The 144,179-nt window shown below is 30.2% G+C and overlaps 4 protein-coding genes across 12 annotated transcripts; 2 read left to right on the forward strand and 2 right to left on the reverse strand.

The window, feature by feature from the left end:
- Positions 1-45: 45 nt before the first annotated feature.
- On the reverse strand, positions 46-5,062 carry LOC100256234 (uncharacterized). The gene is made up of 11 exons (XM_059736580.1): positions 4,885-5,062; positions 4,645-4,799; positions 4,471-4,565; positions 3,559-4,103; positions 2,919-3,485; positions 2,719-2,825; positions 2,313-2,389; positions 1,102-1,303; positions 901-1,029; positions 529-795; positions 46-327 (listed from the first exon to the last, which is right to left on the reverse strand). The coding sequence occupies exons 1-11, from the start codon at positions 5,060-5,062 to the stop codon at positions 46-48; spliced, it is 2,604 nt and encodes an 867-aa protein (XP_059592563.1).
- A 7,631-nt stretch (positions 5,063-12,693) lies between these two features.
- On the reverse strand, positions 12,694-18,091 carry LOC100251076 (probable serine/threonine-protein kinase PBL26). Its single transcript, XM_059736581.1, has 5 exons — positions 18,073-18,091; positions 14,213-14,325; positions 13,930-14,119; positions 13,277-13,665; positions 12,694-13,188 (listed from the first exon to the last, which is right to left on the reverse strand). The coding sequence occupies exons 1-5, from the start codon at positions 18,089-18,091 to the stop codon at positions 12,694-12,696; spliced, it is 1,206 nt and encodes a 401-aa protein (XP_059592564.1).
- A 13,932-nt stretch (positions 18,092-32,023) lies between these two features.
- On the forward strand, positions 32,024-114,488 carry LOC109122428 (F-box protein SKIP3). Of its 9 annotated transcripts, none has more exons than XR_009465526.1 (2): positions 32,024-32,590; positions 33,710-36,771. XR_009465526.1 is itself a non-coding variant. In XM_059736347.1 (2 exons), the coding sequence occupies exon 2, from the start codon at positions 77,237-77,239 to the stop codon at positions 78,236-78,238; it is 1,002 nt and encodes a 333-aa protein (XP_059592330.1). In that variant the 5' UTR covers positions 32,024-32,590; positions 76,985-77,236; the 3' UTR covers positions 78,239-79,257. The 9 variants fall into 9 exon arrangements, 8 of the variants coding, with proteins under 8 accessions (XP_059592330.1, XP_059592331.1, XP_059592335.1 ...); XM_059736347.1 differs by lacking the exon at positions 33,710-36,771 and adding an exon at positions 76,985-79,257; XM_059736348.1 differs by lacking the exon at positions 33,710-36,771 and adding an exon at positions 114,202-114,488 and having other exon boundaries at positions 32,028-32,590.
- Positions 114,489-134,127: 19,639 nt separating this feature from the next.
- Positions 134,128-135,367, forward strand: LOC100266101 (putative F-box protein PP2-B12). Its single transcript, XM_002270012.4, has 2 exons — positions 134,128-134,466; positions 134,554-135,367. The coding sequence occupies exons 1-2, from the start codon at positions 134,149-134,151 to the stop codon at positions 135,283-135,285; spliced, it is 1,050 nt and encodes a 349-aa protein (XP_002270048.1). The 5' UTR covers positions 134,128-134,148; the 3' UTR covers positions 135,286-135,367.
- Positions 135,368-144,179: the final 8,812 nt, after the last annotated feature.

The raw sequence follows: 144,179 nt of genomic DNA on the forward strand, positions 1-144,179 counted from the left end.
AATCATTATGACCATTGTTTTCTTTTCCTATTTTCAAAAGTATTCTTAGTGGTATCCCCTTGCTCCCAATCTGCACTCCCTGTGTCTGAGATCGGTATTCAGCAGAGAGGTCAAGGGCCTCTCTGGATGGAGCTTTGACCTGAGTAACTGTAATTTCTTCAGAGAATTTACTATGGAACTCCCAGGGGCGGCATAGATACAAATGGGTGTCCTCTCCCTGCAACTTTCTTCATCTGGGTGCAGGGGGTGGTTTTCAAACCACAATGCCAGTAGTAGAATAGATGATGGACATCCCTCCAGTAGGATTGATTGTCTCAAAAGTAAGATCTGTCACATTCAGTAGGCACTTACAAAAGAGCATACGAGAGTGAAGATCTTGGAGAAAGGAGACCAAATCAATGAAATTTCCCTTTTTATTCACTTTGCATTTAAGTTTTGAATAAATTTAGCCAGCGACCCTTGTAGATATGCGTGATATTCTTCACCCGAAAACTCCTCAGATTGATTCAAACCCCAACTGCTGTTTACCTCATTGCGCTTATCAGAGGGTGTCATGGGCTTGAATGAGCCATTCCAGTCATTATATTTAGGTGGCCTCACTCTGGATGGACTGAATTTCATATGATGCTTCAGTCTCATCAAATGTGAGGAAGGGCTGTGAACTATTGTTTCATTCAATGGTTTATCCGCACCATAAACCTTCTTCGACTCTTGTTTCTGGTAAAAAGAGATATGATGTCCATTACGATTAGCCATATGATCACCAGGCACATCTCCTTCCAATATTTTTAAAACCTGCAGAATCAATGCTCATTTCACTGAGAGTAAAAACGGAAAATCATGGAAGAACAGAAAACTCATGGCTGATATCGAGAGTTGTAAGCAACAAAAACCTTGGACATTCTGGGTCTCTTTTCCGGGTGAGGTGAGACATAAGCTGGCTGCAACCATCATACACTCTACTTCCTTCGCTACATAGTTATCCTCCAATCTAGGATCTATCATCTTCATCTCAAGCAGTGGGCAACCCTGCAACAACACAAAAACCAGAATAAATTGCTAGAAAACCAGTGTTGATCATCCTTTTTCTGCACTGAGAACCCTTATGTTTTTCTCAGAAGCCAGAAACAATTGAGGGTAAGGGATCAAACTTGCCCAGTCTAGTAGGAGTTGCTGTCCCAAGTGTCTGGACAGCTCTGTGGCCTTGCAGCCACTTAACAGCTCTAACAGAACAACTCCAAATGCATATACATCAGCTTTCTCTGTTATTAGTCCAGTCTGCGTGTACTCGGGCGCCAAGTAGCTAAAAAAACATATACATCGTCCATGGAAAATAGATGAATAGGTATACAAAATGAAACTCTAGAGGCAATTGTACATTCTTCTGTCAATTCCAAGTTCTTGAAGATGGGATCGCATACACTACAGAGGGTTAACAACAGAGTTGACAGCTCTTTAAGTGAAGTTCTGTGTTGATTAAACCTTCATTATTTTTTTTGTTAGATTGTTATGATGATTTCTTGCTATGAGGGATTAATAGAAGTTTTTATAAAATTAAGAACATTTATATTAATATATTTTATCAAAAAAGCAAAAGGTTGGCCTGGTAGATCTTTAGATGGTTTGGCCAGCCCGGAGCCAGCTTGGCCAGCGTTGATCTTTGATGGGCTAGGCCTGATAATTTTCTGGGCTTAGGCTTGACTTGATTGCATAATGAGACTTGCTATTTTAGAAATATTTTAATATGTATTTATATATATATATATTGTTCAATGACATTTTTACCCTCAACTTTTTATTCAAAAAGTGCTTGAAGTTATATAGGGATTAATAAATTGTTGAAGGGTAATTTTGTCCAAAAGGCGTTACACTTCATGTTTTCAAAAGAGGGAAGTCATTCTTCCAAATTTGGGTTTTCAATAACCCTTTTAATCAAATAACCCTATTTTATGTAATAACAAGGGATGATAATTATGATCTAATGAGGGTTTTTTTTCTGAATCTTAAAGAATTTGAGAACTCTGAACTCATGTAAGTAGAGGCTCTGGTAGAGCCCGAGCCCGGATAAAACCCTATGGGATGGGCTAGGGCCTTAATGTGTGGGTTCTAGGTGGGCTATTAATGGGCTTGGGCTCACCTGTTTGCGGAAGATCCCTAGGATGCCAGTGACTTGGGAGCTCAGTATCGGCTTTGTTCGATGCAGTATGAAACAACACGATTTTTAGAATGTCAAGTTGAACTATTGACACAACGAATATATATTTTGATGTAGAATTTTCTGAAAATGATATGCATGAGGAGAATTTTAGTACCCGAATGCACCGATAACCCGTGTTTCCTCAGCTGTTTGGCCGTCTGCTTGCCATCTTGCTAGACCAAAATCACCCACCTGCATATGATGAAGAGTTTGGATGATCAAGTAGGATCATATACGCATTTGATCTGTTTGTTTCAATGGAAATTAAAGGAAAATCACAAAACAAAAAATGTCATGAAACAAAACTATTAAGAGATGGGCTGCATTTTTTTTTAAAAAAAAAATAAGGCCAGTGAAACAACTGAGAGTGATTGAATGTTGTGTGTGTGAAAGAGAGGGGGGGGGGGGGGGGGGGGGGGGGGGGGGGGGGAGAGAGAGAGAGAGAGAGAGAGAGAGAGAGAGACCATGGGTTCAAAGTCATGGGTTAGAAGTATATTGGTAGGTCTGAAGTCTCTATGTACGATGCAACCCACTCTGCAATCTTCATGAAGATATCTCAAACCTCTTGCAGCTCCTAATGCAACCTTCATCCTACTGTCCCAACTCATTACTTCATTTGTTTCTCTTCCTGCATTAACAGGAGGTTTTATATTGAACTGAAATTTAAGAAAATGAACTGCAGCAAAGGCCTAATAGCAGTGACAATGTTGCTTAAGCTCACCATACAAATGCTTGTCCAAAGAGCCATTGCAAGCAAACTCGTATACAAGGATCCACTTGACCTCCACACAATATCCCACCAGCATCACCAAATTCCTATGCTGTGCACACCTCAGTACTTCAACTTCGGAGCAAAACTCTGACGCTCCTTGTGCACTCAACATCTTGTGTTGCTTCACTGCAACAACCTGCCCGTCAGGCAAGACCCCTCTGTAGACAGCACCATATCCACCTTCTGCTAAGAAGTTCTGCCTCGAAAACCCATCTGTTGCTTTGATGATTTCTTTGTAGTCGAATTTCCTTGGTGCCTTGCCAAAAATTGGAGCATTGTGCTTGCAAACTGAGCAAAGGGGTGGGGGAGTGGGTGGGTGTTTGATGGAAAGTGACATGGTTTTTCTGATGCTTGAAGTTCTGTCGATGGTTGAAGAAAGAGGAGACGTGATTGGTTCAATTCTGTTGGTAGCCATAGAGTCTCTTCTGGTAGTCAGCTGAGTTGATTGCTTTGGACTCCCCAAGTTTCTCCACATGCGCGGCGAATCAATTGATCTTCTAGTACCTCTGTTCTCATCTGGTTTATATGGACACTAAGGTTAATAATGGAGAATGTTTGTAAACCAAATTACAGGAGACACACTCCTTACCATTTTGGATCTTTGGAAGAGCATTGCAGGCCTTGGTTTTCTCCTTCATCGTGCAGGCTGGTGACTTTTGAGGTGACTGGACAGTGTCTAATCTCGGCACCATTGCCAATGGCTGAGATTTACTGTATGAAGGGGTGAAGTCAAATCTTTCTTCTTCCACTTCCACTACTTGGTGGAAGTACTGAGAGTTCAGATGAAAAGTGGAACCAACCGGTTTGAGGTCAGCAACTGAAGGGCTGGCCTTACTGAACTTGTCCTTGTCATTGGACATGAAGGATGAGGCATCCGTTCCATTACAAGGGCTATCTAAACCGAGACTGCTTCTGGTTGTTAGACTGTTGCAATCAGGATTATAAGCGAGATTATAAGTAGGAATAATGCCAAGCATGTCAGCTACTGTAGGATCGGTTTGAAGTTCCCTCGTAGCAAGTTTTCTTAATTTTGGTGGATCAACCGCCCTAAGGATCCTTGGGATGGCATGGTCTATAAGTACGACGTTGCAGTCCAGTTGCTTCAGGCAGCAATCGCTTTCCTTCTTCAACCGCCTGTTCAAAGTTTTTAAGGAAATTACTTCCATATACAACTTTATCATCCAGTAGAACCATAGTTTATCAGCTTTCTTTTCCCCAACCTCGTCCAAACTAAGAAAGGGATGAATGCTCAATCCAACATCTCAAAATGCACATTATCAATGGAGAGGAAATTAAATCCAGTAATTTTTTAGTTGCCTAAGTAGTTATCAGTTGTCTGAATAATTTCAGGTATGGTTTCAATTTCTGAGAAATTCATACAAGATTTTTACCTAGCCAGAATCATAGTTGGTAATTTTTTTCCCTCTTGATGACCAGCCTGAAATTTGAGTCTACTCTTGATTTTGCAGCTATGGAAGGAGGAATATACGTGGAAGATTACCTATCCAGAATGATCCAGGTTGCTCCTAGTTCTCCGGCTTTTGTAGCAACCGCCCCCATCTCTGCATCAGCTAGAACTTCAGCTGCAGTTTGGACCTGTCATCCGATGATTGATCATATAACCCAACAACAATTGTTACAAAACAACACTGTGAGAAGGAAACACCCCCTGTACCTGCTTGACATTGTGGGCTAAACACAGTTGCTGCATCATCTGAACACAGACACCGTTGATTCGATTGGATGCATCATCCTGAGCTCTATTAACAAGGCCCGCCTGATCAGATGTTGAACTCTCCTCCTGCCTAAGACCCAGTTTCTTTAGCAGACCTGAAGCAACAAAAAGAATCAAAACATGGAAGACATGGCTAACAAAACTGTCCAAACCAAGCAGAAAGGAGAAATGGAAACCTACAAGAAAGAAACTGATGGGTCTGGCTTCGGCTAGCCAGAGGACGTCCACATGAAGGAACAACAGCGAGAAGAATCAAAGAATCCATGGCTTTGATCAGGTTGCGTACTGCCCATTCGAGTGCATAGTCTGTGATCTCTTTGCTTGCATCAACTGCCACTATTATCACATTGCCATTCATCTCTTGTTGAAGATATAGAACAAGGTGTCACAAGATCATAATCCCCTTAAATATCCATGCAGCACTTGGACAACTTAAAAATTCTGGTACCTGACTTAAGAGCCCTTGATACTGACTAAAAAAGGAATGAGAAATATATCTTGGAAGTTTTGAGCTATGGTGTCCCAAAGACCATCAATACAAGAAGGCAAACAAAGACAGTTTGTTTAGCACAAAACTCATGTGCTGCACTTAGAAAACTTTAAAACTGTGAAAACCCGGGTTGTAAATGATTGAAGTTTTGAGTTGTAGAACCTCAGAGCATCAAACCAAGAAGGGAACAAAGATAGGACTTCGTAAAAGACAGTTGTGTATTACTCTTTGTTATAAAATGTGAAAGAAAGCGACATGGAATGGAACAGCAGAAAAAACACATTTGGCAAAGAGGGCGACCGCGTCTAGAGGAGGATGCATTGGACACTACTGGGCAGAAGAAGGTGAAGCAGTGGAAATGTTCTTCGTTGTCTGTTTGCATTTGGAGGGAGATGTCCTATTCTCCATATAATCATGCTACATATTTACTTTAGAGCTTCCCCTCTATCAATATTCAAACATCCCATGTATGATAACTATAAAGCTTTTGACCGTTTCTATGTGCCAGTGTTGATAAACCCTTCTCTTTGAGAAAGGTCATTGTTATATGAACACCAAAGGCACAATTTTTTATTACATTATTGGAGTATTTTAGGAGTTTTTAATTATTGAATGGGACTCACATATGAAGTTTAGTTTTATTGGTTTTAAACTTTTTTTTATATATAATATTTCTATACATAATAAAAAATTGGGTTTTTTTTTTTTAATAATTAGAAGGATAAAAAGATATGTTTGGATACAATTTCTTTTTCTATTTTTAAAAGAGAAAAAATAGCAATTTCTTTTATTTAAAATAAAAAATAATAATAAAACTCTTAAAAATTTAGGGCTTGTTTGATCATGTTTTCAAAAATTATTTTAACTTAAAAATGGTTTTTAAAAACAAGTTTAAAAAAACATGGCCAAGGCCCATGTTTTCCTTTTGTTTTTGAAAACTAGTAAAAATAATTCCTACTTGTTCTTTAAATATTGTTATATATTTCACTTTGTTTTTAAAAATTGTTTTAAGAGAAAAACGGTCAAATAGTATTAGAATTTTTTAAAAACATTTTAAAAAAAAAACATAATACTATTTTAAAATATCACACATCCAAATATATCATGATCTAAATAGTTAATGAATATATATGTTGATTTATCTAAATATCAATGAATTTTTAGAAGAAATACTCAAACAAATTAATCATATGCCAGGAATTGGATTTGAACTAGTGATATGAGGATTTTCAATCCTCTGCTCTATCAGTTGAGTTATCCCGGCTATTCCCTATGCATCATCATCATTTTACTAGATAACTTGATTTATGTCAATAAAAAGACAAAAGGGTATTATAAAATAAAGTATTATCCAATACCTAAATTTACTCTTGTTGTGGGGTTATAAAATATTACTCAGTTATCCAAAATAAATAAATAAAAGGATTGTTAAATTTCTCATAATTATATATATTCAAAATCTTTACCAACCATACATGTACCAAAGAAAACAAAAATTGATAGTGGATGTGGATGTAGATGTAGATTTAATTAAATTGTTGAAGTAGAAGATGAATCTATGTTGAATATTAATATTACGGATAATAAAGGCCGGCCTAGTTTGAAATTCAATCTCTTGTTTGAGGATTTTCAACCATGCCGTCTTAAGTATTCTAATTAAGGGCTAAAAGTAATCATGTTTATTAGTTTAAGCTTGTAGAGACATTAATCTTTCAAATCATCAAATTAAGTGGGTTTCAAGTTGATTAGGTCAAACTAATGTTATAAATTGAAATGTTCAAATGTGTAATTTCAGTAAATATAATACGACTTAAGATGAATTATAAAATCAACTTATTAGGTCTTAAGATATTTGAGATTTAGGTACGAATTGCTGGTGTCATTCTTATGTCACCCACTCAAATGGCCGGGTGATATGAATAAGTAAACTGGATAGCCTGCAATAAAAAACTGAAGTTGAACCGATCACAAATTATAAAATACTTAAATTTAAATATGAAATTGACCTTTGAGTCATACTTTTGATCATGTATTCAAGCTTTTTCCAATTTCAAAACAAGTACCCACCCACTATATATAAAAAAATACAAAAGCATTTTTGGCAATCAAATAAAATAAAAATAATATAACAAATTGTTGGAGTTGGGTTTGGGTGCGCTAATTTCATCCCATCCAATAAATGGGAGAAATAAGGAGAGTAGTTTCTAGGAGTTTTAAAACTACCTTGCCATTATTAAATAAAAAATAAAAAATAAAATGTTTTTTTTTCTTTCTCAAGAGAATTGTCTCTCCTGGAAAACATGTTGTTTTCTTTTCTCTTTAAATAAAAAAAAAAACATACATTCTTTTTTCTAAAGAAAAAAAAAGTTATTTATCAAAGTTTTTCCTATTTTTATCCTTGAAAACGAAGGTTAAAGCTCTTGTATTATGAGAAAAAATGGTTCTTGTATTCGTAGTTCCATTCATTATTTGAGGCGAGAAAACTGATCAGTGAAACAACCATCAAGATTCTTGAACATTTCAGAAGGTAACTTAGAAATCTTATTTTTTATCATAAATAATTGAAAATAAAGCATTACCTATCAAATTAATTTTTTTAAAAAAATATTTGGAAACCTAAAAAAAAAAAAAGTTAAAAATATTTCAATTTTTCAAACAAATTTTTGTTTTAAAATACCTTAGAAAAATATTTTTGAAAATTATTCTCAAAAACCGTTTTTTGGTAATAGTTTTAAAAAATGTTCACAAATAGACCCTAAATTTTGTCCCATTCATCAAGTTTAAATTATTACTATTATTATTATTTTTTTGAGAATGAGAATAAGAATAATAAAAAAAAAATCATTACCATAAAAATCACAACTCCGGCTCTCACTATGACTTTGATTCCTCTAATTCACCTCAACTTTCATCCTATTTCTATTCTTATTCCTGTGTATCAAATGCATCCATTATGTTAGAAATATTGAAATAAAGAATGAAAACCGTGACCTTCATTCAATTTCCATTCATTAATATGTTTCAAAGAGTTATTAGAACGAAAATATAAATAAACTAAATTTCATTTTTGTTAAGATCTTAATCCATCTCTCTCACATGTATTATGATTAAACTCCATTCTCATACTTAATTCCACCTATTAAACTGTGGACCCCGCATTTCGGCTCATACGTTTTCCAATTGATGGTGAACTCGATTTTTTTTATTTGAAAATGATTTTATTTATTAAAAAAAATGACTTGGAGTCGCCACTTATTTTTGTTTTATTTTTAAAAAGGTAAACAAAGTAAGAAAAAAAACCCTAAGTGTGACTCCTTATTTTGGAAAAGGTGATCTGTGAAAAACCGGATTGGGCTCGGGGGTCAGGTTACTTATCAAGAAGGTACGGTAAAGACTATAGCACCCCTCTAAGTCCTTAAAGTCGGGTCTCTACTAATAAAATGAAGCTAACGTGACGATCAATAAGAAAATCAACGGATACTCAAATCGACTGTGCACATATGGGAATCAGAACATGCATAGAGAATGACTAGAATGGGAGTGGATGAGTACCTGGGCCACGAACGAGCAATGCGCTATCATAAAAATGGGGTCAGTGTACAATGAAGAGCACAAAACATATCACATGCGTCACCAAATAGAAATTAAAACTGCTCGAGGGAAAAATGGATTTTGAAATTTATTTGAAAATTGGAGTCTTAGAGATTGTTTGAAAATTGGATTTTTAGGAATTAAATGTAAGAATGATAATTTTAGAAATTAAATTTGAAAGAAATTGGAATTTTGGAAATTATTTGAGAGTTTGGGATTTTTAGAAAAAAATATTAAATTACGAAAATTGTGACTTTGGAAATTAAATTTTGAAAGAGATCAGAATTGAAAATTAGTTGAGAAGTAGAAAGTATGAAAATTAAATTATAAAAAAACTGGAAATCTTGAAAATCATTCAAAGGCGGAATTTTTGGAAATAAATGAATAAGTGAATAAATAAATGAATGGAATAATAATAATGACAAAATAATAATGATTGGATAAATAATTGCGAAAGTTAGAATTTTGGAAATTGGGAATTGAACTTAGGGATTAGAAATTTAAAGAATTATTTAAAGATGAAATTTTAAATAAATGAACGAATGAATAAATAAATGAATAGAATAACAAAAATAATAACGATTTGATAAATACATGTGAAAGTTAGAATTTTAGAAATTGGAAATTGAATTTAGAGATTGGAAATTCGAAGGATTATTTAGAGATGAGATTTTAAATACATGAATATGTGAATAAGTAAATGAATGGAATAATAATAATAACTAAAATAATCATTAAACAAATGAATGTGAATGGTGGAGTTTTTGAGATTGGAAATTAGATTTGGAAGTTAGATTTTTAAAGAATTGAGCTTTAATGATTGAAATTTTTAAAGAAAACAAACAAATAAATAAATGAAATAATGATAATAATAATGAAAATAATATTTAAATGAATGGACGTGAATAATGGAATTTTTTAGATTAAAAATTAAATTTGGAAGTTAGATTTTTGAAGAATTGAACTTTAATGATTGGATTTTTTTTTAAGAAATAAATAAATAAATATGGAATAATGATAATAATAATAATAGCAAAAATAATATTTAAACGAATGAACGTGGATAGTGGAATTTTTTGAGATTGAAAATTAAATTTGGAAAACGGAATTTTGAAAAAAATTATTTGAAAGTGGAATTTTTTTTAAATAAATAAATAAATAAAATGATGATAATAATAAATATAATAACAATAATGATAATAAATAAATAAATGTTAAAGTTGGAATTTTGTAAAATTGGGAATTAAATTTGGAATTCGGAATTTGGAAGAGTTAATTAAAGATGGAATTTAAAAAAATAAATAAATAAGGTAATAGTAATAACGAAAATAATGATGATTAAATAAATATATGTGGAGATTGGAATTCTGGAAATCGAAAATTTGAAGAATTATTTAAAGATAGAAATTAAAATTAAATTTGAAAATAATTAAAGTTTGGGAAGTCAAAGTTTTTTTTTTAAAAAAAAAAATTAAACTTAAAAATTGGAGTTTTGAAAAATTAAATAAAAAATTAGGTTTCGAAAATTTATTTGAAAATGAAAGTTTGGAAAATTAAATTTAAAAATAATTAAAGTTCAGAAAGTTAAAGTTTTGAGAATTAAACTTAAAAAAAAATGGAATTTTGAATAAATTAATTAAAAATTGGAATGGAAATAAGATTTTTTAAAAAGCTAGAATCTTGAAAATCATTTTAAAAAGAATTTGCCAAAAATAAAAAGTTTGCATGTGAGGATAAAAAAACAATAAATAAATAACTAAGGGCACGTGTTTGCCCACTAAAGGTTTGTGGTGTTGTTTTCCCAACAAAAAAATAAATTAAAAAGATTAATAATAATAATAATAATCATTTTTCTAGGGTCATTTTTAAGTGCAAGTGGTCCAGTAGCAATTCATGGTGGTCAACAAATTCAAAGAATAACATTTCCGTCAGAGAGCCAAAGAAAAGCCATGATATCTAATAAATGAACTTCTAGTGGCAGGGTCCACTAAAAACCCCTTGAGACCATTTCCTTTAATGTATTTTCCACCACACTAGCTTTTGTAGCCTACATTATGACATGTCCTCCAGCATCCTCGGGACTCATTTTTTTCTTTGGTATTAAATTCAAACAAATCGTCACCTCACGGCCTTTCCATCATCTCCTCAACATCTTCATCAATCTGCTTATCCCCCAGTTTCAGTCCAGCCTTTGCTCTCTCAAAAAAATAAAATGAAATCGTCCTCGGCAAGCTGCCCAATACACCATCGAATCCATGTAACACCATATCTCCCTTTTTTAACTTAATTAAATGTCCAGTAGCCAATCTCTAACCTCATCTGTCGGTGATACACACAATGCTATGCACCCCAAAAAAAACCCACAGAAAACAGAGGAGAATGGCAAGAGAACAGAGCATGAAGAAAAGAAACAAAAAAAAAAAAAGAACCTGTGAAAGCTACATTTCACGTTTCGTTCCAAGGGACTTAGGATGGTGGGAGGGAGGCAACCAAATTGAAACAGGAAAAAAAAACGACAAACAAATCTCCAAATAAAGCCAAGTGCAAAAGAGCTTTGTTGGGTTTAAATAATGCTAAAAAAGAACAGTGACTAAAACAATAATAAAGAGCATATTGAACAAGCTAAACAAATCAACAAAACTCATGTGCAAACTATGTTAGCAATAATCAAATGTGCACACCAAAACCTTAAATAGCAAAAGAAGAAGACAATAGGCATAGAAACTGAAGGTGAACAAGAGAATATCCAGCAAACTCACCTGAGGAGTCTAAGCAATAGAACTTTTTCAAGCTTCACCCCGCTCCCCTCTTAGTACTGATTCCTGTGTCACCCTCCTTCAAGGTGCTTCCCCAGCGTGTTTCTTCCTTCCTTTCCCCACCCCCTAGATCTCAGCTCCTCTGTGACCCAACCTCCTACACCCAACGTCCCTCACTCTTCTTTCTTATTTCTGTCTTCCTTAGCAAGCCACTACCCGCTCTCCTATTCACCCCTCAGCAAGCATGGCCTCTTCAATCACCCTCTTGGCCAGCCATCACCCCCCTGTTGCTACGCGTCTTCAACCACCCTCTTGGCCAGCCATCACCCCCCTGTTGCTACGCGTCCAATGCAGCTGGGTTCATGGGAGGTGTCGTCCCCCCCCCCCCCCCCCCCCCCGCCCCCCTTCCTTCACTAAAAAAATGAATAAATTCTACTCCCCGGGTGATTTATGAAATGCCCCTTTGTTTCAACTTATAAAAGTAAAAAGGTAATAATAAAATAATATCATCAAACCATTACACTTGGTTTAAAAATAGGGGTCTACACAAACCCATCTCATATTTTCCATAGGATTTTGCATGGTTTGCTATATTAATACAATGCACATATCTTTAATAAGATTATTATGAATGTAACCATATATATGCATGGTTTCTACCTTGGGTATGAATTCCACCATCAGCTCATGAAATAATAGTCATTTGCTTATCAAACTTACAAGTTTATTCAACCAAAAATGCATGTGTTTGACTAAAGAAAGAACAAAAAAAAAAACCCTAATTAAAATCTTAAGCATACACTAAGAGCTTAGAAGAAGAGAACTCCCTCAGAGTACTCTTGCTTCCATCCATGGCTTAATTTGTACCACTAAACAAACGAGAAATTCGATGCTTCTTTCCTACTGAAGTATCATGCCCCGATGAAAAACAAAAACAGAAAAGAAAAGAAAAAGAAAGATAAAATTGGTATACTTGACAAATATATGACAAATGGAACTAAGAATCCATTTGACAGTGGTTTTATGAAGTGTTTCTAACATTTTTAACACTTAAAAATTTGTGTTATTTAAGTGTTAAAAATAATAAAAACGTTTTTTAAAATCACTGCAAACGCAGTTTAAATATGGAAAAATTTTAATGGCAGTATGTGATCATAAGCTGTTGCTGTTATGGCTTGAATTTGAGCCCCATTCATTGGATCCCGTCACAGCGCTATGACACTCATCTCCACTGTCGTGGTCACCCTGCTCACTTCCATCCCGGGACGGCCTGTTATGATCGTGCTGGTGTTCCTCTTCGCTCTCCTCTTCACTCCCCTCCTGTGACCCGCTCTTGCTGCAATCGCTGCCTTCATCCTCATGATCAGAGGTGTGTTCTGAGCTGTCTCCGCCCTTTTCATGGCCACTATCGGCCGGAGGAAGACTTGGGAGAGGGGTGGTGTCACACATATTTTCCTCTTTAGACGCTACAAGGAAGCTAAGGGTTGTTACAACGTCGCTGATCAAGGGGCGCACTGATGCCTCCTCTTGAAGACACATTGCTGCTATTGCCACCGCTTGATTCAGGCTCTTCTCCGGAAACCGCCTCTTGAGAAGGGGATCCGCCATTTCTGGGAACTTTTTGGGGTCCCTGAACTTGGGTTGTGCCTGTTCAAACTCAGGTATTACGCACAGAATCTCACGAAAATGGGAAATTAAGTTAGCAGATTGTGATGAAATTAATGGGAAAATGTACCCAAGAAACGAGATTTTGCTCATCCATTGGCCTAGTCGTGTCGATGGCTTTTCGACCGGTGATGAGCTCTAGTAGAACGACTCCGAAGCTGTATATATCTGACTTCAAAGTAAACTGACTGTCCCTTGAATACTCAGGAGCACAGTAGCCATAAGTCCCCATCACCCGAGACACTTGCATCTTATCGCCAACAGACTTGGCCTTGCCCAGCCCGAAAGTGGAGAGTTTTGGATGGAAATCTCCACACAGCAAGATGTTTGACGACTTTAAATCTCGGTATAGAACCGGGGGATTAGCCTTTTCGTGCAAATACTCGACACCTCTGGCAGCCCCTAGAGCTAAATTCATTCTTGTAGGCCAGCTTAGTGGTTCTTGGTCTGGTTTCATCTCTGCAATAGATTTTGGTGTAAGGGTGGAAAGCTTAAACTACCAATTTGACTCAAAAGCTTCAATTCTTTTATAGCGTGCAAAAACTTTACATTTCTCGGATTTGGATTTAAACCTTAACTAACATCTGACAATTTTTTTTTAGTAAATAAACTTGAGGTCTCCCAAAAAGGAATGAGGCTCTCCATGAGTAGAAATTTTTGAGTAAATATGTCAATACTGTATATCAAATGGACATAGCTAGTCTCGTGTTGTATAGAGCTTACCAAACAGATGATCAACCAGAGAACCCAATGACATGTATTCACACACCAAAAGCCTCTGCTCACCATCAGCGCAGTATCCAACTAGATTGACCAGATTTTCATGGTCCAGGAGACTCAGCATCGAAACCTCCTGAAGGAACTCCTTGTTTCCATGCAATCCATTCCTGTCTAGTTGCTTCACAGCAACATCCTACGAACAATAACGAAAAATCAAAGAACTGAGGTTAGTTGTTGCCGCCAAAAACCGATAAAATCCAGGAAGAAACACCAAGTTCTTATTAACCTGCCCACTGTTCTCAAGTTGTCCCTTATACACTCTTCCGAATGCACCTTCCCCCAGTAGACATTCTTGACGGAAATTCTTCGTTGCAGAGGCCAGTTCCCAGAAAGTGAAAGCTTTTACATTAATATTAGGTCCACCGTCGGCTTTTGGAGTTTCATTTCTGTTCCTGGCCTCTGGACAAGAAACAAAATGAATTTTAAAATGCTTTTAATCATCTATTGGAATATACTGATAATGCAATTTACTAAAGGATGGAATGAAAACATTTTTGAAGTATAATTTCAAATATAAAATTCAGTTTCACAACTTACTTCTCTGCTGACTGTATAAATCAAATGTTATCCCAAACAGCCTTGGAATTTGAAGGCTACAAACTATTGAACGTTAAAATGTAAACTATTTTCACAATTTCCAGATTCATAGAATCTCATGAATTAGAGGAAGGAAACCCATGTGTTTTTGCTGGATAATTCCACTGCAAACCAAGGCCTGAAGGAGGGTCAATGGATCAAATAATTATCCTATGTTCATTCCCACATTTTTCATTGAGTTTAGGCATTGGGGTTTTGCAGCACAAACTAAAAATGCGTTTGGGAGTGATTCTAGGAAGTGTTTCTAGCATTTTTAATACTTGAATGATAAAAATTTTTAAGTAATAAAAATATTAAAAGCGCTTCCTAAAATCACTATCAAACGGGCTCTAAATGGGAACAAAAAATTCAGAGAGTTACTAATTTTCAAGTAATTCTTCGAAGGCGAGGATTATAACAAAAGCTAAGTCAATATTAAGAACCATGTAATTGAGTTTGATCGAAACAGAAAATAATTAATTATAACAAAAGCTAGGTGAATATTAAGAACCATGTAATTGAGCTTGATTGAAACCAACAAGAATTTATCAGTCAGGAGAGTAAAAATGTGTATATATTAATGCTTTTAACAAACTAGCTAGGTCAATTATACGTACAAAGCACTGCATGAAGGTTAAATACACACCATGAGGAGGTGATTCACTAGAAGATCTAGAATTGGCGTCCTTGCTATTTGTTTTCTTAACCTTGGACGTGAAACAAGGGAAGCAACTCATGTCTCTCGATGAATAATCTCAAACCAACAAAACCCAGATACAATTTCACGCAAACTTGTGCCTATTCAAGCTCCCTGAACGTGTAGAATCCCCAAAACCTGACCATGCAAACAAACAAGCGCCAAAAACCCGAGAATGAATAAAAGGGTTGGCAGTGGATGAGATTTTAGAGGAAGGAAAAGATGAAGAGAAAGCAAAGAGGAGGGAGAGAGGAAGCGAGAAGTGCAGGGTCCCCCAAGAAAGGTGAAGGACCCTGTGAGAGAGGGAGGCTATTGGAAACGCAAGGACAAGAAACCATTAGGAGAGGAAAGCATGGTTTTTGGGAAGAAAGTGTGGGAGGTCTCCTGGGAGTTTTCCTTGGGAGCTTCCTGAGAAAAAGGGGGAGTTTTGAATGGAGAATTTGCGAGGAGAGGAAATGTGGGGATCCAAATTGGGGTGAAGAATGAGAGGAGAGTGTCCAGTTAGCCATTGAAATTTTGGTTAACGGTTTATGGACTTTGACTTGCATTTGGTATTAACTTCTAACAAAATAAAATTGATAGAACAATGGATTATTACATGTCAAAGTAGTTTGACAAGTTATTGATATTTAATTTCAAATAAAATTAAAACTATTTATGTTTTATGTCCACTCATTGAAACTCATTCATGTAGTATATGAAGGGAGTAATTAGCATGACTATTATTAGCTAATTCTTCAAAAATGTCCAAATAGATATAGTTAGTTTTTGTTTCAAAAATGGTTGGTTGATGTTGAAAAATATCGATATATCCTCTCTCTCTATATATATACGATTAATCAATTTTCGAATTTTAATGATTGGTCAAATACATTTTTCCTTTTCATAGTATATTAACATTACATAGTGATGTTTCTAATTATTTTGTTTGTACTTCTGTGGATCATATGTCTTGGATCTTCAAAATTGGACAGTTTCATCAATCAGAGATGGTGCATGTTAGATGGTTAAGACAATGTTTTTGCCATAAAAATCATTTGATGTTCTTTAGGTCAATTTTGCAGAATTTATGCCATAGGTTCTTGTCAGTAAGGAGCTTTAGGAGGGGGGCATCTACCATGGCTTTCTGGTGATGTTTGTCAGTTGACAACAGGGAGGCCATTGTTAAGTGCCTGGTAGAACAAAGAGTTCTTTGTTTGATAGCTATTGAAAATCTACTATATGGTTTAATTATGTGTTCATGGTCCCAGATCCAAACAGAAAGAATACAAAGAGCTGTTAGCCCAATAATCAACACAACTAGCCTAGATTTTGCCTTGATAATATCCAAATCCCGCCCCTATTAGGAAAGATTTAAAAATTAAATAAACAGGTTAGGTGGGGTTCGGGTATTGCCTTGGCCTATCTTGCCCCCACCCCGCTTTGATTATATACAAAATTAATTTAATTTAATTTTTATTTTCCTTTTTAATATATAATAATAATAAAAAAATACTTTTCAATAAAATAAGTTATAAAAAATTATAATATTTTCATTATTTATTTTAATGTAATGAAAAAAAATTAAATATTTTTTAATTTTAAAAAATAAAATTAAAAAAAAAGTTAAATGAGATTGGACAAAACAGGTATAAGAAATTCGCATACCTATCCCGCCTAGTTTAATTTTTCTAATCGGATAAAGATGTGAATTATTTTGAATAAATGGGACGGAGTTAGAATAAAAACAATCTGTCTCAAATCGGCCTTGTTGCCATCCCTCTAATCCCACTATCTTTTCTTAGCAATGATAGTCAGAGTACCCATGAGGAATTCATGTTACTATTTTTCAACTTAAAACCTTTTATGAAGATTAGGACAAACTAATTCTACGCTGTGAATCTAAAACCCAATCGAGACTATTTCATTTAAGCATTCGGGATATTTTTCTATTAGTAATAGAGTTATGCCACACAAACATTGGGGGCTTCATGTCTTATTTTTCAAAGTTTTGGTAGGTCCCAAAACTTTGAACTAACTTGGGTATACCAAGCTTATAGTCTTAGTTGAAAACTACTTAATATGGTTTTAAGAGTGGTAACTTCATCCTTAAGGATTAGAAGAAGGCCTTGTCCAATTTATCATTGGATAATGGATTGGGTATGGGAATACTATGGGAGAAAAAGGATTCTTGATGTCATAAATTTGCGACTGAATGGGGTTTTTGACCAGGAGCATATTGAATGCATGCTAATGTTAGCATTGTCCTGTCATCATCCCAATTGAAAAACCTCCTTTAACTACAGAAAATATAGGATATAGTCACTTGGTAATAGCAGGGGTCATAAAATTTGTGACTAAAAATGAGCTGAATGAGGGAAAAAAATCCTGGTAAATTATTTAGTCAAGGCCACCAGGGGAATTGTGTCCATAGATGGTTGCAATTCAGTCTATAACAACGGACTGTCTACTAACGTGAGCAATGTGCTCTTATAGTAGGGGTCTTTTTTCAACCTTGTATAGGTTGCCCCTCTATATAAAATCTAGTTAAGAAAAAATCGTCTAGGACCTTCGTCCTTTGGCACTAACAAATCAACTTGATTTTTTTTGACGATCAGCTATAAGGTTCAGTTTTCTAGGGTTCTTTTTCTTACTCTCTCGCTTCTTTCCCGTTTCTCTCCCACTCAGTTACCAAACCCATTTCTTCTTTCTTCATTGTTGGTATCAATGCCATGGTGGTGGCTCATGGTATGGAACTAAGCTTTTGAACTATATTTTTCTTTCTCAATCACTACTCATTACTATTTTATTTTATTTTATTTTTTTGGTTTCACTCTCTGATTTTTCCACCATCTGGTTTTCTAGGGTTTTGAATTGCCAAGGTTTTGAGTTATTAGAGGAATATTTGAAGGCTTTTCAGGTATGAGTTCTCTATATTTTACCACATGCTCAAATTTATTTTGTTGTTTCAGTATTGCTCTGCTTTGCTCTGGTTGTTATTTAGACTTTTGTGATGAAGATTGGTTCCATTACCTTCTCATTATTAGGGAACTGTATGTATAACATTTCAAATAGTTCACTGGAATTGACGTTTTAGCATATTAACTTATATTACTTCACACTCAAATTTGTCTTGTTGTTTCAGCATTACCTAACTTCTTTGCTATGGAGGTTCTTTGGATTCTTTGCAAAAATTTAACTTTCTTTACAATCAAATTATTGTAAAATGCCTTGATCTTTATTTTTGTGTGCTTTTCATGCTTAAAGCCTTAGACAACATGGTTCAACCACTACATGGACCCTGGAATTTCATGGGGTGCCCCATGTAGGTTCCATTTGGAATCAGTACTACACCGGTTCCTTTCCAATGACATGCCTCATTCCATGCTCTCCCCAATGCCTTCCAAAAACACAAAAATGATTACAATTTAGTAATAGTATAGATCTAAACATGAAAAATTTGAAACAACATTTTTTCTATAGTCATCACCTTGCTGTTGTCAAATTCTCCATTTGCAATTGCACCATAGTTCATCACATTGAAGACCTTTAGTTGACATTGAGCATCTCTAATCCAAACAAACAAGATTATCAATAGAAAAATTCTAGTAATAGCCACTTGTAGACCCATTTCTTATTGTTCTTCTGCACCCTTTTGCTTTGTTCTAAATATATTATATATTACAAGGGTTGAAACATACATGGAAATGTAGAATATAGAGTGTTTCTTTCCTATATGATAACTTTTTCCTTTTAATTTTTTTTCTATTGGGTATGGTCTAATATTTTGTCTAGCATTATAAGGATTAAATTTTGATGAATGAAGGTGTGAAAATTTTTTTATGAAGGAATGGACAATCTTGTTTTTGATGATGATTAGCCATGGATTCCTTAATCTTCACATCAATTGTTGATAATAAATAGTTGCAATTAATTAGAATATGTGTATGGAAATCATAGGAGGAAGCCATGAAAGATTTCCATAAAGGGATATGTTTATATTATGGGGAGGATTAAAATCATGGGATATGAAAAGAGTAAAAAGTTATGATTTAATTGCAATATGGAAAAGATAAAATCATGGGTCATAGGAAACATAGTAGAGTGGTATAGGGGAGAAATAGGGTATTACTATTACCAAACAAGAATTTACTTGGAAATGTATAATTAAAGGAGTAAAATGATCTATAATGGAGTAAAAATGGGAAGAAGTTAGAAAATTAAAAAGAAAAAATTGTTATGTTTGGAAAAAGGTCCATCAAAAGCATAATTTTTTTCTCAAGACAATGTCTGGTTTGTAGAAAATATAAGAAAAGAAACCAAGAAAAAATTAGAGAAAAAAAATATAAATTTCTTTTTTACCATTTGGTTGTTAATGAAAAAGTTGAGGGAATATTAAAGTAATTAGAAATGCATTTTTCATTTCTAATTTATTTTGCTGATTTGGCTCTTATCATAGTGTCTATATCATGTAAGTGGTTGAGAACACATAGGTTGAGCATTTGGTTTCACTTGTTACAAATGCTCTTTAAGGAGCTATTGGTAAATTTTTGTTGTTTCTTTCTAGTACAGGAATTTTTTTCAATTAAAAAGGCTTATTTTATTAACTGTTTTAAGTCCCTGCATAGGACCAATCCTCTTCTCGCCTACCAGAACTGAAGGCTCTTTACGAGAAATGATAGGAATATTAAAGCAATTATCTAATTTGCAGGTTCTTTTTTGGATCCCTGATTTTTCTGTTTTGTTGTGGAGATGCTCCTTTAACTCTCTTTTCAAGGAAGTCTCAACTACAAATCTACCTTCTCATTTATATTTTCAATGGGGCTTTAAATTTATGAAAGAGACCTTATTGAAATTAAGCTGGAAGAGGCATCAAGAGAACCAGGTATAGAGGTATTTGTTGCTTTCCTTTGATCTTCTTGTAAATGTTTGTACCCTTCTTAAATGTTGTGGGAAGGTATATTGCAATCCTGATGAACATATGTACTTCAAGAAGAAAAGAAATCATTGCAGAATTTAAAGCCCTGCATTTTTCATTTCCTGACAACATAGGCACTATGCAAAGTCAACTTCGTAAATACAAAGAGGTTGCTTCGGATGTTCACTCTCTACAGGCTAATGTGCAGTCTCTATCCAGTGTTCTTGATAGGAAGGTAAGCTTCCTTCTTGTATATAAATGATAATTTTTGCCTACAGAGGAAAGGCTAAAACATTTGCTTTTTCAAGTAAGAAAAATAGTTGGAAACTTTACCCACTAGATCTGTTGACTAGGTTGCTGATATACCAAAGTTGCAAGTTGTGGTATGATATGTTACTGTCACTTTTAGTTTACCATTAGGATATAAAGAAATAAGAATATTAGGAATAAAATTTTTGAAGTGCCATCAACTTGTACTGAATTTTATCTTCCTACTAAGATTACCCAACCCAGCATTTGGCTTGTATCCAGAAGATTATTTTTAATGCCTGCCAAAACCTCTGGTTTTGAACATACATGTCTAACTGTACTAAACATGCTTATGTGATGAAAATAATTATGTATTTCTTCTTAGTTGGATAATTATCCTAATTAAAACAAACCTGGGAAACTAATTTACATTAGTTCTTGCTGAGTGTTTTTCTGGGTCTTTGTTTCTTTGCTGGTATTAATGTATAAAAATTCTATCCTAAAGTCGCTTATAGTTATCATTAAATATAAATTAAGATTTTTTGTCAAGTTGAATTATTTTTCTTAGTGATATGGATAAATAATATGCTAAAGGTATTGAAGTTAGACTTTTCTACTACAATTCATTTCTACTCATTTTCAGTTCGTTTCGACTTCTTTTCCTCTGTTATTGCCAAAGCTTTTATTGCTTCTATAACCGGTTGAAGCACATCCCTATTCTTAAGTGTTTTAGCCCTTATTGATTGTCTAATGGCATTAGAAGGTCTTGTTACAGTGTTTTCCAAGGAGGCAGTTCTAAAGGAGCTTACTGAAGTATCCATTTGATTCTCACTTTTAATTTTTACTTAAAGCTTTACTTTACTCCATCATTGAGCATTTGTATGATGTTTTGCACATTAATATTTTATCTTCATAATATAAATTATTATATTATATTATATTATATTATTCAGTATTTAAGAAACTTCCTATGGACTGTTGTCTCCTTCTTAGGTGATTCTCCTGGTTTATTCTCCACCATATAAATCAAATTAGTTAGCACATATATTTCGTATGTGGTGAAGACTTTTAAAAGTATGTTGATAATTTAGGAAACACTTTGATTTACATATTTTATCAAAATACTCTTTATAATTAGTTGTACATATAGTTCCAAAATAAAATTAGTCTCCACCATGGAAAGTTGTTTTGATAAAAAAAAAATTAAAAAAAAATGATGGTCCATAAAATACAACCACCTAGACATACATAGTAGTGGTCATGACACAAGCAGCTCTAAATTTGTGCATCTAGTTGTGGCCACAGGTAGCTGGTGCCTGTAGTAGCATGTTGTATCATATGGTTGTTGTCACTTCTAGCTGCAGCTATACACCCCGCCATAGTTTCAAACTTATAGTCGGACTTTTATATGTGGTCATGACTACAACTTTTATTTGCGCCCCCTATATCTGCACCTTGCTACGATTCATTTTACATGTAGGGATATCCTATAGTTACATGGAGTTTGACTTTTAGCCAAGGCTACCGACTGCGACCATTAACCTACCTTCTTGTAGTGTTTTGTGTGAAGTGATGTTCACCAGAGGGAGTAAAAGCATTTATGCATTAAAATTTTAAGCCTTGATCGAATAAGTAAAAAGTTCCATCAATGTTGTACTTTGTAAATTTTAAGACCACCTATTATTGGCCCTAAATGCTCATTGAATTGAGCAATAATTATGTTCAAAATATTGCTATAAGGGGGATGGTGCTCTAAGGAAGTGAGGGGGCAGCTATGATGTGGGGCTATGAAAGGTTATAAGGCATTTATGGGAGTTGTTTCCAGAATTTCATTCATAGTGGACAATGGAAGAAAGGTCAAGTTTTGGAGAGACAAATGGTGTGCTAACGAGCCTTTATATGTGTCTTTTCCCTCCTTATTTGCTCTAGCTAGCTCTAAGGAAGCCTTGGGTGGCGAACATGTGGTTGTACTCTTTTGAGGGGGACGGTTGGACACCAAACTTCTTTAGACCTCTCAATGACTAGAAGATTGAGATTATGGATTGCTTTTGGTCAAGGTTTCAAGATAAGGTGGTGAATGTTGAAAAAGGGGACAAGGTGTTTTGGACAGAGACAAAGAGTGGATCCTTCCCTATTAAGTCCCTCTATTCTATCCTTAAGGTAGGAAGGGTAGAGCCTTTTCCTACAAGTGTTATGTTGAATGTATGGGTTCCTCCGAAGGTTAGTTTTTTTGCTTGGGAGATAAAATAGGGTAGAGTTTTGACTTTAGACCAATTACAAAGGAGAGGGTGGTCTTTAGCCAATAGATGATCCCTTTATTTTGCTAATGAGGAGTTGATTGATTGTGGAAAGGCGAGATTGTTATGAGAGCTCTTATTTTCTTTGTTCAAGGTGCAGTGAGTGATTTACTCCACAGTTAGAGAGACCACGTTAGGGTGGCACGACTATTTTATTGGAAGAAAGAGGAAGAAAGTGTGGAGAGTAACACCTTTATGCCTTTTTTGGATAATTTGGAAAGAGAAATAAGAGATCTTGTGAGAATGTGGAACCCTTTATTCAAAGGTTGAAATTTTTGTTTTTGTACAGCTTGTTATCTTTTACTAGGTTGTTTATAGAAAATTCATCTATGTCCTTAGTTGATTTTATTAATTGGTTGGAGTTAGATTGAGAGAGTATTTTTGTTTTTCCTATCCTTTTTGCACTATTTGATGGTTGTTGTGTACACCGTGCATACTTTAGTGCTTCCCTTTTGGTGCTTTAATACTATTTGCATTTATCTATAAGAAAAAAATATGTTTAAGATTATTTTGCAGGAATTTTATGAAAAAATGAAAAAATCTTCCATGCAAGCCACTCTCAACCATCTAATTAATTAGCAGCCAACCCTTCAAGAAATCTTTATTTCTTTTTGTTGTGCTATCTCCTCGATAAGATGCAACATGTTATCTTTCACCCACCCCCTCTCTCTAATACCTTATATATATATATATATATATATATATATCTTTCAATTGTTGCAAAACCTATTCCATGAAAAATGCCATGAATTTCATCCAACAAAAGATTTGGCTTTGGAAGTAAAACATGAGAAGCTAAAACCTCATCATCTAGTAATAGGCCAAAGTAAAAAAAACAATCCTAGAACATTTAGAACCTCCTTGACTTCGTTTTCTATTTCAATTAGGGTTTGGATTGCTGCTAATTGTTGTTGCTTCTACTATTTTTTTCTAGAAAATATATACAAAAAGAGATGAGCTTCTATTATTTCCATGGCAGAGAAATAACCCCATGTTGGAGCTAATTCAGAATGCATACCTTGAGCATGGTTAGAGAACCATTTCCAGACCTCATAACTTCTTGAACATCAATGTTCGCAATATGTAAAGTGTGTAAGTCATATGAAATTTTTGTTTGGAAATCAATTTGTAGCATATTGAGGCAGTCTAGTGTAGCAGGAGTGATCTGAGTTGTTTGACTATTTGGTTATGTTTCCTCCTTAAGGCTTCCTTCTTGAAATGATGTATATTTATAGCACAGTGGATGAGAGTTAGGACAACCATAGTAGATCAATTTAGGAAAGTACCATTAAAACCTAATAACCAATTTCTAGGAATTTTTATAATTTTTTTTTCTAGAATAACCAATAAGTTAATAATTTAACATCAGAAGGTGGTTTTATATTTAATTAAAATTTGTTATACTAAGATTGTCTCTTTGAGATTATGCTTTGACATTAGCTTCAACTTGTAACAAAAACCCAAAACAATAAGTTACCTAAATGAGGCCAAAATATTCTTTATAGTGGACATGTTACAAACACACTGCTCACTTGCCCTACAGTGTAGTATGGTTTAGGATTGTATTTGGTTTTGCTACCTTACTAAGATGAGTAATTTGTTTTGCTTCCTTAGAAGAAACATGCTTTTCATTTTGGATTAGTTTTTTTGTAAATCTTAGAAGGATTTCTCTTGCTTCTAGTACTTATTGATTTCAATGCAATGACTTAGTTTTGAATCATAAAAGAATAAAGGAGATTCATAGTAGCAAGGAAAGTTAATTATCATAATTTACTTGATAGAATACTGTTATTGCATGTTTCACTCTAGATTGCAGCCCTACTCCGTACAAGGCATGTTAGTGTTGGGTAGGACTTTAAGCACCTACGTGCAAAAATATTAAGGTTATGTTTGGTTCCCGGAAAGTACTAAGGAAAGAAAAAAAATACTAAGGAAAATAATTTTCTCATGTTTGGTTGTCTTATAGAAAATAATATACAAGTAAGATTAATTAAAAATTTATATATTTTCAAATTATTTAATCTTTATATTGGAAAGTGAAAATAAGTAAAATAAGTTTGAAGTAGCATGTAAAAATAATTCATTGATTTTAAATCCATTTTTATTTTCCCTTGTTTTTTCTTTCCTTCCATTTTTCCTTTCTATTTCTTTTCCCTCGCATTTTCCCTTATATTTTCTGGGAACCAAACATAGCATCAGGGTTTTCCAAGATTTCAATTTGTGTATAAAGCTTTATCTTCCAGCAATTATATCCTATTGTATTTTGCACTAACAAGATTAAGTCCAAGCCCGCCAGCTTGACTGAATGCCCAGTGAATTTTTGTCATGAAAAAACATTTTCCTTTTTTTTTTTCCCTTTATTTTCTAATTGTAATTATCCTTTTATAGTTTTATTGGTTCCTTATATTCCATATCAATAAGAAAATTTCTCACTTTAGTCCTTCATATATGCATGCATGAGACCTTAGTCTTCACATTCAATTATCATTGTGAGACAAAAATTTCTCTTAGTACATATACTAAAGACATTTAAGTTGTCAAAGAATGAAAATGGTTTTATAAATGGACTTATTTCAAGGCGACTACTTTTCAATTTGTCTAACATGTGATTAAGATTTGTTCGTCTACAAATGATACTTGAATTATCTAATTGGATAGTATAGGAAAACATAATATTTATGAAGTTACTCTGTTATGTTTGATTCATTTTTAAGAGATTTTAGAAGTCATCCCTTTGTTCTCTGGGTGCATATTTGGATAAGGTCAAATAATATGTTGTCCATTTTGTGTATTTAGAGAACCATGGGGAAATGTTGTCAAAATTTTTCTAAATGAAATCAAGCATATTAGAGGTGGATTATGTATTCCTATATGGGATAGGAACTACCACCTAAATTAGGAAGTTGGAGATGTTAGATTTTTTATATTTCAGGAACAGATGATAAAAGAAAGTTTGTATAAAGATTTACTGGTAAGCTTTGTACATCTTTTTGTATTTGGTTACTACTTTTGTTTGCCCTTTTTTATGTTGTTGCCTTTTGGAAGTTTTTAGATTTTATTTTCTTCTTTCTATTTTTAACTTTTAACGGTTCAAGTTTTGGTTTAGAAGCTTACCTTCAATTTTGACAAGGGGTTTAGTATTGATATAATGGTTTTGAATAGAATCTATGGCATGTGTGTTTTGTATTTAGGCTTAGTTATTTGTAAACTATTTTATTTTTGAGTTCTAAAATTTTAAGACTATGATTTCTCTAGGTGTCATCCAGAATAAATTTTTGGGTTTGTCTCCTATTGATGTTGCTCAACACATTACCTAGACAAGGCATGTCTTCTAACACTTTCCTTCTCTTTGGATGTTGTTTAATTATATTAATATACGTAAAACAAAGATTTCATTGCCAATGAAATGGTGGCTTCTCAGGTATATATGTTCCCATTAAAATCTTAAATTAGCCTCTTAGAACTGTTACATGCCAAAGAAGAAACTAAACTTAAGATTGTTCGATCACCTGCCTTAGGATCTCACAATTGGACAAGCAAGGTGCACAACATTTTGAGCTCAGTCATACAATGAAGCCAACACAAATGCCTTATTCCAATCATTGTTGCAAGCCAACTATCCCAACTTTTGATAATGCATACTTCAATAACTTTTGATAACGCCATGAGAGTTGCCATGATAGCCTCTTTAGCTAGTGTTTGCTTGATGCCCATTTCTATTGAAGTACTATAGAAGACCCAAGAAGCTTCATGGACTAGAGATACAAGGAGTGGCGATTAAGTGATAGATTATAGTGGTGTTGATTCAACTTTTTTTATTTATAATGTAGCAATGGCATTTGTGCCATTGACAACTTTTTGTATATTATTGTATTTAATAAAAAGGGGTTATGTAAAGTTGGTCCATTAGGTTGTGTTTGGGTAACATTCTTCACCTAGCCATTCACAAGGTAATAGCCATTACCTTGTCCACAAGATAACTAAGGCCTATAGTAGCAACCAATAAAACTATAGTAGCGGCTGAACTATATCCTTCTTCATATCATAATATATAGTCACGACCAACAATACTTCACCCTTATAAGCCATATCTTTAAGTTTGTTGTTTGTTTGTTTTTTTTTTACCACCTTATAGTTGCGGCCAAACCATATCCCTTTCATATCAGAATGTATAGCTACAATCAACAACACCTCGCCCTTATAACCACCTTATAACTATAGCCACCCTTAGCTTCAACCATACACTACCTTTAGTTGTAATCAAAATGATGTTGCAACCATAGTTTATAGTCATACTCACTCGTACCTATGGTTGTAGCTATAACATTTCTCCACACCCCTACGACCACAACTTGCTACGATCTACTTTATCTACACCCATATCCTATAATCATGTTGAATCTTTCTTTTAGCCAAGGTCATTGATTGCGACCAAAAACCCACCTTATTGTAGTGAGTCAAAAGCATTATTTAAAAATTCCTTCCCCCAATTAATTCATAGAACTTTTATAGTATTCCAACTTCTTTTTTTTTTTTCTGCAAAAGCTTAAAATTCTCTAAAATTTTCAAATGCCTCTAATTTGTAAGCAAGTAAAATAAACCCTATTCATGCAAGTGAAGTCATCAATAAATAGTAGAAAGTATCTACCTTTACTTAAGGACAATGTATTTATTCCCCCAATCAATTGGTAAAACTTTTATAGTATTCTAACTTTTTTTTTTTTGGCAAAAGATTTAAATTCTCTAAAATTTTCAAATGCCCTTATTTGTAAACAAGAAAATAAACCCTATTCATGCAAGTGAAGTCATCAGTAAATAGTAGAAAATATCTACCTTTACTTAAGGACAATGTATTTATTGAACCACAAATATATGCATGAATGAGTTCAAGAGGCATTTTTGCCCCCAAATTGTTTCTACTTGGAAATGGCAATTGATGTACTTCCTATAAATATAACCCTTGAAACCTACCTGATCAATATAAATAGTAGAAGACAAACCAAACACTATTTTTCTTTGATTCAACAATTTTAACCCATTAAAATCCAAGTGCCCATAATGCAAATGCCTAAGCCTTGACTCATTCTTAACATTTTGAGTTGAAGCACAATTGTCAAAACATGATAGCTAAAGATGAAAGATCTTGTTCTTAGTCATCTAAAGCATAATTATTAGCTAATTTAGGAATAAAACAAATATCATGAATCAATTTTTCATTACTAGACTTAAACTTAACTATACTATTCCCTTTGCCCTAAATTTTTACATGATTATCATCTATAAGTCATACAATTTCCTTGGTTCATCTAGGCTACAAAAAAAAAAAAAAAAAAAAAAAAAAAAAAACAAAAAAAGAAAAAAAAAAAAAAAACCCTTTATCGCTTGTCATATGGTTACTATATCTACTATCCAAAAACCATAAATAGTTCTTACTTTCTTTAAAATTAAGATTAGTAAGAAACATAATAGCTTCATTTTTCTTTTTGTTCCACAAAATTAGCCTATTGCTTTGCCTTTTCCCATAAATTTGCTTAAGTATGCCCATATTTCTTACAAAAATGGCCCTTAGTGTCCACACTAAACAACAAGAATGAATTCTCAAAAACAGCTAGAGAATAAAGAGGAGTAGAATGTAAGCAACAATAACAAAATCTTAGAGAACATACCTGGCAATCTGCACTCCAATTGCTTGATCCAAAACCCTTAAATGACCGGTGAATACGAGTTCTTTTTCTTCTCACGAAGGCAATGAAAAATTCTTCCTTTCTCCTACTTTCTCTCTTCCTTCTCTCGGAATCCCTTTTTTCTATATCTCTTAGCTTCTAAAAAAACCCATCTACTGGAAAAACCCCCCAAAATCCCCCACAAAACCACTAGATTTATAGCAATTGGCAGTCGTCCCATCGGAGGAGTCCTTTCTCCGAATTCTCTACCTCATCCACCAAAAAAAATCCTTTTTAAATTTCAAAAAAACCAATTTATGCATATCACGTAAGGAGTCCCATCTTTTCCAAAAACTTCTTCATCCCTATTTTAACTCTCTAGAAGAGTTCCTTTCCTTTTCAAAGTCTTACCAATTTCAAAATTCTTTTTCCTCTGTTGGTATATTTTCCTATAAAAACATCAAATTATCAAATTAAATAAATGAATAAATAAATGAATTAGAGAATGATAAAATAATAATAATAAATAAATGAATAAACAACAAGATAATAAACAAATAAAAAACTAAATAAATAAAAGTGATTGATAATAATGAAAATAAATTAAAATAAATAAAAAAATAAAAATATAATAAATGATTAAATAAAAGTGATTGATAATAAAAATAAAAATAAAAATAAATAATTAAGTAAATGAGATAAATGAGTGATGCAACCATATAAGTCACGCTAAGAATGTCTAATGGGCCAAGTATGCCTAAGTGGGTCTAAGTGAACCTAGACGGACCTAAGGTGTCTAAATGGACCTAAGATGATGCCTAATGGATCGGGTATACTTATACGAACCTAGGATGAGACTAGGTTGGACTAACTAAGTTTGACCCAAAGTGCACCTAAGTGAAACCTAAACTAAACTTGAAAGGAAACCAATGTCATAATGTGAAGCCTATTAAACCCCTCAACGAAAGTCCCCAAAGTGGCTCAGAAAATATAAGCTATATGAGTAGTGATGGGTCATCAAATAACTATTGTGGAGCACTGAAAGTGAACTTAAAGACATGTGTTAAAGGGACAAAATGGAGGGTCTACACCTTATTATCCTCATGGAATTCTTACCTAAAAATTCATAGAAAGTTTTAAAATTATTTTTCATTTTGACGGGAGGGAACATCATGGATATTTTCACAAATGAATCTTTTATAATTAAAGAAAATCCAATATATATATATATATATATATATATATTCCTCCACTTAAGGGGTATTTAATAAAACTTAATACTTATTTCTTGCTGACTTAAATTGATTTTAGGTTAAATTATATTTAAGTTATTAACTTAAAAATTATTGTAAATTATTAAATTGATATATCTATCCTTATAAATTATTAGTAGGATAAAGAAGGTTGAGTAATAATAGAGGTTTTGAAGTACAAAAGATATTGAAAAGGTAATGCAGATAAAAAGTTAAAATAAAGATGTAGAGTTAAAAATAAGTTAATTACTTTAATTTATTATTTAAGGTTGTTTTTAACTTTAAGTCATACTATTAAATTATTATATCAAATATACTTAATTTGTTTAATTACTTAAATTAAATTATTAAACCATTTTAAATTATTAAATTGATTTACCAACACTCCCTCAGAAACTTATTCTCCCATTATTCATTTTTAAAGATGTTTTAATAAAAAATTCCACATTTAAATTGTTGTTGGGTCAAAACACGAGGTTGTGTGTACTATAGTTTTAAAAATCGGACTGGATCGATTGGTCCAACCGTCGGTCGGTCACAGTTTCGATGTGATTCGATGAATTGGACCGGAAGATGATTGAATCGGAATCGGATCGGGTGAACCGACGGTCTTATCGGTGAACCGGACGAACCGAACGGTTCAACTATTTTTTTTTATATCTTTTTTACAGAGTCAAAACGGCGTTGTTTTGATCACCCCCAACCTCTTCCCCTCCTTCCCTCGCGGCTTCCTCAGCTCTAGCAGTTGTCGCCGACGATCCCCCCTACACAAAGCACCCGTAGTTTGTGCCCCCCAAGCTTGCCGCCGATGACCCCTCCTTCCATTGAACCAGTGTTTGCCCCCCACCCTACCACGCTTGCCGTCGACGACCCCCCTTTTCAGTGAACCAGTCTTTGCCCCCCCACCCCACCACGCACATTACCAGTCTTTCCTCCCCCATATAGAGCATCGCCCACGCCTGTTGCTGACGAGTCCCCCCACAGCGAACTGGTCTTTGCCCCCCCAAGCAAAGCACCAACAGTCTTCCTCCCGACCCTCCCTCCACCCCAACCCCCACAGGCAGAGCATCGCCCATGCTTGCCATCGACGAGCCCCCCCTCCACCACGCAGAGCACCGACAGTCTTTCCCCGCCCCTTTCTTCATTGGGTCGTCGCCCCACGATCCGATTTTCTGAAATTTTTATCAATTTCTTCACCACCAGTTTTTTTTAATTTAAATTTTTTTTTATCAATGTTTTCTGGAATTTATGATTTGAAATAAATTTTGAAATTTCTAATTTGAAACTAGGTTTTGATTTTCAAATAATCTTATGATTTTTAAATAAAATTTTAATTTTTAAATGATATATAAATTATATTATTTTATTTTTATAATTATTTTAATTTTAATAATATATAAATTAAATATTTATTGTTGATGTAATCAATAAATCATAAACAAATAACTTTTTTTATTCGATAATCGATTTGATTTTGAAAACAGTGATGTGTACACACCAACATGCTACTATTATGTAATATTATACCAAGTCACGTCAAATCACTTTATAATATCTTATGAGCATGGATTAAAGTGCTACCATTGCGTACTGTTGCCCTTTAAGTCGTCGTTTGGCATTTGTAACACTTTTTTTTGCACTGACATATTAGTTGGCCTTGAAGTCACCCTACTTTTCAGGTTCAGTGAGCATGGTGCATGCTCATGCATGTCATAGTATGGAGTGTGATCCATAAGATCTGTGGGATTTTGACAATAATACCTTCTTTCAAAAAAAATATAAAAAATAAAACTTATTAAAATATGATGATTTTAAAACAATTATCTTTTGGCAAGTTTTTGTCTCTTCCAAAAGATAGGTTTTGAAATACTCTTTAAAATCATTATACTTTTAAAAGTATTTTTTAGAATTAATGTATTTTGTTTTTATTGAAATTATATTTGAGTGTTTACATAGATTGACTCAATAGTTGATACAATAAATAAAAATGAGGAGCAATTTTTTAAGTTTTAAAACTGCCTAAAAATAAATAAATAAATAAATAAAAAGAGTGCATGCCTCTCTAAAAACCTGAAAATAATTGTTTTTCTTTAGAAATGAAAATCAAGATATTTGTGTTATAAAAATGGAGTAATTTTTGTATGTTTAGTTACATGATTTCACATGAAAAAATTGGTAATAAAAACAATTACCCAAAATTCTTGGACATAAGCCAAAAGGCTTATTTTCCGCAAGTTTAAAAAGAGACAATACATGAGGTGTTCCCCTACGCGAACGATTTCCACGTGGGTTTATCTAAAAGGTTAATAGCTATGGCTTCAGACTCATCGTGGCAATAATATGGGGAGTGTGGACCACATACGTACGCATAGGCCCATTTCCTGACATTAAATTAATCTTCTGCATCCTAATAATAATGGATGAAAGAGAAACAATTAAAAAAAAGGGGAAAAAAGAAAACCGAAACTTGATCACGAAGCAATCTTCAATTTCCTCAAATAAATACCATTCCCACCTTTGGTAAGGAAACAACAAGATCTGGGAAAAAAAATGGAGAAGCAAGAATGTGGAAAGCAACTCTTTCAGCTCCGGCGCCGGCACTGCCGGAGGGTTGCATCGCCCATGTTCTCGTCTTCACCACTCTTCGGAATGCGTGTAGGATGCCAGCGGTGTTGTCGGTATTCCTTTTGGCATCGGAGTCCAAAATGGAGAAGCAAGAATGTGGAAAGCAACTCTTTCAGCTCCGGCGCCGGCACTGCCGGAGGGTTGCATCGCCCATGTTCTCGCGTTCACCACTCTTCGGAATGCGTGTAGGATGCCAGCGGTGTTGTCGGTATTCCTATTGGCATCGGAGTCCGGCGTCGTGTGGGAGAGGTTCCTGCCGTCCGATTATCCCAATATCCTAGGCCGATCGTTGGAGTCTTCTTCTCAGCTCGATTTCTCCTCCTCTCTTGATCTACGAGGGCAAAAAGGTAAAATGCATGACATCCTACAGTGGTATTAGTGTAATTTCGCTTAGAAATTATGGGTGATTAATGCCTTTTATTTTTATATTTTTTTGTGCCTGTGAAGCACCTCGAATTGGGGATTCCTGTCATTTAGGATTTTAGCATTTCTGTTTCTTATCTATTAGCTTGTATTAACTTGTACTTTTAGATAAAATAAAAAGCATCTAATATAATTTTTAAAAATTTTAAAATAAAAGTAGAAGCTAACACAACCTTATATATTTACCTTCAAAATAAAAATATTTTTTCATTATGTTTAATTGTGATCTACTCTTTTTTATGTATTGTATATTGCAGAAAATAAATTTGTTGATGGTGTTATTATTGTTATTATTATGAGGCATTTTTAACAAAAGAATTAATATTTTTACGTCATAGATGATCATTGAGGATATTGAAAATTTGAGGACTTTTTTGTCCCTTGTGTCGGAGGATGGCTCTTTTAATTTTTAGTGTTTCAAATCTTCATTTTCCCTTGAAATTGAATTTGGATTTTGCCGATGATCCTTGGTATTATTTCTTTGAATTAATTATGGAAATGTTCTTGTATGTGAATTGAAAGTAATTGTCATTTTGTTTCAATTGTTCTATTCTATTAAGAAGACTAAATTTTACTTTTAAAATTAAGAGTCTGTTTGACAGTAGTTTTAGGAAGTATTTTTTTAATATTTTAAAATTTTTATGATTTGAGGGTTAAAAATATTAGAAACGTTTTCTAAAATCACTATTAAATATATTCTAAGAGTGTATTTGATAATCATTTTAGAAAGTGTTTATAATATTTTTAATACTTGAAAGATAAATTTTTTTAAGTGTTAACAATATTAAAAACATTTCTTAAAATCATTTTATTAAATGCACTTTAAATTTCTTAATGAGAATCACACTTAAACAAGCTCTGATTTTTTTATTTTTAATTTTTCTAAAACTTTTTTTTTACCTTTGTGTAGTATCCAATCCAAACATAAGATAGTTATTTTTCATAGAATTGTCTTTTTTTTTTTTTTTTTAATTCTTTTCAGTGATCAAATATAATTTCAAAGTTTAGATTTTATTTAACTTTATATATCACATTGCTTAAAGGTTATGGTTAGAGAAGCAAAGAGGAAACAAATGCTACATGTTAGCTGCAAAGGGGCAATAACCCTTAATATTGGAAGTGGTCTTCTCTACCAAAGTCTTGATTTGTAGTAAGATTAAGTAGTGAAAGTGAAAAAGTTTTGACTCAAAACAATTTTTATTTTCCTTTCTTGCATCCATGACTATGTTTTGTTGACGAGGTATGATAGGATATGATATATATATCCAAGGATGTTATATCAATGAGATATGATATTCTTTAATACACATCTTATGGACATGATATTTTAAAGTAGTATATACCAATGAGATATGTTATGTTATATTATATTTATATTTAATTTGTAAAATGAATAAAAATAATATGAAATATATATTATTTTTAATGTTTAAAATAAAAAATTAGGTTTGATCTACATGCAAGGCACATGAATAGCTAGCTAATAGTGTATTTTTTTTTGTATTTAAATTTGATATTAATTGTATCATAAAAACTTAATTTTCATCTATTTTATGGTTGTATTTGAATATATTTTATTTTAAAATATTTATATTTATTAAATGGTTATATTACTAGGTAATATCACTTCATGTCATGGTAACACCCCCTTCCGACCAGACAAAGTCTCCAAAAAATACGTTAATTTTTTACCCAAACAAGTTACATGCCAAAGATTAAGACTAAAGACTCTAGAAAAAAAAAAAAAATTTGGGTTAAACAAGTTTTTGGCGTAAAATCAATTTTTAAAATTAGAGTATTTAGTCTTAACCCTTGTCATGTAACCCGTTTTTGCCGAAAAACTAACATGTTAGGGAGATTTTATTCGTTTAGAAGGGGGGGTGTTACCTTGACACGAAGCGATGTTTTAAAATCTTGAGTTTATTAAGAGAATTTTGAGATATTTGATTTTCAAAATGTGTATTTATATGTAATAAATGCTTTTATATTGTATATTAGAAAAGTTTGCTTTGAATAAATTGTATAATAAATACATTCACGTATGTTTTGGTTTAAAACTTTGATTTTCAAAGAGAAAATTCAAAGTTTCTACCATTTGCCTGGTTTTGGTTTTAAATTTTGATTTTCATGGTTTACACTATGATTTTCAATGAGAAAATTCAAAGTTTAAAACCAAAACCAGTGTGAACGTATTTATTATACAATTTATTCAAAGTGAACCCTTTCAATATACAATGTGAAAACATTTATTACATATAAATACATTTTTTGAAGATTGAATGTCTCAAAATTCTTTGAATAAACTCAAGATTTTAAAACATCACTTCATGTCAAGGTAATATCCCCTTTCTGACCAAACAAAATCTCTCTAACATGCCAATTTTCCAATAAAATAGATTACAGGTTAAGGGTTAAAACTAAATACTCTAGTTTTAAAGCTTGATTTTATACCAAAAACTTGTTTAATAACTCAATCTTTTTTTTAAAAAAAAAATATGTCAAAAACATTATATCTATATATATATATATAGGATCTATGTATATTGCAAATATTAATTGGTAAAAATAGAACTATGATTCAAATAATTTTCATTTCCTCACTTTATCTGTTTACCCTTTTTACTCCTTAAGGTATTACAACTTGAAATAGTATTTAATAACTAATTTAGTCTTGAGTTGGTTCGAATTGAATTTCCTATTAATAGTTTGGTGAGCCTAGATAAGGGCGTTTGAGGGTCAAAAGAGTGTGTAAGTCCCATGTTGATCCGCTTGTGGTGGTTCCTATTCAAGAAATTATTTGAATTGATTAAGGATAAGGTTATGACTATTTTCTATGACACTGTATGATATTATAAAGAGATTAAGTAGGTCTAGTTCTTCCAGATCTTTTAGGTCTAATGATAGTTCTACATCTTTATCGGATAATTTTGCACACACATCACTTACATAAAATATTGTTAATAATCAATAAATTAATATAACACAAATAGAAAATTAATTGCATAATTGGTCAATTCCTCACATGAAAATTAATACTATATATCAACAAGGAAATTTTGAATTTAGTCAAAATTATTCAATTAAAACTGAAGAAAAAACAATCTCTAAATCAAAATTTAGAAAGTCTTCATTTATTAAGTCAAAACATTAATAATCATTATAGAAAGAAATTTAATTATATTCATATAGAATTAGTTCAAATTGTCATCAAACCCTTATTTCACTTAAGTTTAGATATTCTTGTGTTTGTCTACCTAAGAGACGTTAGGTCAACAAAATTTATTAATTATATCCTTAGCATGATTTGATTCAAACCTTGCATATGGTCCAGTTTATTTTAACTATTTTTCAAACTTTTCCATGAACATAAATGATCCAAGTATTTTGTCAAAAAGAAAAATTTATATTTGGTTTACCAATTTTCCCATCAGTAGTTAATTTTCTCATCAGCAGTTTCAACAACGGTTTGTTAGTCAAGGTTCTTGAAATCTCCGTTAGCTTTTTATTGAATTAAAGTGTGAACACATTTATTGCTAGCATTAAAATAATATAAACATTCCCATATACTTAATATTTTAATATAAAATTTACAAACATTTATTAAAATAATATAAAAGTTTCAAACACTTATTAAAATAACATAAAAGGTTTCAGACATTTTGGAAAACTTAATATTTTAATATAAAATTTTTTCAAACACTTATTAAAATAACATAAAAGGTTTCAGACATTTATTATTTTAATATATTATTAACTTAAGGTTCTGTGCTTATAGTAAAAGTTTTTTAACGTAATAAAATTAAGTTTTTGAAATCTTGAACGTATAAAAATTAAGTTTTTGAAATCGGATATCTCAAAAATTCAGGTAATAAAATTCAAAAATTTTAAAACATCACTTCGTGTCAAGGTAATACCCCCTTCTGACTAGACAGAGTCTCCCTAGAATGCCAATTTTTCGACAAAAACGGGTTTGAGGTCAAGGGTTAAGACCAAAGACTCTAATTTTAAAACATGATTTTACACCCAAAATTTTCTAAATAACCTGATTTTTTTTTTTTTTTTTTTTTTTTTTTTTTTTTTTTTTTTTTTTTTTTTTTTTTTAGGATTAGAATTAGAGGATGGACAAATAAAATTACAAGAACATATAGTGCAACAAATAAATAATTTTCCAGACAAACTCGAAGACTTAAAAACCCTTCAAAGTTTTTTAGGATTATTAAATTATGCGAGGCCATATATTAAAAACCTTAGTAAATTAGCTGGATCCCTTTATTGCTTCAATTTCTAAGTCTGTATAGCTGAGGTTCTTTTGATAATCATTAAAAGTTCCACTACAATATCTACAAAGTTTTTCTTCTCCTATATTAGTTACAGCTAAAAGTATACCTCCCCATCCTGTTTGACTAGCATCAGTTTGGACTATTTTATATTCATTTTCTAAGGGTAAATGTAAGGTTGGGAGATGTTTCACAAGTTCTTTTATTTTCTGTATAAGTTTAATATCTTCTTGGTTAAAATATCTCTGCCCTGTATTTTTTGTTTTACTATAAAGGGGTCCAGCTAATCTACTAAGGTTTTTAATATATGGCCTAGCATAGTTTAATAATCCTAAAAAACTTTGAAGGGTTTTTAAGTCTTCGAGTTTGTCTGGAAAATTATTTATTTTTTGTACTATATGTTCTTGTAATTTTATTTGTCCATCCTCTAGTTCTAATCCTAAAAATTCTATTTGAGTCTTAAATAATTTCAATTTCTTTTTACTTACTATTAATCCATGACTAATTAATTTTTCAAAAATCAATTCTAAATGCTTTATGTGTTCTTGAAGAGTATATGAAAAGACAAGAATATCATCAATATATACAAGAACAAAAGAATATTTTCCAAAAATATTATCCATCATTCGTTGGAATATCTGAGGAGCATTTTTTAGTCCAAATGACATTACATTCCATTCATATAATCCACAAGGACATGAAAACGCTGTCCATGGTTTACTATCCTCTTCTAATCTGATTTGCCAAAATCCACTTTTACAGTCTAACTGAGAAAAATATTTACATCCTTGAATAGAATTAATTAAAGAATCTTTGTTCGGAATTTTATAGGCATCGTCATATGTATTATCATTTAATCTTTTATAATTAATAACCATCCTAGCTTTTCCTCGTTTTTCTTCATTATGGTTCCTAACTAAAAAGGCTGAGGATCTATGGGGACTGAAACTTGGTTTTATGAGGTTATTCTGTAACAATTCTTCTATTTGAATTTTGAATTCCTTTGTATCTATAAGATTACATGCTATATCTGCTGTTTTTATTGTTAAATCTGGGTTTTTAATTGGTATTTTACAGGTTGTCTTATTTTTATTCCAATGTTTTTGTGGGTCTTCTCCTATAATTCCTATTTTTTCTGCTTCTAATATAAGGGTTTTTAATCTATTTGCATTTCTTAATTGTTCTGAGTAGTCATTAATTATGCTATCCTTTTGTGCCTCCACTTTGCTAATTTGATGAGATGTTACATTATGATTTTTATTTAATACATTTTCCATGTTTGTATAAACAATTGTTGTGGTTTTAGGATGAAAACTAACTTGGTTATTTTGTATTGTTATCCCTCCTTGTAAAGAATGTACAAAATTTAATCCTAAAATAAAAGGATATAAACTTATAGTAGGTACAAGATAAGTTTGGGGTAATACTAAGGTTATGTTATTAATTATGATTGGTACGTTTGAAATATACTTGGTTAGTATTAGTTTTTGTTGATTGTATTGGATTAATTCTACTGGTTGAACTAGTGTTTGCTGATCTTCTAGAGGTACTAAGGTTTCAAATAAAAGGTTTTTACTGGCTCCAGTATCTAACATTGCGTCTACCTTTAATTCTATGGTTTTTAATTTAATTGTTGTTGGAAAAATAATGGATTTAACTTTATTTGCCATATTTACTTGTTCTATTGTTTGTATGGTTATTTTTTCAGGATTCATTGGTTCTTTTACAGGACTTTTTGGTTCTTCTGTGTCCTTAGGTTTTGAACTACTATCTTCTTCTTCTTTTGAAATTTTTCCTTTGATTATTATTTGTAAATCTTTCCATATATTATAAGGTTTTATTTTACTTTCTAAAGGTTGTACAAGGTTTTCTAAATTTAAAGGGGTTTTCTTAGCTTGATTTTCCTCTTTTTCAATAATCATACAAATTTCTTCTTTTTCATTTTCACTATCTTCTACACTATATACACTTGAATTTTCACTTTCAAAATCTAATTCACTGATAAGTTCTTCTTCTTCACTATCTAGCTGATACTCATTTATTAGGTTTATTTTTACTTGGGTTTTTCTATTTCGTTCATTTAATGGTTTTTTAAGTTCAGGACATTCAGGTCTTATATGGCCTTCCTGACCACACAAATAACATTTACACTGTCTTTTTCTTTCTGAGGTTCTTTTTCTTTTTATCCAAAACTTTCCAGGTTTTTTATACCTTGTATGATATGGTCGTTTTTTATAAAAGGTTCTTGACTTTCTTCTTAAAAATTTATTATATCTCTTAGGTTTTCTAAACTTATATTCTCTGCATCCTATATCTAGATTTTCTCCTATATGTAATTTTCTACAAAGTTGTTGATTTATGTCTTGTTTCTTTATCTGACTTCTTTCTCCTATGCTTACACATTCTCTTTCTAACCAATTTTTTACAAATTCTATTCTAGCACCTATATAAGGAGAGTTTTTATACTCGGAGGTTGTAAATTCATTCCATAATCTAAGTCCTACGGGTCCTTGTATTTTTAATATATATTTATTTAAATATTCAGGGGTTCTGTCTACTCTAGCAAGGATTGCATATTTCCTAAATTTTTGTTCATATTCTCTTATATATGAAAGGTTACATAATTTCAATTGTTCTAACTTATGAAGGTATATTGCAGGTTCCTTTACATCTTCTTGTGTTGTTCCTAAAAAATAAAGTTTTATTAGATTTATAAATACAGATATGCTAAAATTATTTCTGACTTCTTGAAAATAACTGCTGTTTTCTTGTTCCATGTTTCTAAAAAATTGTAGTACAGTTCCTCTAAGGGTGCTTTTACAAAATTCATAAATTTCTTGTTGGTTTTCAAAGGATACTACCACACCTGCTGAATTTAAAGATTGCTCCCAATTTTCTATGGTTTTTCTAAGATCTTGCGCACTATCTATATCTAATATTGTTCCATATTCGTATATTGGTTGCAAAGAACTAGAAGGTTCTGTTTTAGTTTTCCATTGAGGTCCTTTTGGCTTGCTATACGGCTTATTATATTTTACTATTTCACTTTTTACATTTACAGTTTCTTTTTCTTCATTTATTGTATTTATTGATTCGTTTGAGATTATTTCTATGTTTTCGTTAACTTTTGGTTGAATAGTAAATTGATTTATCATTTCTATATCTATAAGTTTTTTGATTAAATTGGTTTTATAGAGTTGTTCTATTATTTGGTCATCTGTATAGTTGTTACACATTATATTAACAAAGTTTTCTTGATCCACTTGTTCATCTAGTAATGTTGGATTACTAAATTCCTCTAACATTATATTTACTAACTCTGAGTTTTTGTATAGGTTTTCTACCGTCTCAATGTTTAGTAAAATATCTTCTTGTATAACATTTACATTTTCTATCTCACTATCTGACTCTACCTCTACATTTACAGTTTTATAATTTCCAAAGGTTATACTTGCACTTCCATCTTGGTTTTCATATAAGCTACTGGATGTTGGATATCTTATTATTGGTTTATTTATTTGAGGTAATTCCCACTCTCGTCCTAGTAAATAGTCTATATTTACAGGTTTTGCTTCTATCATATTTACTGTCTTACTTCCAAAGGTTTTTACTATATCATCGAATTCCATCATACATTTTAAGCTTAAAGCATTAGTAGTTTTTCCTATAAATCCTATAGCTATGCTAAGGTTTTTACTTCCTACTTCCATATCATAACCTTTAGTATTTACAGTTATTTTTATTTTTTCTGTGAATTCCTTAAGATCTATACAAAATTGAGGTATACAACCAATAACTGCATAATTTTGGTTCATATTAACTTCTGCACTAGCTAAAAGAGCTCGTCCTACTGTGTTGTTTCTAGTATCTAAAAGGTTAATATTTATAAGTGCTCCAATTTCTTTACGATGAAGTCCTATTATTCCTATCAAAATTATTCCTAAGTGCATATATTTATCGGTTTTATTTTTTAATAATTTATGTTTTGTTTCTGGAGATACTAAATCTAAATATACAATATTTCCTATTGAACTTATAGTATGTTGATTTAAAAATCTAGTTATTTTATAATTTTGAACTAATTGTTTTTTGTAAGGTGTTACTTCCTTACCTTACCCCATATAAAGTCTGATTAATTTTGCTTAATTTATTCTGAATCTTTATTTGCTCTGCTTACTTAACATGAATTAGGAATTAATGTCTTTTATTCCTTATCCTCCTGGTATATATAATATAGATTATGATCGTGTAAAAGAACTTAATAATAGGTTGTATTCTCAACGTAAAGAATTTAGAGAAACTTGTGATAAATTACATAATTTAAGAACTACTGTAAAAGATTTAACCACAGATATTAAAAACTTAACTTCTCTTAAATATTTGAATGAATACGAAGTAGCTATACAAGAAGCTTTTGATGAACTTTTTGCTACAGAAACCATAATTAGAAGAGAAATTATAAAATATTATATTGATAATTTATATGCTAGCTCATCTAATTAAAACATATTAGAGATAATGAACCCTCATCTACAAACCCAAGAGGTAAAGCAGTTAAAATTTTTAGTAGAGACACAATTAAAAATAACAAACGAAGTATTACAAGAACAAATTCAGAAAGAAAACCAAAACAATATAGATATTTTAAAAGAAATCCAGAAAAGACAAATAAAATCTGTAGAAAAACTAAACACGGTCTTAGGAATTAGAAAAGAAGCTGGAAGACTTTAAGAACCATAACTTGCTAAGAAATAACCTAGATTATATTAAAGAACAATTAGCTAGAGAAGAAAAATTTGTTAGAAAAGAAATAGAACAAATAAAATTAGAACAACAAAATTTAAAAGAAACTTTAGAAAAAATTAACCAAAAAGTAGATAAACTTTTAGAACAAAGAAATATAGTAATATCAGAGGAACAAAAATTAAATAACCTTTTAAAACAATTTGAAAACTTTAATTTAGGAGAAAAACCAATAATTAAAATAGAAAGAAAAATAAATCCTTTTGAACCAAAAAATCTAGCAATAAAACCATGGAAATAGTAGAAGCAATAAACCCTCGAGATAATGTAAAAGAATTTATTGAAGAAAAATTAAAAAAGGCAGTAAAGGAAGTAACACCTTACAAAAAACAATTAGTTCAAAATTATAAAATAACTAGATTTTTAAATCAACATACTATAAGTTCAATAGGAAATATTGTATATTTAGATTTAGTATCTCCAGAAACAAAACATAAATTATTAAAAAATAAAACCGATAAATATATGCACTTAGGAATAATTTTGATAGGAATAATAGGACTTCATCGTAAAGAAATTGGAGCACTTATAAATATTAACCTTTTAGATACTAGAAACAACACAGTAGGACGAGCTCTTTTAGCTAGTGCAGAAGTTAATATGAACCAAAATTATGCAGTTATTGGTTGTATACCTCAATTTTGTATAGATCTTAAGGAATTCACAGAAAAAATAAAAATAACTGTAAATACTAAAGGTTATGATATGGAAGTAGGAAGTAAAAACCTTAGCATAGCTATAGGATTTATAGGAAAAACTACTAATGCTTTAAGTTTAAAATGTATGATGGAATTCGATGATATAGTAAAAACCTTTGGAAGTAAGACAGTAAATATGATAGAAGCAAAACCTGTAAATATAGACTATTTACTAGGACGAGAATGGGAATTACCTCAAATAAATAAACCAATAATAAAATATCCAACATCCAGTAGCTTATATGAAAACCAAGATGGAAGTGCAAGTATAACCTTTGGAAATTATAAAACTGTAAATGTAGAGGTAGAGTCAGATAGTGAGATAGAAAATGTAAATGTTATACAAGAAGATATTTTACTAAACATTGAGACAGTAGAAAACCTATACAAAAACTCAGAGTTAGTAAATATAATGTTAGAAGAATTTAGTAATCCAATATTACTAGACGAACAAATGGATCAAGAAAACTTTGCTAATATAATGTGTAACAACTATACAGATGACCAAATAATAGAACAACTCTATAAAACCAATTTAATCAAAAAACTTATGGATATAGAAATGATAAATCAATTTACTATTCAACCAAAAGTAAACGAAAACATAGAAATAATCTCAAACGAATCAATAAATACAATAAATGAAGAAAAAGAAACTGTAAATGTAAAAAGTGAAATAGTAAAATATAATAAGCCGTATAGCAAGCCAAAAGGACCTCAATGGAAAACTAAAACAGAACCTTCTAGTTCTTTGCAACCAATATACGAATATGGAACAATATTAGATATAGATAGTGCGCAAGATCTTAGAAAAACCATAGAAAATTGGGAGCAATCTTTAAATTCAGCAGGTGTGGTAGTATCCTTTGAAAATCAACAAGAAATTTATGAATTTTGTAAAAGCACCCTTAGAGGAACTGTACTACAATTTTTTAGAAACATGGAACAAGAAAACAGCAGTTATTTTCAAGAAGTCAGAAATAATTTTAGCATATCTGTATTTATAAATCTAATAAAACTTTATTTTTTAGGAACAACACAAGAAGATGTAAAGGAACCTGCAATATACCTTCATAAGTTAGAACAATTGAAATTATGTAACCTTTCATATATAAGAGAATATGAACAAAAATTTAGGAAATATGCAATCCTTGCTAGAGTAGACAGAACCCCTGAATATTTAAATAAATATATATTAAAAATACAAGGACCCGTAGGACTTAGATTATGGAATGAATTTACAACCTCCGAGTATAAAAACTCTCCTTATATAGGTGCTAGAATAGAATTTGTAAAAAATTGGTTGGAAAGAGAATGTGTAAGCATAGGAGAAAGAAGTCAGATAAAGAAACAAGACATAAATCAACAACTTTGTAGAAAATTACATATAGGAGAAAATCTAGATATAGGATGCAGAGAATATAAGTTTAGAAAACCTAAGAGATATAATAAATTTTTAAGAAGAAAGTCAAGAACCTTTTATAAAAAACGACCATATCAGACAAGGTATAAAAAACCTGGAAAGTTTTGGATAAAAAGAAAAAGAACCTCAGAAAGAAAAAGACAGTGTAAATGTTATTTGTGTGGTCAGGAAGGCCATATAAGACCTGAATGTCCTGAACTTAAAAAACCATTAAATGAACGAAATAGAAAAACCCAAGTAAAAATAAACCTAATAAATGAGTATCAGCTAGATAGTGAAGAAGAAGAACTTATCAGTGAATTAGACTTTGAAAGTGAAAATTCAAGTGTATATAGTGTAGAAGATAGTGAAAATGAAAAAGAAGAAATTTGTATGATTATTGAAAAAGAGGAAAATCAAGCTAAGAAAACCCCTTTAAATTTAGAAAACCTTGTACAACCTTTAGAAAGTAAAATAAAACCTTATAATATATGGAAAGATTTACAAATAATAATCAAAGGAAAAATTCCAAAAGAAGAAGAAGATAGTAGTTCAAAACCTAAGGACACAGAAGAACCAAAAAGTCCTGTAAAAGAACCAAGGAATCCTGAAAAAATAACCATACAAACAATAGAACAAGTAAATATGGCAAATAAAGTTAAATCTATTATTTTTCCAACAACAATTAAATTAAAAACCATAGAATTAAAGGTAGACGCAATGTTAGATACTGGAGCCAGTAAAAACCTTTTATTTGAAACCTTAGTACCTCAAGAAGATCAGCAAACATTAATTCAACCAGTAGAGTTAATCCAATACAATCAACAAAAACTAATACTAACTAAGTATATTTCAAATGTACCAATTATAATTAATAACATAACCTTAGTATTACCCCAAACTTATCTTGTACCTACTATAAGTTTATATCCTTTTATTTTAGGTCTAAATTTTGTACATTCTTTACAAGGAGGGATAACAATACAAAATAACCAAGTTAGTTTTCATCCTAAAACCACAACAATTGTTTATACAAACATGGAAAATGTATTAAATAAAAATCATAATGTAACATCTCATCAAATTAGCAAAGTGGAGGCACAAAAGGATAGCATAATTAATGACTACTCAGAACAATTAAGAAATGCAAATAGATTAAAAACCCTTATATTAGAAGCAGAAAAAATAGGAATTATAGGAGAAGACCCACAAAAACATTGGAATAAAAATAAGACAACCTGTAAAATACCAATTAAAAACCCAGATTTAACAATAAAAACAGCAGATATAGCATGTAATCTTATAGATACAAAGGAATTCAAAATTCAAATAGAAGAATTGTTACAGAATAACCTCATAAAACCAAGTTTCAGTCCCCATAGATCCTCAGCCTTTTTAGTTAGGAACCATAATGAAGAAAAACGAGGAAAAGCTAGGATGGTTATTAATTATAAAAGATTGAATGATAATACATATGATGATGCCTATAAAATTCCGAACAAAGATTCTTTGATTAATTCTATTCAAGGATGTAAATATTTTTCTCAGTTAGACTGTAAAAGTGGATTTTGGCAAATCAGATTAGAAGAGGATAGTAAACCATGGACAGCGTTTTCATGTCCTTGTGGATTATATGAATGGAATGTAATGCCATTTGGACTAAAAAATGCTCCTCAGATATTCCAACGAATGATGGATAATATTTTTGGAAAATATTCTTTTGTTCTTGTATATATTGATGATATTCTTGTCTTTTCATATACTCTTAAAGAACACATAAAGCATTTAGAATTGATTTTTGAAAAATTAATTAGTCATGGATTAATAGTAAGTAAAAAGAAATTGAAATTATTTAAGACTCAAATAGAATTTTTAGGATTAGAACTAGAGGATGGACAAATAAAATTACAAGAACATATAGTACAAAAAATAAATAATTTTCCAGACAAACTCGAAGACTTAAAAACCCTTCAAAGTTTTTTAGGATTATTAAACTATGCTAGGCCATATATTAAAAACCTTAGTAGATTAGCTGGACCCCTTTATAGTAAAACAAAAAATACAGGGCAGAGATATTTTAACCAAGAAGATATTAAACTTATACAGAAAATAAAGGAACTTGTGAAACATCTCCCAACCTTACATTTACCCTTAGAAAATGAATATAAAATAGTCCAAACTGATGCTAGTCAAACAGGATGGGGAGGTATACTTTTAGCTGTAACTAATATAGGAGAAGAAAAACTTTGTAGATATTGTAGTGGAACTTTTAATGATTATCAAAAGAACCTTAGCTCTACAGACTTAGAAATTGAAGCAATAATACTAGTCTTAGAAAATTTCAATTATTTTTGAACCAAGAACAATTTACTTTAAGAACCGATTGTGAGAATATTAAAAAATTCTTTGAAAATAAAAATTCTTCAAAACTGTCCACCAAAAGATGGATAAAGTTTCAAAACTCTTTAATTGGTTTCAAACCTAAATTTGAACATATTAAAGGAAAAGATAATATATTAGCAGACTGGTTAAGTAGACAAATAATTAATAATGTCGATAATACTAATGATTGATTTCATGATTACAGGAACATGGCTCAAAGAAAACCTACGAAAGCTAGAACCTTTCAATATGGAACCATATGTCTAAACGAAGTGTTGAATCCAAACCTAAGGTTTAACTCTTTATTTTCTCAAAACCTTTTTGAAGAACATAAGGTTATTGTAGATAATTTTTGGTCTTTAAAACCACAAAGTTTTCCGAACCAAAATTTAGAATACGCTTATGGAAAAACAGTGTCAGCTTTAGCCCAACATTTACAAAACCTTCAAAACCAACTGATTGCTTTAGAAACCCAAAAATTCCAAAACCTCAAAATCCAAGAAAATCAAGAAAAACTGATAGAAGACTTGAAAACCAGTACAGTGTCAACCAATCAAACCAGCTGTTCAAACAGTCAACCTGAAGTAATTAGTTTAATTAAGAAATCAGCTCTTCTGACTGAACAATATGAAAGGCTTGTTGTTAAAAACATAATTGGAGTTGATAACTACTCTTTCGTCAAAACCTTTTTTCTACAAAACCAATATAACAAAGTGTTTAAAAATCAAGAACTTTTGTATAAACATTTTAGAACTAAAAATGTCGGGATAAAAACAGGGTATATGGCATATCACGACCCTGAATTTTTCTTTGTTATATATTTAGCTTATGTAAATATGTCTGTTGTAAATAAAGAAAATTTTGATTTAGTACCGCAATTTATGGATCAGGGAATTTTAAAAAATGTTTTTATGAACCATATATCTCAAATCCCTGAAAATTTCCCAGAAAAATTGAAAGATATTTTAACCTATCTTCTTAAAACCGAAAAATATATAGATATTTCTTTTGAAACTATTCCACCTTTATTTCAACCCGATGGATCAGTAGTACCAGCCTATCATCATGTATATATAAAACATAATAAAGAACCACTCATCCCTCAACAAGAACCAGAATGGGAAATGACCCGTTCAGATGAATTTCCAGAATTTTTTACTCGCTATAGAGCTTTTCAAATCTATGATCTTAGACCAACCCGGAATAAATTATTTCATCTCATTGGCGAAACAAAAACCATGTCTATATGGAGAATAAAACCTTTAGAACACATCATTGTTCCAAACCCTTTTATTACTTCTGAAGAACAGGATTTTATAACCGAACTCAGTGTAGATATACCGGAACCATCTTCCTACCTCAGCGATGACGCATTATTTTGGGACAACCTGGACGATGAAAGTTATCATAATCTACAAAATGCAATGGAAGGATGATGTCAGCAATGACGACATTGAAGCAGTAAATGCGTCTTCAACTACAAAAATTAAACATGGCAGTACAAGTTCAGAAGCAGTAAAGACATCCACAAGCCACGTGTTATGCATGTAATAAAAAGAAAAGAAAAGGACAAGAGAAAGAGACAAGAAGGAAGAGAAGAACGGATGAATAAAAGTCACATGTCTCAAAAGTCAAAAGTCTTTGTATTTATTTTATACCAAACCTCTGAACACCGTAAATATTTTTCCTACCATCCAACCACTTGAAATTAATTCTCACCTGTATTCTCACCTGTCCCTTGTAAATGCTTTGCCTATAAATTAGTGGTAGTAAAAGGAAAGAAGTGTGCCCGAGAGAAAGTGTGTGCAATAGTGTGCAAAGTTGTCTGTAAAGAAGCTCCATCATCCTCAGCCTTGTAAATTCATCAGCAATCAATAAGAAAGTAAGAATTTTTTGTTCAATTTTTTGCCTTCATTTAAATTTCTGTATTATGTATTTTTCTTACCCTTAGGGGGTAAAAAGGGGTAAAAAGGTAAAATAGGGAAATGAAAATTATTTGAATTATTTTTAAGTTTTCTTTACTAGTTAATATCTGTAATATACATGGATCCTTTTTATATAACGTTCTCATCAACATAAAAAAAAAAAAAAAAAAAAAAAAAAAAAAAAAAAAAAAAAAAAAAAAAAAAAAAAAAAAATCGGTTTATTTAGAAAATTTTGGGTGTAAAATCATGTTTTAAAACTAGAGTCTTTAGTCTTAACCCTTGACCTCAGACCCGTTTTTGCCGGAAAATTGGCGTTTTAGGGAGACTATGTCTGGTCAGAAGGGGGGTATTACCTTGACACGAAGTGATGTTTTAAAATTTTTGAATTTTACTACCTGAATTTTTGAGATATCCGATTTCATAAAACTAATTGTAAAATTTTATATTATGAACTAATTGTTTTTTGTAAGGTGTTACTTCCTTTACTGCCTTTTTTAATTTTTCTTCAATAAATTCTTTTACATTATCTCGAGGGTTTATTGCTTCTACTATTTCCATGGTTTTATTGCTAGATTTTTTGGTTCAAAAGGATTTATTTTTCTTTCTATTTTAATTATTGGTTTTTCTCCTAAATTAAAGTTTTCAAATTGTTTTAAAAGGTTATTTAATTTTTGTTCCTCTGATATTACTATATTTCTTTGTTCTAAAAGTTTATCTACTTTTTGGTTAATTTTTTCTAAAGTTTCTTTTAAATTTTGTTGTTCTAATTTTATTTGTTCTATTTCTTTTCTAACAAATTTTTCTTCTCTAGCTAATTGTTCTTTAATATAATCTAGGTTATTTCTTAGCAAGTTATGGTTCTTAAAGTCTTCCAGCTTCTTTTCTAATTCCTAAGACCGTGTTTAGTTTTTCTACAGATTTTATTTGTCTTTTCTGGATTTCTTTTAAAATATCTATATTGTTTTGGTTTTCTTTCTGAATTTGTTCTTGTAATACTTCGTTTGTTATTTTTAATTGTGTCTCTACTAAAAATTTTAACATCTGATTTGCCAAAATCCACTTTTACAGTCTAACTGAGAAAAATATTTACATCCTTGAATAGAATTAATCAAAGAATCTTTGTTCGGAATTTTATAGGCATCATCATATGTATTATCATTCAATCTTTTATAATTAATAACCATCCTAGCTTTTCCTCGTTTTTCTTCATTATGGTTCCTAACTAAAAAGGCTGAGGATCTATGGGGACTGAAACTTGGTTTTATGAGGTTATTCTGTAACAATTCTTCTATTTGAATTTTGAATTCCTTTGTATCTATAAGATTACATGCTATATCTGCTGTTTTTATTGTTAAATCTGGGTTTTTAATTGGTATTTTACAGGTTGTCTTATTTTTATTCCAATGTTTTTGTGGGTCTTCTCCTATAATTCCTATTTTTTCTGCTTCTAATATAAGGGTTTTTAATCTATTTGCATTTCTTAATTGTTCTGAGTAGTCATTAATTATGCTATCCTTTTGTGCCTCCACTTTGCTAATTTGATGAGATGTTACATTATGATTTTTATTTAATACATTTTCCATGTTTGTATAAACAATTGTTGTGGTTCAAATAATTTTCATTTCCCTATTTTACCTTTTTACCCCTTTTTACCCCCTAAGGGTAAGAAAAATACATAATACAGAAATTTAAATGAAGGCAAAAAATTTAACAGAAAAGTCTTACTTTCTTATTGATTGCTGATGAATTTACAAGGCTGAAGATGATGGAGCTTCTTTACAGACAACTTTGCACACTATTGCACACACTTTCTCTCGGGCACACTTCTTTCCTTTTACTACCACTAATTTATAGGCAAAGCATTTACAAGGGACAGGTGAGAATACAGGTGAGAATTAATTTCAAGTGGTTGGATGGTAGGAAAAATATTTACGGTGTTCAGAGGTTTGGTATAAAATAAATACAAAGACTTTTGACTTTTGAGACATGTGACTTTTATTCATCCGTTCTTCTCTTCCTTCTTGTCTCTTTCTCTTGTCCTTTTCTTTTCTTTTTATTACATGCATAACACGTGGCTTGTGGATGTCTTTACTGCTTCTGAACTTGTACTGCCATGTTTAATTTTTGTAGTTGAAGACGCATTTACTGCTTCAATGTCGTCATTGCTGACATCATCCTTCCATTGCATTTTGTAGATTATGATAACTTTCATCGTCCAGGTTGTCCCAAAATAATGCGTCATCGCTGAGGTAGGAAGATGGTTCCGGTATATCTACACTGAGTTCGGTTATAAAATCCTGTTCTTCAGAAGTAATAAAAGGGTTTGGAACAATGATGTGTTCTAAAGGTTTTATTCTCCATATAGACATGGTTTTTGTTTCGCCAATGAGATGAAATAATTTATTCCGGGTTGGTCTAAGATCATAGATTTGAAAAGCTCTATAGCGAGTAAAAAATTCTGGAAATTCATCTGAACGGGTCATTTCCCATTCTGGTTCTTGTTGAGGGATGAGTGGTTCTTTATTATGTTTTATATATACATGATGATAGGCTGGTACTACTGATCCATCGGGTTGAAATAACGGTGGAATGGTTTCAAAAGAAATATCTATATATTTTTCGGTTTTAAAAAGATAAGTTAAAATATCTTTCAATTTTTCTGGGAAATTTTCAGGGATTTGAGATATATGGTTCATAAAAACATTTTTTAAAATTCCCTGATCCATAAATTGCGGTACTAAATCAAAATTTTCTTTATTTACAACAGACATATTTACATAAGCTAAATATATAACAAAGAAAAATTCAGGGTCGTGATATGCCATATACCCTGTTTTTATCCCGACATTTTTAGTTCTAAAATGTTTATACAAAAGTTCTTGATTTTTAAACACTTTGTTATATTGGTTTTGTAGAAAAAAGGTTTTGACGAAAGAGTAGTTATCAACTCCAATTATGTTTTTAACAACAAGCCTTTCATATTGTTCAGTCAGAAGAGCTGATTTCTTAATTAAACTAATTACTTCAGGTTGACTGTTTGAACAGCTGGTTTGATTGGTTGACACTGTACTGGTTTTCAAGTCTTCTATCAGTTTTTCTTGATTTTCTTGGATTTTGAGGTTTTGGAATTTTTGGGTTTCTAAAGCAATCAGTTGGTTTTGAAGGTTTTGTAAATGTTGGGCTAAAGCTGACACTGTTTTTCCATAAGCGTATTCTAAATTTTGGTTCGGAAAACTTTGTGGTTTTAAAGACCAAAAATTATCTACAATAACCTTATGTTCTTCAAAAAGGTTTTGAGAAAATAAAGAGTTAAACCTTAGGTTTGGATTCAACACTTCGTTTAGACATATGGTTCCATATTGAAAGGTTCTAGCTTTCGTAGGTTTTCTTTGAGCCATGTTCCTGTAATCATGAAATCAATCATTAGTATTATCGACATTATTAATTATTTGTCTACTTAACCAGTCTGCTAATATATTATCTTTTCCTTTAATATGTTCAAATTTAGGTTTGAAACCAATTAAAGAGTTTTGAAACTTTATCCATCTTTTGGTGGACAGTTTTGAAGAATTTTTGTTTTCAAAGAATTTTTTAATATTCTCACAATCGGTTCTTAAAGTAAATTGTTCTTGGTTCAAAAATAATTGAAATTTTTCTAAGACTAATATTATTGCTTCAATTTCTAAGTCTGTAGAGCTAAGGTTCTTTTGATAATCATTAAAAGTTCCACTACAATATCTACAAAGTTTTTCTTCTCCTATATTAGTTACAGCTAAAAGTATACCTCCCCATCCTGTTTGACTAGCATCAGTTTGGACTATTTTATATTCATTTTCTAAGGGTAAATGTAAGGTTGGGAGATGTTTCACAAGTTCTTTTATTTTCTGTATAAGTTTAATATCTTCTTGGTTAAAATATCTCTGCCCTGTATTTTTTGTTTTACTATAAAGGGGTCCAGCTAATCTACTAAGGTTTTTAATATATGGCCTAGCATAGTTTAATAATCCTAAAAAACTTTGAAGGGTTTTTAAGTCTTCGAGTTTGTCTGGAAAATTATTTATTTTTTGTACTATATGTTCTTGTAATTTTATTTGTCCATCCTCTAGTTCTAATCCTAAAAATTCTATTTGAGTCTTAAATAATTTCAATTTCTTTTTACTTACTATTAATCCATGACTAATTAATTTTTCAAAAATCAGTTCTAAATGCTTTATGTGTTCTTTAAGAGTATATGAAAAGACAAGAATATCATCAATATATACAAGAACAAAAGAATATTTTCCAAAAATATTATCCATCATTCGTTGGAATATCTGAGGAGCATTTTTTAGTCCAAATGGCATTACATTCCATTCATATAATCCACAAGGACATGAAAACGCTGTCCATGGTTTACTATCCTCTTCTAATCTGATTTGCCAAAATCCACTTTTACAGTCTAACTGAGAAAAATATTTACATCCTTGAATAGAATTAATCAAAGAATCTTTGTTCGGAATTTTATAGGCATCATCATATGTATTATCATTCAATCTTTTATAATTAATAACCATCCTAGCTTTTCCTCGTTTTTCTTCATTATGGTTCCTAACTAAAAAGGCTGAGGATCTATGGGGACTGAAACTTGGTTTTATGAGGTTATTCTGTAACAATTCTTCTATTTGAATTTTGAATTCCTTTGTATCTATAAGATTACATGCTATATCTGCTGTTTTTATTGTTAAATCTGGGTTTTTAATTGGTATTTTACAGGTTGTCTTATTTTTATTCCAATGTTTTTGTGGGTCTTCTCCTATAATTCCTATTTTTTCTGCTTCTAATATAAGGGTTTTTAATCTATTTGCATTTCTTAATTGTTCTGAGTAGTCATTAATTATGCTATCTTTTTGTGCCTCCACTTTGCTAATTTGATGAGATGTTACATTATGATTTTTATTTAATACATTTTCCATGTTTGTATAAACAATTGTTGTGGTTTTAGGATGAAAACTAACTTGGTTATTTTGTATTGTTATCCCTCCTTGTAAAGAATGTACAAAATTTAGACCTAAAATAAAAGGATATAAACTTATAGTAGGTACAAGATAAGTTTGGGGTAATACTAAGGTTATGTTATTAATTATAATTGGTACATTTGAAATATACTTAGTTAGTATTAGTTTTTGTTGATTGTATTGGATTAACTCTACTGGTTGAATTAATGTTTGCTGATCTTCTTGAGGTACTAAGGTTTCAAATAAAAGGTTTTTACTGGCTCCAGTATCTAACATTGCGTCTACCTTTAATTCTATGGTTTTTAATTTAATTGTTGTTGGAAAAATAATAGATTTAACTTTATTTGCCATATTTACTTGTTCTATTGTTTGTATGGTTATTTTTTCAGGATTCCTTGGTTCTTTTACAGGACTTTTTGGTTCTTCTGTGTGTTCTTCTGTGTCCTTAGTTTTTGAACTACTATCTTCTTCTTCTTTTGAAAATTTTCCTTTGATTATTATTTGTAAATCTTTCCATATATTATAAGGTTTTATTTTACTTTCTAAAGGTTGTACAAGGTTTTCTAAATTTAAAGGGGTTTTCTTAGCTTGATTTTCCTCTTTTTCAATAATCATACAAATTTCTTCTTCTTCATTTTCACTATCTTCTACACTATATACACTTGAATTTTCACTTTCAAAGTCTAATTCACTGATAAGTTCTTCTTCTTCACTATCTAGCTGATACTCATTTATTAGGTTTATTTTTACTTGGGTTTTTCTATTTCGTTCATTTAATGGTTTTTTAAGTTCAGGACATTCAGGTCTTATATGGCCTTCCTGACCACACAAATAACATTTACACTGTCTTTTTCTTTCTGAGGTTCTTTTTCTTTTTATCCAAAACTTTCCAGGTTTTTTATACCTTGTCTGATATGGTCGTTTTTTATAAAAGGTTCTTGACTTTCTTCTTAAAAATTTATTATATCTCTTAGGTTTTCTAAACTTATATTCTCTGCATCCTATATCTAGATTTTCTCCTATATGTAATTTTCTACAAAGTTGTTGATTTATGTCTTGTTTCTTTATCTGACTTCTTTCTCCTATGCTTACACATTCTCTTTCCAACCAATTTTTTACAAATTCTATTCTAGCACCTATATAAGGAGAGTTTTTATACTCGGAGGTTGTAAATTCATTCCATAATCTAAGTCCTACGGGTCCTTGTATTTTTAATATATATTTATTTAAATATTCAGGGGTTCTGTCTACTCTAGCAAGGATTGCATATTTCCTAAATTTTTGTTCATATTCTCTTATATATGAAAGGTTACATAATTTCAATTGTTCTAACTTATGAAGGTATATTGCAGGTTCCTTTACATCTTCTTGTGTTGTTCCTAAAAAATAAAGTTTTATTAGATTTATAAATACAGATATGCTAAAATTATTTCTGACTTCTTGAAAATAACTGCTGTTTTCTTGTTCCATGTTTCTAAAAAATTGTAGTACAGTTCCTCTAAGGGTGCTTTTACAAAATTCATAAATTTCTTGTTGATTTTCAAAGGATACTACCACACCTGCTGAATTTAAAGATTGCTCCCAATTTTCTATGGTTTTTCTAAGATCTTGCGCACTATCTATATCTAATATTGTTCCATATTCGTATATTGGTTGCAAAGAACTAGAAGGTTCTGTTTTAGTTTTCCATTGAGGTCCTTTTGGCTTGCTATACGGCTTATTATATTTTACTATTTCACTTTTTACATTTACAGTTTCTTTTTCTTCATTTATTGTATTTATTGATTCGTTTGAGATTATTTCTATGTTTTCGTTAACTTTTGGTTGAATAGTAAATTGATTTATCATTTCTATATCTATAAGTTTTTTGATTAAATTGGTTTTATAGAGTTGTTCTATTATTTGGTCATCTGTATAGTTGTTACACATTATATTAGCAAAGTTTTCTTGATCCATTTGTTCGTCTAGTAATATTGGATTACTAAATTCTTCTAACATTATATTTACTAACTCTGAGTTTTTGTATAGGTTTTCTACTGTCTCAATGTTTAGTAAAATATCTTCTTGTATAACATTTACATTTTCTATCTCACTATCTGACTCTACCTCTACATTTACAGTTTTATAATTTCCAAAGGTTATACTTGCACTTCCATCTTGGTTTTCATATAAGCTACTGGATGTTGGATATTTTATTATTGGTTTATTTATTTGAGGTAATTCCCATTCTCGTCCTAGTAAATAGTCTATATTTACAGGTTTTGCTTCTATCATATTTACTGTCTTACTTCCAAAGGTTTTTACTATATCATCGAATTCCATCATACATTTTAAACTTAAAGCATTAGTAGTTTTTCCTATAAATCCTATAGCTATGCTAAGGTTTTTACTTCCTACTTCCATATCATAACCTTTAGTATTTACAGTTATTTTTATTTTTTCTGTGAATTCCTTAAGATCTATACAAAATTGAGGTATACAACCAATAACTGCATAATTTTGGTTCATATTAACTTCTGCACTAGCTAAAAGAGCTCGTCCTACTGTGTTGTTTCTAGTATCTAAAAGGTTAATATTTATAAGTGCTCCAATTTCTTTACGATGAAGTCCTATTATTCCTATCAAAATTATTCCTAAGTGCATATATTTATCGGTTTTATTTTTTAATAATTTATGTTTTGTTTCTGGAGATACTAAATCTAAATATACAATATTTCCTATTGAACTTATAGTATGTTGATTTAAAAATCTAGTTATTTTATAATTTTGAACTAATTGTTTTTTGTAAGGTGTTACTTCCTTTACTGCCTTTTTTAATTTTTCTTCAATAAATTCTTTTACATTATCTCGAGGGTTTATTGCTTCTACTATTTCCATGGTTTTATTGCTAGATTTTTTGGTTCAAAAGGATTTATTTTTCTTTCTATTTTAATTATTGGTTTTTCTCCTAAATTAAAGTTTTCAAATTGTTTTAAAAGGTTATTTAATTTTTGTTCCTCTGATATTACTATATTTCTTTGTTCTAAAAGTTTATCTACTTTTTGGTTAATTTTTTCTAAAGTTTCTTTTAAATTTTGTTGTTCTAATTTTATTTGTTCTATTTCTTTTCTGACAAATTTTTCTTCTCTAGCTAATTGTTCTTTAATATAATCTAGGTTATTTCTTAGCAAATTATGGTTCTTAAAGTCTTCCAGCTTCTTTTCTAATTCCTAAGACCGTGTTTAGTTTTTCTACAGATTTTATTTGTCTTTTCTGGATTTCTTTTAAAATATCTATATTGTTTTGGTTTTCTTTCTGAATTTGTTCTTGTAATACTTCGTTTGTTATTTTTAATTGTGTCTCTACTAAAAATTTTAACTGCTTTACCTCTTGGGTTTGTAGATGAGGGTTCATTATCTCTAATATGTTTTAATTAGATGAGCTAGCATATAAATTATCAATATAATATTTTATAATTTCTCTTCTAATTATGGTTTCTGTAGCAAAAAGTTCATCAAAAGCTTCTTGTATAGCTACTTCGTATTCATTCAAATATTTAAGAGAAGTTAAGTTTTTAATATCTGTGGTTAAATCTTTTACAGTAGTTCTTAAATTATGTAATTTATCACAAGTTTCTCTAAATTCTTTACGTTGAGAATACAACCTATTATTAAGTTCTTTTACACGATCATAATCTATATTATATATACCAGGAGGATAAGGAATAAAAGACATTAATTCCTAATTCATGTTAAGTAAGCAGAGCAAATAAAGATTCAGAATAAATTAAGCAAAATTAATCAGACTTTATATGGGGTAAGGTAAAGTTCGGTACTCTGAAAATCAATTTGAATCTACAGTCTCCTTTCCTAATTAATATACTGCAATACACAGAGAGAAGCTCTGATACCAACTTTTCCCATCACCAGTTTCAACAACAGTTTGTTAGTAAAGTTTCTTTAAATCTCCGTTAGCAATGAGGGTTTGATTAGAGTTTTTTATTGAATTTAAGTGTGAACACATTTATTACTAGTATTAAAATAATATAAAATTTTACAAAGACTTATTATAATAACATAAAATTTTCAAACACCTAATAGAATAATATAAAATTTTACAAAGACTTATTAAAATAACATAAAATTTTCAAACACCTAATAAAATAATATAAAATTTTACAATTAGTTTTATGAAATCGGATATCTCAAAAATTCAGGTAGTAAAATTCAAAAATTTTAAAACATCACTTCGTGTCAAGGTAATACCCCCCTTCTGACCAGACATAGTCTCCCTAAAACGCCAATTTTCCGGCAAAAACGGGTCTGAGGTCAAGGGTTAAGACTAAAGACTCTAGTTTTAAAACATGATTTTACACCCAAAATTTTCTAAATAAACCGATTTTTTTTTTTTTTTTTTTTTTTTTTTTTTTTTTTTTTTTTTTTTTTTTTTTTTTTTTTTATGTTGATGAGAACGTTATATAATTGATTGCTGATGAATTTACAAGGCTGAGGATGATGGAGCTAATAAGTCTTTGTAAAATTTTATATTATTTTAATACTAGTAATAAATGTGTTCACACTTAAATTCAATAAAAAACTCTAATCAAACCCTCATTGCTAACGGAGATTTAAAGAAACTTTACTAACAAACTGTTGTTGAAACTGGTGATGGGAAAAGTTGGTATCAGAGCTTCTCTCTGTGTATTGCAGTATATTAATTAGGAAAGGAGACTGTAGATTCAAATTGATTTTCAGAGTACCGAACTTTACCTTACCCCATATTCTTAGCAAGTTATGGTTCTTAAAGTCTTCCAGCTTCTTTTCTAATTCCTAAGACCGTGTTTAGTTTTTCTACAGATTTTATTTGTCTTTTCTGGATTTCTTTTAAAATATCTATATTATTTTGGTTTTCTTTCTGAATTTGTTCTTGTAATACTTCGTTTGTTATTTTTAATTGTGTTTCTACTAAAAATTTTAACTGCTTTATCTCTTGGGTTTGTAGATGAGGGTTCATTATCTCTAATATGTTTTAATTAGATGAGCTAGCATATAAATTATCAATATAATATTTTATAATTTCTTTTCTAATTATGGTTTCTGTGGCAAAAAGTTCATCAAAAGCTTCTTGTATAGCTACTTCGTATTCATTCAAATATTTAAGAGAAGTTAAGTTTTTAATATCTGTGGTTAAATCTTTTACAGTAGTTCTTAAATTATGTAATTTATCACAAGTTTCTCTAAATTCTTTACGTTGAGAATACAACCTATTATTAAGTTCTTTTACACGATCATAATCTATATTATATATACCAGGAGGATAAGGAATAAAAGACATTAATTCCTAATTCATGTTAAGTAAGCAGAGCAAATAAAGATTCAGAATAAATTAAGCAAAATTTAATAGACTTTATATGGGGTAAGGTAAAGTTCGGTACTTTGAAAATCAATTTGAATCTACAGTCTCCTTTCCTAATTAATATACTGCAATACACAGAGAGAAGCTCTGATACCAACTTTTCTCATCACCAGTCACTTTTCCCAATAAGCAGTTTCAACAACAGTTTGTTAGTAAAGGTTCTTAAAATCTCCGTTAGCAATAAGGGTTTGATTAAAATTTTTTATTAAATTTAAGTGTGAACACATTTATTACTAGTATTAAAATAATATAAAATTTTACAAAGACTTATTAAAATAACATAAAATTTTCAAACACCTAATAAAATAATATAAAATTTTACAAAGACTTATTAAAATAACATAAAATTTTCAAACACCTAATAAAATAATATAAAATTTTACAAAGACTTATTAAAATAACATAAAATTTTAGTTTTATTTTATTAGGTGTTTGAAAATTTTATGTTATTTTAATAAGTCTTTGTAAAATTTTATATTATTTTATTAGGTGTTTGAAAATTTTATGTTATTTTAATAAGTCTTTGTAAAATTTTATATTATTTTAATACTAGTAATAAATGTGTTCACACTTAAATTCAATAAAATTTTTTAATCAAACCCTTATTGCTAACGGAGATTTTAAGAACCTTTACTAACAAACTGTTGTTGAAACTGCTTATTGGGAAAAGTGACTGGTGATGAGAAAAGTAAGATATTTTAACCTATCTTTTTAAAACCGAAAAATATATAGATATTTCTTTTGAAACCATTCCACCTTTATTTCAACCCGATGGATCAGTAGTACCAGCCTATCATCATGTATATATAAAACATAATAAAGAACCACTCATCCCTCAACAAGAACCAGAATGGGAAATGACCCGTTCAAACGAATTTCCAGAATTTTTTACTCGCTTTAGAGCTTTTCAAATCTATGATCTTAGACCAACCCGGAATAAATTATTTCATCTCATTGGCGAAACAAAAACCATGTCTATATGGAGAGTAAAACCTTTAGAACACATTATTGTTCCAAACCCTTTTATTACTTCTGAAGAACAGGATTTTATAACCGAACTCAGTGTAGATACACCGGAACCATCTTCCTACCTCAGCGATGACGCATTATTTTGGGACAACCTGGACGATGAAAGTTATCATAATCTACAAAATGCAATGGAAGGATGATGTCAGCAATGACGACATTGAAGCAGTAAATGCGTCTTCAACTACACAAATTAAATATGGCAGTACAAATCCAGAAGCAGTAAAAACATCCACAAGCCACGTATTATGCATGTAATAAAAAGAGAAGAAAAGGACAAGAGAAAGAGACAAGAAGGAAGAGAAGAACGGATGAATAAAAGTCACATGTCTCAAAAGTCAAAAGTCTTTGTATTTATTTTATACCAAACCTCTGAACACCGTAAATATTTTTCCTACCATCCAACCACTTGAAATTAATTCTCACCTGTATTCTCACCTGTCACTTGTAAATGCTTTGCCTATAAATTAGTGGTAGTAAAAGAAAAGAAGTGTGCCCGAGAGAAAGTGTGTGCAATAGTGTGCAAAAGTTGTCTGTAAAGAAGCTCCATCATCTTCAGCCTTGTAAATTCATCAGCAATCAATAAGAAAGTAAGAATTTTCTGTTAAATTTTTTGCCTTCATTTAAATTTCTGTATTATGTATTTTTCTTACCCTTAGGGGGTAAAAAGGGGTAAAAAGGTAAAATAGGGAAATGAAAATTATTTGAATTATTTTTAAGTTTTCTTTACTAGTTAATATCTGTAATATACATGGATCCTTTTTATATAACGTTCTCATCAACATAAAAAAAAAAAAAAAAAAAAAAAAAATCGGTTTATTTAGAAAATTTTGGGTGTAAAATCATGTTTTAAAACTAGAGTCTTTAGTCTTAACCCTTGACCTCAGACCCGTTTTTGCCGGAAAATTGGCGTTTTAGGGAGACTATGTCTGGTCAGAAGGGGGGTATTACCTTGACACGAAGTGATGTTTTAAAATTTTTGAATTTTACTACCTGAATTTTTGAGATATCCGATTTCATAAAACTAAAATTTTATGTTATTTTAATAAGTCTTTGTAAAATTTTATATTATTTTATTAGGTGTTTGAAAATTTTATGTTATTTTAATAAGTCTTTGTAAAATTTTATATTATTTTATTAGGTGTTTGAAAATTTTATGTTATTTTAATAAGTCTTTGTAAAATTTTATATTATTTTAATACTAGTAATAAATGTGTTCACACTTAAATTCAATAAAAAATTTTAATCAAACCCTTATTGCTAACGGAGATTTTAAGAACCTTTACTAACAAACTGTTGTTGAAACTGCTTATTGGGAAAAGTGACTGGTGATGAGAAAAGTTGGTATCAGAGCTTCTCTCTGTGTATTGCAGTATATTAATTAGGAAAGGAGACTGTAGATTCAAATTGATTTTCAAAGTACCGAACTTTACCTTACCCCATATAAAGTCTATTAAATTTTGCTTAATTTATTCTGAATCTTTATTTGCTCTGCTTACTTAACATGAATTAGGAATTAATGTCTTTTATTCCTTATCCTCCTGGTATATATAATATAGATTATGATCGTGTAAAAGAACTTAATAATAGGTTGTATTCTCAACGTAAAGAATTTAGAGAAACTTGTGATAAATTACATAATTTAAGAACTACTGTAAAAGATTTAACCACAGATATTAAAAACTTAACTTCTCTTAAATATTTGAATGAATACGAAGTAGCTATACAAGAAGCTTTTGATGAACTTTTTGCCACAGAAACCATAATTAGAAAAGAAATTATAAAATATTATATTGATAATTTATATGCTAGCTCATCTAATTAAAACATATTAGAGATAATGAACCCTCATCTACAAACCCAAGAGATAAAGCAGTTAAAATTTTTAGTAGAAACACAATTAAAAATAACAAACGAAGTATTACTAGAACAAATTCAGAAAGAAAACCAAAATAATATAGATATTTTAAAAGAAATCCAGAAAAGACAAATAAAATCTGTAGAAAAACTAAACACGGTCTTAGGAATTAGAAAAGAAGCTGGAAGACTTTAAGAACCATAACTTGCTAAGAAATAACCTAGATTATATTAAAGAACAATTAGCTAGAGAAGAAAAATTTGTTAGAAAAGAAATAGAACAAATAAAATTAGAACAGCAAAATTTAAAAGAAACTTTAGAAAAAATTAACCAAAAAGTAGATAAACTTTTAGAACAAAGAAATATAGTAATATCAGAGGAACAAAAATTAAATAACCTTTTAAAACAATTTGAAAACTTTAATTTAGGAGAAAAACCAATAATTAAAATAGAAAGAAAAATAAATCCTTTTGAACCAAAAAATCTAGCAATAAAACCATGGAAATAGTAGAAGCAATAAACCCTTGAGACAATGTAAAAGAATTTATTGAAGAAAAATTAAAAAAGGCAGTAAAGGAAGTAACACCTTACAAAAAACAATTAGTTCAAAATTATAAAATAACTAGATTTTTAAATCAACATACTATAAGTTCAATAGGAAATATTGTATATTTAGATTTAGTATCTCCAGAAACAAAACATAAATTATTAAAAAATAAAACCGATAAATATATGCACTTAGGAATAATTTTGATAGGAATAATAGGACTTCATCGTAAAGAAATTGGAGCACTTATAAATATTAACCTTTTAGATACTAGAAACAACACAGTAGGACGAGCTCTTTTAGCTAGTGCAGAAGTTAATATGAACCAAAATTATGTAGTTATTGGTTGTATACCTCAATTTTGTATAGATCTTAAGGAATTCACAGAAAAAATAAAAATAACTGTAAATACTAAAGGTTATGATATGGAAGTAGGAAGTAAAAACCTTAGCATAGCTATAGGATTTATAGGAAAAACTACTAATGCTTTAAGCTTAAAATGTATGATGGAATTCGATGATATAGTAAAAACCTTTGGAAGTAAGACAGTAAATATGATAGAAGCAAAACCTGTAAATATAGACTATTTACTAGGACGAGAGTGGGAATTACCTCAAATAAATAAACCAATAATAAGATATCCAACATCCAGTAGCTTATATGAAAACCAAGATGGAAGTGCAAGTATAACCTTTGGAAATTATAAAACTGTAAATGTAGAGGTAGAGTCAGATAGTGAGATAGAAAATGTAAATGTTATACAAGAAGATATTTTACTAAACATTGAGACGGTAGAAAACCTATACAAAAACTCAGAGTTAGTAAATATAATGTTAGAGGAATTTAGTAATCCAACATTACTAGATGAACAAGTGGATCAAGAAAACTTTGTTAATATAATGTGTAACAACTATACAGATGACCAAATAATAGAACAACTCTATAAAACCAATTTAATCAAAAAACTTATAGATATAGAAATGATAAATCAATTTACTATTCAACCAAAAGTTAACGAAAACATAGAAATAATCTCAAACGAATCAATAAATACAATAAATGAAGAAAAAGAAACTGTAAATGTAAAAAGTGAAATAGTAAAATATAATAAGCCGTATAGCAAGCCAAAAGGACCTCAATGGAAAACTAAAACAGAACCTTCTAGTTCTTTGCAACCAATATACGAATATGGAACAATATTAGATATAGATAGTGCGCAAGATCTTAGAAAAACCATAGAAAATTGGGAGCAATCTTTAAATTCAGCAGGTGTGGTAGTATCCTTTGAAAACCAACAAGAAATTTATGAATTTTGTAAAAGCACCCTTAGAGGAACTGTACTACAATTTTTTAGAAACATGGAACAAGAAAACAGCAGTTATTTTCAAGAAGTCAGAAATAATTTTAGCATATCTGTATTTATAAATCTAATAAAACTTTATTTTTTAGGAACAACACAAGAAGATGTAAAGGAACTTGCAATATACCTTCATAAGTTAGAACAATTGAAATTATGTAACCTTTCATATATAAGAGAATATGAACAAAAATTTAGGAAATATGCAATCCTTGCTAGAGTAGACAGAACCCCTGAATATTTAAATAAATATATATTAAAAATACAAGGACCCGTCGGACTTAGATTATGGAATGAATTTACAACCTCCGAGTATAAAAACTCTCCTTATATAGGTGCTAGAATAGAATTTGTAAAAAATTGGTTAGAAAGAGAATGTGTAAGCATAGGAGAAAGAAGTCAGATAAAGAAACAAGACATAAATCAACAACTTTGTAGAAAATTACATATAGGAGAAAATCTAGATATAGGATGCAGAGAATATAAGTTTAGAAAACCTAAGAGATATAATAAATTTTTAAGAAGAAAGTCAAGAACCTTTTATAAAAAACGACCATATCATACAAGGTATAAAAAACCTGGAAAGTTTTGGATAAAAAGAAAAAGAACCTCAGAAAGAAAAAGACAGTGTAAATGTTATTTGTGTGGTCAGGAAGGCCATATAAGACCTGAATGTCCTGAACTTAAAAAACCATTAAATGAACGAAATAGAAAAACCCAAGTAAAAATAAACCTAATAAATGAGTATCAGCTAGATAGTGAAGAAGAAGAACTTATCAGTGAATTAGATTTTGAAAGTGAAAATTCAAGTGTATATAGTGTAGAAGATAGTGAAAATGAAAAAGAAGAAATTTGTATGATTATTGAAAAAGAGGAAAATCAAGCTAAGAAAACCCCTTTAAATTTAGAAAACCTTGTACAACCTTTAGAAAGTAAAATAAAACCTTATAATATATGGAAAGATTTACAAATAATAATCAAAGGAAAAATTTCAAAAGAAGAAGAAGATAGTAGTTCAAAACCTAAGGACACAGAAGAACCAAAAAGTCCTGTAAAAGAACCAATGAATCCTGAAAAAATAACCATACAAACAATAGAACAAGTAAATATGGCAAATAAAGTTAAATCCATTATTTTTCCAACAACAATTAAATTAAAAACCATAGAATTAAAGGTAGACGCAATGTTAGATACTGGAGCCAGTAAAAACCTTTTATTTGAAACCTTAGTACCTCTAGAAGATCAGCAAACACTAGTTCAACCAGTAGAATTAATCCAATACAATCAACAAAAACTAATACTAACCAAGTATATTTCAAACGTACCAATCATAATTAATAACATAACCTTAGTATTACCCCAAACTTATCTTGTACCTACTATAAGTTTATATCCTTTTATTTTAGGATTAAATTTTGTACATTCTTTACAAGGAGGGATAACAATACAAAATAACCAAGTTAGTTTTCATCCTAAAACCACAACAATTGTTTATACAAACATGGAAAATGTATTAAATAAAAATCATAATGTAACATCTCATCAAATTAGCAAAGTGGAGGCACAAAAGGATAGCATAATTAATGACTACTCAGAACAATTAAGAAATGCAAATAGATTAAAAACCCTTATATTAGAAGCAGAAAAAATAGGAATTATAGGAGAAGACCCACAAAAACATTGGAATAAAAATAAGACAACCTGTAAAATACCAATTAAAAACCCAGATTTAACAATAAAAACAGCAGATATAGCATGTAATCTTATAGATACAAAGGAATTCAAAATTCAAATAGAAGAATTGTTACAGAATAACCTCATAAAATCAAGTTTCAGTCCCCATAGATCCTCAGCCTTTTTAGTTAGGAACCATAATGAAGAAAAACGAGGAAAAGCTAGGATGGTTATTAATTATAAAAGATTAAATGATAATACATATGACGATGCCTATAAAATTCCGAACAAAGATTCTTTAATTAATTCTATTCAAGGATGTAAATATTTTTCTCAGTTAGACTGTAAAAGTGGATTTTGGCAAATCAGATTAGAAGAGGATAGTAAACCATGGACAGCGTTTTCATGTCCTTGTGGATTATATGAATGGAATGTAATGCCATTTGGACTAAAAAATGCTCCTCAGATATTCCAACGAATGATGGATAATATTTTTGGAAAATATTCTTTTGTTCTTGTATATATTGATGATATTCTTGTCTTTTCATATACTCTTCAAGAACACATAAAGCATTTAGAATTGATTTTTGAAAAATTAATTAGTCATGGATTAATAGTAAGTAAAAAGAAATTGAAATTATTTAAGACTCAAATAGAATTTTTAGGATTAGAACTAGAGGATGGACAAATAAAATTACAAGAACATATAGTACAAAAAATAAATAATTTTCCAGACAAACTCGAAGACTTAAAAACCCTTCAAAGTTTTTTAGGATTATTAAACTATGCTAGGCCATATATTAAAAACCTTAGTAGATTAGCTGGACCCCTTTATAGTAAAACAAAAAATACAGGGCAGAGATATTTTAACCAAGAAGATATTAAACTTATACAGAAAATAAAAGAACTTGTGAAACATCTCCCAACCTTACATTTACCCTTAGAAAATGAATATAAAATAGTCCAAACTGATGCTAGTCAAACAGGATGGGGAGGTATACTTTTAGCTGTAACTAATATAGGAGAAGAAAAACTTTGTAGATATTGTAGTGGAACTTTTAATGATTATCAAAAGAACCTCAGCTCTACAGACTTAGAAATTGAAGCAATAATATTAGTCTTAGAAAAATTTCAATTATTTTTGAACCAAGAACAATTTACTTTAAGAACCGATTGTGAGAATATTAAAAAATTCTTTGAAAACAAAAATTCTTCAAAACTGTCCACCAAAAGATGGATAAAGTTTCAAAACTCTTTAATTGGTTTCAAACCTAAATTTGAACATATTAAAGGAAAAGATAATATATTAGCAGACTGGTTAAGTAGACAAATAATTAATAATGTCGATAATACTAATGATTGATTTCATGATTACAGGAACATGGCTCAAAGAAAACCTACGAAAGCTAGAACCTTTCAATATGGAACCATATGTCTAAACGAAGTGTTGAATCCAAACCTAAGGTTTAATTCTTTATTTTCTCAAAACCTTTTTGAAGAACATAAGGTTATTGTAGATAATTTTTGGTCTTTAAAACCACAAAGTTTTCCGAACCAAAATTTAGAATACGCTTATGGAAAAACAGTGTCAGCTTTAGCCCAACATTTACAAAACCTTCAAAACCAACTGATTGCTTTAGAAACCCAAAAATTCCAAAACCTCAAAATCCAAGAAAATCAAGAAAAACTGATAGAAGATTTGAAAACCAGTACAGTGTCAACCAATCAAACCAGCTGTTCAAACAGTCAACCTGAAGTAATTAGTTTAATTAAGAAATCAGCTCTTCTGACTGAACAATATGAAAGGCTTGTTGTTAAAAATATAATTGGAGTTGATAACTACTCTTTCGTCAAAACCTTTTTTCTACAAAACCAATACAACAAAGTGTTTAAAAATCAAGAACTTTTGTATAAACATTTTAGAACTAAAAATGACGGGATAAAAACAGGGTATATGGCATATCACGACCCTGAATTTTTCTTTGTTATATATTTAGCTTATGTAAATATGTCTGTTGTAAATAAAGAAAATTTTGATCTAGTACCGCAACTTATGGATCAGGGAATTTTAAAAAATGTTTTTATGAACCATATATCTCAAATCCCTGAAAATTTCCCAGAAAAATTGAAAGATATTTTAACCTATCTTTTTAAAACCGAAAAATATATAGATATTTCTTTTGAAACCATTCCACCTTTATTTCAACCCGATGGATCAGTAGTACCAGCCTATCATCATGTATATATAAAACATAATAAAGAACCACTCATCCCTCAACAAGAACCAGAATGGGAAATGACCCGTTCAAACGAATTTCCAGAATTTTTTACTCGCTTTAGAGCTTTTCAAATCTATGATCTTAGACCAACCCGGAATAAATTATTTCATCTCATTGGCGAAACAAAAACCATGTCTATATGGAGAGTAAAACCTTTAGAACACATTATTGTTCCAAACCCTTTTATTACTTCTGAAGAACAGGATTTTATAACCGAACTCAGTGTAGATACACCGGAACCATCTTCCTACCTCAGCGATGACGCATTATTTTGGGACAACCTGGACGATGAAAGTTATCATAATCTACAAAATGCAATGGAAGGATGATGTCAGCAATGACGACATTGAAGCAGTAAATGCGTCTTCAACTACACAAATTAAATATGGCAGTACAAATCCAGAAGCAGTAAAAACATCCACAAGCCACGTATTATGCATGTAATAAAAAGAGAAGAAAAGGACAAGAGAAAGAGACAAGAAGAAAGAGAAGAACGGATGAATAAAAGTCACATGTCTCAAAAGTCAAAAGTCTTTGTATTTATTTTATACCAAACCTCTGAACACCGTAAATATTTTTCCTACCATCCAACCACTTGAAATTAATTCTCACCTGTATTCTCACCTGTCACTTGTAAATGCTTTGCCTATAAATTAGTGGTAGTAAAAGAAAAGAAGTGTGCCCGAGAGAAAGTGTGTGCAATAGTGTGCAAAAGTTGTCTGTAAAGAAGCTCCATCATCTTCAGCCTTGTAAATTCATCAGCAATCAATAAGAAAGTAAGAATTTTCTGTTAAATTTTTTGCCTTCATTTAAATTTCTGTATTATGTATTTTTCTTACCCTTAGGGGGTAAAAAGGGGTAAAAAGGTAAAATAGGGAAATGAAAATTATTTGAATTATTTTTAAGTTTTCTTTACTAGTTAATATCTGTAATATACATGGATCCTTTTTATATAACGTTCTCATCAACATAAAAAAAAAAAAAAAAAAAAAATCGGTTTATTTAGAAAATTTTGGGTGTAAAATCATGTTTTAAAACTAGAGTCTTTAGTCTTAACCCTTGACCTCAGACCCGTTTTTGCCGGAAAATTGGCGTTTTAGGGAGACTATGTCTGGTCAGAAGGGGGGTATTACCTTGACACGAAGTGATGTTTTAAAATTTTTGAATTTTACTACCTGAATTTTTGAGATATCCGATTTCATAAAACTAAAATTTTATGTTATTTTAATAAGTCTTTGTAAAATTTTATATTATTTTATTAGGTGTTTGAAAATTTTATGTTATTTTAATAAGTCTTTGTAAAATTTTATATTATTTTAATACTAGTAATAAATGTGTTCACACTTAAATTCAATAAAAAATTTTAATCAAACCCTTATTGCTAACGGAGATTTTAAGAACCTTTACTAACAAACTGTTGTTGAAACTGCTTATTGGGAAAAGTGACTGGTGATGAGAAAAGTTGGTATCAGAGCTTCTCTCTGTGTATTGCAGTATATTAATTAGGAAAGGAGACTGTAGATTCAAATTGATTTTCAAAGTACCGAACTTTACCTTACCCCATATAAAGTCTATTAAATTTTGCTTAATTTATTCTGAATCTTTATTTGCTCTGCTTACTTAACATGAATTAGGAATTAATGTCTTTTATTCCTTATCCTCCTGGTATATATAATATAGATTATGATCGTGTAAAAGAACTTAATAATAGGTTGTATTCTCAACGTAAAGAATTTAGAGAAACTTGTGATAAATTACATAATTTAAGAACTACTGTAAAAGATTTAACCACAGATATTAAAAACTTAACTTCTCTTAAATATTTGAATGAATACGAAGTAGCTATACAAGAAGCTTTTGATGAACTTTTTGCCACAGAAACCATAATTAGAAAAGAAATTATAAAATATTATATTGATAATTTATATGCTAGCTCATCTAATTAAAACATATTAGAGATAATGAACCCTCATCTACAAACCCAAGAGATAAAGCAGTTAAAATTTTTAGTAGAAACACAATTAAAAATAACAAACGAAGTATTACAAGAACAAATTCAGAAAGAAAACCAAAATAATATAGATATTTTAAAAGAAATCCAGAAAAGACAAATAAAATCTGTAGAAAAACTAAACACGGTCTTAGGAATTAGAAAAGAAGCTGGAAGACTTTAAGAACCATAACTTGCTAAGAAATAACCTAGATTATATTAAAGAACAATTAGCTAGAGAAGAAAAATTTGTTAGAAAAGAAATAGAACAAATAAAATTAGAACAACAAAATTTAAAAGAAACTTTAGAAAAAATTAACCAAAAAGTAGATAAACTTTTAGAACAAAGAAATATAGTAATATCAGAGGAACAAAAATTAAATAACCTTTTAAAACAATTTGAAAACTTTAATTTAGGAGAAAAACCAATAATTAAAATAGAAAGAAAAATAAATCCTTTTGAACCAAAAAATCTAGCAATAAAACCATGGAAATAGTAGAAGCAATAAACCCTCGAGACAATGTAAAAGAATTTATTGAAGAAAAATTAAAAAAGGCAGTAAAGGAAGTAACACCTTACAAAAAACAATTAGTTCAAAATTATAAAATAACTAGATTTTTAAATCAACATGCTATAAGTTCAATAGGAAATATTGTATATTTAGATTTAGTATCTCCAGAAACAAAACATAAATTATTAAAAAATAAAACCGATAAATATATGCACTTAGGAATAATTTTGATAGGAATAATAGGACTTCATCGTAAAGAAATTGGAGCACTTATAAATATTAACCTTTTAGATACTAGAAACAACACAGTAGGACTAGCTTTTTTAGCTAGTGCAGAAGTTAATATGAACCAAAATTATGCAGTTATTGGTTGTATACCTCAATTTTGTATAGATTTTAAGGAATTCACAGAAAAAATAAAAATAACTGTAAATACTAAAGGTTATGATATGGAAGTAGGAAGTAAAAACCTTAGCATAGCTATAGGATTTATAGGAAAAACTACTAATGCTTTAAGCTTAAAATGTATGATGGAATTCGATGACATAGTAAAAACCTTTGGAAGTAAGACAGTAAATATGATAGAAGCAAAACCTGTAAATATAGACTATTTACTAGGACGAGAGTGGGAATTACCTCAAATAAATAAACCAATAATAAGATATCCAACATCCAGTAGCTTATATGAAAACCAAGATGGAAGTGCAAGTATAACCTTTGGAAATTATAAAACTGTAAATGTAGAGGTAGAGTCAGATAGTGAGATAGAAAATGTAAATGTTATACAAGAAGATATTTTACTAAACATTGAGACGGTAGAAAACCTATACAAAAACTCAGAGTTAGTAAATATAATGTTAGAGGAATTTAGTAATCCAACATTACTAGATGAACAAGTGGATCAAGAAAACTTTGTTAATATAATGTGTAACAACTATACAGATGACCAAATAATAGAACAACTCTATAAAACCAATTTAATCAAAAAACTTATAGATATAGAAATGATAAATCAATTTACTATTCAACCAAAAGTTAACGAAAACATAGAAATAATCTCAAACGAATCAATAAATACAATAAATGAAGAAAAAGAAACTGTAAATGTAAAAAGTGAAATAGTAAAATATAATAAGCTGTATAGCAAGCCAAAAGGACCTCAATGGAAAACTAAAACAGAACCTTCTAGTTCTTTGCAACCAATATACGAATATGGAACAATATTAGATATAGATAGTGCGCAAGATCTTAGAAAAACCATAGAAAATTGGGAGCAATCTTTAAATTCAGCAGGTGTGGTAGTATCCTTTGAAAACCAACAAGAAATTTATGAATTTTGTAAAAGCACCCTTAGAGGAACTGTACTACAATTTTTTAGAAACATGGAACAAGAAAACAGCAGTTATTTTCAAGAAGTCAGAAATAATTTTAGCATATCTGTATTTATAAATCTAATAAAACTTTATTTTTTAGGAACAACACAAGAAGATGTAAAGGAACCTGCAATATACCTTCATAAGTTAGAACAATTGAAATTATGTAACCTTTCATATATAAGAGAATATGAACAAAAATTTAGGAAATATGCAATCCTTGCTAGAGTAGACAGAACCCCTGAATATTTAAATAAATATATATTAAAAATACAAGGACCAGTAGGACTTAGATTATGGAATGAATTTACAACCTCCGAGTATAAAAACTCTCCTTATATAGGTGCTAGAATAGAATTTGTAAAAAATTGGTTAGAAAGAGAATGTGTAAGCATAGGAGAAAGAAGTCAGATAAAGAAACAAGACATAAATCAACAACTTTGTAGAAAATTACATATAGGAGAAAATCTAGATATAGGATGCAGAGAATATAAGTTTAGAAAACCTAAGAGATATAATAAATTTTTAAGAAGAAAGTCAAGAACCTTTTATAAAAAACGACCATATCATACAAGGTATAAAAAACCTGGAAAGTTTTGGATAAAAAGAAAAAGAACCTCAGAAAGAAAAAGACAGTGTAAATGTTATTTGTGTGGTCAGGAAGGCCATATAAGACCTGAATGTCCTGAACTTAAAAAACCATTAAATGAACGAAATAGAAAAACCCAAGTAAAAATAAACCTAATAAATGAGTATCAGCTAGATAGTGAAGAAGAAGAACTTATCAGTGAATTAGACTTTGAAAGTGAAAATTCAAGTGTATATAGTGTAGAAGATAGTGAAAATGAAAAAGAAGAAATTTGTATGATTATTGAAAAAGAGGAAAATCAAGCTAAGAAAACCCCTTTAAATTTAGAAAACCTTGTACAACCTTTAGAAAGTAAAATAAAACCTTATAATATATGGAAAGATTTACAAATAATAATCAAAGGAAAAATTCCAAAAGAAGAAGAAGATAGTAGTTCAAAACCTAAGGACACAGAAGAACCAAAAAGTCCTGTAAAAGAACCAATGAATCCTGAAAAAATAACCATACAAACAATAGAACAAGTAAATATGGCAAATAAAGTTAAATCCATTATTTTTCCAACAACAATTAAATTAAAAACCATAGAATTAAAGGTAGACGCAATGTTAGATACTGGAGCCAGTAAAAACCTTTTATTTGAAACCTTAGTACCTCTAGAAGATCAGCAAACACTAGTTCAACCAGTAGAATTAATCCAATACAATCAACAAAAACTAATACTAACCAAGTATATTTCAAACGTACCAATCATAATTAATAACATAACCTTAGTATTACCCCAAACTTATCTTGTACCTACTATAAGTTTATATCCTTTTATTTTAGGATTAAATTTTGTACATTCTTTACAAGGAGGGATAACAATACAAAATAACCAAGTTAGTTTTCATCCTAAAACCACAACAATTGTTTATACAAACATGGAAAATGTATTAAATAAAAATCATAATGTAACATCTCATCAAATTAGCAAAGTGGAGGCACAAAAGGATAGCATAATTAATGACTACTCAGAACAATTAAGAAATGCAAATAGATTAAAAACCCTTATATTAGAAGCAGAAAAAATAGGAATTATAGGAGAAGACCCACAAAAACATTGGAATAAAAATAAGACAACCTGTAAAATACCAATTGAAAACCCAGATTTAACAATAAAAACAGCAGATATAGCATGTAATCTTATAGATACAAAGGAATTCAAAATTCAAATAGAAGAATTGTTACAGAATAACCTCATAAAACCAAGTTTCAGTCCCCATAGATCCTCAGCCTTTTTAGTTAGGAACCATAATGAAGAAAAACGAGGAAAAGCTAGGATGGTTATTAATTATAAAAGATTAAATGATAATACATATGACGATGCCTATAAAATTCCGAACAAAGATTCTTTAATTAATTCTATTCAAGGATGTAAATATTTTTCTCAGTTAGACTGTAAAAGTGGATTTTGGCAAATCAGATTAGAAGAGGATAGTAAACCATGGACAGCGTTTTCATGTCCTTGTGGATTATATGAATGGAATGTAATGCCATTTGGACTAAAAAATGCTCCTCAGATATTCCAACGAATGATGGATAATATTTTTGGAAAATATTCTTTTGATCTTGTATATATTGATGATATTCTTGTCTTTTCATATACTCTTCAAGAACACATAAAGCATTTAGAATTGATTTTTGAAAAATTAATTAGTCATGGATTAATAGTAAGTAAAAAGAAATTGAAATTATTTAAGACTCAAATAGAATTTTTAGGATTAGAACTAGAGGATGGACAAATAAAATTACAAGAACATATAGTACAAAAAATAAATAATTTTCCAGACAAACTCGAAGACTTAAAAACCCTTCAAAGTTTTTTAGGATTATTAAACTATGCTAGGCCATATATTAAAAACCTTAGTAGATTAGCTGGACCCCTTTATAGTAAAACAAAAAATACAGGGCAGAGATATTTTAACCAAGAAGATATTAAACTTATACAGAAAATAAAAGAACTTGTGAATCATCTCCCAACCTTACATTTACCCTTAGAAAATGAATATAAAATAGTCCAAACTGATGCTAGTCAAACAGGATGGGGAGGTATACTTTTAGCAGTAACTAACATAGGAGAAGAAAAACTTTGTAGATATTGTAGTAGAACTTTTAATAATTATCGAAAGAACCTTAGCTCTACAGATTTAGAAATTGAAGCAATAATATTAGTCTTAGAAAAATTTCAATTATTTTTTAACCAAGAACAATTTACTTTAAGAACCGATTGTGAGAATATTAAAAAATTCTTTGAAAACAAAAATTCTTCAAAACTGTCCACCAAAAGATAGATAAAGTTTCAAAACTCTTTAATTGGTTTCAAACCTAAATTTGAACATATTAAAGGAAAATATAATATATTAGCAGATTGGTTAAGTAGACAAATAATTAATAATGTCGATGATACTAATGATTGATTTCATGATTACAGGAACATGACTCAAAGAAAACCTACGAAAGCTAGAACTTTTCAATATGGAACCATATGTCTAAACGAAGTGTTGAATCTAAACCTAAGGTTTAACTCTTTATTTTCTCAAAACCTTTTTGAAGAACATAAGGTTATTGTACATAAGGTTTTTCGAACCAAAATTTAGAATACGCTTATGGAAAAACAGTGTCAGCTTTAGCCCAACATTTACAAAATCTTCAAAACCAACCGATTGCTTTAGAAACCCAAAAATTCCAAAACCTCAAAATCCAAGAAAATCAAGAAAAACTGATAGAAGATTTGAAAACCAGTACAGTGTCAACCAATCAAACCAGCTGTTCGAACAGTCAACCTAAAGTAATTAGTTTAATTAAGAAATCAACTCTTCTGACTGAACAATATGAAAGGCTTGTTAAAAACATAATTGGAGTTGATAACTACTCTTTCGTCAAAACCTTTTTTTCTACAAAACCAATATAACAAAGTGTTTAAAAATCAAGAACTTTTGTATAAACATTTTAGAAATTTATGAGTTTTGTAAAAGCACCCTTAGAGGAACTGTACTACAATTTTTTAGAAACATGGAACAAGAAAACAACAGTTATTTTTAAGAAGTTAGAAATAATTTTAGCATATTTGTATTTATAAATCTAATAAAACTCTATTTTTTAGGAACAACACAAGAAGATGTAAAGGAACCTGCAATATACCTTCACAAGTTAGAACAATTGAAATTATGTAACCTTTCATATATAAGGGAATATGAACAAAAATTTAGGAAATATGCAATCTTTGCTAGAGTAGATAGAACCCCTGAATATTTAAATAAATATATATTAAAGATACAAGGACCCGTAGGACTTAGACTATGGAATGAATTTACAACCTCCGAGTATAAAAACTCTCCTTATATAGGTGTTAGAATAGAATTTGTAAAAAATTGGTTAGAAAGAGAATGTGTAAGCATAGGAAAAAGAAGTCAGATAAAGAAACAAGACATAAATCAACAACTTTGTAGAAAATTACATATAGGAGAAAATTTAGATATAGGATGCAGAGAATATAAGTTTAGAAAACCTAAGAGATATAATAAATTTTTAAGAAGAAAAAAATCGGGTTATTTAGAAAATTTTGGGTGTAAAATCATGTTTTAAAACTAGAATCTTTAGTCTTAACCCTTGACTTCAAACTCGTTTTTGCCGGAAAATTGGCGTTCTAGGGAGACTCTATTTGGTCAGAAGGGGGGTATTACCTTGACACGAAGTGATGTTTTAAAAATTTTGAATTTATTACTTGAATTTTTGAGATATCCGATTTCAAAAACTTAATTTTTATACGTTCAAAATTTCAAAAACTTAATTTTATTATGTTAAAAAACTTTCACTATAAGCACAGAACCTTAAGTTAATAATATATTAAAATAATAAATGTCTGAAATCTTTTATGTTATTTTAATAAGTGTTTGAAAAAAATTTATATTAAAATATTAAGTTTTTCAAAATGTCTGAAACCTTTTATGTTATTTTAATAAGTGTTTGAAACTTTTATGTTATTTTAATAAGTGTTTGAAATTTTATATTAAAATATTAAGTATATGAGAATGTTTATATTATTTTAATGATAGCAATAAATGTGTTCACACTTTAATTCAATAAAAAGCTAACGGAGATTTCAAGAACCTTGACTAACAAACTGTTGAATTGCTCCTAATTTTCTATGGTTTTTCTAAGATCTTGCGCACTGCTAATGCTTATAGAATCAAGACTAGTAATTCTGACTTTCATGCTGCGGGTGCCTTAGTAATAGGATTCACTGGGCTACTTAAAGGATGGTGGGATCATTATTTGAGTCAAAATGACAGAGATTACATATTAAATGCAAAAAAGATAATAGTCAAAAAAGAAGGAACGCCAGTACATGATTGTGGAAGTCATTATTGGAAAGAAAAATTTATATTAGGATTACCTACTCTATTTGCAGAAAAGGTTAGACAAAGAATAAGAAATATTCATACTGGTAGAATTCTTTATGAGTCATTAACATATAGAGAACTAGTTACTTTTGTCAATAATGAAGGATTAACTCTTTGTATAGATCTCAAATTAAAGAGTCAAATGAAAAAAGAAAAACAAGACAGTAAAAGAGAATTAGGAAAATTTTGTTTATATTATGGTTATGATACAATAGTTGCCCCTTCTAAAAGAAAAAATAAGCAAAATAAAATAAAAAGTAAAAAACCATATATAGAGCCAAAATTTCAAAAGAAGTTTGTAAAATCCACTCCTAATAAACCAAAATCATCAAATAAAACAACTTTAAAGAGGAAAACACCAACATGTTATAAATGTGGAAAAGTAGGACATTACTCAAGAGATTGTCAATTAGAAAACAAGATCAATTCATTAGAAATAAGTGATAAACTTAAAAATTTAATGATAGGATTAATGATTGATAAAGAAAATGAAGAATCAAATGAAAATTATGAATCAGAAGAAGATAATCAAATATTAATAACATAAGAAATATCAAGTGAAGATTCAAGTCTAGAAGAAGAATCAGATAATAAAAAAGATTGTGATGGTATTTGTGCATGCTCATATAAATCAATAAATGTGATTTCAAAATATTCAAAATCTCATCTCATTATTCGAAATTATGTGCCTCTTATAAATTCAATATATTTTCAATTTTGGTATGAGAAAGACAAAGATATTAGATATCTGTTTTATTCATCAAAAGAGATACTAAAATTTGAAAATTTTCTACAGATGGAGCAAGAAAGGATTATATTTGGGAAATTTACTCTTCCAGTAATTCCTAAAAGTAATATGTCATTTAGGATTCATAAAGATATAGGAGTAGACAGATCACAAAAATGCATTTTAGACAACCTCTGGAATGCAAAAAGTGATATTCAAAAGTTGGAAGCTTTAAATGTCTTATCTTTTCATTTTAAACAGTTAAATGATAAATTAGAAAGTTTTTCTAACACTTCAAGTTCTGATATACATTGAATCCCAATGGATACAGATCTTGAAAATTTCATTTGCAGGAAAAAAGCAAAAGAATCTAAAGATACATTTTCAAAATCCTTTCAAAATGAAGATTCAAAACTTTCTGAGGAAAACCAAGAATTTCAACTTTCTAGATTTTCATTTTTTAAGCAAAAGGATTTGAATATTCCTCATTACATTAGACAGATGATCAGTGAAAAGGCTCAAGCTACAGGGGAAGCAAAGCAAGAGCATATCATGCAATTTCTTGCTGACTGTAGCACTTTTAGAATTTCTATTCAAGGAATGAGCTTTACTTGGATTTCTCATTATGATAACACTTATAATAATTGTCCAAAGACCGATCCCTTGTGTAAGGAAATTCCATTAGAAAGGCATAACTGTAAGTGTGCTCTTACTTACAGTATTTACAAAGCCAATATTGACCTAGACAGTTACAAACTAATAATCATTAAGTTCAACAATGAGTCAATCGAACTAACTCCTTCTCTTCTCATGGATTATGGAGTTCTTTATCAACTAATTTTCTCTAATCCTGATCAAACCGATGGATTTGGAAGAAAATTAGCAGTCTGTGTTTTAAATGCCTTTATCAGAGATTTCAAATCAATTGAACTCATTATAGAAAGCAAACCTCCTGAATGGTCGAATGATGGAGGTGTTTACATTGCTCAATATCTCATCCTTCTCAAAGCCAATCAAAGAAAATATCAATTGTTTGGTACAGAGTGTCATTGGCCTTGTACTAAATTCAGTCTCAAAAAACAAATCAGACATTGGAGATCAAGAATGATTGCAAGAAATCTTGATTCTGAGATTTATAGTTCTTCTAACTATAATCTCATTGCTGAAGACAACATTCAAAAAATCATTTTTGCAACCAATCTTCCTGAAGTCCTTTTTCAGACTCAATTTACTTATCTTGTTGATAAGTACAAAAAGGAATATGTCCTTGAGGAAGAAGCCCGAAGAACTTTTGAAAAATATCTCTTAGAAATGCTAAGTTAAGAGATATCAAGAATCTTTTGTACATCTGTATCTTTGTAAATTGTTCCCTTATGTTTATCCAGTAAAAAAAAAAAAAAAAAAAGTATGTAAAGCCTGAAAGTGTGAAAAAAAAAAAAAATCAAATCAAAAGACATGAATAGTGATGAATAGTGGGTCTTGTCTCCCACTTTATCCTTGAAGGTAACGTGGAGCTTAGGGAAAGAAAGAAAAAAAAGTAAAGATTTCTTACATTCTGCAGAGATAATTCACCAAGGCTCTAGCTGTCTTTACACATGATGAATTTCAACAATTTTCAAGATTGAAAGAAAGACTCAAGTCCGCTTTCTCGCCTATAAATAGAGCTCCAACCTTCTTCATTAGGCAGAGTTTTCAAGAGTTTGAAAGAAAGTAAACACAGATATTTGAATCTTTGAAAGAGAGTTTGGAGAGTTTTCAAGAGTTTGAAGAGAACCGACATACAACAGTTCATGCACGCAATAATTAATTCTGTCTAATGATCTCCAAGCATAAAAACAGAAATATTTAATGTCTAATTCTGTCTAATTTATTACAAAAATTTAAACATTAAAACACAGATATTTGAATCTGAAAATATTGTTTATTGAAAATATACCTTGATTACAGAGAGTTGATGACTACAAGCTGGTTGATAGCAGAGGGATGACTCAGATTGATGAATACAAAAAGAAGAAAATTAAAAGAGAAAATTTTTGAACTCTTAATTTCTCACTCTCACTTTTGCACTCTCTTTTTGCAAGCTTTCTCTAGGCTCTTTTCCAAGCTCTTGAAACTCTCCTTCAAACTCTTGAAAACTCTCTTTCAAACTCTTGAAAATTCTGCCCAATGAAGAAGGTTGGAGCTCTATTTATAGGCGAGAGAGCGGACTTGAGTCTTTCTTTCAATCTTGAAAATTGTTGAAATTCATCATGTGTAAAAACAGCTGGAGCCTTGGTGAATTATCTCTGCAGAAGGTAAGAAATCTTTACTTTTTTTTTTTTCTTTCCCCAAGCTCCACGTTACCTTCAAGGATAAAGTGGGAGACAAGACCCACTATTCATCACTATTCATGTCTTTTGATTTGATTTTTTTTTTTTCACACTTTCGGGCTTTACATACTTTTCTCTCTTTTTTTTTTTTTTTTTTTTTTTTTTACTGGATAAACACAAGGGAACAATTTACAAAGATATAGATGTACAAAAGATTCTTGATATCTCTTAACTTAGCATTTCTAAGAGATATTTTTCAAATGTTCTTCGGGCTTCTTCCTCAAGGACATATTCCTTTTTGTACTTATCAACAAGATAAGTAAATTGAGTCTGAAAAAGAAGAGGGACTTCAGGAAGATTGGTTGCAGAAATGATTTTTTGAATGTTGTTTTCAGCAATGAGATTATAGTTAGAAGAATTATAAATCTCAGAATCAAGATTTCTTGCAATCATTTTTGATCTCCAATGTCTGATTTGTTTTTTGAGACTGAATTTATTACAAGGCCAAAGACACTCTGTACCAAACAATTGATATTTTCTTTGATTGGCTTTGAGAAGGATGAGATGTTGAGCAATGTAAACACCTCCATCATTCGACCATTCAGGAGGTTTGCTTTCTATAATGAGTTCAACTGATTTGAAATATTTGATGAAGGCATTTAAAACACAGATTGCTAATTTTCTTCCAAATCCATCGGTTTGATCAGGATTAGAGAAAATTAGTTGATAAAGAACTCCACAATTCATGAGAAGAGAAGGAGTTAGTTCGATTGACTCATTGTTGAACTTAATGATTATCGGTTTGTAACTATCTAGGTCAATATTGACTTTGCAAATACTGTAAGTAAGAGCACACTTACAGTTATGTCTTTCTAATGGAATTTCCTTACACAAGGGATCGGTCTTTGGACAATTATTATAAGTGTTGTCATAATGAGAAATCCAAGTAAAACTCATCCCTTGAATAGGAATTCCAAAAGTGCTACAGTCAGCAAGAAATTGCATGATATGCTCTTGCTTTGCTTCCCCTGTAGTTTGAGCCTTTTCACTAATCATCTGTCAATGTAATGAGGAATATTCAAATTCTTTTGCTTGAAAAATGAAAATCTAGAAAGTTGAAATTCTTGGCTTTCCTCAGAAAGTTTTGAATCTTCATTTTGAAAGGATTTTGAAAATGTATCTTTAGATTCTTTTGCTTTTTTCCTGCAAATGAAAATTTCAAGATCTGTATCCATTGGGATGCAATGTATATCAGAATTTGAAGTGTTAGAAAAACTTTCTAATTTATCATTTAACTGTTTAAAATGAAAAGATAAGACATTTAAAGCTTCCAACTTTTGAATATCACTTTTTGCATTCTAGAGGTTGTCTAAAATGCATTTTTGTGATCTGTCTACACCTTCTATATCTTTATGAATCCTGAGTGACAGATTACTTTTAGGAATTGCTGGAAGAGTAAATTTCCCAAATGTAATCCTTTCTTGCTCCATCTGTAGAAAATTTTCAAATTTTAGTGTCTCTTTTGATGAATAAAACAGATATCTAATATCTTTGTCTTTCTCATACCAAAATTGAAAATATATTGAATTTATAAGAGGCACATAATTTCGAATAATGAGATGAGATTTTGAATATTTTGAAATCACATTTATTGATTTATATGAGCATGCACAAATACCATCACAATCTTTTTGATTATCTGATTCTTCTTCTAGACTTATCTTCACTTGATATTTCTTGTGTTATTAATATTTGATTATCTTCTTCTGATTCATAATTTTCATTTGATTCTTCATTTTATTTATCAATCATTAATCCTATCATTAAATTTTTAAGTTTATCACTTATTTCTAATGAATTGATCTTGTTTTCTAATTGACAATCTCTTGAGTAATGTCCTACTTTTCCACATTTATAACATGTTGGTGTTTTCCTCTTTAAAGTTGTTTTATTTGATGATTTTGGTTTATTAGGAGTGGATTTTACAAACTTCTTTCGAAATTTTGGCTCTATATATGGTTTTTTACTTTTTATTTTATTTTGCTTATTTTTTCTTTTAGAAGGGGCAACTATTGTATCATAACCATAATATGAACAAAATTTTCTTAATTCTCTTTTACTGTCTTGTTTTCTTTTTTCATTTGACTCTTTAATTTGAGATATGTACAAAGAGTTAATCCTTTATTATTGACAAAAGTAACTAGTTCTCCATATGTTAATGACTCATAAGGAATTCTACCAGTATGAATATTTTTTATTCTTTGTCTAACCTTTTCTGCAAATAGAGTAGGTAATCCTGATATAAATTTTTCTTTCCAATAATGACTTCCACAATCATGTCTTGTCATAACTTTAACCAAAAACATATCTTTATACCACTTGAAATCTTGAAGTGTTGGGCATCTAAGATTATTAAGGATTTCAGAAGTTCTTTCTTGAAAATAAACTGGATCTCCTATGAAATGTTTTGTTATTGCAAATATTAATGTATTGACAGGATCTTCTTCATAAGATTGGACAAATGTTCCTTCTTTTTTTACTATTATCTTTTTTGCATTTAATGTGTAATCTCTGTCATTTTGACTCAAATAATGATCCCACCATCCTTTAAGTAGCCCAGTGAATCCTATTACTAAGGCACCCGCAGCATGAAAGTCAGAATTACTAGTCTTGATTCTATAAGTATTAGCAGTCATCATCATTTCATGAAGTAAATTAATTATTTGATGTTCACTCATTCCATCTATATTCCACTCATAAAAACTACTACCATCATAACTAGCAGCTAATTGATAATTCCTTTCTTCTAATTGAATATCAGGAAAAGAGGGTTTTGAATAATAATTTTTTCTACTTACAAAATTATTAGAGATTGCATTGACTGTTGCAAGGGGTTTTTCTATTGAATCTGGAGACATTTTAAATTGTTCTTCTATTTTATTTATTTATGATTTTCCTTTTGTTATAGTTTGAATTTGATTTTAATACCATTAATATTGAGTTTATCTAATCTAATTTGTATTTCTTTTAACATTGTTTCTGTTGGTGTGGATAATTGAATATTTGATTTTGCAGCATTTATGGGAATAATAAAAGGTTGTTCTAAAGATTTGGAAGATGATGATAAAGTTGATGAAATTTTTGAAGATTTTGATATTAATGTTTCTGTTTCTCCTATCTTCCCTCCCGGGGTAGAAGAAAACAAAAATTTGGAAATTTTTGTTATTTGTTGACTTAAATGTTGAAGAGAATGATTTGTATAATTTAATTGTTGTTGAACTTGTCTAATATCCTTATAAATTATGGGACTTTGTTCATCTTTGGTTCTTGGAATTTTGAAGGGTGATGCAGAAATTGAATTATTGTCAAAATTAAATTGATGATTATTTAAGGGTGGTTGTGAACCTAATTCTGATGTTATTGTTAAGATTCTTTTTTGAACATTTTATGAATGTTTTATTGCTAATTGATGTCCTTCTTTATCTCTTAAAGTTGTAATTTGTTTTCTTTGTTTTTTAAATTTGAAAAACCAATAGAAAAAAGGAATAGTAATTTTCTTTTGATTCATATATTTTTTATATTGTTTTCTTAATGCATTTCTAGTTTGAGGAGGAAATGTTTGAAAATAAGCTCTTTTGGTATTATTATAAGGGGCAAAATAATCTGATTTTATCCATTCTATATTAGGAGTAAAAAGAGTCTTTTTATAATTTTTCTTGTGAATAATATTAACTTGATTAGGATACATATCAGAATGAGTAGGTGAAGCAGGAGGAGATTCTTGTTGCTGATATACAGGAATAAGAATTTTTGGAGTAAAATCAATACCATTTAGGCTAGGATTAGAAGTAGAAGGTCTTGCAGATATAAAATCTTGATTAAATGAGTATTTAGAAGCTGGACTAAATTCTACTTGAATAGTGTCATCAGTATGTTGTATAATTTTTGAAGGAGTTGTTAAAGGTTTAATTGGTTTTGGAAGAGTTAAATCTTTTAATTCCCATTGACCTCCTTGAGTAATTTCATTCCATTTTAATTTCTTAGAAACAAAAGCTTGAGTATTATTAGAATTATATTGTAATAATAATGTTTCATCTTTGACAGATTGACATATAGCTCTAGGATTTAATTGAGTTGTCATGACTTTATAATATATCTTATAAATTATTGCTATAGTTTGAGCTTCTTCTACAAAATTCATATTTTTGGTTTTAATGTTTAAGGTTAAACTGGAAAGAATACTTGGGTCATTTATATTCATGGAAAAGTTTGGAAAACAATTAAAATAAATGGGACCATTGGCAAGGTTTGAATCAATCATACTAAGGACGAAATCAGTAAATCTTGTTGACCTAGCGTCTCTTAAACAAACAAAAATAGGAATATCTAGTCCTAAGTGAAACAAAGGTTTTATGGCAACTTGAACTAATCCTATATGAATATAGTTAAATTTCTTCCTATGATGATTAATAGTGTTTTGATTCAATAATTGAAGACTTTCTAGATGTTGATTAAGAGATATAGTTTTTTCTTCAATTTTTATTGAATAATTTTGACTAATTTCAAAATTTCCTTGTTGATATATTGTATTAATTTTCATGTGAGGAATTGACCAATTATGTAATTGATTTTCTATTTGTACTATATTTATTTCTTGACTATTAACAATATTTTGTGTCAATGATGCAGAATCATGAGATGAAGATGTAGAACTATTATTAGACCTAAGAGATCTGGAAGAACTACCTCTACTTAATCTCCTTATAATATTACTCATTGTCACAGAAAATAATCACAATTTTATCCTTAATCAATTCAGATAATTTCCTGAACAGGGACCACCACAAGCGGATCAACACGGGACTTACGCTCCTTCTGCCCTTAAACACCATTATCACAGGCTGACCAATCCGTTCACAGGAAATTCAACCTGAACTAAGTCAGGACTAAATCTGTGATTAATTACTGTTCCAACTCGTAACACCACTCGGTTCTCAAGCAGAACGTGGCTCTGATACCATTTGCACCCAGGACATACAACAGTTCATGCACGCAATAATTAATTCTGTCTAATGATCTCCAAGCATGAAAACGGAAATATTTAATGTCTAATTCTGTCTAATTTATTGCAGAAATTTGATTACAGAGAGTTAATGACTACAAGCTAGTTGACAGCAGAGGGATGACTCAGATTGATGAATACAAAAGGAAGAAAATTAAAAGAGAAAATTTTTGGACTCTTGATATCTCACTCTCACTTTTTGCAAGCTCTCTCTAGGCTCTTTTCCAAGCTCTTGAAACTCTCTTCCAACTCTCTTTCAAACTCTGCCTGATGAAGAAGGTTGGAGCTCTATTTATAGGCGAAAGAGCGGACTTGAGTTTTAATAATTAATTCTGTCTAATGATCTCCAAGCATAAAAACGAAAATATTTAATGTCTAACTCTGTCTAATTTATTGCAGAAATTTAAACATTAAAACACAGATATTTGAATCTGAAAATATTGTTTATTGAAAATATACTTGATAACAGAGAGTTGATGACTACAAGCTGGTTGACAGCAAAGGGATGACTCAGATTGATGAATACAAAAGGAAGAAAATTAAAAGAGAAAATTTTTGAACTCTTGATATCTCACTCTCACTTTTTGCACTCTCTTTGAAGCTCTCTTTCCAGCTCTTTTTCAAGCTCTTGAAACTCTTGAAAACTCTACCTGATGAAGAAGGTTGAAGCTCCTTTTATAGGCGAGGATTCGAAGGTGAGCTGTTCTTCAATCTTGAAAATTGTTGAAATTCATCACGTGTAAAGACAGCTGTGGCCTTAAAGTCTGTAGAGGGAGAATATCTTTTTTCTTTGTCAGAGGCTTTGAGAAAAATTTTTCTTCTTTGCTTCCACCTTGCTTGCCAAATGAATTAGTAGACAAAGTTTACTATTCACTACTATTCATCTTTTGACTTATTTGATTTTTTTTTTTTTTTTTTTTTACTGGATAAACACAAGGGAACAATTTACAAAGATATAGATGTACAAAAGATTCTTGAAATCTTTTATCTAGATTGACCCATAGGTCCTCCATAAAGGATAAATTCAGGGTTTACGTATGAATCATCTGATAAAACTGCATTTTTAGTTTCTTCATTTTCTTGATCTCCAAATTGCTTGAGAGTTTGAATGAGTCCTTGACGATATTGCTCTAAATCAGTAGCGGCTGTTAATGAAGCTTGACATTTGCTTTTCAAAGTTAGGAATTCTTCTTGAGTCGGTCCTTGAGAAGAACTAGTTGAATCTTTTGAATTTGATGATCCTGGCCTTGTTGATATTAACTGCAAAATCTTCTGTTGACATACAAAATCATGATTGAATTTGTTCCACCATTTGATGCTGAATTCTCTAGAAAGAGATAATGGAAATGGAGGAGGTTGCTCTTGCTTCTTGATGATATTCCATGAGAGAATCCATGGGATTCTTAATCTTGAACAGAAAGTCAGAAGTCTCGGTTGAGTGATAGACTGAGTTGAAGTCTTGCTCTTGTAGAAGTTGAATTTTTCTTGAATTTCAGGAGGAAATAATGAGTCTAGTAGACCAAAGAAAGTCCACCATTTTTTAAACCAAGCAGGAAATTTGGTATTACAATTTCTTGAAAATTGGATGAACCAAGAATGCTGGTAGCTTTGTAAATAAAACATATTATACCAGGCATCCATATAATCTATGTAATTGTAGCTCATTGGATGAAAAGGTTGACTAAAGGCTTTGCAAGTGAAGGGTTTTTTATTCCAGTCAGCAATGGTCATGACTCTGAGAATTTGACATTTGGAAAAAGCAATCCTCTGAGGATTGTTTTTATCAGTGTTATGAGTAATTTCAACTGAATTGGTGTCCACCAGGATGAACTCATAAAATTGACGAGTTTTCAAATGATCATTTGAATTGAAGTTGACTCCTTGAGGAAAGATGTAAGGAAGAATTTTAGGAATCTCTTCATGATTAAACTTTGGCTCAATGAAAGCAATTTCTAAGGTTTTGGGTTTTTTGACATATTGATTATAAGAAAAGGAAGGAGAAGGAGACTGAGAAGGAGAAGGTAATGTTGAAATAGTGTTAGGGCTGGATTGTCTCTGAACAACAATATTTTTAGGAGTTGATTTAGAAGCTTGAATAAAACTTTTTGAAGGTTGAAAAGGAGGAAAATCTGGACTCAATTCAAATCCATTGAACTCATCATCAAAAGTAAACCTCCAGAGTGGTCAAATGATGGACGAGTCTATCTAGCCCAACACCTCATCCTTCTCAAATCTATTCACAGAAAGCATTAATTGTTTGGTATAGAGGACTCTTAGCCCTTTACTAAAGTTAGCCTCAAAAAATAAATTCATAATTGGAGGTCAAGAATGATTTCAAGAGACCTAGAATCCAAGCTTTATAGTTCATCTAATTATAAACTCATCACTAAAGACAATATTAAAAAAATCATCTTTACAAATGTCTTTCCTGAAGTCCCTCTTCTATTCCAAACTTAATTTTCTTTTCTTGTTGATAAATATAAAAAAGATTACGTTCAAGAAAAGCAAGCTCAAAGAGAGTTTGAAAAAATTCTCCTAGACATGCTTAGTTGAAATATTTCAAAAATCTTTTGTACAATTGTATATTTGTACATTTGTCTCGTACTTATCCAATAAAAAAAAAGTTTGAAAAAGAAGAGAAAGAAGAGTGCGTATAAAACACAAGAAAAAAAAATTCAAACACTATTGAAATAGTGTTGAATAGTCCAACATTACTTGAATAGTAAAAGTTGTCTGCTAACATGACTTTCAAAAGGCAACATGTAAGAAGAGAATTAATTCTCTTCAGATTTTCTTCTAAGCTCTCTGACAATCAAAAGAAAAGGAGAAGAAACATGTCATACCTACCCTAAGCCTTCCTAACATGAAGTAATCCAAAAATCTCTTCATTTGTATGCATATCCTTCTGTTGTCAACAAACCAATCTGTAATCAACAACTCTCTCTTATAATCAAGGTATAATTTTCAATACAAAAGTTTTATTTTTGATTCAATTTATGTGTTCTTGTGTTTAATTTTTATTATAAATTAGATAGAATTAAACATTAAATTTTATGTTTTTCTATTTTGATTCATAGACAAAATTATTAATCTTTTATGTGCATAAATTGTTTTATGTCCTAGGTGTGAATTATCAAAGCTAGTGCTACTATATGTCCTTGCCCTATTTAAGAGGCATGTCAAACTTATGGGGAGTTCTCACTGCATGATAGTGTGATGAAGCATTGGCTCTTATCCCTGGGGTTTACCTTACTAGTTAAGGTTCGACAAAAAGATGTGTAATTGTCGAGAGGCAACAGGGTGTAAAGCACTAGTTTTGAGGTATCTTTCATTGTCAAGGTAGGGTGACCCCTCAACAGGTAGATCCCTCACTTCTTGAATAGAATGGTATTAGAGCCACATTCTACTTAAGAATTGAGTGGTATTACAAGTTGAAACAGTCTTTAATCACTAATTTAATCCTGAGTTAGTTCGAATTAAATTTCCTATGAATGGTTTGGTTGAGCCTAAATAGCGGTGTTTAAAGGACAAAAGGAGTATAAGTCTCTTGTTGATCGGTTTGTGGTGGTCCCTATTAAGGAAATTATTTGAATTGATTAAGGATAAAATTGTGGTTATTTTCTATGACAATGAGTAATATTATGAAGAAATTAAGTAGATCTGGTTCTTCCAAATCTCTTAAGTCTAATGATAGTTTTGCATCCTCATCAGATAATTCTATACACACATCACTTACATAAAATATTGTAAATAGTCAATAAATAAATATAACACAAATAGAAAATCAATTACATAATTGGTTAATTCCTCATATGAAAATTAATACAATATATAAACAAGGAAATTTTGAATTTAGTCAAAATTATTCAATTAAAACTAAAGAAAAAACTATTTCTCTTAATAAAAACTTAGAAAGTCTTCAATTATTAAGTCAATACACTATTAATCAACATAGAAATAAATTTAATTATATTAATATAGGATTAGTTTAGGTAGCAATCAAACCCTTGTTTCGCTTAGGTTTAGATATTCCTATGTTTGTTTGCCTAAGGGACATTAGGTTAACAAAATTTACTGATTCTGTCCTTTATATGATTGATTCAAACCTTGCAAATGGTTCTGTTTATTTTAACTGTTTTCCAAACTTTTCCATGAATATAAATGATCCAAGTATTTTTTTCAAGCCTAACCTTAAACATTAAAACAAAAAATATAAATTTTATAGAAAAAGCTTAAACAATAGCAATAATTTATAGGATATGTTATAAAGTCATAACTACTCAATTAAATCCTAGAGCTTTGTGTCAATCTGTCAAAGATGAAACATTATTATTACAATATAATCCTAATAATACCCAAACCTTTGTTCCTAAAAAACTTAAATGGAATGAAATTACTCAAGAAAGTCAATGGGAATTAAAAGATTTAATAAATCCAAAATCAATTAAACCGTCAACAACTCCTTAAAAAATTATACAACATACGGATGGTACTGTTCAAATAGAATTTAGTCCAACTTCAAAATATTCATTTACTCAAGATTTTTTCTCTGCAAGACCTTCTAGTTCAACTACAAATTTAAATAGTGTTGATTTTACTCCAAATATTCCTATTCCTATCTATCAACAACTAGAATCGCCTCCTGTGTCACCTACTCATTCTAATATGTATCCTTCTCAAGTTAATATTATTCATAAGAAAAATTATAAAAAGACTTTTTGTACTCCTAATATCCAATGGATAAAATTAGATTATTTTTTCCCTTGAAATAAACCCAAAAAAGCTTATTTTCAAACACTTCCTTCTCGAGCTAGAAATGCTCCAAGAAAACAATATGAAAAATGTATGAATCAAAAGAAAATGACTATTTCTTTTTTCTATTGGTTTTTTAAACTTAGAAAACAAATAAAAAAACTTATAACATTAAGAGATAATGAAGAACATCAATTAGCATTAAAACACACTAAAATTATTCAAAAAAGAATTTCAACAATAACCTTAGAATTAGGTTCTCAACCATCCCTAAATAATCATCAATTTAATTTTGATAATAATTCTATTTCTGTTTCATCTTTCAAAATTCCAAGAACAAAAGATGAACAAAGTCCTATAATTTACAAAGATATTAGACAAGTTCAACAACAACTAAATTATACAAATAATTCTCTTCAACATTTAAATCAACAAACAATAAAAATTTCTCAATTATTGTTTTCTTCTGCCCTGGAGGGAAGATAGAAAAAACATCAAAATCAACTTTTTCTTCAAACTTGTTCTCAACTTTATCATCATCATCATCTTATCCTGCTAAGTCTTTAGATGAACCTTTCATTATTCCTATAAGTGCTTCAAAGTCAAACATACAACTGTCAACTCCAACAGAAACAATGTTAAAAGAAATACAACTTAGATTAGATAAACTTACCATTAATGGAATTAATCAAACTAAGAATCAAATTCAAACAATAACAAAAGATAAATCATAAGTCAATAAAATAGAATAACAATTCAAAATGACTCCAAATTCAATAGTTAACTCACCTTTAATAATTAATGCAATATCTAATAATTTTGTAAGTAGAACAAATTGTTATTCAAAGCCCTCTTTTCTTGATGTTCAATTAGAAGAAAGAGATTATCAATTAGTTGCTAGTTATGATGGTTGTAGTTTTTATGAATGGAATATAGGTGGAATGAGTGAACATCAAGTAATTAATTTACTTCGTGAAATGATGATGGCTGCCAATGCTTACAGAATCAAGACTAATAATTCTGATTTTTATGCTACTGGTGCCTTAGTAACAAGGTTCACTGGTTTACTTAAAGGATGTTAGGATCATTATTTGAGTCAAACTGATATAGAATACGTATTAAATGCAAAAGAGATAATAATCATAGATAAAGGAACCTCTATCCAAACTTATAGAAAAGATGTTATCAATACTTTAACATTTGTAAATAAAAAAACATTTTTATAAGAGATCTAGTATATTTTCAAGAAAGAACTTCTGAAATTCTTAATAATCTTAAATGTCCAAAACTTGAAGATTTCAAATGGTATAGAGATATGTTTTTAGTCAAAGTCATGACTAGACCTGATTGTGGAAGTAATTATTGGAAAGAAAAATTTATATTAGAGTTACCCACTTTATTTGTAGAAAAAGTTAGACAAAAAATTAGAAACATCTATAATGGAAGAATTCCTTATGAGTCATTAACATATGAAGAATTAATTACTTTCATTAATAATGAAGGTTTAGCTTTCTGTACAAGTCTCAAATTAAAGAGTCAAATGAAAAAAGATAAACAAGACAGTAAAAAAGAATTAGGAAAATTTTGCTCATACTATGGATACGATACAATAATAGCCTCTTCAAAAAGAAAAAGTAAAAAAAATAATATAAAAGGTAAAAAACCATTAATTGAGTCAAAATTTCAAAATAAATTTGTAAAAAATAATACTAGTAAATCAAAATCTTCCACTAAAGCAACTTTAAAAAAGAAGACTCCAACTTGCTATAAATGTGGCAAGGTAGGTCATTATTCAAAAGATTGTCAATTAGAAAAAAAAATTAATTCCCTAGAAATTGACAATAAACTCAAAAATCTAATGATAGGATTAATAATTAATAAAAAAGAAGATGAAAATTCAAGTGGATATTATGAATCAGAAGAAGAAGAAAATCAAATTTTAATAAGTCAAGAAATATTAACTAAGAATCTAGCCAAGATGAATTAGATGATAAAAAAGATTGTGATGGTATTTGTGAATGTTCTTATAAATCAATAAATTTGATTTCAAAATATTCAAAAACTCCTTTAAATATTTTTATTCATAATTATCTGCCCCTCATAAATTCAAAATATTTTCAATTTTGGTATACTAAAGATAAAATGCTTAGATATCTTATTTATGTTTTCAAGAATTTACTAACATTTGAATTTTCTTTATAGATAGAGCAAGAATGGATTAAGTTTGGGAAATTCACTCTTCCAATGTTTCTTAAAATTAATCTATCATTCCGAATTCATAAAGACATAGAAAATTTAGACATATCACATAAATGCATTTTAGACAACTTCTAGAATGCATGAAGTGATAGCTAAAAGTTAGAAGCTTTAAATGCCTTATATTTTCATTTTAAACAAACTAATGATAACTTATATAATTTTTATAACCCTTCAAGTTCTAGTGTACATTACATCCCAATGGATACAGATCTTGAAATTTTCAATTGCAGGAAACAAAAGAAAATTTTTGAAGAAGAGTCAACAACTATATTTTCAAAATTTCTTCAAAATCAACTTCTAAAACTTTATGAAGAAAGCCACATTTTCAAAATTTCTTCAAAATGAATTTCCAAAACTTTATGAAGAAAGCTTAGAATTTCAAAAATCAAGATTTTCATTTTATAAAAAAAAAAGATTTTAAATCTCTCTCAAGTCCTTAGATAGATTATAAGTCTAAAGGCCCAAACTACATGGGAAGCCAAGCAAGAGCATCTAATGCAATTTCTTGCTAATTGTAACACTTTTTGAGTTATTTATTCAAGGGATGAGTTTTATTTAGCATACTCATTATGACAATACCAATATTGAATGTCCAAAGCTTGATCCCTTGTGTAGGGCAATTCCATTAGAAAGACAAGACTGTAAGTGTGCCCTCACTTATAGTATTTGCAAGGCCAATATCAACTTAGACAAATATAGACCAATAGTCATCAAGCACAAAAATGAATCAATAGAACTAACCCCTGCTCTCTTTATGGATTATGGATTACTTCATCAACTAATTTTCTCCAATCCTAAGCAAACAAATGGGTTTGGAAGAAAATTAGCAGTTTGCATATTAAATGTCTTCATCCTAGAATTCAAATTAGTTGAACTCATCATCGAAAATAAACCTCTAGAATGGTCGAATGATGGAGGAGTCTATCCAACCCAACACCTCATCATTCTCAAAGCTAATCACAAAAAACATTAATTGTTTGGTACAGAGGACCCTTGACCTTGTACTAAAGTCAACCTCCTCAAAAAACAAATTTGTCATTGGAGGTTAAGAATGATTTTAGGAGACCTAGATTTTGAGATTTATAGTTCATCTAACCATAAACTCATCACTTAAGACAATATTCAAAAAATCATCTCTGCAAATGTCATTCCTGAAGTCTTTCTTCTATTCCAAATCCAATTTTCTTATCTTGTCGATAAATATAAAAAAGATTATGTTCAAGAAAAGTAAGCTCGAAGAGAGTTTGAAAAAAATTCTCCTAGAGATGCTTAGTTGAAAGATTTCACAAATCTTTTGTACAATTGTATATTTGTACATTTGTTTACTTATACTTATCCAGTAAAAAAAAGTTTGAAAAAGAAGAGAAAAAAGAGTGCGTATAAAATACAAGAAAAAAAATCAAACACTATTGAGATAGTGTTAAATAGTCAAACACTATTTAAATAGTAAAAATTGTCTACTAACATAATTTTCAAAAGGCAACGTGTAAGAAGATAATTAATTCTCTTCAGATTTTCTTCTAAGCTCTTTGATAATCAAAAAGAAAAAAAAAATGTGTCATACCTACCTTAAGTCTTCCTGACATGAAGTAATCAAGCAAAAGAACAACCAACTTTCTCCTCAAATTATTTTCAGATTCATACAAGTCTTAAGTCTACGGACTTCATCAAGCTTCAAATCCATCAAAGTTTCTCTATAAGTAGAGACATCAAGATCATCACAAGGTAGAGCGACAAGAGTGGAGAAAGCAGAGACCAAAGCCATTAAGAGTGTCTTCTAAATTTCTCTCTTAGCTTTTGTAATCCCCCTCCTTCCAAAAACCTATTCATTTGTATTCACATCCTTCTGTTGTCAACAAGCCAGTTTGTAATAAAAAAACTCTCTCTTGTAATCAAGGTATAATTTTCAATACAAAAGTTTTATTTTTGATTCAATTTATGTGTTCTTGTGTTCAATTTTTTGTTATAAATTAGATAGAATTAGACGTTAAATTTTCTATTTTTCTGTTTTGATTACTAGACAAAATTATGGAATGGAGAAAATTAGTTAATGAAGTAATCCATAATCCATGAGGAGAGTAGGGGTCAATTCTATTGGCTCATTTTTATGCTTAATGGCTATTGGTCTATATCTATCCAAGTCGATATTGGCCTTGTAAATACTATAAGTGAGGGCACACTTACAGTCTTGTCTTTCTAATGGAATTGCCCTACACAAGGGATCAAGTTTTGGACATTCAATATTGGTATTGCCATAATGAGTATGCCAAATAAAACTCATCCGTTGAATAGTAACTCCAAAAGTGCTACAATCGGCAAGAAATTGTATTATATGCTCTTACTTGGCTTCCCTTGTAGCTTGGGCCTTTAGACTTATCATTTGTCTAAGGTCTTGAGGGAGATTTAAAATCTTTTGTTTATAAAATGAAAATCTTGATTTTTGAAATTCTAAATTTTCTTTAGAAAGTTTTGGAAATTCATTTTGAAAAAAATTTTGAAAATGTAGTTGTTAACTCTTCTTCAGAAATTTTCTTTTGTTTCCTACAATTGAAACTTTCAAGATCTTTATCCATTGGGATGTAATGCATACCAAAATTTGAAGGGTTAGAAAAACTCTCTAAGTTATCATTAGTCTGTTTAAAATGAAAAGATAAAACATTTAAAGCTTCTAACTTTTGGCTATCACTTCATGCATTCCAAAGGTTGTCTAAAATGAATTTCTGTGAATTCGGAATGAAAATTAAAATGTTAGTAAATTTTTGGAAACTTAAATAAGACATCTAAGCATTTTATCTTCAATATATCAAAATTGAAAATATATTGAATTTACGAGGTGTAGATAATTATGAATAAAAATATTTAAAGGAGTTTTTGAATCTTTTGAAATAAGATTTATTGATTTATAAGAACATTCACAAATACCATAACAATATTTTTATCGATTCATCTTAACTAGATTCTTCAATTGATATTTCTTGAGTTATTAAAATTTGATTTTCTTCTTCTTCTAATTCATAATATCCATTTGAATTTTCATCCTCTTCTTTATTAATCATTAATCCTATTATTAGATTTTTGAGTTTATTGCTAATTTCTAGGGAATTAATTTTATGTTCTAATTGATAATATTTTCAATAATGACCTACCTTACCACATTTATAGCATCACATTTTTTTTATCATCTTATTCATCTTGACTAGACTCTTCACTTGATATTTCTTGAGTTATTAATATTTGATTTTCTTCTTCTGATTTATAATATTTAGTTGAATTTTTTTTCTTAATTAATCATTGATCATATCATCAATTTTTTTAATTTATCACTTATCTCTAAAGAATTAATTTTGTTTTCTAGTTGGCAGTCTTTTGAATAATGACCTACTTTTGCATATTTATAACAGGTTGGTGTTTTCTTTTTAAAAATTGTTTTATTGGATGATTTTGATTTATTAGTATTATTCTTTTTTACAAATTTCTTTTGAAATTTTGATTCAATTGATGGCTTTTTCCCCATTATATTATTTTGTTTACTTTTCCTTTTTGAAAGGGCTACTATTGTGTCCTACCCATAGTATGAACAAACTTTTCCTAACTCTTTTTTACTATCTTGTTTCTCTTTTTTCATTTGACTTTTTAATTTGAGATCTGTTTAGAGAGCTAAACCTTCATTATTGATAAAGGTAATTAATTCACCATATGTTAATGACTTGTAAGGAATTCTTCCATTATATACAATTCTAATTCTTTGTCTAACCTTTTCAACAAATAAAATGGGTAAACTAGATATAAATTTTTCTTTCCAATAATGACTTCCACAATCAAGTCTGGCCATGACTTTGACTAAAAATATGTCTTTATACCACTTAAATCTTGAAATTTTAGACATCTAAGATTATTGAGAATTTCAAAAGTTCTTTCTTGAAAATATACTGGATGTCCTATAAAATGTTTTATAATTGAAAATATTAAAGTATTGACAACATCTTCTTCATAAGTTTAAACTGATGTTCATTTTTCTTTAATTATTGTTTTTTTTTTTTTTGCATTTAATATATATTCTTTATCGGTTTGACTCAAATAATGATCCCACCATCCTTTAAGTAAACCAATGAACCGTATTACTAAGGTATCGACAACATGAAAATCATAATTATTAGTTTTGATTCTATAAGCATTAGCATCTATCATCATTTCATGCAGTAAATTAATTATTTGATGTTCACTCATCCCATCTATATTCCATTCATAAAAACTACTACCATTATAACTAGCAGCTAATTGATAATTTCTTTCTTCTGATTGTACATTAGGAAAGGAAGACTTTGAATAATAATTTTTTCTACTCACAAAATTATTAGATATTGTTTTAATTGTTGAAGGGAGTATAACTATTGAATCTAGAGACATTTTGAATTGTTCTTCTATTTTATTGATTTATAATTTATCTTTTGTTATGATTTGAATTTGATTCTTAGTTTGAGTAATACCATTAATGGTAAGTTTATCTAATCTAAGTTATGTTTCTTTTAACGTTGTTTATGTTGGAGTAGAGAGTTGTATTTTTTACTTTGCAGCATTTATAGAAATAATGAAAGGTTGTTCTAGAGACCTAGAAAATGATGATGATGATGATGATGATGATGATAATGATAAAGTTGCGGAAAAGGTTGAAGAAAATGTTTATTTTGATGAGGTTGAGATTGAAGAGAATGTTGATTTTGATGTTTCTTCTATCCTCCCTCCTAGGGTAGAAGAAAACAAAATTTTAGAAATTTTTGTTGTTTGTTGATTTTAATATTGAAGAGAATGATTTGTATAATTTAATTGTTGTTGAACTTGTCTAATATCTTTGTAAATTATGGGACTTTGTTCATCTTTTGTTCTTAGAATTTTAAAAGGTGAAGCAGTAATTGAGTTATTGTCAAAGTTAAATTGATGATTATTCGGGGGTGGTTGAGAACCTAATTCTGAGGTTCTTATTGAAATTCTTTTTTGAATCATTTCTATATGTTTCAATGCTAATTTGTGTCCTTCTTCATCTCTTAAAGTTATAAGTTGCTTTCGTTTCTTTCTAAGTTTGAAAAACCAATGGAAAAAATGAATAGTCATTTTCTTTTGATTCATATAATTTTCATATTGTTTTCTTAATGCATTTCTAATATGAGGAGAAAGTGTTTGAAAATAAGCTCTTCTAGGTTTATTATAAGGGAAAAAGTAATCTAATTTTATCCATTCAACATTAGGTTTAAAAGGAGTTTTCTTATAATTTTTCTTATGAATAATATTAACTTGAGAAGAATACATATCAGAATGAGTAGGAGACATAACAGGGGATTCTTGTTGTTGATAAATAGAAATAAGAATTTTCGGAGTAAAATTGACACTATTTGAATTTGTATGTGAAGTAGAGGGTCTTGTAGAGAGAAAATCTTGAGTAAATGAATATTTTGAGATTGGACTAAATTCTATTTGAACAGTGTCATTTGTATGTTGTATGATTTTTGAAGGAGTTATTAGAGGTTCAATTGGTTTTGGATTTGTTAAATCTTTTAATTCCTATTGACCTCCTTGGGTAATTTCTTCCCATTGAAGTTTTTTAGAAACATAAGCTTAAATATTATTAGGATTATATTGTAATAGTAATGTTTCATCTTTAACTAATTGACACATAGCTCTTGGATTTAATTGAGTAGTCATAACTATATAATATATCCTATAAATTATTGCTATCGTTTGGGCTTCTTCTACAAAATTCATATTTTTTGTTTTAATGTTTAAAGTTAAGTTTGACAGAATACTTGGATCATTTATATTCATGGAAAAATTTGGATAACAACTGAAATAAATAAGACCATTTGCAAGGTTTAAATCAATCATACTAAGCACAAAATAAGTAAATTTAGTTGCCCTAACATCTCTTAGGTAGACTAATACAAGAATATCTAGACCTAAGCAAAACAAAGGTTTTATTGCAACTTGAATTAATCCTATATGAATATAATTAAATTTCGTTTTATGTTAATGAATAGTGTTTTGACTTAATAATTGAAGACTTTCTAAATTTTGATTGAGGGAAATAGTTTTTTCTTAAGTTTTAATTTAATAATTTTGACTTAATTCAAATTTTCCTTGTTGATATATTGTATTAACTTTCATATGAGGAATTGACCAATTATGTAATTGATTTTCTATTTGTGCTATATTAATTTCTTGACTATTAATAATATTTTTAGTAAGTGATGTGAATGCAAAATTATCAGACGAGGATGCAGAACTAGCATTAGACCCAAGAGATCTTGAAGAACTAAATCTACTTAATTTCTTTATAATATTACTCCTTGTCACAGAAAATAATCACAATCTCATTCTTAATAAATTCAAATGATTTTCTGAACAGGGACTACCACAAGTGGATAAACACGAGACTTACACTTCTTTTGCCCTTAAACACAATTATCTAGGTTGACCAAGCCGTTCACAGAAAATTCAATTTGAACTAACTCAGTGATTATAGACGGTTCCAAATAGTAATATCACTCAATTCTTAAGTAGAATGTGGTTCTGGTACCGTTCACACCCAAGACATAAAAACGGTTCATAAATCAAAAGATAAATTCTATCTATGAATCAAAACATGAATTTTGTCTATATAATTTCAAATAGAAATCAAACACAAGAACACAGAAATTGAATCTGAAATAAACTTTGGAAGAGAAAAAGAGAGCTCGTTTTGATTGCTGGGGGAGGATCTTTGGAAGGAGACGCAGAAGAGAGCAAAGGGATTTTCATTGATTTCGTGAGAAGAAATAAAACAGGTGTTCACTAGTTTTTTGAAAAGTTTTGGGAGAAGAACTATAGCTTGAAGCCAAGCAATCAGAGAGGAGATTGCCCATTTACGTTTCCTCATTATTTTCTGCATCCTCACTTATATTCGATTCCTCATGATTCTCTGGTTGTTTTTTAGCATTATTTTTGCTTATTGGAGTGGACATAAGGGCCACTTTTCTGTTTTTCTGAATTTAATTGCTCATAAATTCACTCTATTACGGTTCTATTCTTGGCTCCTTTGTTTCTTCCTGTAAATAGCTAAAACAGGGATTCATTTATGAGCTTGAATGTTGGTGGAATCTTGATATAGTTTTATCTGAATTCGTCTTGACATGTTCAATATTTCAAGGCCATTAAAAATAATGAAATGTGGCTTGTTTGTTTACCCATCCTTTATCCTCCTTCCTCTGTTTTTTCTTGGATTATTTTTTTCTATGCTTCTGCATCTATATTTCTTCCATCTCTTTTCTTTGGTGTTCTGGGCTACGGAGATTACAATGGCATGAGTATTGCAAGAAAGGTGAAAACTTTATGAAGATTGTGAATAACGGGTTTACTTTGGGTTAGACATATGCAGAGGTTGTTATCGCTTCTGGGAGTTCTTAGTTTGTGGCACTTGTGAATACCATAGGAAGCGACCCAATTGACAAATACAGTTTTCTAGATCATAACATCTGCTTCAGAATGGCATGATATGCCACAACCCTGTAATGGATACTTAGATGCATCTTCAGTAATGTTTGAAAGGCCTGCATCAAAAGTGGCAGAGGAGCTTTGGGGGAAGTTGGAGATGGAATAAAGTCTGCTTATGTGAGAAACTTGTCAACTATTTGTACCTGCTTTTGAAACTTCTAAGGGATTTGGTTTTGGTAGACTCAAGCTTGACAACGTGGTAATTCGGAATCGAAAGGACAATATTGGTGCTTGCTATGCATTTGTTGAATGTGAAGACTTTTTTTTTTGGTACCCAGAATACAATCAAGGCATCTACTGTACAGATTGCTAGATAATAAGCACACACTGAGGAATAGAGAGCAAACAAAAGTCCACTTCAAATAGATGGTTATCGAAGATGGAGAGCCTTTTGCACTTGTGACTCGAGCCTCAACCTTCCACAGTCAAATGATCTTTGTCATGCAGTCTGGAAGATCGTCCATCCTTATGTTGTGAACATGGAGACGCAGTTCATCCCATCTTAATCCAACTTTCAGGAAGCACCTCTCTCATAAGGCTTTTATGGCAGAAACAGGAAAGACCCAACTCTTAATATTTCTAGTTCCTTTGTTGGCTTCCAGTTCTTATGTTGTTAACAAGGATATAAGTGGCAGGCAGCATGAGAAACCTTCTGAGCTATATACTGAAACGACCATTATTAGGTTCTCTTTTGGACTGATTAGACCCCAAAGCTCTGTTAGTCCCAATGCTCGCAAAGACTCCCACCCGAATGTATTATATCTCCTGGACGCTGGTGGTCATTTTGTTATTTCAATTAAGGCAAACTGTACGAATTCAACAGTCCTAGCCGAAGGGTTATTTGCCAAGGAAAAGAAGAAGTTGCAGGTGCAGATGTTCAAGTCTTCTAAGCAGGATCAGGATCAGCAAGACAGCTACTCGATAAAGGGCTTGAGCTATGGGATCCCTCCAGATAATATTGCTTATGAGTGACTTGGTTCAGCTCACAGGTGTTGTTTTTTTAAGACGCTACTACAAAAAACAAGAACAATGATGCTTCCTTAACACTTAAAAAAAAATGTCATTATTTATTTATTATGCCCAAACATTGGCACTTGTTTACTATGACACCTTTGCAAGCGTCGTTGATATGTATAAATTAAAAAATGTTGGCGCTTATTTTAAGTGTCATTGGATATATAACATTTTTGCATTCTTGATATTTCTAAAAAGTGTCATTATCCTACCTAGTATATATATTTACCTAAAACATACCTAAAATTTCCACTCTCTCCACTCGATTTCCTTACCTACCAAAACATGATTTCCTTTCACATACCTTCGAATCTCACATTTAGAGCATTCAAAACCCTAAGTCTTCACTTGCCTAGGATGTACTAGTGGTCAGTTGTCAAAGCTGTGTTTGGCCTTCTCCTTTGTGAAGTAACCAAAAGTGAGATGAGATTTAAAGGTTTTCATTTCAACAATAGAAGTATTCCGTCAATGTAGTCGGGATCAGAAGACCAGTTGAAGTGGGGAGTCCACCAGTTGGAAGAGTAAGTTTTGCACATGTAGAGATTCTGCTGGGTTCTTTTTTCTTTTAATCTAAACCCTAATTTTTTTTTCTTTCATTTTCCCTTTAGCCAAACCAAATTTTCTTCGAAGAAACAAGAAAAATAACTCCAACTGTTTTGAGGGGAAACAACTTGGGACAGAAAGACATTCCATCGTCTCCATCTACTTAGCGATTCAAGGTAAAGTCTTGATTTTTTCTTGGTTTTTCTTAATTTCATTAAAAATTATATTAATATTTTTTATCAAATTTGATATAACTTTTTTATGGTTTATTAAATAAAAATGTGTTACCAACCAAAAAGATTCCTATGAATCTAGTTTATATCTTTAAACGAAGTAAAACCCTATATGCTTTAACTGAAAATTTTGGGTATTAGTTGGGGTAGATCGTGCTTGCAAGTTGTGCATATGGAGCTCTTGCCAAGACAAGTCAATCTTCGGAGTAGTTCCTATACTAAAAATTCTATGGAATTATCCAAGGCAAATTATTATATTTATATGGGGTATTTGAGAGAAAGACATGAGGTATTTTTTAAGGTGGTTGGGTGGTGGGGTAGAGGGTTCTTTGCTATTGGATAGCAATTATGAAGAAGCTAATGCCACCAAAGTGTTATTGGTTTTGTGGCATTAAAGTTAATTGAAACAGAGGAATTCATCATCAAATATGTGGGTTCTTGAAACCTTTTATTTTTTATTATTGGGGCCTCAAAAGTGAATCAAGGAGTGATAACTAAGGGAATTTTGATACGGGAATTTCTCTATTAATGCAATCATCCATGAAGTAGCATGACCATAGATGTTCATGTTACTATCATCTAAACATCATGCAAAAGTAAGTTTTAATAGCTACCCTTGAATTCCTAAGTACCCAAAGATAACACTCTTTTCTTTAATCGAAGTTTTAAGATAAGATGTTGATCTATTTAATATCTTCTTCTTAAGTATCTTGCATTTCCAGCATTGCTAAGAGGTAGATTGGAAATCTTTCTACTAAAACATCTCATTGTTATGACAATTTATATAAGAGCCACGAAAGCTAGATATAGTCATTGGCCTTTCAAATCACGGTTTTCAACTTTGCTTTGATCCTTGGTCATAGGTAATTTATGTACCTACTGCTATTTTTTCTTACTGAAAATGAAACACACCCTTACTTTCCATACACAAATAAAATTTTAAATTACTTTTTTCGCTAATGTTAATGTTTTTGAGGTGGATAGTCTTAAAAATTTCCATGTGACTTACTAGAAAAGGAGAATAGTGCAAAAATTTGGGAGTTAGAAAAAAAAATCATTGGAAATTCTTTGATCAAATAGCATGCTTGAGTCCTCACTTTCACTAATATATACATCCAAAATCTTTGTTATAAAATGTAAAGGAAATTAAATATTGAGAATTTCTCATGCTTCAAACAATTGTATGTTTAAAGACAAACTTGCACACAAATTTGATCCTATGCTATTTCTTCTCCTATTGCACTATCTAGGTTTATGGAACTATTTAGCTCTCCTGTCTCTGCTTAGTTATAATATTTTAACTGCAGCAGTTTCATTTTTCATGGTTTCTTAGGGTCAAATCTTTACAACATCACCTCTTCCTTTATATTATGCGTTTTTTTTATATTGTTAATCAGAGTAAATTTATTGCTACCACTAGTTCTGGTTTGTTGATGACTAAAATAGAGAAAACTTGAGTTTTTAATTAACATTTCTCCAAGCACAATAGGGCTTTCAAATATACAAGGTGAGATTAGGCATGGAAACAGAAATATTTCATGTTAAAACTATGAGGTATGGCTATTAAGGGATATAAAACTACTAAATGGAATTTATTAAATCAACATCACAATACTAAAAATAATTGTGAACAATTTTATCAATTAGCTAATTTTATAACCCAGATTCTATAACATCATGAGATATGCCTGGTCTCAACTTTCCTTTTTTTTTTCTTTTCACAATTGGACTAGTTTGAGTCAAATCCTTAAGTTTCCCAACATGCATGGGTGATCAAGTGATCGCCCATCTTCATCGCTGCTCACATGGCATGCACCTCTTATCAAGTTATTCTGATGGTTGTGTTTTACTAGTTCCCATTAAGCTCCATCATCTAGATTCCACAACTCACTATATAATTAATTTGGCTAGCGACTTCCAATTTTTCTTTGTCAAAAAATATTTTGTACTTGGCTGGAGAGTAATTGTGTGCATTGAACAAAATTGAGATTATGTTACTGCATATATAACACTTTGCTTTTTTGTTTTTTGATGTTTTTTAGTAATTGGTGGTGCATTAGTTAGAGGGATTTCTGGTGGTGAGAGAAAAAGAGTGTATTGGCAATGAAAATCCTATTCAGCTCATCACTTCTGTTCCTTGATAAACCAACTTCTGGTCTTGATTCAACAATTACACTTCGGATTGTTTAGATGCTACAGAACACATTAGAGGTAATGAAAAATTTCCCATGTCATCTAACATTTCTTTTTTTTTTTTATTCTCTCATTTCTGTACTTGGGGTATCTTATTTCCTGCTTGTACTCTTGAGGGTTGAAATCTAGTTGTGTTTACCTAGGCTGGCAAGACAGAAGTGACTACACCCAATAAAAAGATAATTAATATTCATGAATATCTTATGTATCTTGTTTTTTGGAATACCTCAATCTCACACCTGATGAAAAGATAATATTTTTTGAAAAAACACAACAAAATTGTGAGTAAATTGTAAATAACTAGCACATAGTATGTGCATTTCAGAAGACCTTTTGGAAAATAATAATTTATGGTTATTTAACTCCTTAGACCAAAACAATATCTAATCATTTTCCTTAATGTTATCATTCTTTTTTTTTTCTAGAATATCATATTTAAGTATTTTCCTATTGCAATGACTAGATTTTGAGCTCATTTCTCTTAGATCACATTTCTGCAAGCATAAGCAATTTAACGAATCTGCAGAATATGTAAGTAGCATAATAATAGGATGGTATAGCAACTAAATGGGTAAGCTTCTTTTCCTATTATTAGTTTTAATGGGTGTAGTGTTCTATACTAATTATTTTTAGCCTCTTATAGAATAATAACATCATAAGACCAATCCCACAAGAGCTTCCAATGAAGACTTCTTCTAGTGAAGATGTCCTAACATAGAAATCCCTAGAGAAAAGTAATGCATATTACACTTATTACAGTGTTTTTTTCCTTATAATATTCCTCTAATACTCACCAAGTTATACATTGTAGGCCTATTACTTAAAGCTTGATTTTAATGCATTTTGGACAAACTTTTCTTCTACAACTGTGGTTATGCACCTGCAGATTTTAATAAAGATTGATCTGGTGTCAATGGATTGATGGGTTCAATTCAAAATTTAAATAGTTGTGTTGTTTTGGCTATATAGACCAAACTAACCAACTTGTTCCGATTAGATTTTAAATCTTAGATCAGTAAAGATCATGAATCTTTAAGAACAACAGTTTGATACAGTGTAACCTAGGGTCGTAATGAGTGGATCCTGAATAACCCAATTAGTAATTGTATGACTATTCTCATTTTTAGTTGTTAAAAAGAAAAGAAGGTTGAGAAAGCCACGTACAGAAAGCTAAAAAATAAATATCTATGAAAGCTATAATAATGATTTATGTTCTTAGATCAGTGTCTATGGTCAATAAAACAGTAGTAGTGTTTATGAATGCTCCTAAATGAAGATGATTAGGCTATTCTTGCTTACAAGTAGTAACTCTCAGTTGTCTACTTCAGTACATTATTGGGGTATGTTAGAAAAATATTCTTTATTCAAACATATTCGCTACCATGACTCAGGCTTTGCTCAGGCGTGAGTCAATGGATGGCATCCATTTAAGGCTTGACGCCTCCAGAGCACTTCCTCCCTTGGTCTCATTGTGCTTTGACGTGGCATTGTCCAAGAAAAAGATTTCTGCTTTCTTCATTCTATTCGTCATCATTTTCCCTGTTGCTTTTATTACTATTTTCTTCTCATCACTTACTATTGTCGTCGTTTATTACTATTATCAATTTGATAAAATATAAAATGAATATTTAAGAAAGAAACGGTTATTTGATGAAGGTATATTGAAACTATAAATTCAAAAAAATAATTTTTATCTTTTAAAAATAAGAAGAAAAAAATACCTTCTACAATTTTTTAATCCTTATCTTTTTAATTAAATAGTTCAAGGATGAAAATAGAAATATTATCTCATTCATTTTAATTGATTTTTTCATAAAAGAATTCCAAATTTATAGGTATATTTTTCTAATATGGGTATTTTCTCTATTTTTATTTATATAAAACTAACAAAAAAAAAAGCGAAAAAAGGAATAAACCAATTCTATGTTTCAAAATTTTCTTAAGAATTTTTTAAAAGGTTAAAAATGACATGAAATAGAATCAAATATAAGATCTTGTAGGAAATATGAAATAAAAGGAATATAAATATTATCATGGGTGAATATTATTTATATGGATAAAATATTATCGTAAAAGTATAATATAAATATTTTATTTATTAAACTAAAAATTATTTTACATAAATATATTTTATATTAAATTAATTTACTTGATTGATAATAAATATATTAAAATAATTTACCAAACCATTTGAAGATATAAAATAGTAAAAGTTAAATTAAAATTGATAACACAAAATTTAATTATAACCTAAAAACAATTTTAGGATATTTGGTTCAAAGGGGTATTTGGGATAAATTTCCTATTACCATGATTACTTGATTTAGATATTTAAAAGGTTAAAATTATACTTTCAAAAAAAAATATTAATTTTTTAAAATTATAAAAACCATGTTCCCTATTCATCATTGTGTGCTCCTGTATTATGATACATGGTTTACAAAGCGAGTCATGCTTTACACACTAATATGTAGATTTGCATGCATTAATTTTAAGTGATGAAATGTTTATTAAATATATTGTTTAATCTAATTTGTTCGTATCATTGACTATATACAATGTTCCAAAATATGAAATTAATTCTCACTATTTCCAATAGGATGCACTATTTATGTTTTTTACATAGGCATCTAGAATTTCTTTACATATTATTTAGATGTATATTATATTATATTAGTTTTATAACAAAGGGATTAAAATTTTAATCAAACCAAAAAAATTGCCATCTTAAAACTTAATGTTTTCATAATTTTTATTTTAAATGAAAAAAAACATATATGTGGACCCCGTATTTCTGTTTATGTGCTTCCACTCGATGACAAACTCTCTTTTTTTATTTAAAAATGACTTATTTTTTAGAAAAATGATTTAGAGTTGTCACTTATTTTTGTTTTATTTTTAAAGGGAAAATAAAATAAGAAAGAAAACTCTAAGTGTGACTCCTTATTTGAAAAAGATGATCTACGAAAAATCAAATCAAAGTTTGGGAGTCAGGTTATTTATTGGGAAGGTGCTGCAACCACAAGTTTAGGCACATGTATGAGGTATCCTACATGATCTGCAAGTGCAAGGTATACTCGTAATAATGACACCAATGCAGCAGACAGAAGTAAAGGTGGTTCAGGGTCAACAGCTTGCATGTCATAATGTGTGGCCGCAATGGATGAAAGATACTGGTCTAGCAGTCCTTCCAAGAACCTCTTTGGATTTCTAAGAGGGAACTTGGGGTCTTTCAAGAAAAGCTTAACATAGATTCCTCCAACTTGTGGCTCATCTCTCATTTTCTACTGGCCAGATGCCTGCTCAAACACATCCCAATCAACAACACGACCTTTCATTAAGGGCAACCGGTAACCCTTACCTTCCAATGCCTCCACTATCCTGATTACCCTTAAGAGGCGTCTTTGAAATAATGAGTGCAGTAAGCCTCATCAACATCCCACACAAGGACTTTTCTATCAGCTCCTACTGTTGCAAGCTCTCCACCCGAGGCATCACAAGCCATGCCCATCACAGGACCCTCATGCCCCCTCCAAGGGCGAATACACGTGAGCGATGAGAGTTTCCAAACCCTAATCTGCCTGCTATGGCTCGAGGAGAAAAGCAGTATGTCATCGGGACTGAGAGCGAGAGTAGTGACGATCTGTGAGTCATCTTCGACGGCTGACCTGATTGCAGCATTGGAGGAGTCCACGATTTTGATGGCATCGTCGCGGGCACAGACAATGAAGGAACCGTCAGAGGCGATAGCGAAGGAGCCGCCTGTGTAGAATTGATGAAGCGTCGTTGCGGACCTGTAGTTTTTCTTCAACGCCCAAGATGCCATGAGAGAGGATGAAGTGCTGGAGGCAGTGCGCGGGTTTGGTAGGTATGAAAGAAAGGTATGGGTTATGATTAGTGGGATGGATAGTGGAAGATAGTGAGAGAAATGGGTTTAATGGTGGAATGAGAAAGAAATGGGTTGGAAAATGAGGCATCCAAGGTGGTCATGCATGCATCTGGGGAAAGATGAGAAGGGGCTGGTGTTTTCTGAGAGGGTTTTCTTCTAGATTGTAGGCCCCACCATTTATGCAATCAATCATAATTTATTCATCTTCCAAATGGCTTAGCTCAAATCCATCTAAGTTGCTTCTGATGAGACTGACCTAGTACGAGCTGACTAAAGGAATAGACCTGGAATATTGTGTTATTGTCACTGGCATGAAGCAACACATTCCATGCTTGCTGAAGTTCCTCTCCAAGATTGATCTGTTGTTAATCAAACACCCATGGAGTCCCGCAACCCCATATAATAGATGGCCAATTCTCTGGAGGAAGGTATCCAATAATGATTCCCAAAACGCTGGACGAGGCACCCAGGAAATGTAGTGAAGATTCTCCATGTTGGCTAAATGAAGTTGAAGGCCAGTTGAAAAATAAGACCCCACACATTCACCGAAATTTGGAACAAACATCATGCTGCTCTTCTTAGTAACTGATACACTCAAGGGCTATCAATGTGCTTACATGATCTGCTCTCTAAAGAATGATCAATGTCTTCTTTGCCTCTTCAGTATTATCAACCTGCTACATTTCTCTGATTCCTCTTACTGCTTTGCCAAAGTCTTTGTTTGTAACATAATGATCCAGAAATCTCCTCCATCGTTCACCCTTGCATTGACCAACTCTGGTTAAAAGGCCATACGATACCACTTCTGATCCAAGGGCCGCTTAGATGGATGCACAGAACATCATTCAGAAGTCCACCTCTTTTCTCATTGTTATGATCCAAACAAACACCAAACTCGGTGAAGAGAACACAGTCAGAATCAAGATGAGTGATGATGAGACTCGGATCAGAGTGATCTTGAGTGAAGCTTCACCATTATCTGATAGCCCTTGCTTCAGTATGGAACCACCGTTCTCATGGAACAACATTCCTGTGAAGCCACCAAAGTTGCTCTTCTTCTTCACAAGCCCAGATACTAACTTATTGCAACATCAAAGGCATTACCTCCTGATGCAAGATGCGGAATCAAGCACCAACTACTCAAGATATCCCTCAAAGTACTTTTTGAGGCAAGGACTTTGTAACCACAACTTACACTCTATAAGCAGGAACTCTCAGATGGTGATACACGGACCAAGGCATTCCACAACTAGATACACAGGAGCAGAGAAATATGGAGAATGAAATTGCTAAAAACAGAGCAAGAATGAGAGACCCGAGTTATTAGGCAAAGCCTCGTTTCATGAGTGATAAACGGGCTGAAAACTGGTGGGACGAACGGAGAGCAAAAATATGACTATCAAACACCAAACCCAAAGATGAATCCGGTTATTTATAGGGGAATATCAAGAATACAAAAGAAAACCAAAACAGAGCATTATACGACAAATAATCATATTTAACCAAAACAACCAAGAAACTTTTGATACCCAAACTAAACAGCAAAACAATATTCATAGGTCAGCAGAGAATGAAATTGAACATTAAGAAAATAGAAATATGCCAAGCTTATAGTGGCCTTACCTGGAAGTCCACAGCACTACCTTCCTCTACTTCTCCCCCTTCAACTCCTCTAGTTCCCCTGATTTCTTGTCAAAACTTTGCAGCTCTCTCTCAGTCTTCGTTCACTCCTCTGTATCTTTTTTTCCTTCCCAACTGGTTCTTCTCCCAGCTCCTCTACCAAACTCTTTCTCTGGTGATCTCCTTCAAGCTTCTCTCATTCTCCCGTAACAACCACGCTCCTCAACTGGTTTTCCTCAAGCCTCTCTTGCTTCTCAAGCCTTTTCTTCCTAACCCGGTTCTTCCCTCAAGTTGTCTTGCCCTCCAAAAACGACCACCACAAATGAATATCCACCTTAGCTCCGGTGATCAGCAATCCCCACTCAAAGAAACAATGGTGTGCTCCCTCTCTCTGTAAGACATCTCTCATTTCTTCCCCCTTCCTCACTAGTTTTCTTCCCTCAAGCTATACCCACGCTCCTCAGCTGGATTCTTCTCTCTTCACTTTCCTCTGCCCAGATCCTCCCTCAAACTGTCTGCAACTCTCTCTTTCTCTGGTTATCTCCCTCAAGCAACCAAAAACACACTCTGCTCCATAACAGCCTCAACTCTTTTCCATTTCTTCAAAACAGTCCAGAATATTCCCCCCAACACGTGTCGTCCTCTCATTGTTTCTTTAGCTAAACTACCACATCCACCAATAGGTAAGATGCCATTGTTTGATGGCCAATCCTGAGACGACACGTGGCCCTCCAAAATCTTAACATGTGGCAAAATAACACCTGCAAAAATACACCCCAAAATGGGGGTCTACAATATGTTAAACCATAAATTATCCTTATAATGCTTGTGAATTCTTCTCAAAAACATCAAATGTAGAAGCACTACATAGAGACAAGCTAAAATTATTTAATTCACAAAATGCCATTATAGGTTAAAATTTTGATAAAAAATCAATTATAAAATTTTGATTGTCTTATTATTTTTTTTGTAGGATAATTACTTGATGTATATTTAAAATTGTCAATTTAGATTAATTTGATGTGGACCTTTTTGTAGAAGATGTTTCTCTCTAAGTTGCGAAAAGGTTTTTAGGCCTCCATGTTAAATGTTATATATTCAAGATAAACATAATAAAATAAGAGTTATGTTGTTTTGTTGTAATATTTCAATAAGTACTTGTGTTTTAATTTTAATCAACTATGCTTGCATGCAACCTTAGAGTTCCCATTCAAGTATCATTGTGTGACAAAAGTTTTTGTTATTACATAGTAAAGACATTTTAGTTGCCAAAAGGTGAAAATGGTTTTATCTATACTAGTTTCACATTGACAACTTTTAAATTGTCTACCATGTGATAAAGATCTTTTCTCTACAAATGATGCTTGAATAGTTCGATTGGACAGTGTAGGAAAACATAATATCTATAAAGTTAATTGCTTGTTCTTAATTCATTTTAAAGAAAGTTTGGTACTCTTTCTTCTTATTCTCTAGGTACATACTTAGACAAGGTCACATATTATGCCTTGTCCATTTTGTGTACTTGGAGAACCATAGGGAAATGCTACTGAATTTTTTTTAAAATTAAATTGAGCACATTGGCAATTGACACATAGAGATTATGTATTCCTATATGGGATAAGAACCACTCCCTAATTTACGGAGTTGGAGATGTTAGATGGCAAAAAACATGCAACATAGCTTGAATTGTATATGTTAATAATATTAATATGCACTTGTTTAATTGAGCTTGTACATCCCTTTTAATGCAAGTATTAAAGGTTAATAACATTTATAGCTTCTTAATCACAACTACATATAACATATACAGTGACCTATTTTTCCTTGGCACTTTTTAAAATTGTCAACAATTAGCATGTTATTCCAATAATGTAGATCTATATACAAAATTCAAAATGGTTGGGACATTAATGCTCACCCTTTTTCTCTTAAATCTAGCCTCTTAAACAAATGTTGTATTAAATTGATTCTTGATTATTCTTTGAACAAAGAAAAAAGAGGTTGCTAAACAAATGGCATATAAAATGTTGATATTTTCTTCAATTTGAAGTTTGATCACTTTTGGAAGTTTGTTATTAAAAAATGGACTGTTCATGGATCTCAAAGGATAGAAGATCGAAGGAGTATGAGGATGGGGTAGAACGTTTTATCACATTTGCAATACAAAATTCTAGAAATTAAAACTCCATTAAATGTCCATGCTTAAAGTGTGGTAATATGATACTCCATGCTCCTCAAAAGATTAGAGAGCATATGTTTTTCCATGGAATTGATCAAAGTTACCATATATGGTATTGGCACGGAGAGGCAGCTCCAAGTGGACCACCAACTACAAGAGCAGAACATTATGATAGATTTCAATTTGATGATGTGCATAGTACAATAGAAATGGTTCAAGCTGCATAGGAGGATTGTAAAAATGACCCAGAATCATTTTAAAGATTATTGAAAGATGCAAAAAAACCTTTATATCCTGGTTGTAGAAACTTTACAAAATTGTCTATATTGATTAAATTGTACAATTTGAAAGCACACTTTGGGTGGTCTGATAAAAGCTTTTCAAAGCTTTTAGAAATGCTTGGAAATATGTTGCCTGTAAATGATGAGTTGCCTTTGTCTATGTATAAAGCAAAAAAAACATTAAATACATTGGGAATGGAATATGAGAAAATACATGCATGTCCCAATGATTGTATACTTTATAGGAATGAGTTGAAAGATGCATCCTTATGTCCTACTTTTGGAACTTCAAGGTGGAAGACAAATAAGACAGGAACTAAAAAGAGGAAGGTAGTTCCTATGAAAGTAATGTGGTATTTTCCTTCAGTTCTAAGATTTAGAAGAATATTTCAATCGTCAAAAATCGCAAAAGAACTCATATGGCATGTCGAAGAAAGAGATTTTGATGGGAAAACACATCATTCATCAGACTCACCATCATGGAAGCTAGTTTGCCATAAATGGCCCGAGTTTTCCTTAGAACCCAGAAACATGAGACTTGTCATCTCGACAGATGGCATAAATCCTCATAGTTCATTAAGTAGCAAACATAGTTGTTCGTCTGTTCTCATGATGATTTATAACCTTCCTCCATGGTTGTGCATGAAAAGAAAATTTATGATGTTATCTTTGTTAATTTTAGGTCCACGACAACCTGGCAATGACATTGACACTATTTAGCACCATTGATAGAAGATCTTAAAACATTGTGGGAGATTGGAGTCTAAGCTTACGATGCACAACAACAAAAGTTCTTTACATTAAGAGTTGTTCTATTATGGACAATTAGTGACTTCCTTGCATATGGAAACTTTTTTGGGTGCACAGTTGAAGGATATTTTGGTTGTCTAATATGTGGAGAAGAAACATATTCTCATAGATTGAAACATGGAAAAAAAACTCATATACAGGGCATAGACAATTTCTTCCATGCAACGATCTATTTAGGAAACAAAAGAAAGCATTTAATGGTGAACAAGAGTTTAGGCCACTTCCACAAATATTAAGTGGAAAGAAAATTCTCAGAAAAATCAATGTCATTTGCAATTCATAGGGGGGGGGGGGGGGGTGGGAGGAGTTAATCATGGTAAATCCAAAGTTAGCAATACAAATTGTTGGAAGAAGAAGTTAATATTCTTTGATCTTGAGTACTGGAAATATCTTCATGTTCATCATAATTTGGATGTAATTGATATTGAGAAAATCTTTGTGAAATTATCATTGGTACCTTACTCAACATTCTAGGTAAGACAAAGGATGGACTCAACTATCATTTAGATCTTGTAGACATGGGCTTAAGAAGTGAATCGACACCAATGTTTGAATTAAAGAGAACATATCTTCCTGCTACATGTTATATACTTTCCAAAATGGAAAATAAGGTATTTTGCCAAACTCTTTCACAATTAAAGGTTTCTTATGGATACTACTCTAACCTTTGAAACCGTGTGTCAATGGAAGACTTGAAGCTTTATGGCTTGAAATCCCATGACTACCATACATTAATGCAACAGTTATTCCCAATTTCATTACGATCTATTTTGCCAAAGCATGTGAGGAATGCCATATATAAATTGAGTTTCTTTTCCAATGCTCTCTTTAGTAAAGTGGCTGATGTTTTTACATTAGATGAGTTACAAAATGAGGTTGTGGTGACATTGTGCTTGTTTGAAAGTATTTCTCACCTTCATTTTTTGATATCATGGTGCATCTTACTGTGCATTTTGTAAGAGAGGTGAGACTTTATGGACCAGTTTAGCTTAAGTGGATGTACCCATTTGAAAGGTTCATCAAGGTGTTAAAAGGCTATCTATGAAACTGTAATCAGCTTGAAGGTTGCATTGTTGAATGTTATATTGCAGAGGAATGCATTGAGTTTTGTACAGAGTACTTACAAATGTAGGTGCAATTGGAATTCCTAATACTTCAAACATTGACCAAAAAGTTGGGGTACCTGTATTTGGAGGTCATACCATGAAGTTTGATTCCAATTTATGGTTACAAGCACATCATTATGTGTTGGAGAATACAACAATCATCCAACCTTATGTTAAGTAAGTTAGAGACACTTTTGTTTCTTTGTTTATCGTACTTAAAATAAATATAGGATACTAACTACAAAATTATTATACATGACTTCATATAGATCATATGAAATGGTTGAAAATGAAATATCCACGTCAAGCTAAAAGATAAAAGTGGTTATAGGATGAGCATATGCTTACTTTTACTTATTGGTTGCGACAAAAGGTACTAGAGTGGTAGTAAAATTTACCGTATTCTTTACACTCTTGGTTAACTATGTTAATAATAACTATAACTTATCTATACAGGTTGAAGTTGTCATTGGTAATGAAAAACCTATATCTGAAACCTTTAAATGGATAGCTCATGGTCCTAGCCATTATGTGTTTAAGTATCATGGCTATGTCATTAATGGGTATCACTACCATACCAAGGAGCGTGATGATTTACGAGCTACCTAAAATAGTGGAGTTAGTATTGTAGCTATAACAATGCAAATTGTTGTTGCCAAGGATAAAAATCCAATATTTTATGAGCTTTGTTTTTATGGGGTTATTACTGAGATTTGGGACCTCGATTACACCATCTTCAGGATTCAAGTCTTCAAGTGTGATTAGATTGATAATAAGAACGGAATCAGAGTTGATGATCTTGGGTTGACTTCAGCAAAATGGCTCAAAAATCAGATCCTTTCGTTTTAGTCTCCCAGACTAAGCAAGTTTTCTACGTACAAGATGAACTTGATCCAAGATGGTCAGTTGTTTTATCAACTCCTCAATAAGACTTCTTGGAAATAGATGAGGGTGATGATCACATGGACAACTCTATTGAACACCATCTACTCATTTCTTTTTTGCCATAAGTTGAATCATTTAATGCTATGGATGACTCTGATACAACTTGTATACGAGGCGATTGTGAGGGGATTTGGGTTGAGAACCAATGTAACTGAATTGAAGCCTTGTTATAATGATGTGATCAAACTTTTATTTTATTTCAAAATGCATTTTAGTTTTTATTAGAACATGTATTTGTCTAACTAAGTAGTTGTTCTTTTTTTATGTAGTGAACTAATATGCTGCTATAGTTTTCTATAAGGTAAACCTTATGCTTATTAGTTCATTTTTCTATACTATTAGATGATTGTTATGGTTTTAGTTTTAGTTAATGTCAAATTAGCTTCAGAAAAACATTGACAAATCTATTTTCAATACTGTGTTCTATATAGCTCAATTCATTAGGTAATGCCTTATGCAATTGAAGTTTTGATATTTAAAATTTTGGTTAGATATTTCATACAAAATTTTTATGGATTTATGGATATTTTATAAACTTAATTTTAAACTTTATAACTATTTTTATTATAGGTATGTATCTAGAGCAAGAAGAAAAACCACCTACAAGAAGGAGGTGTAGAGGGATAACTAGAAAGTCTATGATTATCAAGAATCGGAGTAGAGGGGTAAAGCCTCTAATAAAGTACAATCCTGGTGGTATTTATGTTGGACAAACTTCTATGCATCTAACAAGTTTTTTAGGAGTATTGGCACATACTATGGTGCTAATTAGATATAGCAGTTGGGGAAATGTACCTATTCAAGTGAAGAATAACCTATGGGACACCATTGAGGTGAAATAGTTTTTTTTAGTGTATAACTTTTTTCCAATTATGTTTATGAAACATTTTTAATTACTAAAAACTATGTTAATGATTTATAGGCTTCTTTTACATTGGATAGTAAAAATAAGGGGAATTATAAGCTAACAATGGGCAAATGTTTTCTATCATTCAAGAACATGTTGACTATCAAGTGTGTTATTCCATTCAAAAACCAATTGGAGGTCCTTAAGAAACCACCAATTGAATATAATTTTATTCAAGATGAATATTGGAGTATGTTTGTGAAGGAAAGATTGTCTAAAAGATTTTAGGTCAACTTAAACTCATCTGCATGCCTTATACTCATATTCACATTTACTAAATATGAAGTTCAAAAAGAAAGAAGGAAGAAGCATATTTTTAATCATCATCTTAGTAGGAAGGGATATTCTGGTCTTGTGGATGAGATGGTAGGTTAAAGATAGTTTCTTGTTTTCTTTTATTTTATGCATAAATTGATTAAAGACTCATTACAATACATTCTAATATCTTAATAGATGGCAACAACTAGCTATGCAGAAATCATTAATAGAAGCATATTATGGAAGAAATAAATGGAAAAGAAATATGGCACTTATGATGAAGTTGTCATACCAATGGTGGAAAAGATTATAAGTATACATTTTCTAACATATATTTCATTTATTTTAAGACCTTATTAATATTAACCAATATGACATTGAAGTTAATAACATCATTTTGTTTTAGGACAAGATGTTGAAAGAGTCACAAAAAAGTGGTCGAATTTTTAGTGGCAATAATGACATACTTACAGAAGCATTGGGCACTCCTGAATACAGTGGTTGAGTATGGGCTAAAGGCAAGCATTATACACCATGCCAATATTTCCATTCCATGGCGGATCGTGCTATGTGGAATTTGTGAAAGAATCTCAAGAGCAACAATCTAAGTTTGAGGCAAATATTTTAGCCCAACTTTCTCAGATGATGCCTAACACACCTCAATCTAATTTAGTAGCTCTAACATTAAGAAAAAACAAATTGTCCTACCACAAGTTGTTGAGCAACCTAAGCATCAAGTTGATGACCATGTCCTAATAGTGCAAAAAGCAAAAAGTTATGTTGTGATTAATATTATGTTCTATAATTCATATGTAATAACACATAAAGTTAGAAATTTCATTTCATTCATCTAGTTGAAACTATTCAAATACCAACTTATTGAGGGGCATTCATCCTTCAAGAATGGAAGTTATAGAGTTTAAATTTAACTTTTACTTTTATAGGTTTGTCCCACTTACATGATGAATAAGCTAACTATGGAAAAAAAAAATTCTTATGGTACATGGCACTATTTTTTCACATTTAGAAAGTATGGTCTAGTATATAGTAGTAATGTTGTAGTATATATATGTATAAGGAACTATGTAAATAAGCATCATATTTGACCTTAATGAATCAATTTTCCTCAACTAACTCTTACCTTCCTAGTAAAATTCTAAATATTCAAATAGGAATCTTCAAACATTTTGAAACTTGCAGCTCAATATCTTTATGGGTGTTAGGAGCATTGAAGAAAGGTTAAAAAAGTTACTATTAAGGAATAACAATTTGTCTCTTTTATTTCACGTTTTGAATTGGCTTTTGTGTTGGGAAACTTGAAACTTCACCATCCACTTTGAAGTACCCCAACCACTTTTCAACTTTGTCCATTTTTATTTTTTATTTTTTATCTTCACATCTTTTCACAACTTTACAATCTTTTTTCTTTTAGATAACTACAAAGATACAATTGTACAAAGAGTTTTCAAGTATCTCAATTCATCATTTCTTAAAGAAGAAGATTTTCGAAATATTCTCTATCTTATTTTTCTTGGACATATTCTTTTTTGTAGAGATTAATAAGATATGAGAATTGAGATTAATAAAGAAAAATGATTTTAGGAAGGTCACTCGAAGAAGTGAATTTTTAAATGTTATCTTCAGTAATGAGTTTATTGTTAGAAGAACTATAAATCTCAAAGTCTAATTGTCTAGTAGTCATTCTTGATCTCCAGTGACGAATTTGTTTTTTGAGACTTGATTTACAAGGCCAAAGGGCATTTGTACCAAACAAAGGATGTTTTCTTGAATGGGCTTAGAGGAAAATGAGATGTTGAGTAGAATAAACTCCTTCATCGTTTAACCACTCAAGAGGCTTACTTTCAATGATGAGTTTGACTTGTTCGAATCCTTGAATGAAGGAATTAAAAACATTTGTTAATTTTCTTCCAGATCCATTAGTTTACTCATCACTAGAGAAAATTAATTAATGAATTATCCCATATCCATGAAAAGAGTTGGAGTTAATTTAATTTGTTCATTATTGAATTTAATAATTATTAGGTAATAACTGTCTAGGTCTATATTAGCTTTGCAAATACTATAAGTGAGAGCACACTTATAGTTTTGCCCTTCTAATGGAATTTCTCTACACAAGAGATCCAACTTTGGACACTCAATATTGTTGTTGCCATAATGAGTTTTCCAAATAAAAATTATTCCTTGAATAAGAATTCCAAAAATGCTACAGTCAACAATAAACTGTGTTATGTGCTCTTGTTGCACTTATCTTGTAGCTTGGGCCTTCAAGCTTTCATTTATCTAAGGTTTTGAGGAATATTTAAAATATTTTGTTAATAAAATGAAAATCTAGTCCTCCTTTTTAAAGCTTTGGAATTTTATTTTGAAAATTTGCAAATATTTTGAAAATTTGCAAATATTTTGAAAATGTTACATTTGAATCTTCTTTAAAAAAAAATTCTTTGTTATCAGTAGTTGAAAATTTCAACAGTTGCATCCATTGTTTTGCAATGTTTATTAGAACTTGAAGGGTTAGTAACACTGTCTAAATTATCATTAATCTATTTAAAATAAAAAGATAATGCATTAAGTGCTTCTAACTTTTTAATATCACTTTGTGCATTTTAGAGGTTTACTAAAATGCATTTTTGTGATCTGTCTAGATTTTCAACATTTTATGAATCCTGAATGAAAGATTACTTTTAGGAAATATCGAAAGAGTAAAATTTTCAAAACTAATCTCTTTTTGTTCCATCTGTAGGAAAAATTTAAGTGTTAGTATAGTATTTGACACATAAACAAAATATCTAAGCAATTTATCTTTAATTTACCAAAATTGAAAATAAATTGAATTTATGAATAGTAAATTTTTTTTTTTTTTTAATAAAAATGTTTAAGGGAGTTTTTAAGTTTTTTGAAATAAAATTTATTGATTTATAGGAGCATGCACAAATTCTATCATATTCTTTTTTATTATTTGATTCATCTTGACTTGACTCTTCACTTCATGTTTATTGAGTTATTAGTATTTGATTTTCCTCTTTTGATTCAAAATATTCAATTGTATCATTTTCTTCTTTAGTAATCATTAGACTGATCATTAAATTTTTTTAGTTCATCACTTATTTCTAAAAAAATAATTTTACTTTCTAATTGACAGTATTTTGAATAATGATATATTTTCCCACATTTGTAGTATGTTGGAGTCTTTTTTTTGAAAGTTGTTTTATTAGAAGATTTTGATTTATTATTAGTTTTTTATAATTTTCTTTTGAAATTTTGATTTATTTGGTGACTTTTACTCTTTGTATTATTTTGTTTATTTTTCATTTTTGAAGGGCCTACTAAGGTATCGTATCCATAATATGAACAAAATTTTCCTAATTGTTTCTTGTTATCTTGTTTCTCTTTTTTCATTTGACTCTTTAATTTGAGATCTGTGTAGAGCTCTAAACCTTCATTGTTGATAAAGGTAATTAATTCTCCATAAGTTAATGACTCGTAAGGAATTCTTCCATTGTACAAATTTCTAATCCTTTGTCTAAGCGGGTGAGATGATATAAAATTTTCTTTTAAATAATGGCTTCTACAATCAGATACGGTCATGTGACTAAAAACATATCTTTATACCATTTGAAGTCTTAAAGTTTTGGACATCTAAGATTATTGAGAATTTATGAAGTTCTTTCTTGAAAATAAACCGAATCTCCTATAAAAAAAAAATTGTTATTGCAAATATTAAAGTATTAACAACATCTTCTTCATTAGTTTGAATTGATGTTCCTTCTTCTTTGACTATTGTCTTTTTTGTATTTAATATATATTATCTATCATTTTGACTCAAATAATAATCCCACCATCCTTTAAGCAAACCAATAAGTCACATGGAAAATAGAATTATTAGTTTTGATTCTATGGGAATTTGTAGCCATCATCATTTTATGAAGTAAATTGATTATTTGATGTTCACTCATACCATCTATATTCAATTCATAAAAACTACTACTATCATAACTAGTAGCTAATTGATAATTTCTTTCTTCTAATTGTACATCAAGAAAAGAGAGTTTTGAATAGTTATTTTTTCTATTTACAAAATTATTAGATATTGCATTAATTGTTGAAGGGGGTGAGCATTGAATCAGGAGTCATTTTGCATTGTTCTATTTTATTTATTTCTTATTTATCTTTTGTTATGGTTTGTGTTAGGACATTAAGTCTTGTTTATATGTTGGCAATTTTGTTCCATTTAATGTTTAGCCATAGAAGTCTTTTTAGATAGTAACTTGCTCTCCACTGAAGATCAAGGGTTGTTGTTCATCCAACTAGGAAGTCACAAGTACATCAAAAAAAGGTTTGGTTTGTGGCATATAAAGGCTTATTTAAGGTATAAAAGGTTCGGTATCATTTTTGGACTTTTTAAAAATGTTTTTTCAAAAAGTATAGGCCACTCAAGCGGTTAATCCCACTCAAGTAGTTAGAACACTCAAGCAGCTTAAGTCCACTCATGTGGTCATGTCAGTCTTGTCGAATTTATAAACATATTTTGAATTAATTTCAATCAAACACAAATTTGGAAACTTGAGATACCAAAATCCTTATGGATTTTGCCTATAAATACCCCTCTTGTAACCCTTTGAGGGTTAGAGATCAGAGATTACAAAGATCATAGAGATTTTAGAGTTTGTTGGAGACCTCTTATTCTTTAGAGGTACTCTTTGAGGAGAAAGCCTTATTGTCACACCATTCTCATTCTCTTATTCAAGGATTTGATTCTTTGAATTGTTGGTTAAAGATCGTAATCCCTTTAGTGGGACTAAATGATCTATTAGGGAGCAACAGGTAGTTGTCATGTTGCGAAAGTGGATCAAGATGTAGGTATTGGATAGTAAGTCTTTAAGGTAAAGTAGTTAGGTAAATCTGTGTGACTTGATTTCGAATAGTGTATTTTGATTGATAGGTCTTAGACCTTATGGTTTTTTATCTCCAGAGTTTGTGGGGGTTTTCCACTTAAAAATTTGTGTGCCTCATTGGATATCTATTTGATATTACGTTTGAATTGCCTAGAATAGGCTAATTTGTTTTAACTAATATCTTGTAGGACTATTCTAAAAGGTTTATATTTATTCCTACATATATTATGGTTGAAAATATTGAATATATTGAATTGATTGGTTAATTGGTTATCTTGTGGTGATTATACCTATAATAAATTGTTGATTTGTTGGGATTATTATTGAATTTGTTAGGTTGGTCATTCCGGTAGTGATTATTATTATCTCTAACATATTTCAACATATATTGTTAATATTTGGACATCAATTTTTAAAATTTTAAAATTACCCATTCACCCCCCCCCCCCCCCCCCCCTTTGGGTGTTTCCTATTGGAATTTCGATTATTACTAGTGGTTTTAAGAGTAATACCCATTTTTTTCATTTTAAATTTGATTAATGTTGATGTTAGCCCAAGGGTTCTAATTGTGTTTTGACAATAACAAACTATGGTTAAATTCCCAATCATTTTGAATTAAAGAATTTCAAGTTTTAGTTTGGAAATTCAAAAGGATATTTGAGAAATTCATCAAATCGCTCAATGGATGCAAGATCGAGACACATAGAAGACTTTTTAATCTTCGGAAACATATGTTAGTGGAATGCATAGGTGCACTTAGAATTTTCATATCTTTTCATGCATATTTAAAAACTCAGTTTATGCATTAAAATTCAATTTCCATTAAACCCGATTTTTCTTGTACAAACCTTAGGTAAATTGTTTTAAATTTGACTTATTAATACTCTTAAAGACCTTGCTTAAGTGTTAGAAGTGAAATAAATAGAAAAAGATAGGTTTTCGAGCCAAAATTGGTGAACCAGTCAAGGGATTGGTCAATTGGCTCAAACAGTTAGGGTATCGATCAACAAATTAAGTCTTCTTGGTCAAGGACCAATCAAGGGATGCGAAAATTCTTCTCTCTCTTCCAATAGCTATGTATCCAGTCGATGGGTAGGTCTTCTCAATTGAAGTTTGATCAAGGTCTAGTCAAAGCCAGGTCGAGGCTTAACAATCACCTGTCATGCATTTGTTGCCCAATAGCTAATCAACTAGTTGACCCCCAGCTCGACCAATCGAGGCTATTTTTTGGGCATTTTTGGCTCCCGATGCTAGAAACCTATAAATTGAGAGTTCTACTTCATTTATGAGCAAGAGAACATTTTCATTTAATTGTTTAACTATTTGTTCTTCACTTAAAAGCTCTCATTCTCTCTTTGGTGCATTAAATCTTCACTTGCATATTCTTTAAGGCACTCTTGTCATTCTTTCTAACATTTAAGTTGTATTTTAGCTTTTATTAAGCTAGGTTGAGAGGTTTCCATCTGTATTTTGAGTGTTTTGTGAGTATTAAAAGCTTCAAGTGAGTAGAGACTTAAAGAATTGTGTAAGAGCCTATTGGAGTCAGAATCCAAGTGTAAAAACGTTGGAAGCTTGGTTGAAGCTTCAAGAATAGTGGAACCCTCACTCGGCTAGGAGCTTAAGGAGAGTGGACGTAGGTAAGGGGTGTCAAATCACTATAAAATCTGTGTTTGATCTCTCTCACTCTTATCTCTTTATATTTGCATTTCTTTTGCTTGAATTTGTTGTGTTTAAAAAAGATTTTTTATAAACCCAATTCACACATCCCTCCCCCTCTTGGGTGTTTCCTAATTAAAATTAGTCTTATTTTCTCAATTGAGTTTATATAATTTAAGTTGTATTTCTTTTAACATTGTTTTTATTGGTGTAGAAAGTTGTATTTTTTTTATTTAGTAGCATTTGTAGGAATAATAAAAGGTTGGTCCTGTGATTTTGAAGAGAATGATGATGATGATAAAAAAAAAATTAAAAAAAAAATTGATGAAAAAGTTGATTTTGATGTTTCTCCTACCTTCCCTCCCAAGGCAAAAGAAAACAAAAATTGAGAAATTTTTGTTGTTTGTTGATTCAAATGTTGAAGAGAATGATTTGTATAATTCCGTTATTGTTGAACTTGTCTAATATCTTTGTAAATTATGGGGCTTTGTTCATTTTTTGTTCTTCGAATGCGAAAGGTGAAATAAAAATTGAATTATTGTCAAAATTGAATTGATGATTATTTAGGGGTGGTTGAGAACCTAATTCTAATGTTATTGTTGAAATTGTTTTTTATTGTATAATCATGACTGAATGTTTTAATTATATTAGTAATCCTTCATCTATTAAAGTTGTAAGTTGTTTATGTTGTTTCCTAAGTTTGAAAAACCCATGGAAAAAAGAGATTGTCATTTTCTTTTGTTTCATGCAATTTTTATATTGTTTCCTTAAAACATTTCTAACTTGAGGTGGAAGTGTTTTGAAATAGGCACCTCTAGAATCATTATAAGGGGAGAAATAATCTAATTTAATCCATTCAACATTAGGCTCAAAAGGAATTTTCTTATAATTTCTTTTATGAATAATATTAACTTGAGAATGACACATATCGAAATAAGTAAGGGACATATAAGGATATTCATGTTGTCGATAGACATGAATAGAAATATTTGGAGCAAAATTGACACTATTTAAATTTGTATTTGAAGTGGAGGGTCTTATAGAGATAAATTCTTAAGTAAAAAAATATTGGAAGTTTGACCAAATTCTATTTGAATAGTATCATTAGTATGTTATATGATTTTTGAAAGAGTTGTTAGAGGTTTAATTGGTTTTGGATTTGTTAATCTTTTAATTCTCATTGACCTCCTTAAGTAATTTGTTGTAAACTTGTTGGGGTACACATTTTATTTCTCACTTATATTTGGTTTTATTTCCATTGGTTCTTATAATTACTCGCTTGTATATGTTTACTCATTGTGTACAGAATTGAATATCAAACAAACGAAAAAATTTTATTTAAATAAGAGAAACAATCCAGTAAATATGTTTTAATAAAATAACAATTCTAAAATATTCTTCTTAATAAAAGAAAGTTTCTTTTTTAATAAAAATTCAGAAAAATGCTTTTAAAAAAAAAAAATTTTAAAAATCGTTTTTAACAAAATTAAAAAAAAATTTAATAATAATTTTCCAAAATTTTATCTGTTTAATAAAAATTGTTTAAAAAGTTGGCTTTTAATAAAATTGCCCAAAAGGTTATTTTTTCAATAAAATTGTCCAAAAAAATGTTTTTTTAAAATAAATTCTATTTTCTTCATTAGAATAGGATTAAAAGTAATTTTTGTAAATGAAGGTCTTAAATAACCTTTTAATGAAAATAGGATGAGAATTATTTTTACAAGTTAAGGTTGTAAAAATCATTTTCTTAATAAAATTGGATTAAAAATATTTTCGTAAATAAAGTATGTAAAGAAATTAATTTATTTGTAAATAGAAATCAAATTAAAATACTCTTGTAAATAAAGTTGTAAAAATTCATTATTTTTTCTAGTAAAAGCAAGTCAAAATCATTTTTATTGCCAAATTAAAATTTTGTAATAAATTCTTTTAATAACAATGAGTGCAAATGACTTTCTTGAAAATAAAAATTGAATATAATTAAAATTAAATCATTGAAAAGAAATTGATTCTTTTTTGTAAATAAATAAATTGAAATCATTCATTTGAGATTGTTTTTAATAAAATCCTTTGAAATTTCTTAAAAAACCAAATTTTGAATTATTTTTATTTAGTTTAATGAATTGATTTGTATAATTCCCTTGTCATTTATCTTGTACGTTCTTGTAATTTGATTTTTACCATGACTTGTACATATTTGCATGATTATTTTTTCTGGTATTTGTGATTAATTAATTAATTAATTGTCACAGTGTACTTCATTCATCTAGCATAGACGTATGTATACGGGCTTAGAGAGGTACTACAACTCACCACTGTACATTCTCGATAGGTAACCTGACCCCGAATCTAAACTCGATTTTTGCAAATATATTTTTTCCAAATAAAGACTCACATAGTGTGTTTTTTTTTTTTTGTCTTTTTTGTTTTCCCTTTAAAAAAACTAAAATCAATGACAACTCCAAGTCTTTTTCAAAAAATTAATTTTTCATCAAATAAAAAGCAAGTCTCGCCGTTCAAGTGAGAACACATGTGAAAAACGCTGGTCCACAATTATATATTTAAAATATTAATGTTATAAGATCAATGAATTCTTTTCATAATTATAACTTGGATATAATTTCATTTCAATTAATAATATTGATAATAACATTAATACTATAAAAACTAATATCATATATGATAATATTAATGAGATGTTAATAATAATAAAAATAACAACAATAATTTAATTAGTCTTAGTATATCATATAAAGCATAAAATGCGCAAAAAAAGAATAAATTTTAATAAAGCTTACAAACCTTAAGAATTAAAAAAAAAATAGAAATTATCTTATGGGGTTTTTGGTAGTAGTAATAATAAAAATATAATAATTTATTTTAAATATAATGTTAAAAATATGAATGATAAGGTAAAAATAATCATAATATTAATAGGAATTATATTAATAATAACATGAATAATTTAAAATACTAATATTATAAATAATAATATTAATAGTTAATAATAATCATGCATAAAAGAGTACATAAGAAAGAAAAGGTAATAAAAGGAACGGCAAGAAGGGTATAATTGGAATTCTAAAATGGCTAACCTTTCAAATCATTACTTGAGAACTTTGCAAGCCCTACCTCTTCATACTTTTCCCAATGATAATTTCCGCGTGCCCCCCCCCCCCCCCAAAAAAAAAAGGGGGTTGACCCACTCACATGTCACTTTATCTTTCCGTGTTTAATTCAACCTATCCCCCCATTACTCCTCCATATATACCTACAATTCTAACATAATTTAATTCAACCTTTGTATTTGTTGAGCACTTTCAATCAAAGTAAGAATTTTTACTCAAGTTTTTCTTTCTTTTCCTTCATCCTCTATAATTTTATTTTCTTTACTGAAAACAGAAAAAAAAATTGAGGATTATTTGAGTCAAATCCAAACATCATCTAAGGAATGCATTTTCTCTTAACTTTCCTCATCTTTATCTAAGAAAAATTAGAATAAATTTAAAATTTCTTTTTTTTAATATTCGTAGTATTTTTTATTTTCACCTTTTTCCATAACATCGAAAATTATTTTTTAAATATTTTTTTCTTTTTTCTTTTTTCAGTATCTTCTAAAAAGCAAACATATATGGAGAATCATATTCAACTACATGTTGTGGAGAATATATTAGAAAAACAAGATGGAATACATTTATATATATAGTTGATGAAGAATCCCCTTGTCAACACTTGTGTTAGCAAAAGATTCTTCACCAATTGTATAGATGTCATTCTATCTTGTTTTCTCAATACAAATTTTCTAGGGAGAATTATGTTTTCAACCTAATTGGGCTTAATAACTTATCTAAGGTCCTCCTATCACCCAAAATTGATTACAAGAATATAACATAGTAATGGATGAAAATACCTCTTTAACTCATTTTTGTTTTTATTCTATCACTATTCACATGCCACTACTAGCTAATTCTCTCTTATTTAACCATTTTTGGATTTTTCATTGTTTTTTTAAACTTTTTTTATAAATAATTAAATAATCAACATTATTTTATATTTTTAAATTATAAATAAACAAAAATTATATAATGATTCAAAAACTATTTTGGAAAATACGTTCTAAAAAACTATTAATTTAAATAAATAAAAATTATCTTTTACATTTTAGAATTAAATAATTTAATGATTAAAACACTGTTTAAAATAAATATATTCCCTATTTTCTTTTCTTTTATACTAAAAAGTATTTTAAAGTTTATTTTTACTATTATAAAATGAAAACTTTAAATTTTCTTTTAATCTTCTTCCTTCCTTATTTTAATAATTTTTTGAACATGACTTTTGGTAACAAGTTATATGAAATGTTGCAAATTTGTTTACTAAGGATTTTTTTTCAATGATTTGAATTAATTGAAAATTTATCTAAATAAGAAAAAGAAAAATAAAGAAAGAGGATGGATGAGGAGTTTTTATTTTAAATATCCAATTAAAATGTTTACGTATGACTAATTTTAGAAGTGGATTATATCAATACATGATATACTAGAGATTGAATTTTTCTTATATAAAAGGGTTAAATGGAATATTTACTCATTTTAAATGAAAATAAGCAGTTAAAAATTATATAGATTATGTTTAATTTTGGTTTAAAAATATTTTTCTAGTTTTCATTTTATTTTTTATTTTTTAAAAATAATTTTTATTTTCTATATTGTCGTTTAATTAAAAAACGAGAACTATTTTTAAATCGAAAATTGAAAACCTTGTTTAATACTAGTTTTTTTTATATGAAAATAATAAAAAGAAATAAATTTTATTTATCAATTATTCTTTGTTATTTTTTCTATTAGTTATTTTAATAATAAAATAAAAAAATATAATATGTTCGCAATTAAACAAAGGAATTAGTCAATTATATATTTTTTCACAAAAAAAAAAATCAGATTTAAGTTTTTCGCCCTTTTCTCAACCAAACTACCGGAATCATGTTTAATACACCTACAGACACACATTCACTACAAGGACATGAAATTTGCATCATTATCAAGGGTATTCACTAACTGTATAGGAGGTGTACAAGGCTACCATTTGTGAAAGATTTCAATCGATTTTGAACCACTCTTTTATTTCCTTGTCACCTATAGATCACATACCCATGTCATGCACTTTATTTAACTCCTATATGGAAATTCCAATACTTTCCCTAGTAATGATGTTTAAGGAAATTTTTTTTTATCCTAAGTTATCCACCATTTTCTCAACCAAACCATTGGAATAGTTAATACACTTACATGGACACATAACTTAGGAGGGATATGAAATTTGTGTCATTGTACAAGGGTATTGAGAAAATAAAGGCTAATCTTAATAGGGAAAACATCCAAGAGGGTGGTGAATTTAGTTTTAAAAATTCTTTTAAAAACACAATAAATTCAAGTAAAAGAAGCACAAATATAAAGAGGTAAGGTTAGTGAAAGCAAATTTAGATTTTATAGTGGTTCGAAACCCCTTGCCTACGTCTACTCTTCTCAAGCTTCTAATCGAGTGAGGATTCCACTGTACTTGAAGCTTCAACCAAGCTTCCAACACCTTTACACTTGAATTCCGACTCTAATGGGCTCTTACACAATCCATTCAAGTCTTTGCTCACTTGAAGCTTTTAACACTCAAATAACAAGTTTAAATCTCTCAACCTAGCTCAACAAGGGCTCATATACAACTTAAATGCTAGGAAGAATCACAAGGGTACACTAAGGAATATGCAAATGGAGATTTAATGCACTAAGGAAAGAATAAGAGCTTTTGAGTGAAGAACAAGTAGGTAAACAAATAAATGTAGGTGTTTTTTGCTCATAAATGAAGTAGAGCTCTCAATTTATAGATTTCTAGCATCGGGAGCCAAAATGCTAAAAGGTAGCCTTGATCGGTCGAGTTGGGGGTTGACCAGTTGACTAGCCGTTAGGTAATAAATACATGGTAGGTGATCGTTAAGCCTCGATCAGACCTAGATCGGACTTGGCCGTTTGGGAAGGCATAGCCATTGACTAGGAATGCAAGGCTATTAGAAGAGAGAGAATATTTTTTACATATCTCGATTGGAAATTGATCGAGAAGGTATAAACGGTCAACTGGTAACCTAACCGGTTGAACCAATTTACCAGTGTCTTGACTGGTTCACCATTTTTGTCCCTAAAACCTATCTTTTTCTGTTCTTTTCACTTATAACGCTTAGGCAAAGTCTTTAGGTTAATGAATATGCCAATTTTGAAACAATTTGTCTAAGGTTTATTTAATAAAACTCGGGTTTTAATGGAAATATAACTTTAATGCATAAATTGAGTTTTTAAAGATGCATGAAAAGATATGAAAATCCTAAGTGCACTCATGCATCCATCTTACATATTTTACTTATGATTAAAGAGTCTTCCAATTGTCTTAATTTTGCATCCATTAGGTCATTTGATGAATTTTCAAACTAACACCTGAATTTTTTTTAATTCAAAATGATTAGCAACTTAACCATGATTTGTTATCATCAAAACACAATTAGGAGAACTCTTAGGCTAACAAGTATTACACTAACTGTACCAAGGAAATGTACTAAGTGTACAAGGGTGTACAAAGCTACCATTTGTGAAAGATTTCAATCGATTCTAAACCATTCCTTTATTTTCCTTGTTACCCATGGATTGTACACCCATGTCATACTCTTTATTTAATTCTCATATGGAAATTCCAATACTTTCCCTAACAATAATGTTTGGGGAAATTTTTTTGACTCTAAGTCATCCATTATTTTCTTAATCAAACCAGTAGACAGATGGTTAACACACCTACGTAGACACATAACTTAGGAGGGATATGGAATTGGTGCTAGTGTACAAGGGTATTACATTAACTGCATAAGGGACTTACACTAATTGTACAAGGGAAATATACTAAGTATACAAGGGTGTACAAGGCTACCCTTTTGTGAAAGATTTCAATCGATTCTAAACCACTCCTTTATTTTCCTTGTCACCCAAGGATTGTACACCCATATCATACACTTTATTTAACTCCCACATTAAAAATTTAATACTTTCCCCAATAATGATGTTTGAGGAAAAAAAATTGATCCTAAGTCATTCACCCTTTACTCAATCATACCATTGAAAACATGGTTAACACATCTATATAGACACATAACTTAGGAGGGATATGAAATTTGCGCCACTGTACAAGAGTATTACACTAATTATACAAGGGAAATGTTTCAAGTGTATAAGGGTGAACAAGCCTCCTAATAGGTTTTGTACGATTTTTAAACAACTTGAGCTTGACATTAGGATGATTATCGATAGATTGACTTTTTTTTTTTTTTTTTTTTTACTAAACTATGTCATTAAGACCTTCCCTACCAAAATTAACACATAGAAAATAATTTAAAATTAATTATGTTTGAATTGTTCATTATAAGTAAACTAAATGAAATATATATATTTTTACTATTTTACCCTTGTAAACATAATTTCACTATTATCAATAGAGATTAAAAAAATCATATTTAAATGGAATTAAAAATTTTAAAAAAATATTTTTGTAACATTTTTATTTTTTAAAATCATTAATTTAAATTATGAAATTAGTTTTAAATTTTAAAATTTAAAATATTCGTTGTAATTATAGTTTTGAAGATTTCATGATTTTTATATTATTACTTTTAAAAAATTGCTTTAATAAGAAAATATTTATTTTAATGGTTTTAAATATTTAAATCTTTATTTTAAAATATTTAGGATTAGTGTGGGGAGCAATTAGGTAATTTTGGAATGGAGAAATTTTGAATATCTTAAAGACTTTAATTATACCAATTACCCTATTTACACTCGTAAAATTATTGGAAGGGTAGCAAATTTGTCTTAAAAATATTGTCTTCTTGTTATATATATATATATATATATATATATATATATATATATATATATATATATATATATATATTATGTGAGTGTTTACATTATTTTCAAAATAATATGAGAAATAATAAACATCATGTGTCTAATTTGTAAGTTAGAAAAAACAAGAATAACAATATGTTATGAGGTATTTAAAAATTATTTAATATATATGAGAAATAATGTACAATATATTTATTACTTTGTAAGTATGAAACAAAAAAAAATAAAATTGATGATGTCTTATTTGCAAGTTAGAACAAATAAAGAATACTGATATTTTAGGAGGTGTTTAAAAATTGTTTAATATATATGAAAAATAATGTAAGTTTGAAACAAAGAATAATATTTGATGAGGTATTTAAAAGTTATTTACTTCAAAAATGCATTTAGCAATAATAGTTTTTAACCATTTATCTCTCATGTTCAATTTATTGGAGAAAAAAATGATTGGAAAATCATTTAACTTGGTCCCACTTAGTGATTAATATATCGCGATATTTAAGTGATATATCACCAAAATATCGAGGTTCGGTGGATCTCGACACGATATAAAAGAGAGAAATATCGATACCTCGATATTTCAACCCCAACCAAAAGGTTCATCAAGCCACAAAGTCAACCACTAGGGCAAGCTTGCCCCTTGTTATATATGTGGCACCAAAAATATAGAGTTAAAACTCATCATATAAACATAATATTAAAAGAATGCTTTAAAAAATAAATAAATTATAATTATTTTATAATTAAATGAAAATTTTTTCATTTAATTGATTATCAAAAATAAAAAATTATCATCATAATTTTCTTCATAGTGTTTTTCATATCATTAATATATTAATTAAATATTAAAAATTATACATATATCGTCATTTATTTTATATCATTTAATACAATTGAATTAAATGGATTATAATTTTAATATTAAATATATTTTTAAATTAGACATATTATAATCAAATAATATTTTATATAATTTAATAATAAATGTTCACTTATAAAATTCATATTTTTTATCGACTCATACAATATTATTATCAAATATGATAAATTATATCATACATATATCAATTTCTTGAACAAAACAACTTTAAAATATCTATTATACTTCTAATTTTATTTTTAAGAGTTTTTTCTTACATTTTTATAAGTTCTAATCAATTTGAGGTCCATCGATATTTTGTGTCAAAATATTTGCCAATATATTTGAATTATCTATAAAATGGAAGTATTGATATATTCGTAATTACCGATATTTTCATCATTGATCCCACTAATAAATATGTGAAAAAAGGTGAAAGAGTGAAGAGAGAATGAGAAAGGTAAGGTGACTGGTTAGTTTTTCTATTCAATAGCTAAGGGTATTTTAGGGTTTTTTTAAGGCAATATGTTTCATCTCATTTCTACTCTTTTATTGGGTTTTAAGTTTAAATATGAGTAATAGGAGGACCTTAGGCTAATTATCAGATCCAACTAATCTCAAAACATAATTCTCCCTACAAGGAAAAGGCAAGGTATAATTGGAATTCTAAAATGGTAAACCTTTCAAAGCATTACTTGAGAACTTTTCAAGAATTTGTAAATATGATAACCTTTAAGAATGATCACGCGTAGCCCACCCTAATAATAATTCCCCCCACCCCCCAAAAAAAAAAAAAAAACAAAAAAAAAGCAGGTTGACCACTACATTTCATTTTATCTTACCGTGTTGTAAACCCATTACTCCTCCATATGGACCTACAATTCTAACATGGTTTAATTCAACCTTTGCATTTGTTGAGCACTTTCAATCAAAGTAAGATTTTTTTTTTAACTTTTCTTTCTTTTCCTTCATCCTCGTTAATTTTATTTTCTTTTCTGAAAACCGAAAAAAAAAACAAAGGAAATGAGAATTATTTGAGTCAAATCCAAACATCATCCAAGGAATGCATTTTCTCTTAATTTTCCTCATCTTTTTCTAAGAAAAATTAGAAGATTTTTTTTAATATTTTTTTTCAATATTCTTAGTATTTTTTACTTTCACCTTTTTCCATGACATTGAAAATTATTTTTTTAATATTTTTTCTTTTTCCTTTTTTCACTATCTTCTAAAAGGCAAACAAACATATATGGAGAATCAGATTCAACTACAGATGGTGGAGAATATATCAGAAAAACAAGATGGGATAGCCTTTATATAGTTGATGAAGAATCTCCTTGTCAACACTTGTGTTAGCAAAAGATTCCTTCACCAGCTGTCCTTCACCAGCTGTATAGATGTCATTCTATCTTTTTTTTCTCAATGCAAATTTTCTACCATCCATAGTAATTTTGAATCTCCATCAATCAGCTTTCACTCTATAGCTTATCCTCACTATGCCAAATGTATTGGTAAGAACTCTATCTACTAACTAATTAATAAAGACATTATTTTACATAAATGATCCAAACCATGTATAAGCATAAGGAAAAAACTCTTTGACTACTTGACCTACTTTTAATAATGTTTTATGATACCCCAATCTTATTTAAAAATAGAGTTTTTAATCTTAACCCTTAATCTTAAGTCGCTTGTTATCTATGTAGATTTTTGTCTAGTCTTGGTTCTAAAGGGAGGTTTAGCACAAACTAACAGTAAAAATAAATCTTCTCAACACCTAGCAAAAACGTGTTAAGATTAAGGACAAAATTACATTTGGTAGTAATTCTAGAAAGTATTTTAAGTATCAAAAAGATTAAAAATATTTTATAAAATCATTGTAAAAAAACAGTGTAAGATTAGAATCATTATCAAACACGGCAAAAATGAGTTAAGATCAAGAATAGAAAGTGTATTTGGCGATGATTTTAAGAAATATTTATACTCTTTTTAACATTTGAAATTTTTTATCTTTCAAGTATTAAAAAGATTAAAAATACTTCCTACAATTATTGCCAAACACACTCTAAGATTAGAATCATTGTCAAACACCTGGCAAAAATGGGTTAAGTTCAAGGACAAAAAGTGCATTTGACAGTAATTCTAAAAAGTATTTCTACTCTTTCTAGGACTTGAAAATTTTTATGTTTCAAAGTATTAGAAAGACTACAAACACTTCCAAAATCATTGTAAAACAACTTCACAAAAATAGGTTAAAGTCAAGGACAAAAAGTGCATTTAGCAGTAATTCTAGAAAGTATTTCTACTCTTTCCAACACTTGAAAATTTTTATCTTTTAAGTATTAAAAAGACTCAAAACACTTCATAAATCATTATCAAATACACTCTAAGATTAGAACTCTAGTTTTAAAAAGATATTTTAATAATTTAAGACTATTATAATTTGGCCAAGCAGTTAGCAGTTAGTTATGAAGTAGTGAATGGGAAAAACTTGAACAATTTTCATTTCCCTTTCTTTCTTGTTTTCCCAATATACCATTTACTTGATCTCTCTCATGTGAATGTTGTAACGTTTTACTTTTAAATGTGGAGATGTGTTCTAAAAAATCATGAAAACATTAGTCTGAAATGGAATATATTTATAGGGGAAACAATGGGAGCTGATCCTTAATCAAATATGTGACTTGTCTGGCTATTTCTACAAGAGACGTGTGCCTAGCTGACTAGTTCTACATAGGTGGTGCGTGAGATCTCACATGAGTTAAAGAAAAATGGAAGTTATGTAAATATATTTTATTCTAGTCTTTGGTTCAAAAAGGGCATTATCGATAAGGAGTGAGTCATTAGATTGTACATATAGACATATTTTGACATACTTTCTAGAAGTGATATAGAACTACTACTTTGTATTGTTTTACTATATTTTACACGTAGAATGCTAATTCCATTATCATTTTTAATATTTTTTATTTGATGGATAATATTGTTGTCCATTTCCTTATTTAACATTGCTTATTATCTAATCACAACCAAAGAGCTTGTGTTCACATAATCTCCCAAAATAGTATGTGTTAGGGATAATATGAGACAGGATTGGGATGAGGGTAGACTCGGCATGGATCACTCTCATCCGAACATCATTCCAATTAGAACTAGCATGGATCACTCTTATGCTATAAAAAAATTTGTGTAAAAAAAAAAAAGGAGTAAAAGAGAAAAAAAAACTAAATTAAAATATTTTTAATAATTAAATTTATAAATTCAAACTCATCTCAAACCCAATCCGAGTTTAAATTTTTTTCAAATTCATTCAAAACTCATTTACCATGTTTACAAATTCATCTTACTCGTGCAAAGCAACTAGGTGAGCCAAGTACCTAAGAAAACTCATTTTTTCAAAGGTTATTTTAAGTTATTACTTTTTTTGGATTTGCTATATTGTATTTAAGAAAAATATTGTTAATTTCACCATCACATTTATTATTATTTTTTTACTACCCTTCTTTATATCCAAACATAATATTTCGTGTCAACAAATTATGGTAAAATAGTAATAAATATAATTTTCACAATTTGAGCACATGGCACCCAACCTATGTGATAAAGAAGTCCGAACATACACCACGTGAGAGCAATAATATGATCAAATATTTTTATATTAATAATTATCATTTTTTTTAAGTAAATGTAAATTAAAAAGAAAAAAGAAAAACGCGTAAAAAAAAAAAGGAAAAAAGAAAAGGGAAAAGAGAAAAGAAAGGACCATGCCCCTAAAGCACAGAACCATAAGGGCATAGGATCTGACTCAGATTCCATCGCCTTTGCATTTTTGGATTTAAAATTTGCTGCTCAGATCTTCTTCCACGTCATAGGCCAAAAAAAGGAAGAAAAAAAAAGAAGAGAGAAACCTTAACCTCGAAGAAAACTTGGATTTTCTCACCAATATAAACCGTTCCCACATGAGAAAAGCAGGAATAAGATTTGAAAGAAATGGGGAGGAAGAATGTGGCAGGCAACTCTGCTAAGCACAGCGCCGCCGGCCATGGTTTCTCCTCACTGCCGGAGGGTTGCATTGCGGATGTTCTGGCGCTGACCAGCCCCCGGGACGTCTGCAGAATGTCGGCGGTGGCGTCGGTGTTCTTGTCCGCGGCGGAGTCGGATGCTTTGTGGGAGAGGTTCCTGCCTGCCGATTATCGGGAGATCATCGCCCGGTCATCGGAGTCTTCGTCCTGGCGCCATTTCTCCTCCAAGAAAGAGCTCTACTTCACTCTCTGTGATTATCCTCTGTTGATCGACGAGGGCAAAAAGGTAAAAACGCACGCTATTCGTTCTTGTTGATTTTCATTTTTAAACTTTTAGAAAAAAAAAAATTAACTCTTTTTTCTCATCATATAGAGTTTCTGGCTTGAGAAGCGCAGTGGAAAGAAATGCTACATGTTAGCTTCAAGAGAACTCACAATAATATGGGGCGATACTCCTGGTTATTGGGAATGGACTTCTTTGCCAGAGTCTCGATTTCCAGAGGTCGCATATCTTCAAGCAGTTTGCTGGTTTGAAATCAGGGGTAAGATAAACACCTGCATGTTGTCTCCTAGAACAAACTATGCGGCTTATCTTGTGTTCCATGCTGGACGCTCCCATGGATTCGAAGACGTCCCAGTTGAATCATCAATTGAAATTGTTGGAAATGAAACTACCACAAGAGTAATTTATTTGGCTAGATATAGAAGTGAAGAGCAGGCGGAACATGACGACCTTGAATATGAATGTGTGAGCATTGAAGATGTAAGAAGTTGGATTAATGATAATTTGACTCAATTGTATTCATCGCAAGAACCCGGTAAGGCGCTTCTAGGTCTTGAGGATGTGAAAACTTGGATGAACAGCAATGTGATGAAGTTGTTTTCATCACAAGAAAATGAAGAACCCACTTCTTCTATAAGAAGTGACTTACCATATCCAAAAAAGAGAGAAGATAGTTGGTTTGAGATAGAACTAGGTGAGTTTTTTATCGAAGGAGGTGAAGATACGGAGTTGGAGATCACTTTGATGGAGGTGAAAGCCGGTCACTGGAAGGACGGTCTCATTGTTGAAGGGATTGAGATTAGGCCGAAAGGTGATTTGTAAATGTTTTTGAGTTTCATATTTTCAAAACATATTGTCAGTTGAATTGACAAATTTTTTAAGGGAAGAATTTCTATATTTATAATGATTATTGCCTCTTTCAGTTTTAAGTATATTTGATAAAATAATTTAATGGTAAAACCTAAATTAAAAAATAATTTTAAGTAATAAATAAAAACTATTAACTTATTTTTAAGTGTTCATCTTCATTTTCCTTTTTACCCTCATGTACCTCGATTACTTTCACTCAACCTCGTTTATCCTAGTTATAATTTATGATAATAAATAAGGGAAATAATTTTATCTTATTTGGTTTCACCATTAAAAATATGAAAGAAAATTAAATATAATTAAAATTAATAAAAAATTTATACATTTTAAAATTGTTTAATCATTATATAATGGAGGAAAATAAGTGAAATAAGTTTGTAGAAATATATAAAAATAATTTATTGACTTTAAATTAATTTTTTTATTTTTTTTCACTTTTTTTCTTTATTTTCTTTCTCTCACATTATCCCTCAAATTTTCCTAGAACCAAACAAAACCTTAATGTTTAATCATTCTTTATTTACAGTAAAATGCCTAATAAAAGAAAATATATGAGAAAACTAAATTTATGATCTATGTTATAAATATATCTTATACCTTTACTCAAAATTATAGTATGGTATGTAGAAAAGATATAAACAAAAAGATTGAATAAATCATCTCATGAAATTGAAACTACAAAGATCTTTATACAACTTAAAGCAATCTAGAAGCATGTGGTATAATCGTTTGAGTGAATATTTGTTAAAAGAAAGATATATGAATAATCCAATTTGCCTATGTGTTTTTACCAAAAAATTGAAAACTCGGCTTATAATAATTGTAGTATATGTGGATGATTTGAACCTTATAGGGACTCCTGGAGAGCTCACAAAAACAACCAATTATTTAAAGAAGGAATAGGAAATGAAAATTTTAGGGAAAACAAGATATTGTCTCAGCCTATAGATCGAGCATTGTTCAAATGACATATTAGTCCATCAATCAACATATATAGAGAAAGTTTTAAAATGATTTTTTTATGGACAAATCACATCTAGTCAATTCCCCCATGGTTGTTCATTTACTTGAAGTGAACAAAGACCCATTTTGTCCTAAATAAGAAAATGAAGAATTTCTTGGTCAAGAAGTACCATATCTCAATGCAATCGGTGCATTAATGTATCTTGCAAATTGTACTAGACCAGACATAACATTCTTTGTCAACTTACTAGCAATATACAGTTTTGCCCCAACTAAAAGGCATTAGAATGAGGTTGTGATACTTTCATGGAACAAGTGACATGGGCTTATATTATTCAAAAGAATCAAAATCACAATTGATTGGATATGCAGATGCAGGATATCTTTTAGATCCTTATAAAACTCGATCTCAAATGGGATATGTTTTTACTTATGGTGGTATGATAATATCTTGGAGATCAGTCAAGCAGACAATGGTAGCCACATCTTCAAATCATTCAGAAATTCTTGCAATTCATGAAGCAATTCGTGAATGTGTATGGCTAAAGTCAATGATTCAACATATTTAAGAAACATGTGGACTACTTTCCATCAGAGACAATGCAACCAAGTTACATAAAGATAATGTTGATTGTATTGTACAATTAAAGAATGATTCATAAAAGGTGATAGAACTAAGCATATCCCCCCTAAATTCTTCTATGCTCACGAGCTCCAAGACAAAGGTGAGATTGACGTTCAACAGATTCGATCATGCAATAATCTAGCAGATCTATTCACGAAGGCTTTACCTTCTACCACATTGAAAAGTTAAGGTATGACATTGGAATGCGAAGATTGAGAGATCTATCAATTGAAATGTTGAAGAAATCATAATCATGTCTACATTAAGGGGAGCATACTAATATGGATATATTGCACTCTTTTTTCCCTTGTCCAAGTTTTGTCCCGCTGGGTTTTACTAGCAAGGTTTTTAACGAGGCAGTTACCATATCCTTATATGATCATCCAAGGGAGAGTGTTATAAAATATGAAAATTTGTAGCATTGTGGGAACTTATGGATGATAATCTATAATGATGTTTATTTCTTTGTGACTCCCTATAAAATGGAGGGACCCCTAATAAAAATCAATTCAATTTATTTTTGTGCATTTTATTCTCTCTTTCTTCTTTCACTTTGTTTTACAACAATATTGATATTATTTTTATTTTATTTCTTTTTTCATTCTCATTCTTATCATTACCTAAAATTAAAATGGAATCAAATAATCATTTCGACCTTATATTTCTAGGTGCATCCAAATATAAGGATTTAAATCATCAAATTCATTCCTATTAAAGGAGAAATAAGAATGAAAACAAATTATTCATTCCCATGTACCAAACATAACATTAAAAGTTGAAAACATTATTTATTATATATTTTATACTAATTTCTTATTTTTGAAAACTACAAATTCTTTCACTTTTAGATTACTAGAAACTCTAACTTTAAAATTACTTTTTTTCTTTGATCCTCTTAAATTCTTGAACTCTAACTTTAGAATTATTTTTCTCTTAAATTCTCTCTCTCTCTCTCTCTCTCTCTCTCTCTCTCTTGTTAGGTTATCAAAACAAGTCATTCCACTATATAGAAAGTGGTGCATTATGATGTCTAATGAATTACCTGAATTCATTAACAACCATGAACAACTTATCAAGTTATGGGGATTTCATGGTTTATGTCTTCTATATCATGATTATGAAATAAAAATTTTACTATAAAATATTTTTTTCTTTTTAAAATTTTGAATTATTTTTTCAAATGAGGTATTCAAATTTCTTTTAACAAAATTATGAAATTTATAATGCATAGTAAAGATTAACCAAATATATTGTTATTTTAATTGTCAATATCAAAATAATAAATGGTAGGAACATTTATGTAAAAAAAAATTTTCATATATAATATTTACCATCTAGTTAAATAGTGATATTTTTAATTTTTTTTCCTTCATATTTTAGCCATATTGGAATCTACTTGAAAGATTTTGGGAGGGAAATGTTACAAAAATGAGATAATTAAGAAAGTTTTAAAAATCTAGAGGATCACTTAATATAAAATTTTTTTATTATATAATATATTAATAAAAACATTATTTTAGTTTATATCTAAATAGAGTCCTATTACTATCATTGACTAAAAACAATTTAACTATAACTACTCTTAAAGCTGGTAGTGAAATAAGCATATATAATTGTCATTTTTTATTATTTTATTTTCTTTTATTCTTTTAATAGTCCTTTTTACATTAGAGATTGAGAAAAATCTGAGCTTTAGTTGCAAAGTTAGTTACACAAGCTAGTGGGAGATATTACTTCTTCCATATGTGGCTCCATTATCACTTTGTTAAGTAATGAGAATTATCAGATCTCAAGAATGAACCTAGTATTAATTGAACATTTGGTATCTAAACCTAGGTCATATTAATTTGAATAGGATCCAAAGACTAGTCATATCTAGGTTTTTTTATTCCAAAAGATCTTCCAATCTATGAATCCTATGTAGATGGTAAAATGACCAAGAGGACCTTTACTTTTAAAGGATTAGAGATCATAAGGAATGTTTGGAGTTAGTGGATACTAATGTTTATGGAGCTTGTAGTGTTCATGCGTAGAGAGAGTATGGGTACTTCATCACTTTTATTAATGAATACTCGAGGTTTGAATATGTGTATAGGAAATCTAATGTCTTGGATAAATTCATTAAATATAAGGTGGAATTAGATAACCTATTAGGTAAACATATCAACACACTTTGATTTGATCAAGGTGGTGTGTCTAGTAAGTTTGATTTTTTCTATAGGAAACACAAGATTATATCCCAATTGTGTACACTAGAGACTTTATTGCAAAATGGAGTAATAAAAAGAAGATATCAAACTTTGATAGACATAATGAGATTGATGATTGGTTCCTCACTACTTCTTATACTCTATTGGGGATATGTCTTAGAGACTATGTTATACATTTTCTACTTAAGAAGTATATTAATTTATAGGATATCCAAGAGGATTTTGGGGTTATTACTTCATAGTTAGGATAATCAAAATGTGTTTGTTTGTATGAATACCAGGTTTCTAATGAAGACTATAAGATAAATAATAAGACAAATAATGATATAGATTGGAATACACTAGAAGATAGACCCACTTTTGCATAAGATACTATGGATCCAAAGGTCTAGAGACATATCATGCTTCTAGTACACCAATACTTCATCATAGTGGGAAGATTGTATCCCATGGATTATGATGAAGCAATGAGCAATGTTGACACTCATTTTTGGCAAGGAACTATGAGGGGATAGTTAGAATCCACATTTTCTAACATATTCAAGGTTCTAGTGGAAGCACCTGAAGAAATAAAACCTATAGGTATAAGTTGGTCTATAAAAGGAATAAAAGAGTGGATGGAAAGCTTAAGTTTTATGTGGCTAGGTTGTAACTAAAAGTTATAGTTTGAAACTTTGTTTCAATTATGGAAAACCTTTTCATCAGTAGTCATACTCAAATCCATCAGAGTATTCTTATCCATCGTGATATATCCCATTTATAAGATATAACAACTCGATATTGAGATAGTGTTTTTGAATGGTTATCTTGATGTTGGCATCTAGAATATGCAACCAGACATTTTCATAGCAAAGGGCCTTATGTGTACAAGAAGGCATAAGGAAGCATGGTGTGAACTCGTATTTTTCACATGTGTCCCCACTTAAAGTTGTCCAATGGGCTGGGCTACCCATTTTGGCCCATGGCCTACCACGCCAAAAGGTCAGGTCAAGCCGGCATGGTCCAATTACTATAGCAGGCCGGGCCAAAACAACCCAAAGAAGTGGGTCATGCTAGGCCTAAGGAGACGACCCATCGTGTCAACCCATTAGACCGACCCACTTGGCCCTTTCAAATAGCACTTTTTACTTTTTACTTTTTCCTTTTTATCACATGTTAAATGTCTATAATACCTTTCTCAACAACTATATAACGACTAGTTTGAGGGGTAAAAAAGTAAATCAATAGCTATTTTTACTTTTTTTCATGCTAAATGTCTATGTTACCTTTCCTAACAATTATATAACGGATAGTTTAAGGGATAAATAAGTAAATCACCCACTATTAATATTTTTTTATGCCAAATATCTCTAATACTCCTCTCAACAACGATATAACGACTAGTTTTAGGGGTAAATAAGTAAATGACTTACCAATAATTCTCTATAAATACTCTTCATTTTAGTTATTTCTCTCATAATTATTTATTCTCACTTTTTACATTGTTTACAATTCTTTCTAATCTCTCTTTCTACAATTCTTTAAGTTTAAGTGCTCTACAAGTGCTCCAATTCAAGGCTTCAAGTTATCTATTCTCCACAAGTGTTCATTGGTGACAAGTTCTTTTGTGCTAAAGATATCTACTAACTCTACAAGTGGTCATCATCACAAGGTTGAGGTATTTATATTTAGTTATGTCATCTATTTATTTTGATTCTATATTTTCATTTAATCATTCTCTTCTTTTTACTTTTTTTTCCCTTTAAATTCGAAAATGGATCCTTGTCACCTAAATGTTGAAAACCTTGACTTTGGTATTGACGAATGTAATGAATTTAATACTTTTGAAGATGATGAAACCCCCACCTCCTCTAGTGTCCCCCCCTCTAATCTTCCCCAACCCAATCCCATAGGCACAAGACCTAAGGTTAGTAGACGTACATGTGTAGTATGGAATCACTCCACCATAATGAATAGACAAAATACAAGAGGACAAGTAGAAAATATAGCATAATGTAAATATTGTAAAAAAAAAAAAACATATAGTTGCAAAGCTAGTGGTGGCACAGGTCACCTTAGAAGACATACTGAACAATGTACCAAAAACATAGTGTATTAGACCCTAGGCAATCCCAAATAAGTCAAACTGAAATAGGATCTAGTACATCTTCAATGTCCCCCTTTATATATAATCAACAAATCTTGAGATGAGGGTTAAATAGATTGGTAGCTAGTATGAGGCTTCCATTGACATTTGGAGAAGATCCTAGATTTGTACGTTTCATGCACAAGTATGCCCAACCAGCCTATCATAGAATTGCTAGGACTACTTCTCGTAATGATATAATTAAATGTTACAAAAATGAAAAACAAGTAATAATTAAAGAATTTAAAAATCATAGTGGTATTGTATTTCTGACCTCAAATATATGGACTAATCAATGTAATGATCCTTTTACATGTGTGATAGCACATTATACATATTCAAATTGGAAATTACAAAAGAAAATATTAGGTTTTCATCAAATATTTCATCCTCATGATGGACCTATCGTATATGAGTCTTTGATAAGTTTTTTAAAGAATATTACATACAAAACAAATATTTTAATATTAGCTTTGATAATGCTTCAAACAATAAAAGTGTCATAAATTTATTTGTAAGAGCATTAGAGAAGGTCCACTAAGTGAAGTATTTCATGTGAAATGCGTTTTTCATATAATTAATTTAGTAGTACAAGATGGTTTAAAATTAATATCACCCTCATTAAAGGCTATCCGATCTATTTACAATTCTTGATTCATCTAGCAAATTACAAGAATTTTATACTTTATGTCAATCAGTAGGCTTGAAGAAGAGAAAATTCCATCGTGATGTCATTCATCGTTGGAATTCTACCTACTTAATGTTAAAATCTTATGTAGGGTATCATAACATACTATTAGATTATGTCAATAGTAAGAAATGTGAAATTAAAATAACTTTGGATGATTAATAGAAAGGTTCTTCTATTTTAAAATTCTTGAAATTTTTTTATGATACTACTACTATGTGTTCTACTGTATATACTCCTACATCTTGTATAACACTTAGATATATTTGCAACATGAGTGATGTGTTTCAACAATATAGGGAATATCCACTTTTTAGTGAAATGTATGTACAAATGGAAAAAAAAAATTGAAATATTGGAAGACTATTCTACCACTTTATTGTTTAGTTGTTTGTTTGGATCTCAAGTGAAGGTATAGAAAACATGTTAAATTTCATAGCTATTTGTATGAACCAACCATCCAAACTAGAGGGTAAGATATACGAACAATTAAACAACTTATATAAATATTATGAGAATAAATATGGTAGTGTCTCTTCAAGTACTATAACTCCATCTATATTTGGAAATGATTAATTCTTTATGCAATTATCCAAGGAAAAGCGACAAGTTGGTCTTTCAAGTAGGTGTGATCTTTCAAAATATTTAGATATTGATAATTGTTCATACCTATCCCCTAATGAAGTAAAAAAATTTGTTAATATGAACTGGTGAAAATCTCATGAATCCACTTTTCGTGTGCTATCTAAAATGGCACGTGATCTACTAACCCCACCAATGTCTATAGTAGCATTGAAATCTACTTTTCTATAGTTGCAAATATAATAGGAAACATGAGGACAACTCTTGCAGTAGAGATGCTAGAAGCCTTGACATGTTTGAAGGATTGGGAAGATGGACGCATGGGACTTTAAAAGGATTGGGAAGATGGACACATGAGACTTCAAACTTTAGAAGATAAACTTAAAGAAGATCTTGATAAATTGGATCTCAATACAGACAATGATGTTCAAGAGATTGATGATAATTGAAGATGCAGAGTGAAGATGAAAAAAGAAGAACGAAGATTGAATAAGAAGACAAAAGTGAATATGATAATTGAAGAATTATATGTTGTTCGTTTCTTTAAATCTCTTAAATGTAGCTAATTTTTAAAGATTGAGTAATGCTTATGATTGATAGTTGGGTGGGTGTCAACCTAGTTGGAATGTACCCAAAATATAGTGATGCAATTCTCACATTTTTTTTCTCCCAATTTTTTCATGTGATTTGTTGAAATATTGAATAAAAGAATTATTTTTTACATTTCATTTCCTTTTATATTCCATTATTTTAAATTTATTGTTATTTTGATCAAATAAAAAAAAAGAACAAATTCAAATATAATTTTTTTAATATTTTTAAAAAACAAAAAATTAACTTTTCTATAAATTTTACAATTACAAACTTGATAAATATAAATATAAAAAAATAAAAAGTATAATTTCTAGTGGTGTTTAGAGTAACAAAAAGAAATTTCATTTAATAATGAAAAAAAATTAAATTAAAAATGACTTAAAAAATTAAATTAAAAATTTTAACAAAGTGAGTGGCCCATGGGCCATGGCATGACAAGGTTGGCATGACACAACACGACATGATTGGCCCACGGGCTTATGGGTCCTATGGGCCACCTATTTGGTTTGCATGGGCTGGCCTGGCCTAACACAATTTTTAAGTGGGTCATGCCAGCCCAACATGTTGGTTCATAATGGCCCACTAAATATCGGGTCGTGCCTGGACAGCTCTTTTCCCACTTGTCGGCAAGACTCGCTTTTTAGATGGTGAAAAAAAATTAGTTTTGGAAAAGTTAAAGTCGCCACTTATTTTATTTTATTTTTAAAAAAATAAAACAAGAAAGAAAACCATAAAAAAAATGTGACTCCAAAGTTTTGGAAAAGCATGTCTTCGAAAAGCTCGAGTCTTGATCCGAGGATTAGGTTACCTATTGGGAAAGCACCTTAAAGAGGTAGTATCCCTTTAAGCCCTATAAAGGTCTTTACTAACTAACTTAAGAGAAGTATAACAATTAATCAATTGATTGAAGGTACTTAGGTAGACTAAGGTGATTTCAGGATTCTATAAGCACTAGCATGTCAAATAACAAATCAAATCACAAATAAAAAGGAAAATTAGCAAGCATACCTGAGTTGCTTCTTAAACGCTATCATAAGACATCAAAGTTAGTTCGAATAG

This window comes from Vitis vinifera, chromosome 4, assembly GCF_030704535.1.
Source record: "Vitis vinifera cultivar Pinot Noir 40024 chromosome 4, ASM3070453v1".
Classification (NCBI taxonomy): Eukaryota; Viridiplantae; Streptophyta; class Magnoliopsida; order Vitales; family Vitaceae; genus Vitis; species Vitis vinifera.

Excerpts from the sequence above, each read along its gene's own strand:
- LOC100266101 (XM_002270012.4), top strand. The coding sequence starts at position 134,149 with ATGGGGAGGAAGAATGTGGCAGGCAACTCTGCTAAGCACAGCGCCGCC. Across the intron at positions 134,467-134,553 it reads TGATCGACGAGGGCAAAAAG|AGTTTCTGGCTTGAGAAGCG; the intron begins GTAAAAACGCAC and ends CTCATCATATAG.
- LOC100251076 (XM_059736581.1), bottom strand. Across the intron at positions 14,120-14,212 it reads AACTTGAGAACAGTGGGCAG|GATGTTGCTGTGAAGCAACT; the intron begins GTTAATAAGAAC and ends TATTGTTCGTAG. Across the intron at positions 13,189-13,276 it reads AGCAAAATCTCGTTTCTTGG|GCACAACCCAAGTTCAGGGA; the intron begins GTACATTTTCCC and ends GAGTTTGAACAG.
- LOC100256234 (XM_059736580.1), bottom strand. The coding sequence starts at position 5,062 with ATGAATGGCAATGTGATAATAGTGGCAGTTGATGCAAGCAAAGAGATC. Across the intron at positions 4,104-4,470 it reads ACCTGGATCATTCTGGATAG|GCGGTTGAAGAAGGAAAGCG; the intron begins GTAATCTTCCAC and ends AACTTTGAACAG. Across the intron at positions 1,304-2,312 it reads CGGGTTATCGGTGCATTCGG|CTACTTGGCGCCCGAGTACA; the intron begins GTACTAAAATTC and ends ATGTTTTTTTAG.
- LOC109122428 (XM_059736347.1), top strand. The coding sequence starts at position 77,237 with ATGGATACAGATCTTGAAAATTTCATTTGCAGGAAAAAAGCAAAAGAA.